The sequence below is a fragment of the Cynocephalus volans genome, chromosome 1, assembly GCF_027409185.1.
Source record: "Cynocephalus volans isolate mCynVol1 chromosome 1, mCynVol1.pri, whole genome shotgun sequence".
NCBI lineage: Eukaryota > Metazoa > Chordata > Mammalia > Dermoptera > Cynocephalidae > Cynocephalus > Cynocephalus volans.
The window spans coordinates 48,071,946-48,216,124 of record NC_084460.1 but is presented as its reverse complement, the minus strand read 5'-3'; the positions used below and the strand labels follow the sequence as shown (position 1 = coordinate 48,216,124).

Below are 144,179 nucleotides of genomic sequence, written 5' to 3'. Positions count from 1 at the left end.
AAGAGAAAGGAACCTACTTGGGAATTATAATAAATCAAATAGCTTCTTAATTCTCTCAAGCATCCTATCTTTCTGTGAGTCACTGTTAGGAGCTGGGACACAAAGTCAAATCAGGGAATTCAGCCAAGGGGGAGGAGAGATGTGAAGAGGTCATTTTGACTTAGCATGGTAAATGCTACCGTGTGGAGCAGATGGGGACAGTGAGCAGAGAGGACGGGGAGATCAGTCCCAGGGATATTCATGCAAGACCCCACCTCATCCACCTGCCCTCTCCCACTTTTCTGACCTCACCTATCCCATTCTTTTCTTTCTCACCCCACTCCACTAGTCACTTTGGTCTCTTTGGAGTTTACCAAGCCTGCTCACCTTAGATTCTTTGCACTTGGAAGATTCCTCCTCCAGATATCCACATGGTTTGTTTCCTTGGTTCATCTTAGCCTCTAGACAAATGTCACCCCACTTAGGTGGTCTTCCCAGACCACCACATCAAGTCCCAGATCTACCCCTCCATTGCTGCAGGGCCTTCAGCTGAGCCCTCTAAGCCTCAGTACGCCCCCTTGTGAAATGGGGTGATTGGTATGGTTTGAGGGTTAAGTGAACTGAGGCTTGGCATACAGGAAGCCCCTGTATATATGCTTATGCTTCTATTCTGTACACTACGATTGCATTCCTCCTTAAGCAGAGTGAATTGATGAGCTGGGTGAGGAGAGCATGGTGTGACACAAAACCCAGTCCCTCTCCTCTTCGTTCTTGGCAAGTAACTGGTCAAACGATCTTCAAAAGAGGAATGGGGTGAGGGATGAAGGTCAGAAGCTTCTTTGACTTTGGGGGCAGTCACAGGGTCAGTGCTGTGCAGCCTAATCAGCACGCATGTGCTGACTTGCTCATTAGCATCTCTGAGTATTAGAGAAGTAAGAGAATGAAGATCAGCAGGGAGAGGGAGATAAAGGAGATGGGGGAGTGAGACCTCTGGAGCTTCAGTCTGCGAAGAGAGGAGCTTGAGTCCACCAAGCTCTGTGGCCTTACCCCTGCTGCCTGTCCACCCAGAGGGGAGATGCTGCCACGCGGGGAAGGGGCTGGGAGAGCGGGTTGGTGCCTTGTGGGCTGTGCGGTGCTGGGGTGGGTGGGACTGTGAGGAGCAGCACTTTGGACAAGTGTAGACAACTCTTCCTGAACATGCACGGCAGTCTTCACCTCACATACACTGAGCTGTCTCCTCTTTATCACAGGTGAAGCTGAGCTAAAGTACTTGATGCTCTGGGCCATGCACCTCAAGGACCCTGTGCAGGCATTTTGGGGTGAGGCCTCCTTGACTCAACCTTCTGGTTGTTCAGGGCCCCTGCAGACTGGGGAGGCAGAAGACACTTTGAGCAGCACACTGCACCAGGCCTGGGGTGTGGCTCCAACTCCAGGCCTTGCTGCCTCACTCTTCCCCAGAGCCTCCCCCAAGCATGCGGTGATGCCCACCAGGATCCGTGTCCCCTTGCCTCCCAGAACCCACTTCCCCTTCTCAAAGGAAAAGGAAGGGAGCTCCTTTTAATCATATCTAGGGCATCAACAATGCTAAACTCAACTTTGAATTAGAGTCCATGTTTCAGTTGTTACACTGGTACTATTCCTAAAGATAACTCCACAGATTTTCTCATCACAGGTGCTGTGGATAGTGTTAGAGAACACTCACCCCTCAGAACCTTAGACTACAGGGATGTCAGATGTTCACTCAACAAGAAGTCTGGGGCTGAGGGTCCCAGGGCTGTTCAGCAGCTCTGGGGTGTGAAGGAGTTCTCTTGAAGGTCTCTGCTTTGTCCTCATGGTCACAAGGTGGATGCAAAGTCCAAGAGGTACATCCTCTCAATAGCATCGAAGCAGGGAGGGAGGGGTCTAGCAGTCTTCCTATAACAGTCAGGGAAGAAAGTCTTTCCCAGGAGCAGTCAGCAGACTTTCTGTGAGGGAAATAGAGTAGTTTAGTCAGGCCTCCTCACCTCAGGTCCAGTTGGGGGTGGTGCAGCACATTCTTTGTAAACAAGTTGTGTGGGGATGGAGTTAGTGCACATGCACTCCCGTGTATTTTTGGTTTGTTGCTATTTTTGTGTGTTCTTCAGTGTGTGAAGCAGGGGCTCTGCAGAGCAGGGTTCTAAAAATAGAGCATGTTTACTTTGCTGGCAGCTGCTCAGTTTTTCTTTGCACTCTCTAGCTCTTAGACGTGTGTGTGCTGAATAAAGACTATTCTTTCTTCAACCAAGGCTCCAAGGACGTTTTCCTGTTACCTGCATGTGAAGGGTTTGTGAATGGTCTTGAGGGGTCTGGGAGCTCCAGACCCTAGCCCTAGCTCTACACTTTCCCATGTGGGTCATGGGTCAGATTGGGTCACCTGCCCAGCTGTGGGCCAATGGAAAGGATGTCTTCCATTTGTCCCCCCAAATTCACATTCTGCTCTTCAATACTCTGTAAGAACTACCCATAAGGACTTGAGGGTTACCATACTCCCTGGCTGATTGCAGCCAGTAGGGATTCCAGCAGGAGGTTGGAAGGAGAGATGATGGCAATGGGAGGAGGAGAACCATTCCCCCTATTTCCTCCCTGGGCTTGACCTCAGGCTGGCTGTGACCTTTGACATAGGCCATTGCTTTTCTCAAAAGGGTCCCCCCACTTGACTCATTCCTGAGTTCTATTATGACTCTTCTGATCCCTTTAGCCCAGGAAGCTAACAACTCTATTGCTTAATCTGAGGTTACTTGACTATCCCTTGGATTCCCATATATTCACACCACTATAGGTAGTCTGTTTTCAGCAAAACCTCCCTAAATTACCTTATTTTAACTGTGCCACCAGGTGCTTCTTGGGGCCCTGATTTGCTATAACCAGTCATTGCCAAAGGAGAATCACAATTGAGACCAATCATATTTCACTCCCCTGGGGTGAGGGAAAGGTCCCACATGCTCTTTCTGAGAACAGTGTTGCTACTAGAACTTGAACACTATCTAGTTCTGTTAGCGAGGAGGGTGGAAACCAACTGCTTGAGTGGCCAACCAACAATTTCAGCCACCATCTAAAGCTGTGGTCCTCCGGCTGTAATGTCCATTGGAATCTTATGGAGGGCCTGTTAAAACACAGTTTATGATTCAGTAGGTCTGGAGTGGGCCTGAGAGTTTATATTTCCAACAAGTTTCCTGGTGATGTTGACACTGCTGGGCCAGGGACTACACCCTGAGAACCACTGATAAAGACTTTAGATTCTACGTCATCCTGGTGATGCTGAGTCGTGGGAATGAACTGTCTGCAGGTGAAAAGGGCCAGAAGACAGGTGGTAGAGAAAGAGCAACAGATAGCAGGCGAGGGAAGGATGTAGAGAAAAGGGAAGAAAGACCCTGATATGGATTCGAGGTGTTGCTTAAAGGCCACTCTCTCTGCAAAACTCCCACCCCACAGGGTCCTTCCCTGCTCTTGACCTGCAGTTGGTGGCACATGCTGTCTGCTGCTGAATGTTTAGCTGTCTGTCTCCAGTAGTCTTCAAGCAAGTTTTTTCAGGGCAGGAAATAGAAGAGTCTTCTCCATCCTTTGTTCCTTCTCTTCCTGCACAGCAGGCACTGCAGGGGATGCTCAGAAAGAGTTGTCACCGGAAAAGAAAGAAGTGGGAATGGCAAAGAGAGGAAAAAGAGGAGGAGGAGGAGAAGCAGAAGGTGCAGGGGAATCTCCAGAATCTGGTCAAAATACAAACTCTGACTTCTGTTGCAGGACACAGGTCTGCCAGCTCCTTTTCAAAAACAAACAACTCAAAAGTCAAATGTTGGTGAAAACGGAAGTCAGCTTTTAGTCAGGAATACTGGTAACCTGAGGAGAGATGTTGGGCTAACCCATCTGTCTGGTAACCCTGAAGGAGAATGGCCAGACTAAAACCATCTCCAAGAGTCAGATTTACTGATGGGTTTTTAAAAGAGGGGGGCCAAGGGAATGGAACGTGGGAAATGAAAAGCAGAAGGGAGGGGGATGTGCAAGGGGCCAGGTGCAAATTCTCACCAAGGCTCCCTCTGGTTTCTGCTCCCGTCCTTGCTGTTATCTCAGGCTCTGGGAAGTACGTGCAAATGTGCACTCCAGGCTGGCTGGAAAGCCACTTTACATTTGTGTAAATAATGTCATCTTGCCCCATAAACAAGGTTCAAAATATCAAATAACCATGGGAAAAGAGAGAACTCAGAGAAATGCATGCCAAGAAAAAACCTGGGTCCTTTTAAAAATCTTCTAGAGCCCATGTGGTTTTAGGTCACAACATGGTTTTGGTTCTGCTCACACCAACATTTCTAGCAACCCCCATGTTGATGAGGAAATCGCTTGTCCCACCTGCACTTACCTACTCACATGTGGAGTGAGAACCAAGATCTGGCTGCTGCAGGCATTGCTCTAGCACAGGGCACTCCCTGCCAAGCACACCAGAATCACCTGAGGGCTTGGAAGACAAAAAAGCCTGGCCTGGCCCACAGTGTGAGTCTGTTTCTGTGGCTTGTAACAGAATACCTGAACTAGGTAATTTATTTATTATACTGACAGAGCAGTGTTCAGGTCACTCATTATTCATGTATTAGGGCCTATTTCTTTCTTTAGGTCTAAGAGTGTTTGCTTTATATATCTGGGTGCTTCAGTATTGGGTACATATATATTTATGATTGTTATGTCTTCTGACTGTATAGATCCTTTTGTCACTATATAGTGACCTTCTTTGTCTCTTTTTATGTTTTTTGGTTTAAAGTCTATTTTATCCAATATAAGAATAGCTACTCCTGCTCGTTTTTGGTTTCCATTTGCATGGTATATCTTTTTCCATCCCTTCACTTTTAGTCTGTATGTGTCTCTGCAGGTGAGGTGGGTCTCTTGAAGACAGCACATACTTGGGTCTAGTTTTTTAATCCAATCATTCAGTCTGTGTCTTTTGAATGGACAGTTTAGTCCATTCACATTTAGGGTAGCTATTGACAAGTATTGTTTAATTTCTGTCATTTAAATGCTTTTTGTTTAGATGATTTAAATATCTTTTGATTATTACTTCCCCTTTTATTTCTCTTCTTCAATGTTAGTTGGAAATGTAAGGTGGCATGAATCAGCTTCTTCCTCTTTGTTACGGGCATTTTTGTTTTAATGGTGGGTTTTGCTCTTTCTTGTGTATTTGTGATAGTGGTCATCATTATCCAGATTCCAGATGAAGGACTCCCTTAAGAATTTCTGGCAGGGCTGGTTGTGTGGTGGTGAACTCCCACAATTTTTGTTTGTCTGGGAAATACACTATTTCTCCCTCATTTCTGAAGGAGAGCCTTGCTGGATATAGAATTCTTGGCAGGCAATTTCTTTCAGTGTTTTGAATATATCATTCACCTTCTTCTGGCCTATAGGGTTTCAGTTGAGAAGTCTGCTGTTAGTCTGATGGGGGCTCCCCTATAAGTGACCTGATGCTTTTCTCTTGCTGCTTTTAGAATTCTCTCTTTGTCTTTGAGCTTTGTAAATTTGACTATAATGTGTCTTGGAGAGGATCTTTTCGGATTGAATCTGTTTGGGGTCTTCAAGCTTCTTGGATCTAAAGGTCTGTATCTTGCCCTACACCTGGGAAGTTTTCTGTTATTATTTCCATGAATAGGTTTTCAATACCTTTTCCTTTCTCCTCCCCTTCTGGAATACCCACAATTTGGATATTAGAGCACTTAAGGTTATCTGCTATCTCTATTAGATTTTCTTCATTATTTTTAATTCTTTTCTCCTTTGTTTTTTTGTGGGCCTGGGTTATTTCGAAAAGACCATCTTCGAGATCTGAAATTCTTTCTTCTGCTTGCTCTAGTCTGCTGCTCAAATTCTCTTGTGTTTTTTATTTCACTGAGTGAATCTTTCACTTCTAGGAGTTCTGCTACACTCTCTTTTAAGGTATTAATCTCTTTGTAAATTTCCTCCTTCGCATTCTGGATATTTTTTCTTGTTTCCTTGGCTTCTCTAATTGAGTCTTATTTCATTTCTTTGAGCTTTCTTAAAATCATTGCTTGGAATTCCTTTTCAGGCATTTCAAGGATTCCCTGTTCTATGGGGTCTTGAATTTGAGCATTACTGTATCCTTCGGTGGTGTCATGTCTTCTTACATATTTGTAGTTCTAGCATTTTTGCACTGATATTTGGTCATCTGATAGAGGACTTGCTTCTTCTGTTACTCTGGGGTTGGCTATGAGGATAAAGATTTCCTCCTCTATTTGCAGGCTCTACTGGTGACTCTTCTTATATCAGTGTAGTCAAGTGAGTGGCAGGTTGCCTGTAGAATGGCCCTGGCTGCTACTGTGGTGGTGAACTGTCCTTGTGGTGATAGAAGGTATGGTGATGTCTATTTTACACCACCTTGGCTCCTGTTTTACCTCTCCGTGGCTGTAGACTGAGCCCCTAGGGTTGAGCGGTCTCAGCTCACCTTGACACCTGCTGAGCTGTGTGCACTTCCTTTCCCCCCCAGGGCCTTAGACTGTGCCCCGGTGCTACACGAGTCTCAGCTCACCTTAGTGGCTGCTGGACTGTGGGTACTTCTGAAACTGGGTAATTTATTAAGAATAAAATTTATTTTTCTTACAGTGTGGAGGCTGGGAAGTCCAAGGTCCAGGGAATACATCTGGTGAGGGTCTTCTTGGTGGTGGCTCTACAGCAGTGCAGTGTCATGTGGTGAAATGGCTGAGCAAGAGAGAGCTAACCTGCTCCCTGCTCTCCTTTTAAATCCATCAGAACCACGCCCATGACTCCATGAATGGGTCAATCCATTCATGAGGGCACAGTCCTCACTATATAATATCATAAAGGCCCCACCTTTCAAATACGATATTTGGATTTTCCACCTTCTTAACACTGTTACAGTGGGGATCAAGTTACTAATACATGAACTTTTAGGGAACACATGGGTGCTGCGGGTCAAATGTGTCCCCTAAAAGTTCATGTATTAAGATGTGATTAGATTATGAGGACCATAGCTTCTAATTCAGCCCTGCTGGGATAGGACCAGAGAATTTTCATTTCTCACAAGTCTTCGCAGGTGATATAAATAATGCTGACATTTTCAGAACCATGCTCTAACAGAACTTTTTCCTTGATATTTTTATAGAATTAGGTGACAAATATCACCTCAATTTACTCCAGATGTTAATGGTTTCTGGGGGTTGACAAAGAAAAAAGACAATTATATTTTGTTTCACAAAACTCCAGGTTGCAGGAGCGCCAGGCCCTGATCACGTAAAATATAATTCAACTCTGCCATCTCCTGGTTTCTTTAGGAAGTACACAGGATGTCTGAATGTTTTTGGAAATGGCTCATTGCAAATTGCTCTTAGCAAACAGGACGTAATGCTAGACAGTAATTACCATCATTCTCACCTTTATTTCTTTAGGGAATAAATATGATTTGGGTAGTTAAAAAATCAGTCTCCCAGTTCCCACCTAGACTGGTGCCTGGTGTACAGTCATTAAACTGATAGCTAACATTAGGTAACATTTGCAATGTACCAGCCATCTGCACATATGAACTCCACTACTCCCATGGGAAAATGAGGTGCAAGGAATTTAAGTAAATTGCTTAAAGTCACACAGCAAAAAGTGTTGAAGACAGGATTCAAACTAGGTATTCTGCCCCCAGAGTCACTGCTGTAAATTTCTCCGCTGCACTACCTCACACACAAAAAATAGCTGGACGAAGTGCCAACTAAATCATTTTTTAGCAAATTAATTCACTCCTCCCAGAAACATAACACTGGACTATGCTTTACATCCAAACTTTTTCATCTCATTTACTTTAAAAAGAAAAAAACTGGGGCACAGAGAGATGAAGTGACTTGCCTGAAGTCACACAGCAAGTTGGTGACAGATCAATGAGGTCAGCTGGGTTCCTTCAGTCACATCACACTTTCAGCAGCATTTACAGAGGGTCCAGCAGGTCTCTGGCACTGACTTGTGTCCATGGGAAAAGCAGAATGGTGAATGTGGCCCCATTCCTCACAATTATCAGTATCAACAAGGGCCCACCACATTCTCCATTCCATCATTTTAAAAAATATTTTTTAGTCATCCAAATGAGCTATTAAGGTTTTCGGCATATCCTACCTGGATTACAATTTTCTCAATATTTTTTCTGTAATCCATCAATTTTGTCATTATTATTTCTTGTCCTAGGTAATAATATTTGCCAAATCATGTGTATGACATTACTTGATATATTTGTTGTTTGATTTGCTCATTTAACAGGCATGTGATCCATCTGTGCAATGCCTAAAAGCATCTTGTTCTCCACGATGATATTGCCCCTCACTTTGGGGAGAAGTGACAATGTCCTCAGTACCCCTGGGATCTGCATTCCTCTCTTGGCAATGACATCTGTAGGTTGTGTGAGGTGGGGCAGATCAACACCTTTACTGAACCCCGATTTTGCTATCTGAAAAGTGAGGTTCATATCATTTTCTGTCTCATACGGTTATTATTGAGAAAGAATGAGATAAGCCACATCAGACCTGGACTAGATGCCCCACACATAGCAGGCATCCAGCCAGTGCCTGCTGTTACACTGAGCTATAATAGTAGTTCATATGAAGCATTATATTGTATTTTTTAAATGAAGAATGATGAGTCTCAAGGCTAGACACAAATTGGGCACTTCACCATTCTTTGAGAATGTTGACCTTTCTTTGGAAGAAGCGACTTCCTGACCCACTTAACAGTGAGACACACAGAGGTTTATTAGGAGGTCATCACAGTGAATTCCCTAAAGCCTTTGCACAGATCCATAGAAATATGGCATTTTCAAGTCTAGAAATCAGTAGGAGGTTTTTGTTCTTATTTGTTACCTAAGCGTGTGGGGTGGGAGTTTGTGCTGTTAAAGAAGCAAATTTTTTTTCCCTCCATATCAGGAAACAAACCAGCATCCTAAGGAAATGGATTCTACGTAGCTGAGAATGGTTTTTTCCATCATTCATGAAGGGTAGTTCTCTGGCTCCAAGAATAAATTGTTCACATGGAAAAAAAAAAAGTACTTAGAATTCATAAATCCTTTAATCTATTCAGGGGGAGGAAATTCAATTTGACTGCATTGTTTGGGCTTTTTATACCATAGATATGAAAATAAGGCAGCCTTCCAACTTCAAAAATGACCTCGTGACCCAGGGCATTTAAATAATTATACACAACCAGAAAAGTAGGAATTATTAAAGCCAACTCGCATTCAAGCTACAAAGCCTGCTCAATGGGGATATTGTTCCTCTGTCCTCAACAGAAGAGTGAGTGTAAGTGGATGGTTCCAGACAAAATCAGGAAAGCACACTCCATTACTTTCTCCCCGCAGCCGCTTATGCCATGGAATTACATACTCGTGAGCCAGCTGGGGGAAGAGGGAAACAATACTGCAATTGAAAGAGCACTGTGTTTTGCACACATGCTTGCGTTAATAATACACTTTGTGTTTCTGCTTGTACATATTCCTTAATCTTCTCTGGTTTCAAATGCCCCAGCAAATTAGCTAGCCTGTTTTGCAATGTCAACCCCCACCAAAATAGGAAGAAGTGAGAGCCTGATAGGACTCCCCGCCTCAGAGATTCTCAGCCTCGGATGCACAATGAAATCACCTGAGTAGACTTAAAATAACACAAAGTATCCCTGCCCAGACCCCATCCCTGACCTGTGGAATCTTAATCCCTGCGGAGTGAGGGGCAGGTCAGAGACTCTAATATGCACCCAGGATTGAGAACCACAGAACTAGAGGTGATAGGTTGGACTTGACAGCTCTCCATTATAAAGCAAGCTGGGCTCTCCCTGTGCACTGGTGTTTAAGCCACCTGCCCTCAAAGAGGTGCATTGTGGGAGGCAGCAGAGCATCATGAGCAATCCTCAGGCATCAGAGAAGCCACTGGTCCAATTTCAGTTCTGACTCTGATTGGCTGGGTTTCCTCAGGTTTGTCTGTAATCTTTCTGAACCCTTTTTTCTTCTGCAAACTGAGAATAATAAGAACTCAAATAATGGTTCATGAAATCAATATTATGGCTCACAATAAATATTTTTTAGTGGATCAGAACAGAATGCAGTAGAATGCCATTGAAATAGAATGCATCATACAGAGTAAGTATAATCATTTTTTTCCAAATGTGTGTGTCTGTATTTTTATGAACAGAATCTTCTTGAGAAATGTATATCTTAATTGTAACATTTTCAAAAACATTTGAAAGCCTCTGTTCTGGTCTGCAAGGTTTTTGTGAGGATTAAATATGATAATGCTGTGGTGCATGTCACACATGAAGTGCTAGATGGATTAGATAGGTGTATGATACATGTGTACACACATATATATATACATGATAGAGATGATAGGCAGATAAATGATACATATGTGATAGAGAGGACAGATGATACATACAGGAGAGAGAGAGTCTATAAAGCACAATATGTCTAATTCAGTGTACAGAAACAGCTGGATGACAGGGTGACTACCTCAGCTGTGGTGTGATTGGAAGCACCTCACTCCTAAGAGAGCATAATTTACAAAGGGACTCGGACCTTTCCCTAATGTAATAAATAGAAACTTGCTCCACAACACCGAGATTCTAAAATGCCACGTCTCTTCTTTTTTCTTTGTCAAATGAATTCAACTCCAAGACTTCACTAACTCAGTTGCTGGGAAATTCTATTTCAGTCTTGGTTATAGGGTCTCTGCTCTTTCTATGATCATATGATATTGGAAAATAATATTTTAATAGCTGTTATTTATTAGCTTTATTATGTGCCAGGCATTTTGCTAAGCACTTGAAACACATCATATTATTTGATCCTACCTATGACATAGATACTGTTATGATTCCTATTTTACAAATGAAGGCACTGGGACTCGAGTCCCCATGGATTCACTATAGGTTGCAAATGCTGTTTCTGCTAATTACCTCTGCTCTGGACCTGCTCTTGCACCATCTGCAGAACACTGACACTGCAAGTGGGCTCAGAGATGGTCTTCAGGACAGACCTTTCCACCAACCACAGTTTCAATGTCAAGACCATCATTGCTGCTCTCAGGACCTCCACGTTCAGAAGCCAGATTCCACTGGCATCCCACAGCTGCCCCACCAGGAACAATGAGGACAAAGGTGGTGCTGGCCTCTGGCACTCACAGAACAAACACTTGTGAAAAAGCAACTGTAAATAATGGGGAAATCATAAGAATTTAGAAGAATTCTATTTATAATTTATGGTAGTTAATTCCATATTTTCTCTTTGTCCCCAATTCAAGCCCATAGCCAGGCTTTTAACATTCTTTCCTTGGGGGATTTTCCCCAACCCTTAAAAGAGTGTTATCCCTTTTTTGGTATTGGCCAAATTACTTTCCCTTTCTCAACCTCCAGCCCAAGTTTTCCTGCTCTGACCCTCTATGCACCTCCGTCTCCCAAGAAAAACCTAACGGCCGTCTTTTGAAATGCTTGGAAATCTCTCTCTGGAAGCAGAAAGACTGAAAAAGAGATAGTTTGGCTAATTTCCTGAGGTACCTGTCATTATTTCAGAACTCTTACGTGAAAAGCAAAGATTTCAATACATGTTCTTGCCATGGTAACAAGTATATTGCAGCAAACACTGTTGGTTTCCCACTTATTTGCAAACAGACCCTGTTCATTTCTCCAGACAGTAATGCATCCAGCAGCAGGGAAAGAGCCACACGTGCTTCAAGACAATCATAGCATGTGACAATGCATTACAATTCACAGGAATTTATCTACAGGAGGGCAAGTAACCCAACTGACTCAGAGGTGACCAATGAGGGAAGGAAAACTCTGTGAGGGTTTCTTAGAAATATTTTCCTCCCTATGTCAGAGAGCCCCTTTGGCAGGAAGGGCTCCTCTTTTCCTTCCCTTCCCGCTTTGGATGCTCTCAGGCCAGGATGTGATTTTAGATCAGCAGTAACCATGAGGCAATAAGCCCAAGGACAAAAGCCAGTGCTCTGAGGATGGTTCAGTGGAGAAAGATGGAAAGACATCCTTTCCTTCATAATGTTATTAAGCCACTGTAACACCCCTGGGGCTGTTAACCTGTGGATTTCTTAAATAAATAAGTGAACTCATGGTTTACACCATTGTTTGCTGGGCATTCTATTACTTGCAGCCAAGAGCATTCCCTGCAGATACATAAATCTTTTAGGCAAAGGGCAGAAGTCAGTCGTTAGAAAGAAAAAACTGAGCAAACTTTAGGGTACCATCTTCCTTATGCCAGAAATGTCTTACTCCTTTCTGCCTTTAATTATTTGCTTATTCAAACCTGAGCTTCAACAAGCTTAGCCCCCAAGCCTCCTTCAATTTTAAAGTGTTTGGGTAAAGTGTTACTACCTCTAAATGCAAGGAGATTTGTCTCTGACAATACTCTTCAAAAAGCTTTTAGGTAATTCCACAAACACTTACTGATTGCTTAGAATGTTGCAGAGAGATGCTGAGCAAGATGCAGGAGATGTATTCCCAGTCCTTACGGGGTATGCTCTCTAGCAGAGACACAGGCATGCTAAGTCTTAAATGTAGCTCCAATGCAAGTGAAGAAAATTCCAAGTGAGCAGAGAGGAAGGACGCTCTTCAGTGTTCCCAGTTGCCTCAAGGAATTCCAATACAAAACAGAAGTGAAGGGCATGACCCAAACTTGGTAATCTAAAAAGAGCAATGAAGAAATTTTCCCAGGTGTCCCTGAGGTATAAGAGGGAAAAGGGAAGGAGAAAAGTCTTTAGATGTAAGGAAAGGGATGTGTGGAAGACTCCAGGAGATGTGCAAGGCTTGGCCTCTCTTCTCTATTTTAGCAATGAGCTCTACGAGGAAGCTTCTGCCCCTCTTGAAAAATCCTCCAAGGCAAGAATGGTAAAGTCCAGCTATGGGCTTGAGTTGGGGATACAACTAATTTGACAGCATTTTTTTTTTAAATGGTTGGCCTTTGCTGAGATATTTTCCCCCATGGAATTTAACTAAATTTTCATGGAAGCAATAACTCTATTTTGATCCTTACAGTTAACTTGATTATTTATTATTTATTTCAATTATAGATAGCAGGTACTACAAATGTAAGTGGGTGTGGGAACAAACACAACTGAGCCCTGATAAGCATAAAATTCAACAGGTGGAAACAGAGTACACAGGCCCCAGAATAACCAGCTCCCGTGCGCTGTCAGTGACTTGGGCATCCTCAGTGTGTTTCACAGGCTGTGTGTGTGTGCAAACAAAAGACTTGCATTTTAATGGAGAGAATGGAGGAAAAGTTAATCCAGTAAACCTGTAAGCAGAAGTAAATAATGAGATCAACTTCAGTTAGTCATTGTGTTAGCTGGGATTTATAATATACTTCTTTGCAGAAGACATGGTGCTTCTTGGATTGCAACACAGAATGATATTCTTGTAGTTTTAGAAGATTTGCTCAACTTTAATTGATACATAGAGTTGTCAGCTCAACAGTCGATCAATAATACGATTGGTCTTATAGGACCAGCTTCTCCAGGGCCTTCAGATCCAGACAGCTCACCGGCCTCACCTCTCCTGGTATGTTTCTTAGAATCACTGTCCTGGTCTACTTTCCACCCATCTCTGCCTCCCAAGGCCAACATATATGTACTGTGTCAACACACAATTGATGTAGTGCTGTGCCCTTGGGCCTCTGGTTAGGTTTGGTCAGTGGGAATCCCAGGCAGGAAATTAGAGGGAGGGAGAAAAGATAGGGGACTTCCGGTTGGCAGCGTCCTTCAACAGAAAGTCATGTTCTTAAAGCAACCAGCTTTCCCACTCTCTCTCCTTCTGTACCCATTGCTGCTACCCCTGGGTTTTCATGCTACCCTGTTCTGCTATGCGCCACCCACACCTTGGTAATTAATCCCTCAGGAAATAAATCTTCTTTGAATTGTCCTCATATTTGAGTGTGCCATCTGTTTCCTTTGGACCATACTGATACACCACTGGATGGCTCTTGTGAATTCTGTCCACTAACTCATGATTCTGCAGTCATAGGAGGAGAAAACAGACAGGAAGAGAATCCAGTTATGGAAATGTTTTCCTTTTAGTAGTGTAGATTGTCAAGAATCCAAAGCCACCCTTCAGGAGACAAACTTGGTGGCAAAGGCGTGGGATTGTTTGAGAAGCTCCTTATGACACATGCTCTCTGAACAGCTGTTCTTTGAAACAGGGCAGTGTCCTTTTATAGTTTACACGCTGTAACTTAGACAAAGAAAAGAAACATGATTCCCAGGAATCAGCAGCCATAAATGTGTCATCACAGATGGCATGACAGGGCCAGGAAGCTGTGGATCCCAGTTTTCAAAAATCCTCTTTTCTCTCTTCTTTTGGAATGTGTTGAGAATGTACTGAATCATAACAGTAATAAAAATTACAGTAAATTACCCATTACAGACATCAATTAAGCACTTACTGTGAGCCAGGCATGATGTTGCTTGCTTTCCAATGTCTTAGAGGAACTATTGCTGTTCCTACTTACAGATGAGGTGCATAAGGCTGCAGAGCCACACAGCTGGCAAGTGCAAAGCCAGAATTCAAACCCAGGACTGTCTCATTCCAGTCAACTCCAGTTGCTGCCTGGAGCATGCACAGTATAGCAGGAGGTACCCAGGGCTTGTGCTGTCTTTGTCCCTTAGTGTTTGGGTCACCTTAGGCAGGTCACCAAACACTCAGAGCCCACGTCTATAAAATAAGGCTAATATTATTACCTGTGCCAAAACTGTTGTCAAGATGAACTGAGGTCCCTTTTGCCCTCGGCAGAATCTTCCATCACTCAGAAGACAAATCTGCAGGGAAAGGTCAGGAGGCTGGAAATTGCCAGGGCATGGAGGTCCACTTTGCTTTTGCTCTTCTGATTTCATAATTTTTTTTTATTTTGGCCAGCTTATTTAAGCCATAAATTGAGGAATACTAGTGACAGTGAACAAAACAATCAGAATTACCTTATGCCAGTTCTGTGCCAAGAGCTCTGCGTGGATTACCTCATTTCAACCACACTTGATCCTGTAAGGAAGAAACTATTATTATTCTAATTTTAATGGTGAGTAAACTGGATTTCAGAGAAGTTAAGTAACTCGCCCAGGGCTACACAGTGATAAGGTGGCAGAGTGCACATTAGAATCCAAATCTGCCTGGCTCCTACACCCTTGCTCTTAATCACTAACCTATACCTCTTCCCAGCTTTTTATAGTATTTAACAAACATTTCTATGCTTACTCTATGTCTGGAACTGTTCCGAACGTTTCCAATATTAACTTGTGTAATCCCCATAAAAATCCCATGAAGTGGGTATTATCATGCCCATTACTACAAATGGAGATAACTGAGGCCCAGAGATGTTAAGTAACTTACCCAAAGTCACACAGCCTTTCTAACTTCAAGCCCACTTTTTCTTAAGTATGCACACAAACCCAATGTCAGGCACTACAACATTTTGAACGTAACAGATTTGAATCACCCACCAAGTTGTTGCAAAGGACGAGTACCACCATGGTATAAAGTTGTATCCTTTGCAGAAGAGTAAAGGAAATGAGCATTGGTTTTCAACCTGCAACCTCACCATGAAAAAGCTGGGTGTGAATGATGGCCTCAGTGGGGATGACCAGAAGATGCAAATAGTAAACCCTGTACTGGTTTAACCTCAGACCTCTAAGAGAGCCTCATGCTTTTTAACTGCAGTCAAAATAATTCTACATTTAAAGTCTACCAACAGGCAGCCTGGGCCAGGAGAAAGGAGCTGGAGAAAAAAACAGTCTCTTGTTTGACAAGGTCATGGTGGGTATGCTGGGCTGAAAACTAAAGATTAATTGCTCTGAGTAATACTGTGGCATTTAATCCTGGTGCCAAACGAACTGGGACAATATTGACCAAGATTTAGCCAACATTGGAATGCAAACACAAAGGAAAACCCGATTCCTCAGGCAAGAAGAGCCCAAGAAAGAAGCTGAAAAACCAGAAGGATCAGTCTAGGGTGAAGCAGTCCTCCCAGAACCTAACATTTAGGGTTTATATTCCAGCACTGCACTGCTAGATACACTATGTGTGCTGGGCCTTTGCACATGTGGCTCTCTGTGCTGAAAATGTTTCTCCTCCCTGGAGAGGCCTGGCTTTCACCTGACCAAAGCCACTATTTTATTCAATTCCCAGTTTATGAGACACTTCCTTAAGGAAGCCTTTCTTTCAACCCCCAGCTGAGATAAGAAATCTTCTTAGCCACAGATTCCCCCTTTGTTTACTGCTATTTGAACAATTTTTAAAGTTTATACACATATCTTTCTCCCTGTTGGTCTGCGGGCCAGACAGGAACTATACTCTTTTTATCCTTATATTCTTTTGTAATCTTAGCACTTACTGCTTGGCACCCAGTGAGTGCTTAATAAATGTTGAAAGGAAAGAAAGATGTTTAGATGGATGGATGAATGGACGGATGGATGGATGGATGGATGGATGGATGGATGGATGAATGGAAGGAAGGATGGCTGAATGGATGCTTCTAGGAGGCAGCTGATAAAGGAATAAAGGAGATTTCATCTCCTGATATTCAGAGACACCCAATCTACTCCAGCTATAATTGTTCCATAAATCCATCTCTGGAGAAGACGATCCTTACCACGCTTCCTCTTACATAGAATAAAGTTGTCTTATTTCTGGATTCTTGTTTTCTTTCAGGATGGTCTAGTTATTAATTCACCAGATTTCCTCTGGATTAAAATATAGTTCAGTGTAGATCACATCTATGATGATTCTAAATGTCTAGAACCATACCTCCCTTTGTTACTAAGAAAAAATAATATTACTAGGGAATTTTCTATGCTAGTTCTCTGACAGGGGAAAGCAACTGGAACAACAGTTGTTTCATACATTTTGGGAGCCAGGGGCTTGAAGGGCCAAACCGTAGTGACTTTGGTGGTTGATCTGAAGGATAAACAACCTCACATGATTACGAGTAATGTCAGACCTGGGCTTGAATTTCAACTCTATCACTTACAAGTTGTAGAAACTTGGTTAAGTTTCCTAACTTCTCTAAGCCTCACTTTCCTCATTTGTAAAATGAGGAAAATAAGGAGCAAGAATGATTGAAAAATAGGATGAAAGAATATTTCAAAGAGTTGTATCAGAATGCAAGAAAAATGGCATAGCGGGGTAATTGTTCCATTGGTGAGAGGCTGATAGAGTAGCTGCCTGGTGAACTAACACAAGTAGTAATACAAATATTTTCAATTCAATTAATAAGTAATTAATAGTATGCTAGGATGATGTTTTACAAATTATGAAATACTTCCTAGTGGTGATAGAGAAGAATATTCTACATTGTACTTAAAGTGAGCTTTAAATAACACTGAATCACCATCTGAGAAAGTGAGAAATATTCTCTTTGCAATTTCTTTTATTAACTAATGCATCTGATTGTGTCAAAGAGAAAGTTTTGTTTGATGCTAGAATTTTCTTTAACGTCTTTTAACAGAGTGAGCTGGCCTCAGGTGTGTTTCCTTGGAGAATGTAGTGAGCATGTAAGATCTTTCTTTATATTTGTTGCAGGTTTATTTTTTATTTATTTATTTGTTGGTTGGTTGACTTATTATTTTTGCAGCTGGCCAGTAAGGGGATCAGAACCCGTAACCTTGGTGTTATAAGGCTGCTGTCTAACCAACTGAGTTACCTGGCCAACCCAGGTTTATTTTTTAATGTCACCTTTCATTTGTGGGAAATATACTAGTTTTTCATTTATGATAATCGTATCCAACTTTTATTTTAAATACTTTAAAATTGTGAGTCAACCTAAAGAAATCATGTCATAGTTTAAGTGGCATGGGAAATATGACAAAAAGCATAAGCATTTAACTAAAGTTTGGGAGACAGTAGGAGGAAGACGGCAGATATGGCTAAACTGCTAATGTTTAAATCCACCTGTGAAAAACTTGTCTTTTTTCCTATGTTTCTGTTTCAGTTCATCACAGCACTGTTTACTAGTGCTCGTCTGAGATGGCTTCTCATTTTCTTATCTATAGATCTCTAGAGAGGCTAAAATAAGCCAGATGTATAGACAGTGTGGGGTAAACTAAAAATCTCCTTCTCCCAAGGGAAGAAAAAAATACAAAGCTCAGCTTAGAATGTCTACCTAAGTACCACAGGAAGAGGAAACACCTCCACTTTGGCAGTCTCATCAAGCTTACAAACTTAAGTGTCTACAGGGATCAGAAAGACTCAGGGCACATGGCAGACACCTCAGTATAAACTCTCCACCTAAAAGGAGCTTATGCCTAAGCATTTTTTCAAAGTTTAAATTAAAAAATAGTAATAATAGTATGTATAGAATGAAAGAATCATGCTTGCCATTCTAAACACAGACACACTTTGTATTCTAAGTATATGCAATTATATTTATATTCAATATTATAATTGTTACACTAAATATGCAACATATATGAAGTATATGTAACCTCACTTTTACCAAAATGCTTTTCACAGAGACATGAGATTTTCTACTTTTCTTTTTTTATACTTTTGATAGAAACTTGGGAAAGGGAAACAATCTGCGGTTCTTATAAATTTACTCCAAGAGAACTGGCAGCACGAGAGTGAGGGTAAGTGGCAATCGATGCTGGGACCGGGGATCAGAGAAGGGGAGAGAGTAGGGGGTGGGGAATGAGGTAAACTTGGGAACAAGTGTCCCTTCAAAAGGACAGCCAATACCCAGTTCCATTCAATTGTGATGTGAGAATATTGCCAAACCTTTTACTTTTTTAATAAGCAGTTATCTAAATTTTTAATATGAGGTTCCCTGATTATTAAATGTTGGCAATTAATCCCTGCTTTGAAAAAAATCATGCTTCCCTTAGCAACATCATGGAAGATTAATCACAAAGATCTTGCCCCTCGTGCCCCTTGTGTCCCTCGTACCCCTCGTTTTTATCGCTGCCTTGGTGGAGTAATGAAAACCAATCTGTAAGGAGGCCGAGTGCAAGGAGATAAAAGGTATTGGGTGTCAAGGGTCAATTGCTTTGGCAATTGACAAGGGATACAGACAAATGTCCAATCAACATGTGACATTTTCAACCTCATGGTCACCAAACAAAAATTACAACAGGAATCCTCATGAGAGAACTTTTTTTTTAAATTAAGCAAATAAAAATAATTTTTTAACTTGTTTATTTGTTTTTTCTGTTTTGGCAGCTGACTGATTTGGGAATCTGAACCCTATTTTTTAACTTTTAACACCCAATTTTAATCGGGGAACAAAGAAATCACCCCTCGCACACATTCGTTTATTTATTCACTCATTCATTCATTCATTCATCTGTGGAAATACAGAATATAATCTTGAGTAATGGAGACCTGGCAGCCCCTGGCTTCACAGAAGTCCATTTAGTCAGAGAGGAATTTGGCCATATGTATCGAATGTCTCTAAAACCTTTGATCCAACGCTTTAACATCTGGGAAATGCTTCTAAGAGAAAAAGCTAGGAAATCACGGCCATCATATTGCTGCAAAGGTGTTAATTTCCATCTTGTTTATAAGAGCAGAAGATGTCAGACACTTGATTGAATGTCTGACATGGGCAAGTAGGTAATTCATCTGGGGCACTTAAAGGAACCTCCAACTCCTATTTTAAATGACATATTTGGCCTCATATATAATGACAAAAAGAAATGTTCCTGGTTTCAAAACAGTATTTCAGAATGAGTAATATATGTATGATATTGATATGGAAGGAGAGAAATACCGAAAGAGGGTGTTTCTCAATGACAAGATTATTTTTATAGTTGTTCCCTGTATGTTTATAATGAATTTCTTCTGTAATGAGAAAAGAAAAAAAGCAGTTTTTGAATTTTTGTTCTCAGAACCCTTTACACTGTTGAAAATTGTTAAAGGACTGGCTGGTTAGCTCAGTTGGTTAGAGCATGATGCTGATAACACCCAGATCCAGGGTTCGATCCCTGTACCGGCCAGCCGCCAAAAACCAAAACAAAACAAAAATTATTGAAGACCCCAAAGAGCTTTTGTTTATGTGAGTTCGAGCTCTCAGACCAAATATCTGGACTACTACCTGTTTGTTTGTTTGTCTGTTTTTTATTTAAAACATTTTAAAAATTTTATGTTAAAATAATTTTGAAAGCTTTTTAAAAATTAATACACATTAGAAAGAAAAGTAATACAAATCATCATGCAAAAAATCCAGACAAAGCAAAAGCAGACCCAGAGAAAGTCTCCCTTCTCTCCCAACTGAGGTTTGCCAGCTCTCCTCCCAGAAAGCAATGAGCTCTCACCAAGCCCCTCAATGACTTTCCAAACTCCTACAGAAATATAAGCTTTTCAAAAACTGTTTATTGAACATGGTATCCACACAGAATTTATTAAAATTGAGGTAAAATACACAGAACATAAAATTTACCATCTTAACCATTTAAGTGTGCAGTTCAATGGTGTCAAGTCCGTTCACAAGGCTGTGCAACCATCCCCACCGTCCATCTGCAGAACTCTCTTCACCTTCAGAACTGAAACTCTGTGCCCCTTCAGCAATAACCCCCTATTCTCTCCTCCTCCCAGCCCCTAGCAACCACCATTCTATTTTCTGTCTCTGTGAATTTGATTGCTCTAGGTACCTCATGTAAGTGGAATTACAATATTTGTCTTTTTGTGACTGGTTTATCTTACCTAGCATCATGTCCTCAAAGTTCATCCACACTGTGCATGTGTCAGAATTTCCTTCCTTTTTTAAGGCTCAATAATATTCCATTATGTGGATATACCACATTTTGTTTATCTGTTCATCCTTCAATGAACATTTGGGCTGCTTCCACCTGTAGGCTATTTTGAATAATGCTGCTATGAACGTGAATGCACAAAGATCTCTACAAGTTTCTGCTTTCCATTCTTTTGAGTATATACCCAGAAGTGGAATTGTTGTATCCTATGGTAATTCTATTTTTAATTTTTTGGAAGAGTCTCCATACTATTTTTCACAGTGGCTGCACCATTTTATGTTCACCCAGGAGTACACAAGGGTTATAATTTCTTCACATCCTTGCCAACGCTTTTCTGTTCTGTTTGTTTTGCTTCGTTGCTAGTCACCAACCTAGAGGGTATGGGGTGGCATACTAGATGTATTTTAATTACAAAATTAAATCATATTCACAGTAAAAAAATTTTTAAGTAATACCATAGTTTATGAAATTAAAAGAGAAACCCTTCTCCCTTCTGTTTCTTTCCCATCCATTAGCACCCCAATCTCTCCCCAGATGTTAGCACTATTAATTGTTAGGGACTTGGTAATCTTACTGTTGCTCCTGAACTCAGATTTTTGTTGGATGCCTTCCACTCCACCCTCCCTCACCCAATTTCATCTCCCACTTCCACATAAGTAAGTACTGTTACCCCCAATTTGCAGCATAAAGATTTGAAGCTCAGAGAGGGGAAGTGGGTGGGTTTCTTAAGGATACAAGGCAAAGCCAGGAGTTCACACTCAGGTGAGTGGGGCTGACTCTGAGTCCAATGTTCTTTCTTTCTTTTTTTTTTTTAATTTTATTTTGTCGATATACATTGTAGCTGATTATTGCTCCCCATCACCAAAACCTCCCTCCCTTCTCCCTCCCCCCCTCCCCCCCAACAATGTCCTTTCTGTTTGCTTGTGGTATCAACGTCAAATAATTGTGGTTGTTATATCTTCTTCCCCCCCCGTTTGTGTGTGTGTGTGTGTGTGAATTGATATATTAATTTTTAGCTCCCACCAATAAGTGAGAACATGTGGTATTTCTCTTTCTGTGCCTGACTTGTTTCACTTAATATAATTCTCTCAAGGTCCATCCATGTTGTTGCAAATGGCAGTATTTCATTCGTTTTTATAGCTGAGTAGTATTCCATTGTGTAGATGTACCACATTTTCCGTATCCACTCATCTGATGATGGGCATTTGGGCTGGTTCCAACTCTTGGCTATTGTAAAGAGTGCTGCGATAAACATTGGGGAACAGGTATACCTTCGACTTGATGATTTCCATTCCTCTGGGTATATTCCCAACAGTGGGATAGCTGGGTCATATGGTAGATCTATCTGCAATTGTTTGAGGAACCTCCATACCATTTTCCATAGAGGCTGCACCATTTTGCAGTCCCACCAACAATGTATGAGAGTTCCTTTTTCTCCGCAGCCTCGCCAGCATTTATCGTTCATAGTCTTTTGGATTTTAGCCATCCTAACTGGGGTTAGATGGTATCTCAATGTGGTTTTGATTTGCATTTCCCGGATGCTGAGTGATGTTGAGCATTTTTTCATATGTCTGTTGGCCATTTGGATATCTTCCTTAGAGAAATGCCTACTTAGCTCTTTTGCCCATTTTTTAATTGGGTTGCTTGTTTTCTTCTTGTAAAGTTGTTTGAGTTCCTTATATATTCTGGATATGAATCCTTTGTCAGATGTATATTTTGCAAATATTTTCTCCCACTCTGTTGGTTGTCTTTTAACTTTTTTAATTGTTTCTTTTGCTGTGCAGAAGCTTTTTAGTTTGATATAATCTCATTTGTTTATTTTTCCTTTGGTTGCCTGTGCTTTTGGGGTCGTATTCATGAAGTCTGTGCCCAGTCCTATTTCCTGAAGTGTTTCTCCTATGTTTTCTTTAAGAAGTTTTATTGTTTCAGGGTGTATATTTAAATCCTTAATCCATTTTGAGTTGATTTTAGTATACGGTGAGAGGTATGGATCTAGTTTCATTCTCCTGCATATGGATATCCAGTTATCCCAGCACCATTTGCTGAAGAGGCAGTCCCTTCCCCAGTGAATAGGCTTGGTGCCTTTGTCAAAGATCAGATGGCAGTAAGTGTGTGGGTTGATTTCTGGATTCTCTATTCTATTCCATTGGTCAGTGTGTCTGTTTTTATGCCAGTACCATACTGTTTTGGTTATTATAGATTTGTAGTATAGCTTAAAGTCAGGTAGTGTTATGCCTCCAGCTTTATATTTTGCTGAGCATTGCTTTGGCTATGCATGGTCTTTTATTGTTCCATATAAATGTCTGAATAGTTTTTTCCATTTCTGAGAAAAATGTCTTTGGAATTTTGATGGGGATTGCATTGAATTTGTATATCACTTTGGGTAGTATGGACATTTTCACTATGTTGATTCTTCCAATCCAAGAGCATGGAATATATTTCCATCTTCTTGTATCCTCTCTAATTTCTCTCAGCAGTGGTTTTTAGTTCTCATTATAGAGATTTTTTACGTCCTTGGTTAACTCAATTCCTAAGTATTTTATTTTTTTGGTGGCTATTGTAAATGGGCAGGCTTTCTTCATTTCTCCTTCTGCATGTTCACTATTGGAGAAAAGAAATGCTACTGATTTTTGTGTGTTGATTTTGTATCCTGCTACTGTGCTGAAATCATTTATCAATTGCAACAGTTTTTTTGTAGAGGTTTTAGGCTGTTCGATATATAGGATCATGTCATCTTCAAACAGGGACAGTTAGACTTCATCTTTTCCAATCTGGATGCCCTTTATTTCCTTCTCTTCTCTGATTGCTCTGGCTAGTACTTCCAACACTATGTTGAATAGGAGTGGTGAGAGTGGGCATCCTTGTCTAGTTCCTGTTCTTAAAGGAAAAGCTTTCAGCTTTTCCCCATTCAGGATGATATTGGCAGTGGGTTTGGCATATATGGCTTTAATTATGTTGAGATACTTTCCCTCTACACCTAACTTATAGAGGGTCTTTGTCATGAATGAGTGCTGAACTTTATCAAATGCTTTTTCAGCATCTATAGAGATGATCATATGGTCCTTGTGTTTGACTTTATTAATATGGTGTATCACATTTATTGATTTGCATATGTTGAACCAACCTTGCATCCCTGGGATGAATCCCACTTGATCGTGATGAATAATTTTTCGTATGTGTTGCTGTATTCTGTTTGCTAGTATTTTAGTGAGGATTTTTGCATCTATATTCATCAAGGATATCGGCCTGTAGTTTTCTTTTTTGGTTATATCTTTACCTGGTTTTGGTATCAGGATGATGTTTGCTTCATAGAATGAGTTTGGGAGATTTGCGTCCGTTTCAATCTTTTGGAATAGTTTGTAAAGAATCGGTGTCAATTCCTCTTTGAATGTTTGGTAAAATTCTGCTGTGAATCCATCTGGTCCTGGGCTTTTCTTTGTTGGGAGCCTTCTGATAACAGCTTCAATCTCCTTTATTGTTATTGGTCTGTTCAAATTTTGTACGTCTTCACGGTTCAGTTTTGGGAGCTTGTGTGTGTCTAGAAATTTATCCATTTCCTCCAGATTTTCAAATTTGTTGGCGTATAGTTGTTTATAGTAGTCTCGAATGATTCCTTGTATTTCAGATGAATCAGTTGTAATATCGCCTATTTCATTTCTAATTTTTGTTATTTGAGTCTTCTCTCTTCTTTTTTTTGTTAGCCATGCTAATGGTTTGTCAATTTTATTTATCTTTTCAAATAACCAACTTTTTGATTCGTTGATCTTTTGAATTGTTTTTTGGTTTTCAATTTCATTCAGTTCTGCTCTGATCTTAATGATTTCTTTCCGTCTGCTAACTTTAGGTTTGGATTGTTCTTGTTTTTCTAGTTCTTTAAGGTGAAGTGTTAGGTTGTTCACTTGCCATCTTTCTATTCTTCTGAAGTGAGCATTTAATGCAATAAATTTTCCCCTCAATACTGCTTTTGCAGTATCCCACAGGTTTTGGTATGATGTATCATTGTTTTCATTAGTTTCAAGAAATTTTTTGATTTCCTGCTTGATTTCTTCTTGGACCCATATGTCATTAAGTAGAATGCTGTTTAATTTCCATGTGTTTGTATAGTTTCCAGAGTTTTGTTTGTTATTAATTTCTAGTTTTAATCCATGGTGGTCTTAGAAGATACATGGGATAATTCCAATTTTTTTGAATTTATTGAGACTTGATTTGTGACCTAATATGTGATCTATCCTGGAGAATGATCCATGTGCTGATGAGAAGAATGAATATTCTGAGGTTGTTGGGTGGAATGTTCTGTAGATATCTGCCAATTCCAATTGGTCTAGAGTCTTGTTTAGATCTTGTGCTTCTCTACTGATTCTTTGCCTAGATGATCTGTCTAATATTGACAGTGGGGTGTTCAGGTCCCCTGCTATTATGGTATTAGTGTTTATTTCCTTCTTTAGGTCTAATAGCGTTTGTTTTATAAATCTGGCTGCTCCAACATTGGGTGCGTACATATTTATGATTGTTATGTCTTCTTGATGGATCAGTCCTTTTATCATTAAGTAGTGTCCCTCATTGTCTCTTTTTATGGTTTTTAGTTTAAAGTCTATTTTGTCAGATATAAGAATAGCTACTCCAGCTCGTTTTTCTTTTCTGTTTGCATGGTAAATCTTTTTCCATCCTTTCACTCTTAGTCTGTGTGAATCTTTATGGGTGAGGTGGGTCTCTTGTAGGCAGCATATAGTTGGGTCCTGCTTTTTGATCCAGTCAGCCAGTCTGTGTCTTTTAATTGGGGAATTTAAGCCTTTTACATTAAGAGTTGTTATTGAAAGGTGTTGATTTATTCCTAGCATTTTATTGGTTGTTTGGTTGTCTTAGGTGTCTTTTGTTCCTTGCTTTCTGATTTACTGTTTGGTTTCTTTGTTTCTTGTTTCCTTAGGTTGTAGATAGTGTTTTTGTTAGCTTGTTTTCTCTTCATGAATGCCATTTTTATTATACTAGCGGGTTTAAATTTTTCTTGGGTTTTTATGGCAGTGGTAGTTATTTTTCAGGAACCAAACCCAGTACTCCCTTGAGGATTTCTTGTAAGGGTGGTCGTGTGGTAGTGAACTCGCGCAGTTTTTGTTTGTCTGAGAAATATACTATTTGCCCCTCATTTCGGAATGATAGCCTTGCAGGGTAGAGTATTCTTTGCTGGAGATCTTTGTCTTTTAGTATTTTGAAAATATCATCCCATTCCTTTCTAGCTTTTAGGGTTTGTGATGAAAAGTCTGATGTTAACCTGATTGGGGCTCCCTTATAGGTGATTTGACGCTTCTCTCTTGCAGCTTTTAAGATTCTCTCTTTGTCTCTGAGTTTTGCCAATTTGACTATGACATGTCTTGGAGAAGGCCTTTTTGGGTTGAATACATTTGGAGATCGTTGAGCTTCCTGGATCTGAAGATCTGTGATTTTTCCTATACCTGGGAAGTTTTCTGCCACTATTTTGTTGAATATGTTTTCAATGGAATCTCCATTTTCCTCCCCTTCTGGAATACCCATGACTCGGATATTTGAGCGCTTGAGGTTGTCTGATATCTCTCTCAGATTTTCTTCCATGTCCTTGATTCTTTTTTCTTTCTTTTTGTCTGCTTGTGTTATTTCAAACAGCCCATCTTCAAGTTCAGAGGTTCTCTCTTCAACTTCGACAAGCCTGCTGGTTAAACTCTCCATTGTGTTTTTTATTTCGCTGAATAACTTCTTCAGTTCAGCAAGTTCTGCTACATTTTTTTTCAGGACATTGATTTCCTTGTACATTTCCTCTTTCAGATCCTGTATACTTTTCCTCATTTCATCATGATGTCTAGCTGAGTTTTCTTGTATCTCATTCAGTTTCCTTAGAATTATCACTCGAAATTCCTTGTCAGTTATTTTAAGGGCTTCTTGTTCTATAGGATCTAGAGTTTGAGATTTATTAACTTTTGGTGGTGTACTTTCTTGATTTTTTGTATTTCTGGTATCTTTTTTTTGGTGTTTATTCATTGTGGCCGGGGGTTTCACAGTTCACCGGTTTGAGACTAATGACTAACTAGGATGTTGCTGTGGTTGCCAATTTGGTATGGCTCCCTCCGTGACTGCTCAGTTGGCCTCTAGTGCCTTGTGTGTGTGGTTGCCTCGGGTCTTGGGCTTCTCCGGGGAGCCACATTTCTGGTCAGCTTGTACTCTGCTGGGCTGGTGGATCACGTACCACAGGGTGTGTGATCTCTGTTGAGCTTTCACTTCCTGTGCAGGACTTTTCCCCGTTCCGTGTGCTCTGGCCCAGGCTGTTAGAACGTGCAGTGGCGACCCCACCGGGTGTGTGGTTTCTGTCGAGTCTCCGGCTCCCTGGCCGCACGTCTCCACCCTCTGTGCGCACTGTGCTGGGCTGGGGCGTGTCTTCTGCACCCCTCGTCTATCAGCTGGGCCTTCAAGACCCTGCTCGGCACCGCCTCGCCCAGGAAGTCTACCAGGTTTCTGCTAGTCACAGACGACCGGTCTCTCTGGGTGCCTTTGTAGCACTGTGTAGAGCTTTCTCGGGTCTTGTTCACCTTTGTATCCCCCTGGTATAAACTGAGTCTAGCGCCTGCCTGCAGCCTGGTCTCCGGCTGGTTCAAGCAGACCTGGGAACTCTCCTACCACACTATTCCCAACCAGAAATTCGTTAGGCTTTTTTCCAAACTGGTGGCCGCAGAGATGGTATCTGCCTCCCAGTAACAGGAAGTTTACCGGGGGCCGGAGTCCAGGGTGTGGTGGAGTGACAGTCGGCCCGCCCATACTTCCTTGCCCTCCCAACACTGGCCGGGGACGCCCCACGCTACCAGCCCTGCCAGAGAACCGCGGAGGGAGTGGGAGAGGAGGCCGGCCTGCAGGCTCCAGAAAGCCCCGCGCCAGGCCAAGCAAGTGGGAGGGCTCAGTGATGGCCGAGCTAGGCGGAGCTGCCCGCATCTGGGAAAATGGAGGCAGCACTGGGGCAGTGAGTGGCCTGGTGGTGCAGGCGGGAGCCGGGTGGGCATCCGCCCCCCAAACAGAACTGGGCCAACGGTCACTCACAGGGTTGTGTCAGGTCGGGTGGTCGCTTCCTGTCTCTGGTTTGTCGCCTTCCGTGTTCTCGGCCGCTGCCGCCTCGGGCTGTTCAGTCGCGGCACGGCTCAGGCGCTCCCAGGAATCTTCTTTAATGCTGGCCTGAAACCTTGAATCCTGAATAGAGCAGCTGGCCGCCTTCAGTGCGGCCCCAGCCTCCGGGATCCTGGCTGCATCCACAGCAGCCCTGGCGCCGTGTTCCCTGTTTCGAGACTCGTTTTTGCAGCTAAGAAACAGTTCTTTTCCTGCTCCACACTTCAAAGCTGTTGCCTGTAAATGAGGCAGCCTCTCCTGCCGGGGGCAAAGTGGCAGTCACCCCCCACGACCGGCCAGCAGCTGCAGTCCTCCCTTAAGAGATGGCGAAAGGAAGGTCCACAAGTTTCCCGGCTGCCTGAGGCCCAGTGGCCGCCTTTTCCACCTCAGCTACTCCGCGCCAGCCGCGCAGCCGCCGCCATCTTGAAACCCCAATGTTCTTTCCACAGGTCCCTCTGCCTGGTTTTTATCCAGATTCTTAGAGTTTAGTTGCTATGTCGCCACCTGTTTTTATTAAATAAAGTTTTATTGGAACTCAGCCACACCAATTCATTTGTATTTTGCCTTTTGCTGCTTTCACACTGCAATGGCAGAATTGAGTAGTTGTGACAGAGACCTTGTGGCCCACAATACATGAAATATTTACTATCTGGATCTTTCTGAGCCAGTCACAGCAATCCCACAACCCTTTGCCAGTGACTGGCCTGTGGACCAACATGTTGGGATCTACCTCTGACCAATGAGCCAAAAAGTCTGTCGTTCGATCCAAGTCCTTCTCCAAAGCTCTTCTGCCCAGAAAAGAATCTCTTTTTTTCTTCTTTTTCTTTGTCCTTTCTTTTCTTTTTCTTTTTTAACAGCACATGGGAGGAAAAAGTCTTTTATGTCTATTCCCACTTTCTGCCACTGAATTTGGTGTGAGGATAGAGCTGAGGTAGTCTTTTTGCTTTGAAGAGGTGAATGTCTGAGTCTGGAAGAGGAGAAAAACAGAGGGAATTTGAGTCTCAAAGACCTGCTGTGCCAGCCAAGGAAGCACTCTCCTGTTGATTTTCTGTTAATTAAACCAGAGATGTCCTTCCATCTAAGTCGTTGTCAGTTCCTGCTCTGCCTGCCACCACTCCCTTCCCCTAAGGTCCATCCTCAGAATGTCCCCAAATTAGGGCTGCCAGATTTAGCAAATAAAAGTACAGAACACTCAGTTAAATTTGAATTTCAAATAAGCAATGAATAATTGTTTAGTAAAATTATGCAATAGTGCATGGGATATGCTCATGTCACACTCAGGCAATATTTGGGACATACTTACACACAAAAAAATTTCATTATTTGATCTGAAATTCAAACTTAACTAGACATTTTACATTTTTTTATTGTGATAAAATATGCATAACATAAAATTTACCATTTTAGTTATTTTTAAGTGTACAGTTCAGTGGTATTAAGTACATTCTTAATCTTGTGCAACCATCACCATTATCCATCTCAAGAGTTTTTTTCATCTTCCCAAACCAAACCCTGTGCCCATTAAACCATAAGTACCCATTCCCCTGCCCCAAGCCCCTGACAACCACCCTTCTACTTTCTGTCTCTATGAATCTGCCTGCTCTACATACCACATGTAAGTGAAATCACACAGTATTTTTCCTCTTATGTCTGACATTTCACTTGGCATAACGTCATCAGGGTTTATCCATGATGTATCATGTGTCAGAATTTTATTATTTTATCTGGCAACACTACCCCAGATTCCTCCCCAGTGCCAACACCTTTGGTGGCCCTTCAGGATAAAGCCCAGGCTCCTTGCCTAACAACCAGGCTTTCCCAATCTGGCCCTAGCTGCGCGCACAGCCTTATGCTTAGTACAGATACTGATAACTATAGTAATGATTTCCTGTGTTACAGCCACCGGACAACCTGATATTCCGATAGCCCATAGTGTATTTTCCTGCCTCTTTCCCCTCTCTGGAATTTCTGTCAACCTTCCTCCAAACCTCTTCTCCTTGTCTGTTTTCAGCTTTTAAATGACAGTGTATCCCCTGCAAAGTGATCATCGAGCTCTCACCCACCCTTCTACCTCAGTAGTTCTGAGCTGGGGAGACTTTTTCCCCCTAGAGGTAATTTGACAATGTCCAGAGACATTTTTGCTTATCACAACTGGAGAAGTGCTATTGGCATCTAGTGGGTAGATACCAGGGATGCTCTAAACATCCCACAATGCACAGGACACCCCACTCCACCATAACAGAGAATGATCCAGCAGCAAATGTCAGTAGTGCTGAGGCTGAGAGACCCTGCTCTCCTTCAAACAACACATTTGGCTTCTCTCTTTCCATATTATTTCTTTCATGCCTCAATAATAATAATAATAATAATAATCAGTAGCTACCCTCTGCTGATATGCGTTCCAAGTTACATATCACAGATGTGCTAAACGTTCCATAAACATTAGGTATTCCATCCCTATTGGACAGCGAGGAAACTTAAGGAAGTTTACAGAACTTGCCCACGTTCACATGGCAAATCTCAGGCAGATTTGGGATTCAAACCTAAATTATATATGGCACATACCATATTGCATTTAACATACCATGAGCCATTTAGGCAGTGAGTTTGGGCTGGCACTCAGCTAAGCACTTGGGTTATGAATATAAATAAGGTACTTTTTGCAATAAAATAAGATGCATGATAATAGAGGAGGGAAGTTTAGTGTCTCTGAATAAATGGCTGCATTATAAAGAGAGGCAATATGCTCAATTTTGCCCAACATGATGCATGAGTCAGAATTCGAACTGGGGTCTGATCCAAGGGCCCTGCTCTTAACCACTACGCTAATCATTGGCCCACTCGGAGAAGCCAGTAAACAGCACTGAATGATGGAGAACACGGTTCGGAGTTAGGGGAAATGGCTGGTGTGGCCTTTGCACGTGACAGAAGTGATCCCCACTCCAGGGGCAGGGATAGAGGTGAATAAGAAACTTGTGCTCTGAACAGAAGCCTGTTCTTTGCATAATATTCTCCAATGAGACTCAGAAGACTAAACTATCTCCCTGGGGCATGAGAATGCATCCAATGTAGTTCCCAAAATAGCACCCAAGGAATCAGTGATTTCAGACAGATGGGCATAGACCAGTGATCTACACTCAATGCAGTCTGTATGTGGTTTTTAGATTATTTGCAAATTTTGTTACTATTTTATTCTTTTAATTATGTTTATTTGCATTTATTTGTTTATTTATGCATATATGTAAATATTATATTTTTATATATACATATTGAAAATTTAGCTGTTAAAAGTGCAGGTCCTGAAGTCAGATGGCATGTGTTTAAACCCCAACCCTACCCTGTAGTAGCTCATTTTATTAGGCATACTATGTGCCAGGCACTGTGCTAAGGATTTTCTGTGAATTACCACATTTAATTCCCAGAGCAACTCTATGTCTTGGGGACTGCCAATTTACCCATTTTATAGATGATAAAATGGTACCATAGAGAGTGCAAGCAACTTGCCCAAGGTCACACAGCTAATCAGCTGCTGAAGCCAAGATTCTTTCTTGGGCTGAGTAACTCCTCAACCTCGGTTCCTCACCAAGACTGGTACCTGGGTTTAGCCTCGAGAGATCTGACTCCAGCATTAGCCCCTGTTTTCATTCGGGGCAAGACCCTGGTCTTCTCTGACCCTCTGTTTCCTCCTTACCCAAATAGATACTTCTTATGTCGTAGTATTATAAAAAGGAGCACATCAGATAAACTACAAGAAAGTGATCTAAAGAATGCCAAGTGATGGATGGACACAAAAAGACCAAGGCTCATGATAGATTTACTACCTCTGCAATACCAGGCTGGGTGGGCATCCTGCCCAGGCAGGAGACCAACTATCATGGGCAGGTCATGCGTGCATAACCACACTGTAATATCTGGGTCATGCCCCCCTCTGGCTCAGTGATTGAAAACACAGCTGACGCTGGCTCAGTGTGAGCTGGAGGCCTGTGTGGAGGAGGGTGGAAAGTCTGCAGGGCTGGCCAGGGGCAGGCCTGGAGAGGGGGGCTGGCAAGATTTCAGATTTCAGATTTCCAGTGGCTCTTTTTGACTCAGCAACCAGCTTTGTCCATATTCCCAGGAGCTGACAACTTCATGGGTATGTCAATATTTGAAGAAGGGTGGAGATCGTAAAGCCCGATGATTAAGAGGCAAACCGAGTTGGGGCGTGATGGTGAACGCCACCTAACATGTGCACAGCAGAGAGGAACTCCATGCCGAGTGAGTTCCTGCTGTGTCCACAAGAGGAAGTAAACTCTTCCACCAAGGAGTTTGCACTTTTGGAGACATGCTGCTACCTCCACCCAGGGCCCTGGGCTTGGTTTAATGCTCTGGGTTACCATCTTGAAAGCCTTAATAGTTTTATCTTTAAACTTGTGTGTGCAGGTAAAATCCGATGGGACAATGGAGCATGTGTGCGAGAGACAAACAGTAGTCACAGGTAGCATTCGTGATGCCACGGGCAGAGAATTCCAGGGGACTCAGGATGAGTGGGTATTCAGCAAGCTCAAAGGGAGTCAAAGGTACGTGTGTTGCATCTACAGCTGAGTGTGTGGAGGCACTGGTGGTCCTGAGAGGACACCTTTCCATTCAAACCAGAAATTGTCTCCCCTCCAGAAAGAACATGATGCATTCTAAGAAACACAAACAGCAAAAGAATCCGATCCTACCCTTTCTTATGTTACCTTCCTGTAAAGCCAACCACTTGGACTGAGAACTATGACACAGAAAGAAAGGGAAAGACAGGGCAGCCCAGAGTTCCTTTCCCTTTAACACTTTCTCACTCATCAATAAACTAAAGGTAGAGAGTATTGGTAGAATGTATGAGTATCCAGGAGTGAAGAAGGAAAGATGGTTGAGTTAGTTTTGTGCAGCATTCACACTGTTTTAGTAAGAACAAAATACATATGCACATATGAGCTACAAAATATGAGTTGTGTGATCTCGGTGATTCTGCACGTGTTAATTATGTTTCAAACCAGCATTGCTCAATATAAAGATGAATATAAAATTTATGCTAATTTGCATTTTTTATTTTTCTTTATTTAGAATGACTTTGAATGACAAATAAAATACATGAAAAGTAAAGAGAGAGAGACTGTGGAAGAAAGGAAAAAAATATATGTCTTTGTACCTTTAACAATATTTTTCCCTGCTTTTTGAGCAAGGGACATTTTCATTTTGCAGAGTCCTACAAATTATGATCTGGCTCTGCCTCCAGCACTACCACTGACTATACCAGTTATCATCTTATCATAGTCTATGATTTGCCAGACATGCTGCTATGTGCCCTACCTGAATGATTTGTTTTTTAATTGCCTAAGTCACTCATACCCCTAAACCTCATATTCTTCTTCTGTAAAATGTGTACAAAAAAATCCTAATTCCAGTTTGGACATTAATGCAACAGATGGAAACATGCGAAAAGCTTGCAAAGAGTAAAATGCTATCTAAATGGCAGTTATTATCACATGTAATTTAAGAGTGAACAAGTCCAATCAGCCAGTAGCTGTGGAGCTCCTACTCTATGGTAGAGAGATGCCATCTTTGTTTTGCAGGGTGCTGGGAGTCAAGATACTTAAATAGATGCAAACTAAATGCACAGGAGCTCACATCTAAGGGTGGCTTGCAGTCACACAGCTGGTCTGGAAGAATCAAGACCTGAACCTTCATCTCTTTGAACCCAGGGCCAGGGCCCAGGCTCTCGAACCTCTGGGCCAGACGCCCTCTGTGGCTTATGTTGGTACAGTGTGTGCACATGGCAGACACTTAATAATCAGGTCTATTACATTCCAGATTTAAATGTGAAGTGCTGAGCTGGTATCAAGTATACAGCTCTAATAATTATGGTGTACCTGATTGTGAATTCAACATTTATTCAAAGAGTGTTTTTGATCCTTAATGTTGCTTTCTGAAAGAGGCCTTCTCTGGCTCTCTCTGTTTCTCTCTTAGCTGTCTTGACCTTTCTTTCACAAAGAGGATCATGCTCTGTAATTCTATGTGTATATTTTTAGGACTTTGTGCTCAGTGACAATGAGCCCAGGGAGGGTAGAGACCCAGGCTCTCACCTACCTCTCTAAACCCGGGCCTCTGTATATCCTAGTGCTCAACACATATTTATGTTGGGTGCTTGGCTGAGCATATTATCTCATAAAGCCACAATAATTACTAGTTTGCATTTCTCTTGAATGATTTCTCAAGAGCACTGAGTAGTGTAACTTGTTATGTTTCCCTTTTTGCATTTGCTATTAGGAAGCTCAAAACCATACTGTAAACACTTCAGAGCAAGTCTGTATATCGACGTGTTTATTTTTTATCCTCTTCTTATTTGGTGTCCCCACCCTTGTTTTCCTATCTGCTTTTGCTATGTTTTATGCTCTCATAATGTATATGTCCTTGTGTATTAGTCCGTTTCTGTTATTTATAACATAAATACCTGAAACGGAGTGATTTATAAAGAAAATGAAATTTATTGCTTACAATTTTGGAGGCTGGGAAGTCTAAAGTCCAGGAAACACACTTGGTGGGGGTCTTCCTTGATGGTGGCTTCAGTGACACAGGGTATTGCATTGCAAGATGACAGAAACAGAGAGAGAGAGAGAGACTCTCACATGCTCTCCTTTTAAAGCCCTCAAAACCATGCCCATGACCACCATTATTAATCCATTCATTAGGGTGTGGTCCTCAGAATCTAATCACCTCTTCAAGGCCCCACCTTTCAATTACCATAATAGGATTTCCCACCCTCAGCAGTTACGATGGAGATCAAGCTTCTAATATGTAAAATTGGGGGACACAATTCAATCCGTATTACCTTGTATCACTTTAAAAATTTCCTTGCTGGTATTAAATGAATTCAATAGCCTGTCTTGAATTTCTGGTCTGCAGAGGGGAAAAAAATGTCCTTTCCAATGTCATGCTCTGTCTCCAGAGCAATAAGCCACCTTTAGGTTACCAGCTTTCTAGTGTCCGAAGCCCTCTGGGAATGAAGTTTACATGGCTGGGGGTGGTACATTGGGTGAGCTGTTATTTCTCCAGTTAGGTGGTTAGGTGGTGCTGCAGGTGGTATTGTGGAATAAATGAAGGTGAAAGGCAGACAGAATTGCAAAATCTCACAGAACCCGTTTCCCCTGCTCTGACCACAACCCACTGGGGAGGGGAAGTGGCAACCCAGGTCGGCCTGGGCAGCCTCAGTGGGTGAGGGGCACTGGCTGGGATGCCTGGAATGCCAGGGAGACATTAATGTGAGAAAAGTGCTCAGTTTTTATTGGAAAGGTGAGGGCAGCCCCAAATCCAGGAAGAGAACCTGTTGCTACAGGATGGCTGGGGGGAGAGGAGGACTCCACCCGGCTGCTGTTTGTCCTGCTCTGTGTATTTACACAGCAGCCTCTGGATGAGGAAGCAAAGGGTAGGGCACTGGGCAGCACCAGCCAGAGACACAGGACCCTGAGCAGGAGCAGCTCCAGGTGACACCAGGGGACTGCAGATACTCCCACCGGGGGACCAACAGGTAACTGCTTTCAGATTCTTGAATGAAGCATGGCTTGAGGCTTTTGTTTATGGCAGGCAGTGGAATATAGGGCCTAGGGGTCAGAGAGGATTGAGTTTGACCCAAGCTCTGCCATCTATTCGCTGAGTGGCCTCGAGTGTGTGTGAACCTCAGTTTCACCATCTGCAAAATGGACCCAAAGATAGCACTTACCTAAAAGTTTTCGGTTTTACAAGGATTAAATGACAAACTAAGCAGCATGGGGTACATAGCAGCATAAATAGCTCTTATTTGCCTGGAACCCTTGAGGGTCATTTCAGGAGTAGGACTTGGGGAGAATTCAGCAGATGGAGGGGTAGGCTGTACAATTTGGGGACCACTGTCAGGGCAAGAATCCTCCATAGCCACGCGGGCTTTGAGTCTGCACCTAGGGGCATTGTGTAAAGACAGGGGGAGTCAAAGAAAAGGACTGGTTGAATGCGTGTTGTGAATCTGGCTCTTTATATAAACTATCTTATTTAACATTCAAGACTAGCCTGTGAGGCAGGTGCTGGATTCAAATCCCATCTGTGTGACCCTGGACACTTTTGCTGCTCTCTGAACCACCATTTCCTGCCTGGAAGAACCCTACTGATTAGAGGGTGGGTGCCCTGAAGCCAGGCCCCTGGAAGACAGTCTCAGTCCCACCTCAGGCTGGCTGGGTGCCCTGGGACAGTTTTCTTTAGCCTTCTGGGCCTCAGTTTCCTCATCTGTAAAATGGGCCTAATAACAGTACTGAGATCAAAGGACTGAGGGGACTAATGCACGTGAGCACCTATGTGCTTTATAATATCACCTGTGGTTTCTTGTTGCTGTTGTTACCATCATCTCCATCTTACAATTAGGAAAATGAGGCTGGTCTGGGAGGGGTAGGAACTGGTTCCAAGGTCTCAAAGAAAGAAAATTGTAGACTTGGGATCCAGTCAAGGCCGGGACTAGAGTGAGGCGGGTGAGACACTCACCTCGAGTGCAAAATTTAAGAGCCACCAAAAAACTCTGTCATCAAGATAAATTATATTTTAAGACAATCTTTAAAAATTAATGTCAAGACATTCATAATGAACAAAATAGCAACATGTTAAGTAAAGATAAAATCAGTAACATCATTCATTGGTGATTTTTTAAAATTGTATTAAAATATCATCTTATGTTAACAATATCGTGATGACTGAGTATTTTGGTGTCCCTAAAATTCCGTGCCCGAGGCCAGGGCCTCCTGCCTTACCCTTGTCCTGCCCACTGGCTGTGATCGGGCTGGCTTCAAGCCCCGGGGTGTATGTATCTGTGCTTTTTCCTAAAATGAAAGACAAGAGAGCGGGTGTGCTAAGGATGTATTTAAGGAAGAGTCGGGGGACAATGCCTTAATGTCTCAATGGATTCTGTGATTTTCAAAGAGTTCTGACACCTTGTGACAGTTTTCCTTTTAGGAAAAAGTCATGTGCTTTGGGAAAGCAATGGGCTTGTGACAGCCCGTCAATCCTGGCTGGTTTGCGATGACAAGAGATGCACAGGGGAGGGATCGAAATGGCTTTAGGGAGGGTTAAGACCGATTCATGCAGGCTCAGCTATCCTGCTTGAGTGTTAGACTTATATTGATTATCCCAGTGTCAGCGGCTTCTCTTGCCCCAGCCAAGTGCTTTGCAGAGAAGCAGGTAGGCACTTGAGTGCCTGAGTCTCATGGACCCGGGTCCAAAGCCCAGCTTGGCCTCTCTGCAGCTTTCTGTTACTCTTCCTTATCCATTTAATCAACAAGTGTGCATTGAGGACTCACTATGTGCAGGCAGGCAGGACAAGCAAGGTGCCTGCCTTCATGGAGGGCATTGAACTCGTGAGGTGATTGGATTGCGTGGCTAAGCCTCAGTGTCCTTATGTGGGTTATGGGGGAATAAATAATGGGCTTCTATAATGGAAGAAGGAGACGATGCCTGCAAAGTGCCTGGCACCAGGGCCAGGGTGAGGGTGAAGTAAGCGAGTGCCTAGCGTGCTGAGTCTGCATCTGCCCAGCCTTGCAAGGGATGCCCTGCATTTTGTGTCCTGCCGTGCTAGCCTTTATTAGCCTGAAGATGTTTGCTGCAATACTAAGAATAAGGCAGTGAGCTCTACACCTTCTGTGTTTATCGACCATTTATGCAAACACAATTGAGTGTCCCAATAGCAATACATCAAACACCAAACCTTCCTGAAACACCCAGTGAGATTTTGATAAAGGTACTGGACTCACAAAGTTCCATACCAGGGCTCAGGGCTTGGGGAGTATGTGAGGGCTGGGTTTCCATCCCCTGTGCCTCCCCTGTACAGGAAGCAGCCTGCACCACTGCACATGGCAGCCCTGATAATAGCTGCCATGTGCCTAGCACTGTGCTGGGGCACACGGGGAGATGCAGGGCTGTGGGACCAGGCAGAAAGGGTCTGTTCTCTTTACTCATCCACATATTGACCTTGCCTTTGGGTCTGAGGGCAGAAGGCTGGTTCTGCTGGGTGTGCCAGCCACTGGTCAGGTGGGCAGTGGTGGTGAGGGCTGTGGTTTGCCCAGATTCCATTGCATTGATAGAAGGTGTTTCTTGTTTACTCAGTGACTTATTCTGCCACCATTCCATCCTTCCAGGACCTCCCCTTCCATTCCTCAGTCATTTAGCTGCCTGCTGGCGAAAAGTTTCAGCTGTGCTCATCCTCTAATGTCAGCTTGTATTGCATTTGGTGTTTTGCCTGTTCCCAGGAGGAGGGCTTATTGTTGATCTGTAATAAAATGAGGCGACATGGACCATCAATCACTGGTATAAAAGAGGAGGGATTCGAATCTTTTTCCAGGTGGCCAAGTCACTCATGGATTGGTACACAGAGCTAATGAAGTCCCAACGTTAGTAAGATAAATAAATAGTATTACTGACAACTAACATTTGTTCACCTGACTACTGCCAAGCCTGTGTGCTAAATCCTTTCAATGATTACCAATGATTCTTCAATTTTACAATCCTTACTATAGATCATACCGTGCATATTCCTAAACTAGTCATAATTTTAATCTGTTGTTGCCAAAATGGATATGCAAAAAATATTTTATATTTTATGTTCTATTGCATTACATATAAGTATTTAATAAAATTACAGCATAATTTATATGGCAGAAGAGAGTAGAAAGTACAAAAGTAAAAGTTAAGAGTCTGAACTCAGGAACCAGGTTTCTGAGGGTTAAAGTCTGATTCTCCTACTTACTAACAGATGATCTGTATTAGTCAGCTAAGGCTGCAATAACAAACACACCACAGACTGGTGGCTTATACAACAGACATTTATTTTCTCACACTTATGAAGGCTAGAAGTTCAAGATCAAGGTTCTGCCTGATCAGTATCTGGCGAGAGTCCTTTCCCTGGCTGGCGAACAGCCAACTTCTGGCTGTGTCCTCTCATGGTGAAGAGAGAGGGAGTTCTTTGGTGTCTCTTCTTATAAAAACACTAATCCTATCGGATCAGGGCTCACCGTTATGTCCACATTTAACCTTAATTGATTCCTTAGAGGCCCCATCCCTAAATACAGTCACATTGGTGATTAGGACTTCAACATATAAATTTTGGGGGGAACACATTTTGGTCCATAGCATAAACTTAGGTGAGAAACTTCAGCTCCTTGGGCTCAGGTTCTGCATCTGTAAAATGGAGACAATAAAAATACCTGCTTCATGGGGTTCTGTTGAGGATGTGATGAGTTAATACAGAAGAGCACTTGCCCGGCATAGCACAGACACTGGAAATATTAGGTGTTATTACTACTAAAATACGGCACATTTTATTTACCACTTCTAATAACAGCTACTCTCTATTTCTCAACTGCTGTGCACCAGCCACTGGGCTGTACCCGGCACGGACTGCACCCTTTTAGCTCCACAGGTGCCAAGGAGGATGGATCCACTATGGTTCTTCCCACCCCTCCCCCCACCCCATCTCTATAGACCAGGAGCCTGTGTGAGCCAGTGAGGAGCTCAGGCAGAGTAGGTCACTGCCATGGACATGGATGAGTTCACTGACTAGCTCTTCAGAAATGTAGATTCCTAGAGGACACTGGGCCATAAACATGAGTAAAAAAAATTCCTGAGTCCAGCCCTAGAACAGGGTCTCTCAACTTCCACATTAGGGGCCCCTGGGGACAGATAATTCTTTGTTATGGGAGGGTGGGGAGCTGTCCTGTGCATTGTAGGAGGCTTAGCAGCATCCCCAGCCTCTACCCACTACCTGCCAGTAGCAACCCTTGAACTCTGGGCTGTGAAAATCAAAAACGTCTCCAGGAATTTCCTAAAGTCCCCTGGGGGGCTGAAATTGCCTGTCACTCAAGAAACATGCCCTTGAGTTATTGTGAGGAAGAAACACAGTGCAGCATATTTCCAAAAAGAAAAAGGTTAGTGTAGCAGTGTTACTCATCAAAAAATATGATGAGAATTGAAATGTGAAATATAATTATACAGTCCTGGAAAACTGAGACAATACAAAAACACCCCAGACATTGTAAGCATGTGTGTGTATATATATATGAATATATACATATATTCATACACACACACACACACACACACACACACACACATATATATACTATATATATATAATGATGTATATAATACATCAAAAATACATATATATATAATGATGTATATATATCACTAACACTTACTGGGTGCTCTCCCCATGCCAGGTGCATGCCTATCTCATGTAACCCTCCCCACAGTATCATGATATATAAGGACAGTAGGGTAAGCAGTGCAACCTCTCTGTGCCCCAGTTTTTCATCAGAAAAGTGTGGAAATAAAGTACCTAGACCAGAGGGTTGTTGGGAAGACCAAGAGAAGCGAATACATGCAAATCAGAACTGTATGGCACATAGAAAACTCTCCAAACATGTTTATTATTGTTACCATTATGAATACTGTTATTTTCCACATTTTACACGAGAAAGATGCATTCAGAGGGGTCAGGCATCTCACCCAAAGCTGCATGACTTAGGGGATTTTACAAGGCCTGTCTTGCTCCAGAGCTCTTTCTGTCGAGGGGAAAGCGGGGATCCAGAGCAGGAGGAGGCGTGATTGCTCTGGTCAGGCAGCCCCTTCTCACTTCTGCAGACAACCAGGAAGGGGCGATATCCAGAAACAAGTGTGCCCTGTGCACCCATTCTTGGGCAAGGGAAGCCAGAGGCCCCAACATTTCTCTTGATTTGCAGGCTGGCAAAGCAGCGCCTGGAGGGGTTGTGAATGTTTTCAGATGCCTAAGCTGACTGTGACTTGCAGACCCTGAAGGCGGAGGTCATTCCTCCATCTGAGAATCCCTGAGCCTGGTTCTCTGTAGCAGGTGGCAGCCAGGAGAGATCTCTGACCCAGGGGGCCACTTGCTGGCTCACCAAAATACTCAAAACAGCAGCTCTGGACTATGCAAATTACCTAAGATCTTGAAAATATATTGATGCCTGGCCTGCTCCAGAGAATCTGCCATAATATCACTCTGGCTGGGGCCTGGGCGCAGGGCAGGAAGGGAAGGGGAAAAATTTCAAAACTCCATAGGTGTTTCTGATGGGCAGCCCAGTCTGAGCACTGGCCTCAGGAACACAGGCAGGAGGCAAACAAGCAAAGGAACTTTCTCATCAGAGCCCCCAGCTAGGGACTAAACCCACAGTTGCAGAGCACTGAGACCTCAAACACAAGTCAAATTTCAAAACCCCATCCATATGAGAGCTTAATGTGTTTAATGTCAAATAAGGTCATAAAAACAGAACAACTTATACCATTGGTTCATGAAAGAAAAAACATTTTAACATCACATTAAAACTTTTTCAAATAAAAGCTAGCTCTTTCAATTGAATGAATTTATCTTGAAAAATACTTTATCAGATTTATTTTTCTCATTTCTTAGAGACTGGAGAAAACTTCATCATAGACTGGAATGATTCTCTGAACCACCTTGAGCTTCAGTTTTGCCATCTGTTAAATGGGGATAAAAAGAGTCCCTGCCTCAGAGTCCCCAAGAGTGCCCAAGTCATTCTGGTTTGCCCAGGACTTTCCGGTTTTAGCATGAAAGTCCTGCATCCCAGAACACCCTCATTCCTAGGAAGACCTCAAAAATGTCCACCATCACAATCTTTTCTATAGGTGCCTGATCATGTAATTCACTGGGACATTTGCTAAAAATACAAATTCCAGGGCCCCAACCCGACTTTGTGAAAGGATTTTGGGAATTGTAAATGCTGCCAGGTTCCTGGGTGGATTTTCATTACCCGGAAGCTTTACAGGAAACTGACTGCAAATAGCAATGATAATAACGACAATAATTCTATTCATGGCTAATGCTTACATGTTGCTTATTGTGTGCTAGACGCCCTTGAAATGGGGGCTATTATCCCCATTTTACAGATGAGAAGACTGAGGCCCAGCGAGACTCAGTAACTCACCCAAGGTCACTCATTCAGCGTGTGACTTAGTAGGGATTTCAAACTCCAGAGCCCACATTCCTATTCTGTTTGCTATACTGAAGCATTTGGTGCTGGGCTGACACAGAGCAAACCTCTCCATGCACATCAGATATGGTTATTATTGTCATTTTATTGCAATACCTTTTGGGCACTGGAAGACTTGCCATCCCTTGCCAACTCTTAACAGAAAGCTTAATTGCTAAACATCAAAATGCTCCCTTCAACCTTCCCAGTCATTTTGACATTCCCCTGTAGGCTGAACAAATTAATTTCTGCTGATACTGATGTTGGCCAATAGGTGGCAGTAACCTTTTGTTGTTTTGCCGGATAAACCCTTGAACTGGAAGGAATGATGTTACAGCACACACGTAACTGCTGGTGGAAAACAATATTATCTGAATCCAGGTAATCACTGCAAAAGATGTGTTATTAGATTTTTCTTCGTCCAGTCCCCTTGGCCCCTTGGAACCTTCTCAGCTTGCTGAGAAGCTGCTTAAAATGTGCAATGATCAGGATAATGTAACCCCAACTCAGTGAAATGAAAAAGCTTCTCTGCCTGTATACATCACACATATTCTAGACTCAAGATAGTTCATAATCTCAAGCATTTATTGAAAGTAGCCACCAAATAGGATTGAATTTTAATTGAATGGGAGCTTAAAAAATTTGTAAACCCACTGTTAAGTATAATGTTTAAACTTGTTAAAAGCTGAATTTACATGGGGACTGTATGTGTGTGTATTCTTGCATGTGCATATATGTACACATGTGTTTGTGTGTAACCTTGGCCAAGACATTTAACCCTCATGCCTCAATTTCTGCATCTGCAAAATTGGAATAATATTACTGCTTTTTTGATTTGTTACAAGGAGTAAATTAGTTTTATTACAAGTAAAGCCCTTACAACAGTTTCTGAAGACATGGTAAACACCAAATGTTGTTACTATTATTATTATTTTATTATTACTGTGGTTGTTAGAGTTATTGTCACTATTTTTATACACAGTAGATTCAAGTTGTGGTCAGTCTTACTAGGGGCAGCACTTAATCTCTCAGATGCCTCAATCCCCTTAGTTGCAAAATGGGTATGTATTACCCACGATGATCTTTAGCAGGATTGATGAAATTTATAAAGGGCCGCAAAGTAAATATCTCGGGCTTTGCAGGCCATTACAGTCTCTGTTGCAACTACTCGTCTCTGCATTATAGCATGAAAGCAATCTAGACAATATATAAATAAATGCACATGACCGTCTTCCAATAAAACTTTACTTATGGATATCAAAAATTGACATTCATATAATGTGCATGTGTCACAGTCTATGATTCTTTTTCTGATTTTATTCCAACCATTTATAAACATGAAACCACTTCTTAGCTCAAAGGCCTGCTAAAACAGAGAGCAAGCTGGATTTGGTCACAGCTGTTGCTTGCCACCCTGGTCTTGAGGATTCAATATTATGTTCATAATGTCCCATTTATAGGCAGAAGTGATGGTCTGTTGGAAGTATATAAATCATGGATTTTATAAATAGAAAGTATTGTAAAAGAACAAGCACCCTGTATGTTTTAGCACTGCTCAAATTTATCACATGGTATGATTAGAAAACATATAAAATCCCCAGATTTGGTTATGTACCAAATTCCCCCAAGAGAGCAGGTGGTGGGATCCATGACCTTTTGTAGCACTCCCTAATTTCCAGTTACTCAAAGCATCTGTTACCAGGGAATAAAAACTCATCCCAAGGGCGAGAGGCCCACAAGAATCCTTGGTGACGTATTGGCTGCTTTCAGCCAGAAATCAAAAGTCCTGATTTTATTCTGTGAGCCAGCGAAGCAGACGAGCCAGTGACCAGGTCTTTGGAGATAGGCTACTTTGGAATTGTATATATGAAAAAGAAACTTCAGGTAGCAAGACAGCAGGTCTTTGGAGTGGCTGAAAGGGTCTTTGTTCTGGAATCAGACATATTTGGGGTCAGATCCTCACTTGGCCACCTTCCAGGTGTGTGTTCTTAGATGAGTTTTGGAGGCTTGATTCCCTCCTTTTCAAGGGGAACTAATAACACGCAGAACATTTCATTCGTTAGGGGCACAAGCAGGCTGTGTCTGAATCTTGCCTCTAGGCTCATTCACTGAGTGACCTTTGGAAACTAATTTAACCTCCTTGAGCTTTGGCTTCCTCCTATTGAGAATGAGATTAGGATAATACCTCTATTTTACCAGTATGCTGTAGGGATAAATGAGACAGTGCAGGTAAAGATGATAATACCTCTATTTCACCAGTATGCTGTAGGGATAAATGAGACAGTGCAGGTAAAGAACTGGGAAAACAGAGGTTGGAATTGAGAAAGTGCTACATAATTATTTATTATTATCATTATTATTATAACAAGGCTCTTGAGAGGTTTAGAGATGACATGCTCATGTTCCCAGGTCAGTGCGTGACATGTGATAGTTATCAATGGTTATTTCATCCATTCAACTAATAAATAATAATTGAGCCCCTAGTAAATGCAAACGCACTCCTAAGAATAGGAAATATAAAGTTGGGTAAAGGCAGACACAGCCCCTGACCTCATAGTGCTTATAATTTATTGGGAAAGGAAGACACGAATTAAATATTCCATTTTGACCTTCAACTCTAGGACAATAACCATGTTAACGGTCATTTCAGAACCATCCTATCCAGCATTACGACCCCTGCCTTCTACTAGTGCTCTACTCTCACATTGTTATCAATCTACTTTTATTCATAGCATAGAATGTGGTTTTGTTTAATAAGCACATACATGTTGCTTATTATGAGCCAGACATTGTTCTAACCACTTTATAAGCATTAACTCATTTAATCCTTGTAGCAATCTTATGAGGCACAGAGAGGCTAATTAACTCTCCCAAGGACACACAGCTACAAAGGGCAGAGAGAGATTTCAAACCTAGGTAGTCTTGCTCTAGATTCTGTACCCATAACCACTGCACCATGCTGCCTTGAACGATCGTAAGTGGCCTAGTTTGTGGATTTATTATCTATCTGTTTATCGTCTGTGTTTGCCTACCAGATTTCAGCTCTGTGAGATCAGAGGGCTGTGTCTGTTTCATTCACAGCTGTGAACTTGGTACCTGGCACAGCAGTAGGTGCAGAGTTGTGTGCAATATGTATTCGTCAAATCAATGAATAAATAAAAATTATAAGCAATGTTAAGTGCAACAAAAAAATAATGCCAATACCATGGGAGGTTTTAACAGGGAAATGGATTTAGTTTGAGGATGAGAGAAAACTAAAAATTATTAGTATTTCAATTACACTCATTCTAAATTCTTTTTAATATAGTAGCTTTGACTCTAGCCAAGAGGGAAGAAAATATTTTCTACACTTTTCATGCACAGGTTGAGTTTCTCTTATCCGAAATGCTTGGGACCAGAAGTGTTTCAGAGTTTGGATTTTTTCAAATTTTGAAATATTTGCAGAATACATACCAGTTGATCATCCCCAACTTGAAAATCCAAAAATGTGAAATGCTCCAAGGAGCATTTCCTTTGAGAATAATGTTGGTGCTTAAAATGTATGAGATTTTGGCGCAATTTGGATTTCAGATTTTCAGATTAGGGATGCTCAGTCTGTAAATGTTCCCCCAGCAATGAAATGCAATTGAAAATTAGGGCTGCATCCAGCTTTAATTCGTTTAATAGATGAATCCAAAATCCCCTCTCATTCTCCAAAACCTAAATCAGTTTGTTCTGAGTTGGGCTTGCAATAATACTCCCGTGAGAAAATCGTCAGGTCTCTGTGCTTTTGCTTCAGACACAGGAGTATGACTTTGGTTTGGTTTTGATTTTTATTTCTTTTTCTCTCCTTCTGTTTTTTTCTCTATTGCAGGAACAATGGGTAACCAAATGAGTGTCCCACAAAGAGTTGAAGATCAAGAAAATGAAATGGAAGCAGACACTTACAAGGTAGCACAGTTACAGCCACAGGGACATCGGCTATCATGAGGTAGAGGCAGAGAGGAAAGAAGAATAAACAGCCTGTCCAGTGCTCATTGCATGGAGATGACTGGTGATGGGCTGCAGTTGCCATTGCTTTTTTAGTTGTATTGCAACCTCTAGAATCCATCAAGGAGCTTGTTAAAAATGCAGGTTCTGAGGCCCCACATAAGACTGGATCAGAAATTGCAGAGGAGGGAGTCTGGAACCTTTCTTTAAGGACCTTCATAGGTGATTCCTATGAAGCCAATTTGGTACTTGCCCCCAGGTGGGTTTAGACCAGCTATTCTCAGCTATGGGTGATTTTGACCCTACCCTGCTTCTGGAGATATTTGGCAATGTCTGGAGATTTTTTTTTTAATGGAAATATTTAATATCATGTCTTTAAATTTTAAGAAGCATATAACATTTCAGACATTAAAATTTTTGATATAGATATTGATACACATCAAGATCATTTTAATCTTACCATTTATTTTAATAGAAAAGTTTAATAGAAAAATTAATATTTAAGAAAATACTTTTGGAAGACAAAATAATTATTCAATTTTAAATAATTTTATTTGTAGTTCTTTAATTAACATTTTTATATTTTTATATGCTTACATTTTATTTTTTGATCGTTTAGATCAGTGGTTAGCAAGCTTTTCTGTAAAGTATCAGATGATAACTCCCATGTTCATCGCAGCTCTATTTACAATTGCCAAGATATGGAACCAACCTAAATCTCTATTGACAGACAACTGGATAAGGAAAATGTGGTATATATATACATGTAGGGAGAGTGAAAGAAAATGGTCAGGGCCCCTCAGATCCTCAGAATCTTGCCGAGCATTTGATATAAATATGCACATGCGCCCAGGTGTTCCTTGGCTATTGTCTAACATAATTGCATATGTGCTCCCAGGTGTCCTGGGTTATGGACGTAAGTATAAAGGACTAGTGGCTCTAATCCACAGGACTCCCCACCCCCTGGGATGCCCCTACTGCTGCTGCAAGCTGTTGCTGCTAGTGACCCCCGGGAGGCCACCACTGCTGCTGCTGCTGAGGACTGAGCTTGTGTCATCTGCCAGTGGCTCCTGGGACCTTTCCCAATTGTGGACCTGTGTGTGAGGGGTCTGGTAACCCAGTCTGTACAATGGGTTTGAAAGGTTTGAGCCCTAGCCCTGACAATACAAATGGAAACTTAGTATAACTAAAATAATGAAACGTTTTGGCTTTAGTTATGAATGCCCCAGCCAGACAATTGGCATAGTCATGCAGCTTTACAATATACGATGGAATACTACTCAGCCATAAAAAAGAATGAAATACTGCCATTCACAGCAACATGGATGAGCTTTGAGAAAACTATGTTAGGTAAAATAAGCCAGGCACAGAGGGAAAAATAACACATGTCCTCACTCATAAGTGGAAGCTCAGAGAGAAAGATGGGCATGTTTTTGACTGTCACAACTCGGGGAGGGAGTGCTTCTGACATTGAGCTGGTAGAGGCCAGGGACGCTGCTTAACATTCTACAATGCACAGGACAGTCCTCCACAGCATAGAATTATCTGGCCCCAAATTTCCATAGCGCTGAGAATGAAAAACCCAGGTTTAGATAAGTGGTTCGCAGGCTTAGCTGCAGACTAGAATCACCTGGAAATGTTGGAAACTTGTGATGCCTGAATTAGACTCTAGGCCAGCTAAATCAGAAACTGTGTGTGTGAGTGAGGGCAGGCACCAGTACTCTCAAAGGTCCTCGGCTGCTGGATTGTGCACCTGGGTGAAGGATTACTTGTTTAGGAATCCCTCTTTTAGAAGACCACTCTCAAGGGCTGAGGCCAAGGAGACCCAAATGGTTCTCCTGAGATCTTCTACAACCAGATAGCCAAAAGCCTACATTTCCACCATCAGAGCTTTTTATATCAATTCAGTTCAGGACTTGGAGTCCTGCTTAACATGGAAACCCCTCCAGGAGAAAGATAATACCTATAACCTGATATTGACCATATCGCAGAGGGAATTTCTGCTCAGAATACAAAGTTGGATTAGAACAAATGGCTGGAAAACTCAGATGCCTGCACAGTGGCCCTCACGCCTGAATGCATATCAGAATTACCTGGGACACTTTTAAATCTCCCAACGCCTTGCCCCACCTTGAGACCAACTAAAATCACTATCTTGGTGTGGGCCAGGGCATCAATCGTTTCTCAAGCTCCTCCACTTGAATTCAAGTTCAGCTAAGACTGGGAACTTCGAACTCTATGAGCCAGGCAATAAGAAAAATGAGCGTAGCAGGAGGTGGGGCCCGTAGAGAACTGGAGACCAAGGTCCTGTCGGAAGGCTTCTGGCTCCAGCCAATATGAAGATGACTAGTGTTCCCAGATTATTATTTTTCATTAGGAGTCTGAAAACAGTGTTAATAAAATCTTCTGATTTTTCAGTATTGCAACTGATTCCAAAATACTTAAAACACTCTGTTGACCAAAAACATCAAATTTGCATACCAAGTACTGACCTGGGATGCCAGTTGTGATGTCTAGGACAAATGTTTTGATGTTTAGATTTTATGAATTCTTGGTTGGGTTAATGATAAATTCAAGAACACAGATTTATTTTAAACAATTAAAACCATTACAAAAGTATAAAAAAGTCTGAGTCTTCTGTATCCCTCCCAGGAGGTTTCCACCTTTAGGAGTTGGTATTTAGTCTTCTAGTTCTTTTTCTCTCTGCAGTTATTAATATATATTGTTAATAGTATTATTAATACTATTATCAAAATAAGTAGTATCAAAATAAGACACTATATGCAAAGTATTTAGCATATAATTAATATTCAATTAATACTATTAGTGGTATAATTCAGATTATTTTATTACTAAAATGATATTACATAACATATTCTCTTGCTAGTATTTTTCTTTCCATGTGGGAATGTATGTATACATATACATATATATTGCTTCTTAAATATCTGTGATAAATAACAGAAGACCAGAAAAATTAGGCCTAAAATTAGAAGGCGGTTGCAACAGTGAAGATGGAAGGGGAAGTGTGGAGCTGGAAAAAACCACAGCAGTGAACTTCCTGTGTTTGACACGGTTGTTGACTAAAGGCCTGGCTGATCGTTGCGTGTGTGTGTGCAAGATGGTGAAGTGAGGTTAACCTCACGGGTTTTGGAATCTGCACGTTAAATTCCTGCTCCATCTCTGCCTATATGAGTGCCCCTTCTGAGCCCTGCATCCCCTCTGTGTAACGAGGCCAGCGCCTGCCTGAGGTCATAGGCTCACTAGGAAGAAGCACGAACCATGCAGTGCTCTTATGACCACAGGAACCCAGTCCTTGAAGTGGGTTATCTTGTTTCTCTGAGGCATAATCGAAAGCTGGGTAGTTTCTAGAAACACACCTTTTAAATTAAATCTAATTTTTGTGAGACACCCATGTTGCCTTTAAGTTCTTCCTTGAGTTCTTCCAATTTTCCCCAAAGACTTGACTTATCCACATGTTCTGTTTCAGGTGGCATCGGACAGTGAGTGTGTTCAAAACGGGATCCCTGTGATAGTATCAACCCACACTGTCCAACACTACGATGAAGGTCAGTCCCATGCAGGGAGATGGGCTCCTCTCATGCGGGGGGAGGGGGTTCTGCTAACCCTGTTCATGGTGAAACAGAATGGAAGAAGGGTTGAAGCCACTCTGAAAACATTTGTATTGGTTTCCTAGGACTGCCTTAACAGAGTATCAGCAACAGGGTGCCTTCAACAACAGAAATCTGTTGCCTCGCATTGCTGGAGGCCAGCATTTCAAGGGTTACTGTATCAATCTCTTTCTGTTGCTTATAACAAAACACCTGGAACTGGGTGATTTATAAGAAAACTAAATTTATTGCTGAAAGCTGGGAAATCCAAAGTCCGAGGAACACATCTGGTAAGGGTCTTCTTTGGTGGTAGCTTTACAGCAATATAGGAGTCTCACATGGCAGAAAATAGTGGAGCAGAGAGAGACTCTTGCCGAAGTCCAGCTTCAGCGAGGGGTGGGTACCCGAAAAGGGATGGGGAGGGTCGGTGAAAATAACAAACACAGACGGAGACCTCAATGCGTCAATATGCACTTTCTCTCTCTCTGAGGGCTGTCAGCGCATTGCAGCTGGAGTCCAGTAGAGCATGAGACAATGCCTTTTATTTAGATTTTTCTCTGCAGGGGGTTTTGGGTACTATTTTTATTGTATCAGCAAGCTTAAATCAATAGTCCAAAAAGCAGGGAGGAAACTTTTTTAGACGTCAGCCAGTCCTTTCCTTTTGTCAGCATGTCTCAGGTGATCAACTCATGCTTCTTTTTTCTGGAATCAGGTTATCAGATCAGAACCGTCCCTTCATTGTCTTGAAGTTATCTTGTGACCTTTTTCTGTTAGCAAGCTGTGGTTAATATCCACCCTATTAACAGGGTGGCAGCTATTTTGGTTACAAAGTGTTAGATAACCTATATTTATTCTTAAATGTAAATACAACTTTGCTAAAAGGAAAAATGTTAACATTTAAATTCTAATGGGGGTCTAATGATTTTATGTTCTAATGGAATGAACCTACTGTCCATATGGAAAAAGAACAGTGGATATTCGAGCAGCATTATCATGCACATTTTAAGGATATGCATTGGCTGTGGCCCTGTAATCTTGATCTAAGTGTCAAAGTGTCATTGTGCACAGCACCATCCCTCACAAAACCAGTTGCACTCTCTCATTTTTCTAAGATCTAATTTTGCAGGTTTAATAATTTTACAGCATATATTTTTATCCCAACATCTGATTCTTAATGATTTATTTAAAACTGGACAACACCAAATAAAGGGAATTCTATGGTTTCATTCCCATATATTTAATTTATCCCAATCATATAATTTCCCATTAATACCAACCATTCTCTTGACATTAATATAATCTCCAGTAAATGATGTTTGCCAACTTACATCATAGTTTGGACATCCCCTAGGGGGATACCAAATTTTTCCTTTCCCCATTTTGTATCCCATATATCCATTTACCCAGATGGTCAGGAGAGGATGGAAATTTCCTTTTTGAAATAACTTCGTGTGTTTAGGCTGCAGCTCATATTTAGTCATGAGCGGTGCTTTTGGAACATATGTTGGTGTGGTCAATTTATCATAAGGGGATAATTTTAAATTGTCCAATTTACTCGGATCCTCTGTGGGAATGTTTAGTTCAATGACTGCAAAATCATTTGTGTTATTTTTATAATCTTTTGGGAATTCAGAGAACTGCCACGCTAACCAAAATATCGAAAGAGAAAGCAAAAGCAGTACTACGAAGCTGAGGCAGTAGCCCTTACAGTTGTAGCAAGTGCTCGTAGCTCTGGCCTTGCCAACAGCTCTCCTGCCGGCAGCCTTGCCAACTCGGAGAGGGCAGCCCAAGCTGATTCCTTTAGGATCCTGCCATGGCGTGGACCACGCCAGATTCTCACATGCTCTCCTTTTAAAGCCCTCAGAACCATGCCTTTGAACACCATTATTAATCCATTCATTATGGCATGGACCTCAGAACCTAATCACCTCTTCAAGGTCTCACCTTTTAATTACCATAATAGGATTTCCCACCCTCAACAGTTACAGTGGGAATTAAGTTTCTAATACATGAACTTTGGGGAACAAAATTCAATGAATACACAGCAGTTACTGTATATCCCAATCGACATTGTCCAGGATCTACCCTCTTCCTTCTTACACACTCATAGGCCCAGGGCTGTGCTTTCTGGCTACAAACAAACACAAAACCTGAAGTAGCACAGGTAATAGTATCTCCTGAGGATGCTGTTGGTAAGGCCACTCTTTCTAACTGTGGATCCATTATCATCAAGTCACAAGGGACCAATGGGGATCCCTTTCAGAACCCAGGGGTTGAGTTTATACTGAGCTCCCATTATTCAAAAATTATTGTATTCTATTTTCATCCAAAAAGGAGGTATTCATTAGTAGACATCAGATACACACAAGGAGGTTTAGCATAGGAACCTACCTTCAATTGTGTCCATTGAAACTGGTAAGCTATATGGGCAACCCAGTTAGGTCTTCCCCTATCTCTTTATGTGCAAGAAAGGCGTGATGGTCCAGAACTGACTGGGTTTGGGGATGACATATCCAACAGTGGGAGAGATTGCCAGAGGCAGCCAGGGTCTGAGAGGTTTGTACTGAAGAATTGTCTTTCCAGGACTAGATAATCTGGAAGAAAAGAAGTACAATAATGTTAATCATTTTCATGTAAATTTCAATGTTGAATGTGTAATGGGCTGGACTTCCCAGCCACCTGGATCCTATAACTTCACTTGTGTATGATGTACCCGGGTTTTGAGTCCCTTCAGCTTTACTGCTGAACAGTTGACAAGTCCTCCAAGGTCAATAAAACAGTGAGAAGCTGCCCAAGTAGGGTGGTGGGTGGTAAAAATAGACTTGAAGAGTTCAGTCATTTTAGTAGGGCCCTCCAGATAAGTGGAATTCTTTTGTTTCCAATTATAAAGGTCAAGGTAGTAAAAGGACTGTATACCCACACCATTTTGGCTGTTCATCCATCTTCATTTAATCCTTCTATGGTCATTTCTCTTAAGGGGTATAGCCCCACTGCGGAAGACGGCCCCCAGCAATGAATTTCTGTTTAATATAGCAGATCATGACATAGACATTGAGAATATAATATGCCCTACAGAGATGGTTATATTTCCTTATCCTCATTTTATTATTATTATCATCATCACTATTATTGTCATCTCCTTTCTTCAAGACTGTATTTTTCTAGAGTGGTTTTAGGTTCATAGCAAAACTGAGAGAAAGGCACAGAGATTTCCCATTTTCTCCCTTCCCAAACACATGCACAACCTCCCCAACTATCAGCATCCCCCACCAGAGTGATACATTAGTTACAATGGGTGAACTTACATCAACACACCATTATCACTCAAAGTCCATAGTTTACTTTATGGCTCACTCTTGGTGTTGTACATTCTATGGGTTTCCATACATGTATAATGACTGTCTCTAACATTTTAGTACCATGCAGAATAATTTTGCTCCTTAGAAATCCTCTGTTCTCCACCTATTCATCCCTTCTTTCCCTCAAGCCCTGGACAACGACTAATCTTTTTACTGTCTCCATTGATTTGCTTTTTCCAGTATGTCATGTAGTTGGAAAGATCCTAATGTAGACTTTTTAGACTGACTTTTTTCACTTAGTAATATGCATTTACATTTCCTCTGTATCTTTTCATGTCTTGATTACTCATTTATTCTTTTATCAATGAGTAACATTCAATTGTCTGGATGTACCACTGTTTATTTATCCATTCACCTACTGACGAATATCTTCCAAGTTTTGATAATTATGAATAAAGTTGCTATAAACACCTGCATGCTGGATTTTAGGTGGATATAAATTTTCAACTCCTTTGGATAAATATCAAGGAGTATGATTGGTGGATCATAGGGTAAAAGTGTGTTTAGTTTTGTAAGAAGCTGCCGAACTGTCTTCCAAAGTGGCTGTTCCATTTTGCATTCCCACCAGCAATGAATGAGACTTCCTGTTACTCCACATCCTTTCCAGCATTTGGTGGTGTCAGTATTCTGGGTTTTGGCCATTCTTATAGGTATGTAATGGTATCTTGTTGTTTTCATTTGCATTTTTCTGATGACATGATGTGGAGCATCTTTCCATATGTTTATTTGTCCTTTTTATGTCTTCTTTGGTAAAGTCTGTTAAAGTCTTTAGCCCACTTTTCCTCCCAGCTAGTGAGTGGTGCTGATAACACCAAGGTTCAGGGTTTGATCCCTGTACCAACCAGCCACCAAAAGCAAAAAAAATTGTGTATATTGTATAATTTATGCACCACATTTTCTTTATCTACTCACCCAATAACAGACACTTTGATTGTTTCCATATCTTGGCTATTGTGAATAATGATGCAACAAACTTGGGGGTGCAGATACCTCTTTGAGACCCTGCTTTCAATTCTTTTGCATATTTACCAAAAAGTGGGATTTCTGAATCATTCGGTAGTTCCATTTTTAATTTTTTTTAGAAACTCCCATACTGTTTTTCAAAGTGGCTGTTCCTATTTATATTTCTCTTTTGGTCCATTTTTAAAATCAGTTTGTTTGTTTTTTATTACCTCTTATGTTTAATACAGGGCACAAGGGCAGGGAGTGCATGGGAACCAAGTGTTGGAAATTTAAAAAGTCTCTCTCTGTCTCACCTCCTCTCTTCCTCCCTTTCTCCTTCCTTTCCTCTCCCCATCTCTAACATATTTATGTTATGTGTGTGTGTTAACACGTATGATATATACATCATATAAAAATGCATGTATATCTCATATACATGCATGTATACCATGAAAGTCTTCCTGGAAGGTGGGAAACAGGCAACAGAAACATAGGACAGCAGTCTGGAATAGCAAGTTGCTGTGTGGACACCTGCAGATGACAGGGAAAAAGAGACCATCATTTCAGAGTCACAGGTTGATTGCACCTGGCTCTGGTACCCAGCAGACTTGCTTTCAACTTACTCAGCTCCTGCTGGAGAATCTGCAAAGCATTTAAGTTAATCCTGTGGCCAGAATTCTGCCTGTTATTCATTGACCACTTTAGCTCTGTGCAACTCACTTTAAAGTGATTATCCCATTTAATCTTATTATTATCCTCATGCTGTTTTCCTCAGGATATTAACTAAGCTGTAATTTTCAGTGCAATTTTCAAGGGACACGGGATTGTAGGTGACTATTTTTATCCTCTGGACTGAATTCTTTGACAATGTCTTTTGATGCACTCTATTCATTTCTACTGGTGTGTACATATATATACATACATACGTACACCGAAGAGTCCCTGGAAAATAGATGAGTGAGAATCTGTAGGACTGTTTTCCTTCTTTTTATCTATACTTCTCCCATTTTGTTTTCAATTACAATTACAGCAGTTCATTGACATGCCTGAACATTTCCTGTGTAGGTTTATTTAGAAGCAGCACTGGCACTGTGGCTAAACACACAGCCTGGGAGGCAAGGACGGTTATTCAAATCATGGCTCTGATTGTGAGCTTGGGCAGATTTCTGAGCATCTCTCTTCTCTCGTCTGTAAAATGGGAATGCTAATGATGGTTAGGGCCAAGCTTCTAAGATTGTTGTGAAGCTTAAATGAGTTGACACCTTAAAATTCTTAGAATAGTGCTTGGGGGTAAATACATGAGGAAAGTTAATTATTCTGTCTTGGATTTAATGGTGATTGTCACAAAGGCTTCCATTAGTTTGAAGTTAATTGTATTATTTCTGCCTAACATAGCCTTTGCAACTTTAAAATCAGAAATTAAAACTCTTCTTTCCTATGTTCCTTATATTTTTTATATCTTGTATTTGTCTTTTTAATACAATGTGGGAGAAATCAATCAGGCAAAATACACTCTTAATCTAAAACATGAACTTATATTCTATTTCCTTTTAGAAATAAATATATTTTGCACAGGTTTTTTTTGTTTGTTTTGTTTTAATATGACCAAGCCATTAGGGGATTTTGATCTCAAACAAACATCACGTAGTACAACTCATGTGGGTTAGGAATCTCTCTCAAAAACTTGGCATCATTATTTATCTTAAGTAACAATATACTGGAAAATCGAAATGTCTTATTTTTTATTTATCACATTCTATTTCTAGCTTAATTCATCAATTTCAGATGCTAGTTAAAAGTCCTGTTTTGGAGTAAGATGATAATGATGTTAAATTCACATGTAATGTGATTTACTTGCAAGGCTACCAAGGCCAACACATTTTCCTGCAACTTTGGGTTGGAGGCTAATGTGTTTGCTCTGCCAAAATACGACAAAATACAATTGAGTGAATATCTTCAATTTGGCTCTATCATTTTCCTAATAAATGTTTTATTCGAATTACGAAGTGTCTGGGGGAATGTTTCTCATAGAGAAAAATGTCCATCAGTAGAAGAATAATTAATCCAATTGGTTTATATCTGTAAGATGGTAATAAATCAGCAATAAATAAGAATAAACTACTGCTAAATTCAGCAATTTGCATGAATCTCAAAATTATTATGCTTGGAAAAGGAAGCCAGACACAAAAGAAAGCATATTTCATTTATATGAAATTCTAGGAAGGGCAAAAATATACTGATTGTAGATCAGTTGTCGCCAGAGGCTGGGGATGATGGGTCAAGGAGATTCACTGCAAAGGGCACGAGGGACTTTTTGGGACGATAGAGCAGTTTTATATCTCAATTGTGGTGGTAGTTACATGATTGTATACATATGTCAAAACATATTGAATTACGCTATTAAAGTTGGTGAATTTTATTGTATGCAAATTATACCTCAAACAGATAAATCTCATTTTTAAAACACTGTCAGGGTACAATGAAAATTTTAAAAATCATCATAATCAAAAGCAACTCACATCAACTAAAGACAGAAAATAATAAATTTAATAAAGGGTCTTTTCTCTTTATATATATAAAAAAAGATCATTTGCTATTTTAGAGGGCTGTCTTCTACCTACCCAATTCTGTTGCTTCCTCTGAATTTGTGGCTGGGGGTGGGGGGAGGAAGGACCTGCGAGGAGGAAAGTGAGGTATTTTGTAAAGAGATGACATCCCTGATCTATTTTGTCAGACTATTTCAAGGCCTCTATATACAGCCCAGGAGAGGGAGATCTCAGGACACAGTCACCTGACACCGACACATGTGATACATGAATTTATTGCATCTCATTGAATCAGCCTATCTTTGAGGCATGCACAGCTGAGCACATCATGTCTGCTGTTGAGAGCAGGGATCCTCTGTGTTTTGTTCACATGCAGACTTTGATGAATGGCTCAGAGATCATGCAGTTAGAACAGAACATTTAGTCCCACACACCCACCTCCAGGTCAGACCAAATTAATCATCCTAGAATGAGAATATGCTATTTCATTTAGTAAGGTGTTAGCCATAGAGATGCCACAATCCCTACTAATATCCAACAATCACTTTCCAACCTGTAAGGTTGGAGAATGACAACCACTGCTTCCCTTTTTCACCTAAAAGCTAAAAAGAGAAGAAAAATGCTAAGCCTGGAGACTCTGGGATGGAAATACCTGAAAAGACTTTTAAGCGCCTTGGGAATATGGTTGCTTTCTAGTTTGCTTTTTATGAAAGGCTCCTGCTCATCCTCCCAAAGGAATATATGGCAAGTATTAGCATAAAACCAGGCTCTGTGCGAGGGTAGACAATGCTGCTATGATTTAATTAGCATTCTGTTTTCCAATGACAAAATCATGGTTTAAAAAGGCACATTTGTTGTTGAGGAAGATCCTGGTGTCACCTTCTCATTCAAGAAGAGCTGAGATAAGGTGGAGGGGCCCAGGGCGAGGCAGGGTGTGGACAGCTGAGGAGGTGGGCAAGTGGGAAGGACACTGTGGCTTCCATGACTAAATAAGATAGTGTATGAAGAGCTGAGAGACTCCTGTTCGTGAACTGTAATATCGGAGACATGATGAATATCTGTGTATGTGTTATATCTGTGCTCTGATACATAGAAAATATTTTTCTCATCCTCTCCCCACAACCCATTTTTGCTCCCTTGGGGTTAGTATCATCCCCCACTGAGAGTGCATCCTCTAGGGAATGGAATTTATCTACTTATGAGGCCACAGAGTATCATAGCTAACAGCCTCCTCCCTTCACATTTCCACGTCCTAATCTCCAGAGCTTGTGTATATGTTATCTTACACAGCAAAAGCAGGCTTTGCAGGTGTGATGAAGGGTCACATCTTAACTTTGAGCTGGAGAGATTACCCTGGATAATCTAGGTGGGTCCAATACAATCACAAGGGTTTTTATAAGGGAGGCAGGAGGACGGAGTAAGAAAAAATGTTGTGATCATGGAAGCAGATTCAGAGAGAGAAAGACTTAAACATGCTGAGCTGCTGGCCTTGAAGGGGAAGGATGGGGCCCCAAGCCAAGGAATGCAGGTGGCCTCTGGATGTTGAAAAAGGAGAGGAAATGGATTCTCCCCTGGAGATTCTAGAAGCTGACCCATTTTTGACTTCTGACTTTTAGAGCTGTAAGGTAATATATCTGTGTTGTTTTAAGGCACAAAATTTGTGGTGATTTATTATAGCGGCAATAAGAAACTAACATGAGTACGCTCAAGCAGAGAGTCTCACAGACCTGGTGTAGTTCCCAGTCTGCCACTCACGAGGTCTGTACTGTGGCAAGGAATTTGTACTCTCAGAGGCTCATCTGTAAAATGGAAATAATGATGCTCACTTAGCAGCTGCACAAGGTCAATGTGTTGAAATAAAGGAGTGCGGGCAAAACCACAAGTAGTCTATTCTCATGCTTACCCTGATCACTGGCCTTCCCTGACATATCACCTGATGAGATTTTCCCACCTGCCTAAAACTTCACAGATCTTTGGGGAAATAAAAATGCCCTCTTTTTTCTCCATCTTCAATTCCTTTCTAGCAAATTTATCACATTAGTCCCCGTTAAAAATAATTGCTCAGTCCTCACTGCTAATGGTTAGAGGAGACTAACACGTGATCTATCCACCAGTACACATCGTTTTTCAGAAACAGGAGATTGTCTCTGTTCCACCTGGATAAGAAGTTTCTAAAATTAATATCTTACTTTGTGTTCCTAGTCAGTTGTTCCTTTTCCTTTAAAAAAAAAAAAAAACAGAAGTGGGATCATTTTATTGCCTTGAAAATTCTTACGTGAGCAATGTGCTCCTGCCAACAACATAATGAGTGAAAACAGAAGCATTTGCCCACATTGCTACTTGGGTAAAGTGGCTCAGACTTTGGAATACGCGATGTCCCCAAGGCCGTGCCACTCACTCCGGGATGCAAGTCCCATCTGTCCTCATGCTCATTGGTTAGAGCTGCCCACCACTATGGGCCAGCCACGGGCAAACAGGAAATAGGTCAAGTGTTCCTTCAGTCTGCCTTAATCCTGCCTCTGGTTTCTAAACCTCTCCTTTGCTTTTATTTTTTGTTTTCATTATTCATACTTTTTTTAATGACATGGGATATGGTAGGGCTTGGTACACATACATAGTAAGCATTCTGAACAATACACATATTAAGGTAGGACAGGAAAAAAATTCCCTCCCTAACTCTGATGGCTTTCCCACCCCATCCCGAATTTCCTTCCTTGAAGGGAGGCAAATACTCTTTACAGTTTCTTGTGGCCAGAGGTATTTCCAAGTATGTATATTTATAACTCCTCCCTCTACCTCCCAACACCATTTTTAAAAAACAAATGTGAACATATTATGCATACTGTTGGATGCAGTTTTTTTCACTTACTATATGTCTTAGAGGATTTTAATGCCTGTGGAGCATTTCACTGTATGGACGTAGGATCATTTATTTAACCAGTTCCCTGCTGATATGTGTTTCGGTCATTTCCAGTCTTGCCTGATGACAGTAGCCATCCAATAGTTCCATACATGTGCCTTTGAGCCCCTCTGCAACTGTATTTATAGAATAACATTCTAGAAGTAGAAATTAGAGCTCACAGAGTTTGTGAAATTTTAAATATTAATGGATCGTATTAAATTATTCTCCAAAGAGACTGCCAAATCACACTCCCACTGGTATATGTGGCTGCTTTTTTCCACAATCTTTCCCCATTGTGGTTATCAAATGCCTCCCTTTTTACCAGTTTAACAGGTGAAAAGCTGAGTCTCATTGTGATTTCATTTTGCTTCTATTTTACTGCTCATGAGGTTGAACGTCTTTTCATACGCTTAAAAGCCAGCTGGATTCCTTTTTCTGTGAACTGTTTACTCTTGTTATTCTTCCCCTACCCCCATCCTGCCACTGTGATGATGTTTGTTTGTATGGTGTCCTCTTTTTTAAAACTGAGATATAATTCACATACCATAAAATTCACCTTTTAACGTGCACCATTCGGTGTTTTGAAGTATATTCACAAGGTAGTGCAACCATCCCTGCTATCTAATTCCAGAACATTTTTATCACCCCCAAAAGAAGTACCCTACCCTTTAGCAGTGACCCCCTATTCCCCTCTCCCTAGCCACAGGAAACACTAACCTATTTTCTATCTCTATGAATTACCTGTTCTGGACATTTCACATAAATGAAATTATGCAGTATGTAGCCTCTTTTGTCTGGCTTCTCTCACTTAGCATAGTTTTCAAGGTTCATCCACGTTGTAGTGTGTGTCAATACTGCAGTCTTCTTATGGCTGAATAATATTCCATTGTATAAATACACCACATTTTGTTTATTCATTCATCAGTTGATTGACATCTAGGTTTTTTCCACTTTTTGGCTACTGTGAAAATTCTGCTATGAACACTCATGTATGAGTTTTTGAGTGGACATGTTTTCTTTCTCTGGGGGATATGTCTAGGAGTGGAATGGCTGGGTCATGTGGTAGCTCTGTGTTTAACTTTTTGAGGAATTGCTAAACTGCTTTCCAAAGCAGCTGCACCATTTTATATTCCCACCAGGCACGTATGAGGACTCCATTTCTTCACATCCTCTGCAACAATCCATCTTTTTGATTGTGGCTGTCCTAGTGGGTACGAAGTGGTATCATGTTGTGGTTTTGACTGCATTTCCCTAATGACTGATGGTGTTAAGCATCTTTGTATGTGTTCATCGGCCATCTGTGTATCTGGAAAACATAATGTTGTCTTGATCTGGCTGCTTTTCTGCATCCTTCTCCCTGAGCCACTTGTCTCACATGGTTTCCTGGCTAATATTCCCAGAATCCCGAACGGATAATAGTTGCTTTTTTTTTTTCTATCTTCATGGTGATGAGTTTTTATTTTCATTTTTATTTTTTATTGAAACATAGTTGATTGTACATATCTGTGGGGTACAGAGTTGAATATCAGTACTTGTGTGCAATATGTGGTGCTCAAATCAGGATAATTAGTATATTCAACATTATACAATGTGATCATTTTTCGTGGCCTTTTATCGATTCCTAATAGTCGCTCTTTGGCAGCCTTGTGTGTGTCTTAAACTTGACCTGTCCCCGCATCTCCAAAGCTTACCCTTGGTGTCCTAACAGCTGAGGGCACTAGTAGAATGATATATGACCTTCCCTGGTAAGCTGCTCACCATTTAAAAGGCACTTAATATTGTATATCTAACCAGTGTTCTTGCTGGTTCACATCCCTACCACCCTTGGGGTGGGGGAAAACAGACTATATCACATTGCTGTTAGAAATGTGAATCTAGAACCTTTTTTTGGAAAGTAATCTGGCAGTATCTATTTTTTGAAAGTTAAATGCATGTTGATTTGGGTGCAGCCTTTCTATATCTGTACCTCTGTTCTATAGAAATAAAGCACCAGTTTAGGATTTTTGAACATGGAAGTTTGTTTCAGCATTGCTTGTAGTGGAAATGAAAAGAAGAATGTGAAAACTACCAAAATATCTGTCGATCACACAGTGGCTTAAATATCTTTTGGTGCATTCATACTAAGGAATATTGTGCAGCTATTACTGGTTAGCTCAGTTGGTGAGAGCATGGTGCTGATAACACTGAGGTCCAGGGGTTGATTCCTGTACCACCAAAAAAAAATCTGGTGAAAAATATAAGATACATTTGTATAAATTGACTATAAGAAATAACTATGATGTATAAAAACAATTAAAACTATGATTCAGTTTCTATAAAAAACTAACAACAAATGCAATCACTGTATATGTGTATCTAGAATGATCATACATGTTTATGTGCTCAGGAACAAATTTTGATAAGCCACATCAGGTTGCAGATATTAGTTACCTTACAATAAGGGTGAAAGGTACAGACAGGGAAGGACAAAGTTAAGAGAAATTGTTTTGGTAGAAAACATATGTTAAATGTGTATTGTTACCAAATCTAGAAAGAAAAAAACAAAGGACCAAATCAAACATCTGATGTCTTTGAGTGACAATATTTGCTCATGTGGAGAAAAGGCTGGTTTTACATTTGAATGAACTTTGTGTGTTCCAGATTTTTGTGGCATATAAATGATAGAAAATATGTGAATAGAGAGGAGAGTAGAAATCTTGAGTGTCACTGTCACAGTCTTGCCCTGGAGTGACTGATCATCATTGCTGCCTTTAAAAAATCTTTCTCGAGAGCGTGGCATTAGCAGTACCTTTGGCCCACATTCCGTTTGAATCCAGCATTTTCATCACTAAATGTCCAGACATGTTGTTTCAAGCTGATAGTCAAGAATTCTTCCACGATGCCCCAAAAACGCATTCCTTGATTTATGCTAAAAATTTTGGGCGAAGACATCCTGGTTTTTTTTAATATTGAGATAACAAGCATGAAATGCAATCATTCAGTGAAATTTTCAAATCTAACATCTTCTTCCAAGCCATGAGTATCCACCATGTGAATCCTGATTTCAAGACCTTTAAAACAACAAATGTATTTGCACAACACAGAAAGCCACAGTTGTTTGAAGTGTCACTTGACTCTTGCAACATGACCATAAAAGGGTCATTTTTGCATAACTTTTTGAGGTCTTCATCAGTTTTCCCAAGGGCCTATCATAATCTTTTGATATTCAGATATAGTTCTCTTTTGAAAACTTAACTGTGTCATGTCACTGTCTACTTTTCCTTCATCTTTGATGAACTGTTTTAACTTTGCTAGATCCTGTCCAACCACAGCCACGTGTTTAAACCGAGCAGCTCACTAATGTTACTTTACATAACTACAATCTCCTGTATATTTAACAATATTTGCAATTAGTGTGCATTATATGTCTGCTTGTTTTGTCCTTTATCCTGACAGCTCAGGATATTGACACTTAGGGTTGAGTAGGAAGGGATGTTTGAGTGGGGAATAATTCGCATAAGTGGGCACTTTATGAATAAAATTATGATGACACTCTCTGCTTCCTGCTTTAATGGTAAGAACTAGGAGAATTTGGATAACGCATGCTCAGAAAAAAAGAACTCCATCTCCAGCATGATGGTTATTACAAGGAGGCTGCCCCTGCCACTGTTACAGGCAGGGTTGCTTGCTGAGGTCCTGCTGGGCGCCACCCCAGGCTCTGTGCTCGCTGTCCACCTGCGTTACCTAACAACCCTATTGCTAAGCACTACTGGAGGCACTGGGGAGGCAGCTTTTGAATACTGAGATAAGAAGCATGAAATGCAATCATTCAGTGAACCCGCCAAGTCCCTGTCCACTTGGGGCTTACATTCTAGTGGAGAGGAAAAAAGGAAAGAAGGAACTAATGAGATCTTTTCAGAGAGCAACAAATGCTCTGCAGATTCCAGAGAGTGCATGGGGGTGAGCAGGAGGGGTTACTTCAGCTAGGGTGGTCAGGAAAAGCCTGAGCTGACCTGAGGCCTGAATGAGAAGGAGGTAGCCATGGAAAGATCTGGGGGGAGAGCATCCCCAGGTGGAAAGAACAACTGGAGCAAAGGGCTTCCGACAGAAACAATGAGCTGAAGTTCTAGAGGAAGTGACCGTGGTAAAGAGTTTGGACTGGATTTTAATTGTGGTGAGGCCTTCTTTGGGTGGTTTTATGCAGAGGAATGACATAATCTAATTTTGGTTAAAACAAAAAAAATCATATACCAATGTTTGCCAGATGTGAGATAACATGGCTTTTTTCCCCTTGGACATAGTTTTTTTCTTGGAAATCCACTAATTCTATTAACCAAACTTTGCTTCGCTCATCTTCCCTCTCTTCGCCTCCCTCTTTTCCTACTGTTCTTTCTTCTGCTGCCACATGTTCTTTGGAGTTCAAGCCTTGGAATCAGCGAAACCTGAGTTCAAATCCTGACTCCACCACTCATGAGCTGGACAACATTAGAAAAGTGACTTGACTTCTCTGAGCCTCAGTTTCCCAACCTGTAAAATGGGAGTGATGAAAGTAACTTGTAGATTTGCTGTAATACTTGCATAAAATGATTCCAGTTTCATACAGCATTTACCATTATGCAGGCGCATTCAGCAAATGTTAGCTATTGTTTTTACAGTTGTACCAAGTAAAAATTTTGGCTTTGGCACGTGAAAGAAACAAAACAAAAGATATTCCTCCCTCAGAAGTTCTGAATATTGTAATACAAACATGTCTGTGTTTAAATATATAATTAAAACTCTGATAAAGCAGCTTGTTATGACTAAGGATACTTGGTGCTTTGAAAATGCTAATCATTCCTGAAACTTCTCTGGCCCAGATCCTTATATTTCTGTGGGTAAGTTACTTTATATTATTGTTTTTAAAAGTCTTCAGAGCATTCGGGTTTGTAGATTAAACTATTGGAATAATTCCTTTTCTTATGGCTTATATTTAGGAATATAAAGTAGTCATTATAGTAATAATATACAAATATAACAAAAACAACTACTGTTTACTGAACACCTACTGTATACCAGCCTGTGTTAAGTTCTTTATAGGAAATACTTCATTTAATCCTCACAGTCACTTTTTGAAGAAGGCACTGTTATTCTTATGCCCATTTTTTAAGAAAACTGAGGCATAGGGATATGAATTAACTTGCCCAGGTCACCTATTTAAGAAGTGAATGGTTAAGAATCAAACCCAGGTCCCTCTGATCCACAATTCAAGTTCTTCACAGTTATACCCAGATGCTACTGGAAATAAGTTATCAATTGCATGTCTACATAAAATAACTTTCTTTAAAAGCACACACACAGTCCAAAATATCTTCTCTGCACTAAAGAAATCAAATGGTTCAACTTTATCTTCCAAATATTTGGGAGCTGCCGTGTGCATTCTTACTTGATCTCTTTTCATCTTTCTTAAATGCTTGCATGGTTTTTTTTTTGATGAAAAGTAAAATCTCTAGTATGTCACCTATTCATCTGCTTTAGGAGAAAACTTTTCATTGAAACCGGATTTAAAATAGGTTTCTGTCAAGGTTTATCATAGGAACTTAAAACTGAGTTCCTGTCTTCTAGAAGAAACTTTATTCTTTCTATGATAATGTGAGAAAGGTGTGGAAACAACCCCTGTCTTTGCAAGAATCTAATACCTGTAACTCTAGTGGCCTTTCTTCCTATTCACACACACAGATTGGTGGGTGTGTGTATGTTCTAGAACCTATTTTATCTGTTTTTAATATTTATCTAAGGTCTCAATTGACTGTAATCTCTTTTCCCTAAGCAGATCTTTTCCCCTTCACTTTTTTGAAGCAGACAAAGTGTTGGTGGGTGTTTTTCTTTCTACCCATTCCTTTTAACTCACTTCCTCACATTTCATTCTCTTCACCTCTTCCCTCCCATTCCAATGCCTGCCAGAAAGACTTGAAGAGCCTGGAAACAGCTTCCCTAGGGGAGGGTTGATTGCTACTAATTGACAGGAGAAACAGGTGCTGACCAATTCCCTGAAATTCTCTCCAAGTCACTTCAGTAAATGCTCAAGTTAAACTGGCGTAAGAGTGTATGGAGGTGGAGGTGTTATTGGCTTGTGTGACACTGAAGTCCAGCTTCAGGCACAGGTGGATCCAGATGTCCAAATGATATCATTGAACATTTGCTCCCTGGATCTCCTGGCTCTGCTTTCATCTGTGTCAGTTCTCGACTGTTTGTTGGTTCACATACAGCAGTCAAGGCCACCACCACCTCTGGATATAGCCTCTATTGGTTTGCCAACCCAAGCACCAAGAGTGCAGCTCTGTTCTAATAGGTTTAGCAACAGTCACAGGATTTATTTTTATCAGCCTAGCTTATGTCATGTCTACCTGGGAGGTTAGCATCTAGTACCCACCCAACTTTGGGGAGAAGAGCTTCAGTTGTCATGAAGTGTATACCATTTAAGAACTCTGAGTTCTTTCTTACAAGTTATTAAAAATGCTTTACCCATTTTCTGATATCGAGAGAGACTGTTTGCATCTGCTATATCCTCTAAATGTGTGGAAGTCTTGTCCAGATACCTGGATGTAAGGAATTTATTTTTTTCAAAGCAATATATTGGCCCTTTTGAAAAACTTTGTCCATGGGAAGTTTGTTTTGGTTTTTGTTCTTGTTTTCAGAGACGTTTTGTTTGGCTGTAACACTCTTACTTACCACGCGCTCTGTTGGTTCCCAGCTGGGGGGTAAGGAAGAGAAGAAAAAGACTGAAAGAAACCAGTCGATGCTCGTGGCATTTTAAAAAGCCCTTCCTTGTTTTGAATCTGAGTCTCTCCCTTTCTGCCAGCCGTTTCCTCTTCTCCTGGCAGGGACCATCCCCACAATTCGTTTATATTCCCTCTGACACTTCAGCTGCCTTCCCTGCTGACTTGGGCCATGACACGTCCATTCATCACTTCTCATTGTCCTTGCTCTCCTTTATTTACCGCCATTGTGGATTCCTAGACCACAGAAGAAAGGTTAAGAAGAGCTAGAGGATGTAGGCAATGTACTGGCAGGGTGGTTTCCCGGGGGCTGGGTGTAGGAGGAAGCCCCAGTGCTCCTCCCGGGGCTCACGCTGTGACCAGTTCTTCCCGGCACCTCAGTGCTCCAGGAGCAGCACCTTTCTACACAAGAACCCAGGGCCCCATCTCCTGTTCATTCCTGACTATAGACACTGTGAACTACTAGAGTTTGGCACAAACAATTGCTAACATGAGTGTGTGTGCATGTGTGCAGGTGTGCGTCGATGTGTGGTTCTCGCTACATATTAGTGAGCAATCTGAACAGACCGAAGAAATCTCAGTTCTTCCTCTCTCTTTCTCTCTGTCTTCCTGCTAGCAGATATGAAGAAGTATCTGACTACCAATGCAGTGCAAGCAAAATGCACTGTTGCCAAAGGCACAGGAGAAACCCTAAACATAACCACAGTGTCTGTCCATTATTAAGCACCTACGACAGAAAAGGCCTTGTACCAGCTCCTTTGTATGAGTTTCCTCCTTTAAGCATTACAACAACCCTGCGAGGGAGTTTCTCATCTTCCCATTTACAAATGAGGAAATTCAAAGGCTTTTAGTGACTTGCCCAAGATCACACAGCTTATCAGTAGAGAATCTTGATCTTTAGAGTGATTTCAAAATTCCTGGTATTCTTTTTTTCTGAATATTGTGCTGCTTTATAAAAGGGACCTAGAGAAGAAGGTCCCTTAACTAGGTGAAGGCAGAGGTCAAAGCGGAAACAGGTGGATGCTGGACACGGGCCCCTCTCTGGAGGAGGTGGAACCTGTATCCATTCACACGTGCCTGAGGTCTAATTTGCCTTCTTGTGTGGACATCTACTCTTCCGGCCTTCAAAACAAACTTTCTGAGTATTACTTTTTAAAATCTTTCAGTACGCTTAACAGTCTGTGCTAAAGTAAGTCTTGCAGTAAGATAGAGTACAAACTTGGGAGTCGGATTTCTGCCTAAACCAGACTCTTCTACTTACCAGCTTACTGGGCAGCCATGGGAAGGTGAATTGACTTCTCTGGCTATCAGCTTTCTCATTCGTGAATAATGATAATAGCTCATGTCCATGACATTTATTGACTACTTACTATATTCGAGATACTGTCCTATGTGCTTTAAGAATATTAACTCATGTAATCTTCATACCAAAATGATGAGGTAGGTTCTATTACCAGAAAGTGGAGGAACAGAAAGTTAGATAACTTGGATTCAAGTAGACATTGTAGCCCAGTGGTTCTCAAACATGAGTGATCTTGTCTCATTTAGCAACATTTAGCAAAAATATCTGGAGATATTTTTGGTTGTCATAAATGGGGGATGCTACTGGCATCTAGTGAATACTAGTGAGGAATGCTGCTAAACATCCCATAATCTAGCACAGGACTAACCCCCATAACAAAGAATGATCCGGACCCAAATATCAATAGTCCTGAAGGTTGAGAAACCTTGTTCTAGCTCCAGAGCCCAAGCTCTCCACCAGTGTACTGCCTTCCAGTTGAAATCATAGAAGTATCTTCTACAGGATCCCTGTGAAGATAAAAGATGATGACTCACATTGAATTACAGCGCCTGGCAGCTGGTGACTTTCCAATTGTTGGCTTTCGCTCCTTACCAACCTCTCTCCCAAGCAGAGCAGGGTCAGCAGACATCTAGATAGCTAGCTCCTGCCTTGCAGAGCAAATGGAAAATGACAGTCCCAGTTTGCATTATGGCCTTTGTATATAAAACATTTGGAGTCCATTATTAATCCTTGAATTTCCTGGCTTGATTGAATAACCATTGTTTATGTTTGTGTTTACAGTTGATTTGGGAATAAGTGTCAAGAAGAATAATGTGGCCTCTTCTTCCCCCAAGACAGTGGAGATAAGAACTGTTCCAGATGCCAATGGAAAGAGTCTTGGCAAAGAGGCCAAACCAGAGGCACCAGCTGCTAAATCTCGTTTTTTCTTGACACTCTCTCGGCCTGTACCAGGACGTACTGGAGACCAAGCCACGGATTCATCCACTGGATCAGTGCGGCTTGATGTCAGCTCCCATACAGCTCCAGCAAACAAAGCCCCGAGTGAGAGCCTGGCGCCTCCGGGAGCAGCTGCACCAGAGCACACTGCCAATAAAACCTCAGTGCCCAGCCCAGCCCAAGACCAGGCCCTTGCTGCCACTTGGGCCCCAGCGCCTCTCCCACCTGAGTCAGGAGAAGCAGTCCCCTCCAAGTCCAAGGACTCCAGCTTTTTTGACAAATTCTTCAAACTGGACAAGGGACGGGAAAAGGCACCAGTTGACAGTCCGCAAGAAACCAAGAGTGCAGAACCTCAAGAGGAGGCCAATGAGATTCCTGGAGTCTCAGGGCAGCCTGATGATGTCCCCGCAGGGCAGGTAAGTGAGCAAATCCATTTGCGTCTGAATGCATGCTCAGGGGGCACTTCTGAGGTAAGAGCCCTGCACAGATGTTGCCCTACAGAGCCCCAGACAAGGTAGCAAGCCATTGACCCCTCCAGTACAAATAGCACACTGTAGCGTGGTGTCTCCCTGATGTTTCTGTGGGCAGACACATCTGTTGGAAAAACAATAACAGCTGTGGTGTCTGTTTTATGTAGAAGAAAAGAGGAGGTGAGTTACATACAGATGAATTCGTCCTTCCATTTATCAAAGGCAGTGGTAGACAGGTCGTATTTATGATCAATGGAGTCTGCAGGGGAAGGCATTAGTGGAATAAAAATGAATCCTAAAAGATTTAAATACTGTGCCTCGTCTCAGCAGCTTGTTCGACATACTGTGTGGTTATAGGATTTAGTTGGAACACATTTTGCTCCTTATTGTTAATAGCCTGGGTTGATCTTTTGCTATCTTTTACACTAAGATGAGGGTTTGAATAGATAGCTTTTACAGCTCTAGGCAGACTCTTTTATATACTAATTATTTTCCATCAAGTGAGAATAATACCTTGGTAAAAATTAGATTTGACTCTGTTGCTTTCTTTCCTGAGCAAAAAAAAAAAAGGCAAGCCCTGTTTGCCGTTATAAAGAGCATTTACTTTTAACCAGAAAGCTTGTTTATTTGGGGGCAGAAAAAGAACTCCTCAAGTAAAGGAAATAAATGTTGATATATTTTTAAGGCATCTGTTTCCTGGTTAACGGACTTTTAAATAACAACATTTTTCAAAACTTGGGAATAAAGTTAAGTGCCTCTAGTTGAGTTTAGACCCAGGAAAACATTAGATGGGCTCAGTTTTTTATGATTTGGTGTGTATCACTGTTATCAATATATTTGTCTTACTAATGATGTAACTATGTACCTCCAAGATGCTAACAATAACACTGGCTGTCATTTATTGAACATTTTACAATATGTCAGGCTCTCTTCTAAGCACCATACATAAATTATTTTCCTTAACGAAAATGAGTATCACATTAATCTGTGGTTTTAACACATCCAGGTGGCATCAAAGACTATATTGTGAATGTTAGACACCAGCTGAAAACTCCGGACAGTTAAAATTGAGAAAAGATAATGAGGCTCTATAAATTTTGACTGAAAGAGCTTATTTTCAAAACTTCTTTTAGAAGTTTAAATAATTCCCCTTCAAATGCCCATTTCTCAAAATGCACCAATTCAAGGAACTGATTGAATAGCTTTCTGTGTAGTTCAAAAGTAAGTCTTCAAATGCATCCAGAATCCATTCTTTACTGAGTGTGACCCTGCACCAGGCACAGGTGAGGCACAGGGGCCACAGTGGGGGACAAAAGATAGAGTCTCTGCCCTCGTGGGGTTTGCCACGCAGGGTGCCGGGTGCTCTGCTGGGCAGCCAGTATTGGGGAGGATGCCCAGACACAAGGAGAATTGGCCTAGCTGGTCCAGGGAACATTCCATCAGTCTGGGGACTACAAACAGGTCATCAATATTCATAAATATTTGAGAAACTGTTTACTACTTTTCCCTGAGCAGGGAATGTAATGTTGAGTTCTCATTATTGGTCATGGGCTCCTACAGCCATTCTGAGGTCATGATTTTTTTTTTTAATAATCGCGTGTTTCTTTTGCATGGGCATCAAGGCAATCATTGCCTGAGTTAGGAAAAGATTGAGTTATTTATGGGAAGACAATGAAGGGCTGTGCTTTACCCATCTTTGAACAGATGTCTAGTTGCTCATCCAAATCCCCATCTTAATTAAGTAAACCAGCTCAGCATCTGATACCAGACCCTTGTATTTAACCATAAAAGCCCTCTAACGTTAGATCCGTTCCTAGTCTAAGAAAAAGTGGGGAAAAGTTTTTGAGTTGTGCTTTATTAACTCACCTTCCTTTATTGAAAAAAAAAACCAAAAAACTCTTGGAGACAGCAACTCCATTGGAGGGAAATGAGTTCCAAAATGAGATTTGCATCAGAAGACCGGAGTGTGTGTTGGGAACACGGCAGGTATCTAATATAGGGGAGCCCATGGGTGATATTTTGTTTGAAGTTATCTCTCGGAAGACCCCAGAATCATAACTTGTCTTCTTCCTTTCTGAATAAATGAATCAGTTCCCTCAGATTCACCAGTGAAATCTGCATCTGATTTTGTTACACTACAGTTTCCCTTTTTTATTGATGGTATCCTTGGAATTTGAAATATTGAGTGTCAACTCTGTACTATATACACATAAAACAGAGAAAAATTATGAAATAGCCATTTTTCCTTCAGCCTGTAAAAGTGTATATATGTCTGCAAGGATTTTTAACAAAACAAAAAAACACAGTCTTCCGATTGTTAAAATTTTTCATCTGATCCCCGGCTGCACAGTTCTGTATTTGGGGGTGATGGTGAAGGGCAGGGGGCACAATTGTTCTGTATGATGAGAGAATCCAGCTCTCTCAGAAAGTAACATGAATAAAACTTCTCAATCAATGGCTTTCTTGGTGGGAGTACCACATTATACATAGATGGAGGTCAATGTATTGATTGAGAATTCTTTGGGTAAATTATGCCTTGGGCTCAGCCGTGTCAGCTGCCCCTCCCCAACTCCACAATCCCTTCCCCCACTTTCACTGCAAGCCCCTTGCTAGATTGGAATTCCAGCCACAAACCCACAGAGCTGTGAATTGGGATAAAGATACCACCATTTCATTCTAGGGGAAACACAAATCTTCTGTGTTTTCAGAATGACAATCTTATTTTTGTGCCTTAGAAAACTACATTCAGAGCATAGCATAATTAAAACAAGGCAAGAATTCATGAATAAATGAAGCATTTACTACATAAGCCAAAGAAAAGATAAATTATATGCCTGAAGGGTTTCACTGAGCTGCAATTCACACGAACCAACGTGCTGGCAGGGATGAGATTCTCCCTGTCCCTCAACAACTGAACCAGAGCTATAAGATATGCATTTAAAAGATTCTTCCCCCCCAAAAATGATCGCATAATGGAAATTTGACCTTTATTGGTTGAATAAAACGCCACTGAATTTCTGTTATCAACACGGTACTTTTGGGGATATCTTTGTGCTGTGGAAGTGCTAAAGTGTTGCTATGCACGTTTCATAAGATTTAAGGAGAATGTCCATTTTCTTTTAAAAATTTAATTGAATTCTGCAGTTGTTATTTAAACACCAACTTTGTACCAGGCATTTGAAGGATAAATCACATTCCTAGTCCTTCAAGGAGCATAAAATATAATAAGAGACATCTCTGGTAAAGGGACTCTGTAATGAGTGCATTGGTTCTTGTATTGCCTCAGGCTCTGAATACGAACACCGAACACCGCTGCTCAGGGTTTTTGCTTCCTCCTCTCCTTTCCTCTCGAACACTTATCAAAGTCGCTGTGATGTTGCACCTTTCCCTACCCCTCACCCCAGCTGCCAAATTCGAGAAGTCTCAGTTCTTGTGCTACTAAATCTGGTCTCAGTTGAATCCGAAACAGGGCCCTTCTTGAAACATCTTCCTCACCTCATTCCAAGTTCTCCCACCCCCGTCCACTCTTCCTTAATCTCCTCTGCAGGATATTATCTTCCAAGTGTTGGAGTTCCCTAGGGTTCAGGTCTTCTACGTCTTCTCTAACTGCACTCCTTTCCTTGAAGATCTCCCCCAGTCCCAAGGGTTTAAATACAGCTACATGCTGACAAGTCCCAGGTTTATATCTTAGCCTAGATGTACCCCTGAAGTCCAGATGTAAATATCTAGCTGCCTCCTCTTCTGAATGTCTATCCGAATTTCTACATCTCCACTTGAATGTTCCCTGAGCATCTCAGCCTCAATGTGTACAAAACTGGACTCTTCATTCACTGTGTAACAGCAAGATCAACAAAATGCCCACTGGTTTAATTCAGAGGATTCCCAGCCCAGTTAATGACAACTCCATCCTGCCATTAGTAGCAGAGCTGGAATTAAAGAATCAAGGTCTTCAGAAGTCCTTTCCTGCATGATATTAAGGAGTGGATTAAACAGAAGCATTGCAGTCAAGTAGCCTAGGTTTCCACTCTGCCTCTGTCACCTACTGGCTGTGTAACTTCAGGAAAGCTACTTAACCTCTCTGAGCCTCAGTTTCCTCATCTTTAAACTGGAGACAATAATAGTGTCTACCACACTTTCACATTACTTGAACTTGTGAAAATTAAATGGGATGAGCCGTGTAAAGCACAGAGAAATTGCATTTTGATAAAAAGAAAAGCCAGCTGTTATATGGGTTTTCTTCCTGTCTACTACTCCACGTTTCAGTCTTTTTACCTTTCCCTTCCATAGTCCTCAACCAAAACTCACAGAGATAGCACAACCGAATCTAATTTGAGAGATACATAACCAAAGGCACAAGTCCTAACTTGGGTGAAAAGGGTACAGAAGTTGTAAAATTATTTTGGAAACAATAGAAATTTAAACATCCATGCCCGCAGGCCTCAGTTTCCTTGTCTGACATTTAAGGGTCTCGACAACCTTTCCTCTGCCTGTTTTTCCAACTGCATTTCCCACTATTCCCTTAAATTTCTTCAGTCATGGCCAACATATGACCTGTGCAGATGTCATCTGCTTCCCAGTAGTTCCCCCCGGATCTTTTTCTCCATTTGTCAAAAGTTTGCTTCACCTTCAGTGCCCGGTTCCCCATGAAGCTGAGCAGAGGTTCTCACTCATGGTGGTTTCTGACAACACAAATCTCTAGGATTTTTTTGTATACTGTAGGTTAAGTCAAATTCTATGATGAAATCACTTTGAGGGAATCTCTCATTAAACCATTAAAGTTTATATGGGAATTCCTATATTTTTACCACTTTACAGATGAAGAAATCAAAGGTTTAGAGAAACAAAGTCACTTACTTCAAGTCACACAACTAAAAAATGGCAAAGCCAGCATTGTCCACCTCTTAAATGCCCAACATTACTCTTTTTACCAATTATTTGAAACTTGCACAGTAAGGTCACAACTTGTGTAAAACTGAATAATATTAATTGAGGGAATGCAATTCAAAAATGGTAGCATGTGCAAAATTGGAAGTATCAAATTAACCCCAAAAAATGAAAAAAAAAAAAAAAAAGAATCACCTAATTGCAGTGTTAGAAGGCCAAGTGAATTATAAACCAGTAAAGAGAGTTACCCACCCAAAAGACTTTGTCAGTGCAAAGAGAAAACATCTTAAATTATACAGGTTTTGGAGTAAGCAAGATCTTCAGCTATAACACTATAATTTTGATGCATTCAGCACTAAGAAACATTTGATATGAATGTTTACAGCAGTAGAAGTGATGTGGAAATGTTAGGAGTCCAAGTGACCTGAGTGTGAGTCCAGACTCTACCACTAAATAGCTGTATGGCTGAGTCAAATAATAATAATTTCCCCAGTTTTTAATCATTCGTTATTTCTAGGCTGTGTAGTAAGTGTTTTGCATACATTATCTGCTTTGGTTCTTAAAACAACACAGAAAGGTGGATATTTTTATTGCCATTGAACAGATGAGGAAACTTGGGCTCAGAGAAATTAAATTACCTGCCCAAGGCCACACAGCTAGTTAGTAGTAGAACTGGAATCAAGATCCATCTTGCCAAAGGCTATTACACTCATTCATTTAAAAATTTTGTATTTTCTTCCTCAAAAGGAAGATGCTACCCGCCCTAGGCATTGTTACGAGGGTGGAAGATGATATAGGCATCAGTAGTAGTGAGGCTAAATAAAACAGTATGTTTTCTTAATCTTCAGAAACTTAGAAATAAAGAGTTATGAAATAGATCAAATGGTCTTCCAGCATGATGGAGTTTGAGTATACTTATTATTAGGGATTGATACACTTATCACGTAGGGATTAGTAATACAGTCAGTCCTCCAGTACCCGTGGGTTCCACATCCACAGATTGAACCAACCACAGATAGAAAATGGTTGAAAAAAATAAAATTGGATGTGCACTGAACATGTGCAGACTTTTCTTGTCACTATTCTTTAAACAATATAGTATAACAGCTATTTACATAGCATTACATATTTTATTAGGTATTATAAGTAATCTTGACATGATATAAAGTATACAGGAGAATGTGCAGAGTTTATAAGCAAATTCTTTACCATTTTATATCAGGGATTTGAGCATCTTCAGATTTTGATATCTGCGGGAGGTCCCGAACCAATCCCCCATGGACACTGAGGGACAGCTGTATATCATTTTTACTTTGGCTGCAAGAAAAAACACACATGTGCAAAACACCTAATTAATAGCAGTTTGGTTAAGAGGAGAATGCACTATTTCTCATGGCTAGTAAGAACCACAGAGATAGGGGAGGTTAGCCCCTGGATGCTTAGTCTTTCTTCACTGGCATCTTCTATGTATTGCCTTGGTTCCTAGGCATGGCCCTTGTGGTTTTAAGATGACTTCCATAGTTCTGAGGATGTACTTAGACAATGAGATGGACCCAGAAATAGGGCTCCAGCATCAAATAATTTCAGAAAATACTACTTGCTTTATACTTTTTCCTGAAGATTCACAATGAACGTTAGCCTTCTAAAGGCTCTGAGAAGTCCTGCAGCAAGCATGCCTGTTTCACTCTGTTTAACCAAGTATTTCTCGAACTTGATTATGCACATAGCTATTAGCCATCTAAGTAGGGTATACCTTCCAAGGAATAGGTCTTCTAGCAAATGCTGAGCTAGACATTTAAACCAGAAGTTGAAAACTGGCCACCTGTAGAATGCATCTAGCCACAGATATGTTTCATTTGACCTATACAGTGTTTTAAATCATATTTTAATTAATTGATTATATTTTTAAATTGACAATAAAACTATGGTATTTTAATACAATCCCATATTTCAGAAACTTCTGGGAAATGGAAAGTTTCATCCTGTATTCTCAGATGGGTATAAGTTGTAACTGCTCCTTGAGATGGGGATTTCACCCTCCGGTTTACCCAAGTCCCTACCCCTCCCTATAGGTTCCTAACAGTGGAACCATGTGAATAGTTCTTCATAATAACACTTGCATGGTTATTTTTCCTGTGGTAGAGTTGAGAGTCAAGTCAAATATATCCATCACAGACCACATTACTTCCTTCATAGCATGTATCACAATTTGAAGCTACTTAGGTGACCATCTGGTTACTAGACTGTAATTCCAGCCTGAGAGTCAACCAGCCAGCAGGTGTTAGACCATACATAGGAGGGGAATGTTTTCATTTATTCATGCAAAGAACATGTAAGTGCTTTCTTTGTGCCAGGAATTTTAGGCTCCAGGGTGAATGGAACAGTGCAGCTCCTGGGAGCTTTCATTCTGGTGAAGAGACAATAATAAAAAAAGAAATTAAATAAACAAGCAAACAGTTCCAGGGTTTAAAAAGACCTCTGAATGAAATAAACAGAGTTTAGAGATAGAAAATAGAGAGAAGAGGGATGACTAAAATTGGGTGGGGCAAAAACAGGAAAGAGTTCGGTCTAATCTAACAATTCAGGAAAATGGATGTGACTTTTTTTTTTCTTTGCACAGGCCAACAATTCTTAGAAAGTCTGCAGCCTAATTTTGGCAACATTCAAAACTGTTTTTTCACTCTTGGAAAGTGTTTGTTAAACAGATGACAAATGTGTTCTAGGCTGTAGGTTATTAGCTTTTGTATTTTGAGACAGTTTTTTTTTTTTTTCAATGTTGGGTATTTTTCCTCTAATAAATGTGAAATGTTATTATCAGTCTGGAGTTTGTACATGTAGGAACTAATCATGGAACAGAAGAGTCTTCCCAAATCCCTTTTGCCCAACGTGACTTGTCTTAGGAATCACTCTCTACCCACACTATGCCTACAGCAAATGTATTTTTCCATTTTAAATCATACATAAGTGGGCTTTACTTAAGACTATGCCAACTCATGCGTCCTCGGGAATATCCCAAAGCAAACACTGCTGCCAAAAAAAAAAAAAATAGAAAAAGAAGCAAGATGAGCATGTTATTGCTTAATTCTCTATCCACATTTCACCTGCCATTAGAAATCAAGATGACAAATTCACTTACACCTCAAGGCAAGGAGTTGCTGAGAGAGAAAATGGAAAACCCTTACTTATACAAAGCAAATGTGAATTGCTTTCTTTGATAGATTTCTTTTCACTCTCCACCTGTGACTACAACAAACAACTGGTTTATTTAATCTTGCAAATATAACATCTCCACATCAGTCAATGACTATGAATTAATGAGGATCTACCATGTAAAGGCCCTGGGTTAGACTTCTGCTGCCAAGGTATGAGATGAGCTTTTTGCTATACTGAGGTTTTGTCTACAGAGTAGTAAAACAGGTGGTGATGTTATAATTTACAGTAAGGAGCGTCATACAGGATAATTGGTCCAACCCAGTTAGGTTCAATCAGTATAAGCAGCTCAAATTAACAATATCGTCTTTCTCTTCCACCAAAAAAGAGGAAAAATGGATAAGTGGAAAATTTTTAGCTCCGTTGTCCATCTTAAATCCCTATCTTAGGAAACATGCCACAGGACAATGAAAATCTAGACTGCATGTTTTCATATTTTCATACTATTTTATTTCCCTCTAAAGTCTCTGATAATTTCTCAGTCAACTACCTGGAGCGCTAGGAAGCTTGTTTTAACCAGGCACTTTGGCAGTATGCAATTGTAAAGTCTTAAACAGTCATGATTTTCGAATGAGCAATTGCATATTTAAGAATTTTTTGAGAAAACTAGCAATATTTTATCTACAAGCCCTAAAAAATAAAAAAGGCCAGCATTGTGTGTAAGAGAAAAGTTGAGAAGATCCAATAGGAGGGCTTTTATATTGATTATGGTACACCTTTACACTGTAAGCCATAAACAAGGATGACATAGAATTTGCCGTGTGAAGACAGTCAAAATATAATTTTTTATATATGTTAAATGAGAAGAGCATGTTTCACAAAAGTATGCAGAATAATTCCTTTTGGGTTAAAATGATTTCTGCCTGCCTTGTCCACATATACCCTCTTCCACCCAAAGAGGAGTGTGGAATTAAAAATTGCCAATTGTTAATAGCAGTTGTCTTTCAGTAATTGAATAATGGATGTATTTTTAAATTTTTTAATTTGTCTATATTTTGTCTTTTTTATGAAAGGAGCATAGAGAACTCTCGTCTAAGTAAAAGTAAGAAAATACCAAAGTCAAGGTTAATTTCCTGATTCCTCCACTAGACTGTTTCATGAGGCTGAGGCATCCTGAGCTGTATTAGTTAGAAACTGAGACAGGTTGCTAGTAACAGCAGCTTCAATAAGAGGTTATTTTTCTCTCACGATATTTCCCAAACTGTGTAATCCAGAGTTTATGTGATAATTCCTTAGTCAGAAATAACCCTGACCTTTTGACATACACTTATAGCTAATGTGCAGTAATCTCCAGATTGGAAAGAGAAGTTTGTCATAGGTGAGCAGTTTTCAAAGCCCTTTCATGATTGGCATTTCCTGTGGTTGGGCTATTTGTGTTCTTTCCTTGTTTTTGCCATAAGCTTAAAAGATGAGAATGTATTTTTGTCAGTTCACGTGAATTGGGTAGCAATAGTGGGAAAAATAAAAGTACAAAACTACCTGTGTTGACATATATTTATTGACCGTCCTCCTTAGGTGGCTTTGAGATTTTGTAGTAAAACAAAGTTAAAAAATTCATAGTCTGCTTAGAAAATATTGAATTTCCACAAAATGTTATTATTTGCTCTTAGCATTCCTTCCTGCTTGTTTATGAATTTGCTTTCCTTTCTAGGCAAGTTGGAGGATCAATTTCATTTTCAAGAATTAACCAAACCCATTTTTTCTTCCTGAATCTGACAATGGCTATACAGGTGACGGTGCTGAAGCAATGTGAAGACTTTACGCTGAGACCGTTGCTGCCTAACAAAGGGAGCCCTTTGTGCTGTCGTGACATCCCAGGGGGAGATGAAACAGAGCTCTCTCTTTTATCCCAGGCAGCATGGGGCTCAGATTTCTAACAGATGGAATGGATTGGATAAGGGGTTTTTGTTACCATTCAACATTTTTCAGACAAATTTTCCTGTGTTAAGCTGTACCTGAGGCACTGATTCTTGGAATGATGATTCAAAATGAAACCAGTGACGCACAGTGAGGAAATCTAGATAAGGTAGAGTCATCACAAATAGTTCCAGACAAGGCTTTTTTAGCCTCAATCATCTTGCCTTACTTTATATTTTTATTTTGACAATGTAGACCTTGCTTAAAGGAGACTGAAATCCAATTGACAATTTATAATTGAAAGAAATGGCCAGAAGTTCCATATGAGCTTTATTTTAGACAATCAGATTATAAGACAACATTATTTTTCAACTTGATAAATTGTGATCACTTAACTAGTGTTCCTGTCTGTTTGCCCTTTGAAGCGAACAGAAAGAAAAAAATACATATAAGCTTCTTACACAGATATGAAAAACAAGCTAACACCACGAACACCTGTTTGCTTAAACGAAGTTGCCAGGTATTTTCTGGAGAATGTTTCTGCTTCTGTCGAAAATTTCTGTTTGCTGAGAATGACCCAGAGGCCTGATGAGAATAGCAAAGGCATAATTGTAGTCAAGGTCAAAGATTATTTTACAAATAACACATTTAATGCATAGGTCACAAGTGGGAAGCCTAAAGGCTGGATCCTCCTCCCAACTGTGTTTAGTTAGGTCTTTTAGATAACTTTGAAAATTTTTAAATAGTCATGTACATTTTATTTTAATCTTAATTTTAATAGGTAATACATTCACCTGGCTCAAAACAATTATAAAATAGTGTACTTGTCCACCAGCACTACCCCAGTAGATAGTTACTGGTTTTTTTTTTTTTTTTTTTTTTTTTGTGACTGGTAAGGGGATCGCAACCCTTGGCTTGGTGTTGCCGCACTGCGCTCAGCCAGTGAGTGCACCGGCCATCCCTATATAGGATCCGAACCCGCGGCCGGAGTGCTGCTGCACTCCCAGCGCCGCACTCTCCCGAGTGAGCCACGGGGTTGGCCCCCTGTTTGTATTTTTTAATGTCTAGGGTTTTCTTGGGAATATAAAAGCACATAAAGCATAATTTCTTATTCCTTCTTCTTTACACAAATGGAAACACATTTTTCAGTTAAAAATACTTTCTATATCTGTACATAGAGAGCTTTCTCATTTGTAATGCCTGCAGAGTATTCCATTGAATAGAAGTACCATGATTTATCTAACCAGGACCCTATTAATGACCTTTGGCTGGTTTCTAAACTTTTTTTATTAACCTCGCTGCAATGAATGATCTTGTAGGTTTGTCATTTCACACAGGTGTAAATTTAGTTTAGAATCAACTCTTAGAAGTGGAATTGCTGAGTAAAAGAATTTATCCTTTTTAAAATTTTTGGCAGATAATGTCAAGCTGGACTCCACAAGGATTAATTTAGTTTACACCCCCATCAGCAATACATGGGTGTCTTCTTCACCCAGCCTGCTAAATGGATGTTTTTGTAAACATTTGAATTTTTAGGCTTTTCAATCTTTCTTTTCATGACTTCTGGATTTCGAGTCATAGATACAAAAAGCCTTCTCAACCCCAAATTATGAAACCTTTTCATGTTTTCTTCTAGTATTTTTATCCATTTGGATTTTATCCTAGCATAGGGTTGAGTAGAGACACTGAGTTATTTTTTTTTTCCAGATGGCTGAGTAGAGACACTGAGTTATTTTTTTTTTCCAGATGGCTGCTCTGTTGTCCCTACATATTTTATTAAAAAGTCCATTTTCACTTCCATAGATTTTAGTTTTTATCATATACTAAATTCCCATATGTATTTGGGTAAAATACGTTGTATGACTGATGGCAACAAAGTGAAAAAATATATAGCAAGAAAGAGGGATAGAGAGGAGGGAACTTAAAATAGGAAAGTCCCTGGTGAGAAGATGCTAATTGAATAAATGCCTGAAGAAGGCAGATGAGCAAGTCAGTACAGCATGCTACCTAAAAGCTTTTGGCTTCTGAAATCATCTGGACCTGGGGTCAAATCCCAGCTCTACTTTATGACCTTAGGCAAGTTATTTATTCTTTTCACACATCAATTTATTCATCAGTAAAACTGAAATTACAAATAGTATATGCTGCATGGGATCATTGTAAGAATTAAATGGGATCTTTTTAACTAGCATAGCGTTGGGCTTGACACACAAAGATTGGTCATTTGCATTATTATCATGGGGATTTTTCCTTCTCTTTACACATTCCTCAGATAATTCACAGCTGCAAAATATTCCATCACATGGTTGTAGGTTAATTCCATGTGTTAGTACCACATGCTGATTTATTTAACTATTCCAGAACTGTTAGACTTTTCATGTAGTTCTTCATTGTTACTCTTCCTGCACTAGCCTATAAAGCTTTTTTTATTTAACTTTTTAATCTTGAGATTATTGTAGATTCACATACAGTTGTAAGAAATAGTACAGAGAAATTCCTTTACCCAGTGTCAGCCAGTGGTAACATCTTGCAAACCTGTAGTACAATATCACACCCAGGATATTGACATTGATACAGTCAAACAGAGAACATTTCCATCACCACAAGGACACATCCACTTCCTTCCCTCCTTTGCCCCTTTCTTAACTCCTGGCAACCACTAATATGTTCTCCATTCCTATAATTTTGTTATTTCAAGAATGTCATAAAAATAGAATCATATAGTAGATACCCTTTTTGGATAGGTTTTCTTCCCTCAGCATAATTCCCTGGAGATTCATCCAGATCATTGAGCGCATCAATCAGTATTGTTTTTCTCCTTCCTTTTTCATTGCTGGGTAGTATTCCATGCTATGGATGTACCAGTTCTTTTAACCATTCATCCATTGAAAAACACTTGGTTATTCCCAATTTTTGCCAATTATAAATAAAGTTGTTATAAACATTAGTGCACAGGTTTCTATGTGATTCTTAAGTCTACATTTCTCCAGGAGCAAGGCCCAGGAGTGCGATTGCTGAGTGGTTTTGTAGTCACACGTTTAATTCTTTAAGAAACTGCTAAACTGTTTTTCCTCCTGGCTGTATTCTTTTACATTTCCACCAGCAATGTGTGAGTGATCTAGTCTCTCTGCATCCTTGTCAGCATTTGCTATTGTCACTATTTTTTACTTTAGCCTTTCTTATAGGTGTGTAGTGATATCTCATTGTGGTTTTAATTTGCATTTCCCTAATGGCTAATGAAATTTCATGTGCTTATTTGCCATCTGTATATCCTCTGCAGTGACATGTCTCTTCATATCTTTTGCCCATTTTCTAATTGAATTGTTTTGTTTGTTTTTACTGTTGTTGTAAGAGTTCTTTATATATTATAAATACTAGTCCTTTGTCAGATATGTGATTTGCAAAATATTTTTTCCCACTCTCTAGTTTTTCTTTTCATCCTTTTAACAGGATCTTGCACAGGGCAAAATCTTTTAATTTTAATGAATTCCAGTTTATCATTTTTTAATGAATTTTGCTTTTGGTACCAAGTCTAAGAATTCTTTGCCTAACCACAGATTCCAGAAATTTTCTCTTCTTTTTTTCCTAAAAATTTTATATTTGACATTTTATGTTTAAGTTTATGTTCTGTTTTGACTTCATTTTCCTAGAAGGTGTAAGACTTAGGTTGACGGTTTTGTTTTATTTTGTTTTTCTCTGTGGATGTCAAATAGCTCTAGCACCATTTGTTGAAATGGCTATTTTTCCTCTATTGAATTGCTCTTGCACCTTTTTCAAAAATCAGTTAAGAATATTTGCATGGGTCTATTTGTAGGTTCTCTGTTACATTCAGTTGTCTTGTATGGCTATGTTTCCACCAATACCACAGAACTTTGCTTGCTGTAGTTATATAACAAGGCTTGAAAATCAGGTAGATTGATCCTTCCTACTTTATTCTTTTTTAAAAGCATTTTTAGCTATTCTAATCCTGTGCCTTTTTATATAAATTTTAGAATAATCTTATCTATATCTACAAAATATCTTACTGGAGTTTTGGTATGAATTGCATTAAACTGTATATCAATTTGGGGAGGATTGACATCTTTACTATGTAAGTCTTCTAGTCCATGAACATTGTATGTTTCTCTGTTTACTTAGATAATCTTTGATTTTTTTTCATCAACATTGTATAGTTTCCAGCTTATAAATTCTGCACATGTTGTTAGATTTACATCTTAGTATTTTGTTTTTGTACAATTTTGAATGGTATTGTATTTTTAATTTCAGTGTCCATGGGTTTTTTCCTAGTATACAGAAATATAGATCATTTTTGTATGTTTTTCTTGTATCCTTCGGCATTGCTAAACTAACTTATTAATTGTAGGAGTTTTTCTGTTGATTCCTTAGGATTTCTTAAGTAGACAATAATGCCATCTAATAATGGGGAGGGACAGTTTTATTTCTTCCTTTTCAACTTGTATGCACTATTTCAGTTTCTTGCCTTATTGCACTGTCTGGAACTTTCAGTAGTATGACATATAAGAGTGGTAGGAGTTGACATTTTGACCTTGTTCCTAATCTTAGGGGGAAAGCATTCAGTCTTTCAGAATTAAGAACAATGTTAGCTTTAAATTTTTTTGTAGGTGATCTTTATTAAGCTAAGAAAGTCCTCCTCTATTACTATCTTTGTTACAGTTTCTGTCATGAATGGATGGTTAAATTTTGTCAGATCTGTTAAATTTTTCTGCATCCATTGTTTTGATCATGTGACTTTTCTCCTTTAATATTGTACATGACAATGATTGATTTTCAAGTACTGAACCAGGCTTATAAACCTGTAATAATCTCACTTAATTATGATGGATACTTCTTTTTTACATATTGCTAAAATCTATCTGCTAATATTTTGTTATGGATGTTTGCATCAATACTGATGAGGGATATTGATCTATAGTTTCCTTTTTCCTTTTTTCTTTTTCTTGTGTTGTCTTCATCTGGTTTTGGTATCAGGGTAATACTAGCTTCATAAAATGAACTAGTAAGTGTTTCCTCTTCTGTTTTCTAAAATAGTTTGTATAGAATTGGTGTTGATTCTTTTTTAAATATTTGGTAGAATTCTCCAGTAAAATCTTCTGAGCCTGGAGATGTCTCTCTTAGGAGTTTTTAAATTATGAAATCAATTTCCTTAATAGTTATATGGACGTTCATATTGGGTCAATTGTAATAGTTTGAGTTTTGAGAGTAATTGATCCATTTTACCTAAATTGTCAAATTTATGTATGTAGCATTGATCATAGCATTCTCTTACCCTTTGATATCAGCAAGGTCTGAAGTGATAGTTCATTTTCATACATGACATTGGTAATTTGTATCTTTATTCTTTTGTGCTCTCTCTCATTTTTTCTTTTTTGTGTTCTTTGCCTTTTCACTAATTCTTTTCTCTGTCTCTGCCTGTGTTTCTGATTCCATTCACTAGTATTTCTATTTTGGTTCTTGTATTTTTCAGTTCTAAAATTTCCATTTAGTTCTTTATATCTTCTATATTTTGGCTGAGGCTTTCTATTTTTTCACTTATTTCAAGCATTTCACACTTGTTAATTCAAGCATTTTTATTACGGCTGCTTTAAAATCTTTGTCAGATTATTCTAGCATCTCTCTCATCTCATTTCTGTGTTGCATCTATTAACTGTCTTTTTTCATTAAGTTTTAGACCTTTCTAGTTCTTTTTAGTTCTTGAGTTATTTTCTATTGGAATCTGAATATTTTGGTACTGTGAGACTCTGGCTTTTATTTAAACCTCCTGTCTTAGCTGGCTTTCCCTGACATCATTCCAGCAGAGGTAGGCAGGCTATCAGATCATTACTGCCAGGTGCAGATGGAAGTCCAGGTTCCTCCCTCAGCCTACACTGCAGCAGGGAAGGGAGCATTCCTGGTTACTGCTGGGTAGGGGTGGGAGTTCTCTCTGCTCACATGGTCTCTGCTGATTCCATGTTGGAGGTGTCTCATTACTACTGGGTGATGCTGACTCTACTAGGTCTCCTCTGACACCAGCCCAGTGGGGAGAGGGCAGAGCACCTCGTTACTGCTGGGTTGGGCTAGAAATCCAGGCTCCCCACTTGGTCTCCAGGTACACCGTGGTGGATGGGGGGCTCCTTCCCAACAGGAGAGGATGGAAGTCCCAGCTCCCTCCTTGGCTTTCATAGACACGACCTTTGCAGGGGTACTGGGGCTGTCTTGTTACAATGTTACAGGTGAAAGTCTAGACTCCATACCCACTTTCTCTGACATGGATGATAGTGGGGACACAGTCTTTTCTGTGCTATTTGTCTGAAGCAGTATGGTTATTGTCTAAAGGCTTTTTATCTTGCTAGACTGCCCCTTTCCTGGTCCTTTGGTCAGAGAGAGCAAGCTTTGGGGTAGGATATTTTTTTTTGTCAGTTCTCCTTGGTGTTTCCAGGCTGCTGGCTTCTTGAACTCCAAGTCAAGGAAATATGAGGCAAAAGGAAACCCAAGGAATTCACCATTGTGTCATTTCTCATGTCCCTAGCTAGCCTGCCTTCTCCTCTCCACTTTCTAGAGTCCTTTTATGCTTTCTATATAATGTCCATGGCTTTTTATTGTCCTTAGTGAGAGGAATAGGAGAAAGCAGGTGTACTTCACCTTCCCAGATGTGGGAAGTTCAAAGTTCCCAAAAACAACTCTCCACTGCTCCTCAGTGCTGTGGGCCCCTTTGCCCTGTGCTGCACCCTGGTAGTGAGGGACAGTGAGGCTACTGGACCCAGACACGTTTCGTGGCACCTATGTCTTAAGTTACCACTCAGCATTTCCTCAACCTGACTCTAAATTATTTTTCTAACTACCTTGCCTTTCACGCCCCCTGTGCCTCTGCTAAACTGAATGGCCTACCCCCAACTCCCCCCACACACATCCTCACCTCCCCTCTTCTACATTTTTTATGCTCTAATTTCCATCATCACCCCATCCCTCCCCAATGTCTGCATGTCCACTTGTAACACAGGTTCCATGGCCTGTGGCAAATGCTGCTTCCTTTTCAAGTTCAACCATTTTCAACCTTGGTGCACATTGGAATCATCTGGGGAACTCTAAATATAATGACACCTGAGCTTCACTTCCAGAAATTCTGATTTAATTATTCTGGGTGGGGTCTGGGCATTGACATATGATTTTTTTAAAAACTGCCCAGCTGATTCTAATATACAGCCAAGCTGAGACCCAGTGAGCTAGTGCAATTCACTTGTCTTTTTTTTCTGACCGGTAAGGGGATTGCAACCCTCGGCCTGGTGTTGCCTGTACCACGCTCAGCCAGTGAGTGCACCAGCTATTCCTATATAGGATCTCAACCTGAAGCCTTGGCGCTAACAGTGCCACACTCTCCTGAGTGAGTCACGGGGCCGGCCCCACTTGTCTTTTTAACAGTACTAATCCCTTTCTATGGCCTTTATCCACTATGAGACTTTCAGCACCTGGAAGAGAAGAATGGATCTGATTCATTTTTGTATTCTCACAGCTCACCGTTGTAATGAAAAATACTAACAGCTGACATTTGTTGAAGGCTTACTGTGTGCTACACGTTGTTTAAAATCCTTTGTATGGATTATCCCAGTTGCTCCCCCAACACCCCTAAGGGGCAGGTGCTACTCATCACCCCACTTTTACAAATAAACAGACTGAGACATACATGGGTACTTCAAAAACTTCATGGAAAAATAGAAATAAAAGATAAGACGAATCTTTCCATGAACTTTTTGAAGACCCCTCGTAGATGTTAGGAAACATGGCCAGGGTTGCACAGGTATGAATGGCAGAGGAGGGGGTTGAGTCTGGGCCAGCAGCTGCAGTGCTCATGCTAACACTGTAATGCCTCATGCAGCCAGTACCTAGTCACAATACCCCACATAGTTATTGAATGAAGATGAATAAATGGAGGGAAATAAATAACTTGTTCCTAGGCAACAGCTTAATTGGGCCTACTGGGGAATTTCTCAGTCTAGATTTATTTCTTATACCATTTTCATAGTGGCTCACCTTCAAAACACCTACTCAACTATTCATGTAATATTTTTATTTAAAATTTTATTTAAAATGTACTTTACACTCGGCTTCACCTAATCAACAAATACCTATATCAGAGGTTTGATGCTAGAAATATTTTTCTAATGCACATTTTCTTAGCCACTTCAGGCTGCTATCAAAGTATCATAGACTGGGTGGGTTATAAACAACAGAAATTGATTTCTCACAGTTCTGGAGGCTGGAAGTCTGAGATCAGGTTGTCAGCATGGTCAGGTTCTGGTGGAGGCCTTCTCCTGGGTTGCAAACTGCGGAGTCCTCATTGTATCCTGGAATGGTAAAGGATGAGTAGAGAGCTCCCTGGAGTCTCTTCTATAAGGGCACTAATCCTACTTATGAGGGTTCCACCCCCATGACCTAAATCACCTCCCCAAGTCCCCACCACCTAATACCATCATATTGGAAGTTAGGATTACAATATACAAATTGGCGGGAGGGGACACAAACTTTCAGTCCATAACACACATTAAAAGAATAACCTCAGGTGTGTGTGTCCACGCGCGCGCGCATATATCACCTAAAGTAAAATCACTTCACCCACAGGTATACTGGCATTCATCTGCTATAAACAGGATTTTCAGCCATCCTTCTCTTCAACCAGCTTAACAGCTTGGATCCTAATTATACCTTGGAATTATAAAAAGTTCAATTCATATTAGGACCTGTTTTTTAAAAGTGCATTTCTTCCAAAGCAAAGCAATTTTTTTTTTTTTGGAAATTAACAGGAAACCTAACAAGATTGTTAAAGCCATGGCTTTTATTTGCTTTTAGTTTTATGAAGCTCCAGCTCTTTATGAGGCATTTCACAAGAAATATGTCTCCATCTGGAAAGAGTCCTGGGGCTAAATGAGATGTTTGTAGAATATGTGAGTTATCATTACTTTTAAAATATTCAGCAAAATGTGCTTTAAGTATTTTTGTAGGCATTCCACAAAAGCCCCATTTTTAATGCTGACCCTTCCAACCTGGGCTTTGAAATTAGGCTGGTCTAAGTACATAAGCTAAGTGCCAAGTGAATGCTCAAGAGAACAGTGCTATAGAAATTTAGAGAAATTCTATATGCCACCATGGATGACATGACCCAGAAAGACTTCAGTGGGAGAAGGCAGACTTGAGCACAAGCCTGAAGAATAGACAGGTTCAGAGTGACCGGGCTGAAGAGAGAAGACAAGATGGAGTAAAAAGCGTGGTATAGAAGGGTATAGAGAAAAGAATTTACTCTGTATTCATTCATCCATTCAGCAAATGCTTCTGACAGATCTATTTTGTGTCTGGAACTCTGCAAATCATATGGCATTTCCATTGTTTTCTTGTTGCCATTTTAGCTAACATTTATTAAATGCATCTATACCAGGCATTATGCTTAGGAATTTACATGCATTATTTCTCATTAAAACTCACAGCAAATTATATGAGGTAGGGCTTATTATTAATCCCATGTTAGATGAGGAGGCTGTGTTTCAGAGAGGCTAAGACTGCAGTCAGGGTCCCTCAACTTGTAGAAAGTGGAACTGGGAGATGAACCCAGATTCTGCCTCTGGTATTAGAGCTTTTATCAACTAGTCAAACCTGTTGTGAGTGAGACGGACACAGTGCCCGTTGTCAAGGAGCTCCCGGTCAAGCAGGTAGTGCTGACGATTAAGCAGACAGTCATAATTTAGTATGTTGAGTAGGGATAAGACAGGAATTGTGAGAACAAATAGCAGTGGGAGCTAATGAGGCTAAATTCTGGTTTCCAAAATTACTTGATAGAACACCAGTCCATGTTAAAAAAAGAAAAGACATTGATCATTGACATTCATTCATTCATTCATTTATAAATAATCCTCACGATCATTATCACTCATTAATATCATGAGGTTTGCTATACTCTGAAGGCAAGATTTACTGTTAATTTTAGAGGACAACATTTATATTTCAAATGCACTTCTTATCAATTCAAATATAGGGAACTACCTTCTTTTCAAGCCTGATTTGATGCTCATCGCTGTTCACATGGTAATGTAGCTCAAAGATTCATGTACCACCTAAAATCTCCTGACCTATTACCAGCTACAGGGGATGCCTGTACCTCTACTGACACTTGTCTGCTTTTAACAGAAGAGAGGCTCTTGGTCAAGGGGGAAAAACACGGACTGGCCTTACCCTCCTGTCCGACCTGGACAAAAACCTGGACAAAATATATCAAACAATAGTTTTTAAGACACTGGATATAAGGCAACAAAGACAGTGATCTCTGAGAGACCAGAAACAAGAGATGAGCCTCATGATGCATCCACTCATTGCCTTGAGAGGGTTTCCAGGCCCCAGCATGGGGAGCAGGAACAGCAGAATTCCCGAGACCAAGACAGCTGGAGTTCACAGGACAAAGTACATGAGAGAAGGATGCACAAAGAAAAATCCATAGTATGGGGCAGAGTACTAACTTGTGCATTTATATGAGGAAACTAGTGTAGACGTGGGGGCAAAACACCTGAAAGGATTAGAAGTACTATATTGGTATTTACACAGGGCCAGAAATAGTGTCTTTTCTCACCAGCCAGACTGAAAAACCTCATTATTCATGAGACGCTGGGTAGAGTTCTTAGAAGGGTCTTCCCTCACTAGTGGGGAAAGCTATCTCCCTAGACTAGAAAATGCTTTGGTCCTGCCTAACAAATCTTAAAACTGAGAACTCAAAGGATCAAACTGTTTCCAACTATCCTAACTACATCCCAGAACAAAACTCAAGAATATTTAAAGGAATACAAAAATATCCAACACCCAAACAAGTAAGATTCACAATGTCTAACATCTAACCAAAAATTACCAGAGAAACAAAAAAGCAGGAAAATGTAACTCATGATGTGAAGAAAAATCAATCAAAACTAATTAGAACCGGCACAGGTGTTGTAAATGGCAGAAAAGGACATTAAAAGAATTAGAATAAATGTATTTCATATGTTTAAAACATTAAGTAGAGGTATAGAAGATTTGTTTTAAAAATCCAAATCAAACTTCTAGAGATGAATGCTACAGTGTGTGAGTTTAAAAATATACTGGATGAAATTAAGTGCAGATTAGATGATGCAGAAAATTAGACAATGCAGAAAAAAAAGATTAGTGAATTTAAAGATACAAGTATAGGAGTATACAAAAGGAAACATGGGGGAAAGGGAATAGAAAAAAGAAAAAAGAAAGAAACATCAATGGGATGTAGAACAACTTTAAGCAGGCTAGTATACGTGTTATTGGAGTCATGAAAGGAGAGGAAGTGAGGGAAGAAAAAATATTTGAAGATGTAATGGGTAAAAAATGATGATTGATAGTCTCACTTGGATCAGATCATTCATTTATAATTATGAGCATCTACTACGTGCACAAGTCTAGATGCTGGGGAAACACAAGAGACAAAAAGAACAAAAATTCCTGCCTTCATTGGTTTATATTCTAGTGAGGAGAGAGAGAGACAAAAAACAAAATGAGTAATTTTTAATACAATGCAGGGTTTCTCGATCTTAGCACACTTGATGCTTGGGCCAGATAGTTCTTTATCCTGTGCATTGTAGGATGTTTAGCAGCATCCCTGGTCTCTACCCTCTATACCAGTAGTAATCCACCCACCCCCAGCTTATGACAACCAAAAAAACTATTGCCACTTGTCCTCGGGAGGTGGGAGAGCCAGTGATATATGAGGGTACTTTGAAAAGTTCATGGAAAGATTCATATTATCTCTTAATTTTATTTTTCTGTGGTTTTTGAAGTGCACTTGTATTAGAAGTGAAATGTGCTAGGAAAAGAAAAATAGGGCATGAGCAGTAACAGGGTATGCTGGGATAGGGGTATAGCAATTTAAAGAAGGGTGGTGAGAAAGACCTCAACAGAAATGTGGCATTTTAAAAAGACTTCAAGGAAGTGAGGTAGAGTGCTCCTGGTGGACAGAAGCTCAGGTGCAAAGAACAGCCAGAAGTCCAATGGGACTACAATGAAGTGACCTATGAAAAAAATAAAACTGGAAAAGGTCAGAAAAGTAATGGGGATTAAATGGATGAAGGACAGAGCTCCAGGGATGAGCAGGGAGGTCCTGTCATCCCAGGAGCAGAGGAGCTGGACAGACTGAACCACAGCTAATGCTTGTACTTGCTAATGGTGCGGCCTTGGACACAATGCTCAAACCTCTTTGGTCCTCAGTTTCCTCATGTGAAAAATGCCTTGCACAATCTCTGCAAAAATTAAGTGACATAACAGATTTGTGAAGTTATCACATAGATGTAAAACTATATGAGCATAAGAAAAGATTGTTCAAGAAATAAAAGTGATGTGGTTTAGACAAGTTATAAGTACAGTACTTTGGGGGAGACTTAAGTTATGAGAGCTCTTCAGTTATGGAATTTATGGATTCAGTATATATCTATATACACTCCCCATGAAGATCTTGGTTTTCCAGCACGTGGATTTAATTTCTGTTATGTCAAATTTTACTGCATACTACATAAGTTTAGCTAAGTTGATGTTCATGACCAAGTGGTCTCTAGCATTTTAAGATGTTCAGTCTGGCAGTTCTGAGTTAAAATCCCAAGATTTGCTCCTCTCAAGCTGTGTGACTTTGGACAAGTAACCTAACCTCTCTGTGCCTCATTTCATTGTTTGAAAAACCATTAGTTGCAATATTTGTCTCAGAAAGTTCTTGTAAAAATTAGATGGCATATTTTTAATGCACTCATTTGTACAGAGGTTTGCATGTTGTATATAAAAATATTTGATGTTATATATTATCCTATAATAAATAACGATATATTAAGGTTGGATAAGCTTGTTGAAATTATAGCTTAGGAAGAAGAGAGAACATGTATAGCTTATTAAATGGTCATTAAATTTAGTTAAATTGTTTTTCAGTTGTCCGAGTAGTCAACCCATATCAGTTTATACTGGGTTTCCAGAATCTACTGACCCCAGAGAAGGATATAAACTCCAGGAGTCTAGGTGCAATGCCGCCATGTCCCGCTCCCCACTGTTGCAGGAAGTAGTCAAAATAGACAGAAATGCCAGGTTTCCTGTGGGCTTCTGCCAGCTCACACACGGGACATTATTAGAAATCCCAGTGGGGAAACAAAAAGGTTTCCTTCCATTTTCCTCTAAGTCAGTGAATTGGCAGCAAATGGGGGTGGGAAGATGATTTGGGGAAGGCAGAATCCCGAGGCCTTGGGATGAAGGAAAGAACCACAAGGGAGTGGAAGGCATGATGAGGATGGAAGAGGGTGATTGAGACCAGGAGGTGAGAGTCCAGTCACGCTGCCCCTCCACACAGAGCTCTCCACTGCCAGTCCCCAGCCCCACGTGCTGCCCTGCCTGCCCTGGACATATTCCGCCTGTCACTGGCCACTCCTGCCGATGCTCCAAACAACTCTCACATCCAAAGACGTACCTGAAGGTCCTTTCTAGTGAAATCTTGTATTTTACTTTTTTGCAAAAATATTTATCAAGTTACAACATGTGCATACCTCTTGACCCAGAAATTCCACTTTTGGTAATTTATCCCCCAAAATACACATACACATGAGTGATTAAAAGTTAAAGTGTGGAATGTCCATTTTATCACAGCTTACAGTGCCCTAGATGTAAAACTATAAATAATGTAAATGCCCATCACTATGGGTAATAGGCAATAAAAATGTTACAACTGAACAACGGAATAGAAACCACGTGAGACATGAAGAATAATGCAGGTCTAGCAGTACTGCAATGGGAAGATATCTGTGCTATTTCATTATGTGGGAAAAAGAAGTTGAGACAGACAGCACCATCCCATGTATGTAAAATTTTCATTTATTTACATTCATTCATCTATTAGTGAAATAATGCATATTTATTGAATGTCTGTTGTAGGCCTTGCTTGCTGTCCCTGATACCTGAGAAACAGCAGTGAGCAAAGTAGCTAGAATCCCCATCTTTGTCAAGTTGACAGTCTGGTGTTGGTAAGAAGAAAGGGACAGATAGTGACCCAGCAAACAGAAATGTGGTAACACCTAAGATGGAAAAGGGCAAGAGATGATAATAAGGGGGAAGCTTTAGATGGATGTTTAGGGATGGCCTTACTGAAGAGGCGACACTTAAGACATGAAGGATGAGTTACCTACAGACAGACAGAGGGGCAGAGTGTTCCAGATGGAGAGCCATGAGATCAGAAATAGCTTGTGGTGTGTTTGAGAAACTCTAAGGAAGCTGGCTGGAAAGAAGGGAGGGAAGGACAGTCACACAAAGTGGCTGGAGACCTAGGCATGGGCCAGACCATGGAAGACACGGGGATCCTGTATTAGAGATTGGGCTTGACTTTACGGGCCACTAGAAGCCATTGGAGGATGGTAAGGAGTGGGAAGGTGGGATTGAATAAAGAATGGATCGAAGGGGCCAAGAGCCCAAGAAGACAGGGTGGGGGCGGGGAGCCATTGCTGCCATGAGTGAAGGGGCAACAGTGTCTTGGCCCAGAGTTGTCGGGGTGGACGTGGAGAAAGGAGGACAGATTCTGAATGCATCCTACCCCCCTGGGTGAGTTAGAGGAGGAAATCTGTCTGCATATCACATCCCTTGCACCGATAAACCCCCAGATCAAAAGCAGAATAGTTGCTGTAAAATACTAGCACTCTTTTTTAGTTGATATGATTCCCCACTGTGGGGATTGTGGAAAATCAAATAGAGACCTCTCTGGGGATCACATACAAATCATTAGACAAGAGACCACAAGATGAGAAATATTGGCATCTGACACATCCTCTTTGTAGAATTGGGAGAAAGGGATTTTATTTGGAATGAGACATGCACTGCTGTGTTTATTACCCTTTGGCTCCAAACAATGTCCCTCCAACCAACCTCAACTGCAGAATATGTTAGAAAGGGGGAGGGAGGGAAGAGTGACTCTCATAAGTGCCTGATTGTTCTGCACACCCGTGGGCAGAAGAAGTATGGCTGGAATTAGGGGGTAAGGGAGATAGGGGTGTGAAGCAAACATATTACTTTGAATGTCCACATTCAACAAGTTGCAACTGTGAAAAATCTGTTTTGTAGGACATAGTGGAAGACGAGGAAAAAGGACAAGAAATCGGAACCTTGAGTTGCTCCGTCCCCAGGGACCCAGAAGTAGTGGAGACTGCAGAGGTGGGCTGCCAGACCACAGATACAACAGAGAATAACTCTATCATGAGTTTCTTCAAAACGCTGGTAAGTAGTTTCCTCCTCTTTTTTCCTCAATTTTACTGTTCAAAAGTTGTGTTAATTTTAAGAGTAATGCATATTTGAACATTGTGGTGCAGTATGGATTTTCATTAGCTGGAACATGGGAGAACAGGGACTGCATCAGGGATTTGTGTTACATCAGGCCTTCTGCAAAGGAAGCCATGATATGAACAGTGGGTGCCACACTATGTGACATGAGCTATGTTGTAATGGAATTCCATTGCAACTGGATGTTTCATGATCATTGACCATAAAAATAATTAGGAAATGTCTTCTTGTGTGTATTGTCAACCTATCGAAGCAGTGTTACCATTCCAATGACAGATAAAACACTGTAGAAATCACTTTCTATCTTGTTGTGTCTTCGTCCACCACTTTAATTGAATGCAGGCATGGACCCCATCTTTGCACTGTTTTCTCATCTCTGACCCCCCAGGGCAGAGCCCACAGCCTGGCACATGGCGGACACTCAAAACAGAGCAAAATGCATGAATGCATAATTAAATAGACAGCCCCAAATGTGTGTGAGCTATTTCCAAATATCAAGACTAACTTCAAAAGATAAAACAAAACAAGTCAACAGAATGTGCCACAAACATGGAAGGGCTACACATGTGTTTGGAGGAATGGTTGAAGTGACGGGAAGTCTGTGACCTTTCGGGAGACACTTTTGAATGTGGTCAAACTCTTAATGAATGTGTAAATCTACTCTAATGCATTTCATTAGAAAATATAAATGTTGTTAACTTTTTTACTATCCAGAGGTCCTTGGGTTTCTACTGAATTAAAACTAGTTCTCATTTCATTCTTTGCCTGTATGAACTGCGTCATCCTAAAGAATTATGTGTCTGTGAAATAAAAATCACTCGAAAGAGCTATGGTTTTTAACACTTGGTTTTCTCAAATTTTTAAGGTTTCACCTAACAAAGCTGAGGCAAAAAAAGATCCAGAAGATGTGGTAGGTAGTGTGAAGTGTGTACATATTGAGGTTTGTGCATAGTATTGGATTTGAATTTGTGTCTGCTCATTTGTTCTTGAATATATATATGTGAATATATGTTCCTATACATAGTTAGCAATTTAATAGTGCTGTTATATTGTCTTTAAAATATTTCATTTATGTTCATGGTACATTAATGAAAATTTTAGTGGTAAGCTTGAAAGATATGCCAGTCCTGGCTAAATGATGTCACAATAACCAATTTCTTATACAGAATAAGAGCAGAATCCTGATATTTATATCATCTTATTCTTTTCAGTCATATATAGAGAGACTCAGGAAATGTAGTAAAAAAGACTCTATTTAGAGTAGACAAAAGCCGCTATATTTTTAATTTTTAAAAAAATATGTCCTCTGTGTTTGACGTTATTTGAAAAAAAATGAATCTCCACTGCAAAGATGATTGTTTGGTGAAATAAAATAGCTGCTGTGGGACACTAGCCAGACAGAGAGCCATGTAAAGGAGTTGGGATGCCACACAGGGCCTGGATTTTTCACTGTCATCCTGGAAGTTCAGCCAATTCCCCTAAAAATAAGTTTGATTTAGAGTAACTACTCTCTAGAGATGTTTTCCCTTTATATTGGACAAGGCCTCTGGTGGAACACATGGTTTAAATTTCACGGGAACTATGAGGGAAGTTTAACTTGGTGACAGATGAGTGTCTTGGGTCTTTCTTTTGATAACTGACAGTGCTTGGAAAGACACTGCAATCAAATAAATGGCTTGGCCAGCCCCATACATCTGCTACCCATATTTGAAGGAGTTAATTGTAAAAAAAAGCATCCTAGATTTTGTCTCAGAAGCCCTGTGTTTGAGCTCCAGTTCCGCTACTCAATAGCGGTGTGATCCTAACCTATCTGAACCCAAGTCTCCACATCTGTAAAACTGGGACAATAAAAATTCTCTCTCCCAGACCCCAGGATTGAATGAAGGTGTTACAGTGCCTTGTAAACCATGGAGCTCTATTTAAATGTTCCATAATCACGTGCAAGGCAGGTGACATAATTACATTAGTGTTGTATTAATTGCTTCCTCTAGAATTTTCTTCTGCCATTGAAAAAGTATATATCGGAAGCATCCACATGCATTTTCCTATAAAATTATTCATTTGTCAAGGTCACTAGGGTCAAGTTCAATGAATGGTTAGGTCGAATGTTTGGTTCTGTCTTGCATTGTTTGAAACCATGTGGCCAGCCTAATATGCTCTAAACAGAGGGGTATGTAGGTGTGTTGTATGGCTTCCCAAGTGACGTGATGCTGTCATTCTCTTCAGATGGTCATGCACCAAGACTCTTCCCTGACCCAGAATATGGTCTCAGCTGAATGTACATCCCTGATAAAATCTCATTGTCCTGCCCAGAGAGATGTGGGGTCACTGCAAGGGGAGCTGGGTCTCAAAAGAGGGTTTTGTGAATGTCAGTTGTCCAGGACACCCACAAACAGCCCTCTTTTCTATGAACCTAGTTCTCATTCCTGCCTTTTTGACATCTTTTCTACTAAAGTTCTTGGATTCATGCATTTGAAAAGTCTGTACCATTTTTTAGTACCCTACATGCCCCACATACAACCCCCTGCTATTTGTAATTTGAGTCAACAATTTTGAGTGATTGTAGCTGGGTTATTTCTATTCTAATCTCCCCCACACTTTAGCTCAGTGGACTGGTTCTCACTAGACATTTCCTTTGCCTGGGAGATCTGCTCATCTAGAAGTGAATTGAAATTTTTGCAGGTAATATTGCTTGCATGAAATTTCTAATACCGAATCAAAGGAGATCGATTTGAAAATGATAGCCAGTCAGCAACAGTATTTGCCTTAACTCCAGGATACAAAAATGAATTGTTTCTCTGCAGGTATTTCTTCTTTCCCATGTGATAACAGCATTTAGATATTTAAAACTACCAAGCAGGGACTGCATTATCTCTCTCTTTTTTTTTTATTTGCATATTTTAAGTCATGTAGACAGAGCTTAGGTGTCCTGTTATTGTCTTTAGCAAATGGAGATGTGGGTTTTTTAGTTTTGTCTTGGTTTGAGTTTTTATGTTTTGTTTTTGTTTTTGAGATGTGTTAATCTGGGTCATTTAAATAGGCCATCCTGTTTAAAGTCAACGAGTACTTGAAATTGACTGTGAATATGCTGTTTAGCAAATCATCTTTGAGAGTTTAAAAAACATAAATTTTCACATGGTGTCTTTTGGTAAGGGAGTAGGGGGAATATAACAGTAGCTAATTGTAACAGTGTATTAATGCACTTTAAAGCAACAGAAAGAAATGGGTTTTGCTTGTAAACAAAGTTCTAAGCTGTGACTGCTGTTGCCCAAAAGGCATCCAAAGCAGAAAGTGTCTGTGATGGACAAGCTGGTCAGAAGACATCTGAGATCCAGGCTAAAAGCACCAAGAAAAAGCACCTGGATAGCCCCAGGCTAGGACTCGCCTTTAGAAAATTCTTTAGGCATAAGGTCTGTATCTTGTTAAACTAGGAGGGAAAAAAAGAACCCTGGTCTTTGCCACACAGCATCCATACCATACTATGTCCACCCAGCTCTGCTTTGGTGAAGACAGAGCCTTGGATAACTGAGATCATTAAAAGGGAATTAAAGATGATGTGAATTGATTTAAAAAAAAAAAAAATCAGTGATTTTTTTTTAAAGTCTCCATAGTTATAAACATTTCAGACTGTTTTCATCCTAGTGTGGACCAGGGTTCTGAGATTATTCTTCTAACCCAGTGTTTTTTCCAAATGTTGGTCGTTTGCATACCACTGTCACCATTTTAAATAAACTATCATTTACTTGATATTTTCATATTGAAATTGATCCATTTTGTATTTAAATATGTCTTGAAAAGAAACTTTATATCATATTGGAAAACCAGAATCATTTTTCATAGGAGGAAGGTAACCATTAATAAAGCTAATAAAGAAAGATATTACAATCTAGCTACCTCACTTGTGTTAAAAATGATTTGTGAATCAGATGCCCTTTCTAGCTTTCTTAAAAGGCAATTGACCAGTAGTAGAAAAACATTAAAGACATACCAGCATGAGGCTGAGACGTTACCTGGGATGTTATCAGGATTAAATGAGAGTTGGAAAAGGAAAAAGTATTTTCACTATTTAAATGTCATTTAACGTTATATTTCTGCACAACCTAAAACCATCTCTGACTCATCAGTGGTATGCTTCCTACACTTTGGGAAATACTCTACTAACCTCAAGATAACAATTTTATATTTCTGTGGCCTGTTCCATCCAACCCTAGTATTAACTAAGCTTATGCTGAACCCAAATAAAAGCCCAGGCAGAAAAAAACAATGAATGGAGGCAGAGCAAATTAAACTTCCATGTCCTCAGGAAAGTAGGATGACATTGAAATCAGTTTTGGAGATATCACTCTTCCAATATCTAAGATGCCCGTGTTTGTCTGAAACTATCAATTAAAAGGATCCCTGAGTTGGATCAGAGTGCTTGGAAATTTGTTTAAAATATTAACCATCATTCACCAAGTTAAATGAACATATTAGAAAACTTCCCCACCTGGATGTTATAGTCCCAGGATTGTGTATACAAATAAAACCTTCCTAGAAAGTTATCACAGCTGACTATATTTGCATAAATAAACTGTCTTACAAAGCCACCCTTCAATTTCCATACAGGCTTATTTTTTTTTTGGTAAAGAGAGGAGGGGGATGATAGATATTACAGTGGAGGAGAGAAAATTAAAAAGTGGTCCAACTGTATGTGGGAGACAATTTAGCAACTGCTAGTGAAACACATCAGATCTCGTACAGAGCCATCTAGTTTAACTCCCACTTGGACTAGGGGACTTTCCCTCCAGATCTGCATTGCATTATGACATTCATTTTATGCATGACAAAACTTCCCATCTGCAGTGTCTCTTACCATCCATAATTGGACCACCCAAGTTCAGTGTTATTATTTCTAGGGCTTCCCAAAATCGGTGGCCTCACAGCCTGCCACTAAGGTGTATTTGGGGGAAGGACAGAATTCTGGATTACTAGGAAGATATAGAGGAAAAATTCTTTTCTGGGATTCTGTAATACAGATATAAGGACTGCAGAGTTTTTTCTTGAGTTACATTTGGTGTATTTTTAAATAAATATAAATTAAGGTAAGGAGAAAATTCTCAAATCTTCTGAATTTTCATTTATTCAGTAGTTTGTTCTAACTCATTGGCTTTGAAAGTTTACTTCTTTTTCTCTTTTGATTATTCTGTTGTCCACAAAGTTAACAAAATAGGGTCATTAAGATGACCAGCCAGATTCTACCAAGGACCATTGTTGCAGGATTATAGCGTGTGTGATTTAAACCCTTGGATTTACCATGAGGTTTTAACCTAGGACAGAAATATGGAAACCCAGCCAAATTCAAGGATAAAACACCATCTTCTAGTTTTGCTGTAAAAAATACAATAGTTACTGATTCTGGTTAACCACTGGGTTCATTTCTCTACATCTCAATTTTCTTTCCTATAAAAAGAATTTTCTTAGTTTAAAAAAGTGTGGAAGGCTGAAATTAGTAAATAAGTTTATTGTTATAATAATAGGAGTGTCAGCTTTCTTTTGCTGAATTTGAATCTTTTCTTCTTGGCTTAAGTGCACACGATGCCTCAGAATCAAACTTTTCCATGCGTCTGCCAATGTTTGATGACAACGTGTACCCAAGGTGAGGCAGGGTTCTAGAATGTTTTTGCCACATCCAGAAATGCTCCCGAAGTATCAGCAGCAGCTCACGTGATCCCTGCCACCCATTCATTGTTTTCATTCTTGGTGAAATGTTGACATCTTACTAACACCTCCTCTCTCCCATACCCTAATGTGAAAACAAGATGAAAACTTATTAAGAAGGTAAGGTTATTTCACACAAAATCTGCAAACCTAGTAGATTAGAATTTCATGGGTAGGTTTGCCAGATAAAGTATAGAATACCCAGGTAAATTCTAATTTTGGATAAACAAAAAATAATTTTTTAGTACAAATGTAAGTATGTCCCATGCAATATTTGGGACATACTTATGCAGGGTTTTTAAAATAAATAAATAATGCTTTCTCATATTTTTGAAAAAGAAAGCAAGCTACTTAGTGAGAAGTGTGGGAAAGGGGTACATTCCATTCAACCAGTCCCCTTTAATTTAATTACCATTTAGAGCTAAAATAGTGCCAGGTGCACAAGACTGGAAGATTTATAACACAGAACTTTATGAGCTTCACCATTGTGACTTCACTGTCTATAAAATGCAGAGGTTATTTTAATTCTAGCAGTATACAGTTTAGTACACTTTTAAATGGAACTGGGGTTATTCCAGTATCAATGATCACAAAAGTCATTTCCCTACTTTAGTCCTTTATCATGTTTTGAACTTAGAATCTGCTCCTTAAACGACTCCCTTTTAGTACCGTAAAAGTCAGCAGAGACGATGTTGTGTCTTGCATCAAATAGTAAATTGATGTTGTTTGCAAACATCCTTTAGAGAGGCAATGAACTTCAAGGACAGAGCCCTAAACAGGAGCCAGAATTCCAGCTGTGAAGCCAGGTGGTACCTTTTATTTAGTGTTGGGCAAATTCTGGGCCTCAGTTTCCCCATCTGTGAAAATTCAAGCATTGGACCAGCTGGTCTTTAAGACTCTTTCCAGTATCAAAAATACTGTGAAACTTCCTGAATTTGTCCACACTCCATTTTTACTGCCATATTTTTTTCAGTCAGAAAATGTAATCAAAGATATGATGTCCCTAGAAATGTAAAGAGATTGAGTTGTAAGTCACTGGAGCAAAAATCATGAGAAGCAGATGATTGGTGTGAAGAGGTTAGGTCAGGTGGACCTGGTGTTAAAATGTTTAATGCCAATATTCACTCATGCTGGGATAGGTTGTCTCTATAATTCTCCCAACTCTTTCCTTATCTCACGACTTGGGGTGGGGGACAGGGTGTAGAAATTAACAGCCCCTCACAGAAGGAGTCAGACGTCCTGGAATTGGACCTCTGAGAGAAAGCCACAAATAGAGAGAGGGAGACAGAGAAAGAGGGAGAGAGGGAGGCATGAGGACCAATGAATGACAATTGAAGAAGTCTTAGTTGTGGAGTGTGGGGGGCTGCATCTAAATGTGAAGAATGGGGTTTGCAGATGCTTTTCCAGTTCAAGCCCCCTTCACTCAGATCTAGTCCAGCCGCTTTATCCTGTATAGCCTGTGTAGACTATGATCTCCAAAGTGGAGTATGGGGGGAAATTTTGAGAACTTCTATTTTAATTATCATTATCTCAACCCTTCTTTAATTTCTAATTTTATTAATAATACATGTTCATAATATATACGTAAAACAAATATGCTTGTATTGGGGGTGCATGTTCAAAATGTTTTACTGATGAGAACATAATCAAAACCATTTGGAGACCAGCAGCCTAGGTAAGAATTTCACATTCTAATAGCAAAGGGACTCTTACAGTCCCCTTGATTCCTAATGAGTTACTTATAACGAACAGGATTAGTAATGCGTCTATGTTTATTTTTTCCAAAAGGAAAACATTGACTTTTTCCAAGACTTTAACACAGATCTGCATACATGGTAACCTATTTGGAAAATATGGAAAATTACAAAGAAGAAAATTAACATACACATAACTCCAGCCCATGTTAGTAAAAAAAGAGAACTTTCACCTTTGAAATATTGAGATCATTTTGAGTTTTTCCCCTTCATTTCTTTTAACTCTATAGGGTGCTGAAAAGTCACCCACTGATTCAGCTGACCTAAAGTCAGACAAAGCCAACTTTATACCCCAGGAGACCCAAGCTGCAGCCAAAAATCCTAAAGGCTGCAACTCATCAGGTCACGTGCAATCTGTGACATCCACTGAAACAGCAAAGGAAAGTGCCAAGGAGAAATCGGGACCCACCTCTTCACCTCTAGGCAAACTGTTTTGGAAAAAGGTAAGTCTGGTTTTCAAGATTTGGAGAGTCCTTGGGGCTAGGATGACTGAAGGGATTATTTCCACTGGGCCAGTCATCGTACTCAACAATGTATGCAGTTTTTTTTTTTTTTTTTTTCTTCTCCAAAATGACTCAACTTGCCATTGAGTTGAAAATTTCTAATGTACTTCTGGAAAGAATGAAATGCCTGTCAAAACATGTGTTTCACGGAGAAGGAAAGGAAATGAGCCAGTAGAAATTTTCAGTCTTTGGATGACTCCAACTCATGGCGGAGGGTTGTGGTGTTTCATGATTTCCTTTTCCTTCTAAAACAGTTTGTTACTCTGCCTTCCTCCTGGTATCCTCTGAGCGCTCTCACCCTGGGGAGATAGACCACCTTGGGGGCCTCTGCCTCTGCTTCCCCCTAGCTGTGTAGAATCAGCCATTGTGAGCCACTAGGTCTTCCTCTCCTTTTAGAAAACCAGGGTGTCCACCAGGGCAAGCACATACTGTGCTCTGTGACAGGAAAATTCAAATCACTGTGTGATTTTTTTCCTCTCTAGAATTAGGGTACCTGAGGCATGTGCAAAGAAATGGAGTGGGTGGGGCTGAGCAATTCTGAGAGCTGTTCCTTCAGCATCATTGCTGAGCAATCAATCCCCAGGGCCACACGTGTTCCGAACTCTTGCCTGTTTTACATCTGGCCAAAAGAAGAGCAAGAATTCAGGGGTGAGGGGGTGGAAATTCACAGAGCTGGAAAAAATCTAACTTACTAATTCGTGCCACTTGGCGAGTCAGGCAAAGCAGATGATAAATACAAATGCCACCGTGGTGACAGTTTTACTCTTGTGTCCAAAATCCAGCTGAATTTCTGAGCCTGTTTCCTGTCTGTTTCTTGTTGTACAAAAATCTCCCTTCTTGGTTCTTCCCAGAACACAAACTCCAATATTTCATGAAAACTTTGGATGACATCAGTTGACATTCTGTTCTAATCCTCTTGCTTCACCAACCACCATTACTTATCTTAAAATATCTTTTGCCAGCAGTATACTGTACAGAACAATTCCCAAGTGAGTTATATGTGTATATAGGTGGCAGGGGAAATGACTTAAATAACCCATATTTGAACATTTTCATTTAAATAATTATCATATTTATATATAAAATGCATTAGGGAAAGTAGAGCTAGCACATTAAACTTGAGATTTAACATATATTTTGCTCAAGGTGAGACAAAATGTGTTTAGTTTTAAAAGGAATCCAATGAAAAGTGTTACACAAATAATGGTACTGATATTAAGTAAGTAATGGTAAATTAGGGCCCTCCAAGAAGCAAGACACCAAGACAGAATTAACATGCAAAAGATTTATTGGAGAGAAATGCCTGTGAAGGTTTAAGGGGAGGGGGCAGAAGTAGGTAGAAAGAGCCTTCAGGCCACAGTGAGGGTCTGACATCTGGGAAGAGAGAGGAGGAAGGAAGGAGAGCAGGTTGGAAAAGCCTCAGACTGAGGGAGCTGCTGAGAAAGACTTGCCAGGCCAGTGTGGAATCCTAGAGACCAGATTGCCCATCTTGGGAGTCCCACACTGGATGGGTATGAATGGCCCTGTATCCCACCATGCTCGGTCATTGGCAAGAGCCATCAGAGAGAGCAGGGCTTCATATGAACACTGCAGTGGGAGCTGAAGGCATGCTAGGTGGAGGCTGTCCTTTTTGCAGAGAAATCAGAGCAGTGCACATCCATGCCTACTACAGATGACACATACAATATGGCAAAAACCGTAAAGGCTATGGGCAAATAACTGAAGTTTCAGAAACAGTGATGTAGTGGTTAAAAGTTTGGAGTCAGACAGATCTGACTTTGAGTTCCAATTCATCTCCAGGAACCTCAGTTTCCTCATTTGTAAAATGCAAATAAGAGTACCTATGTCATAGAGATGAGGTGAGGATTAAATGGCATCATGCTGGCAAAACCCCTAACACAGCACTAGCACAAAAGTGGCCAACGACCGGTCGCTGCTACCTACGTCATTTATTTCCTCCATGCTCAGGAGGGTTAAGTAAATAACCAAGACAACCGCTTCATCTTTCTGTACTTACTGTCCAGTTTGGGAAAGCTACTAAGCTATTGCCTCCTGTGCTCCTTTAATGTTTGGAATCTATAAGGGATATGATGTTTCCTCTTTGAAGTTCAAACTGTTCTCATTGAAAATAAAAGTCAGGACAATTTGACTTTCATCTCCTTAATGGTAGAATTTTATTTATTATTATTTCAGTCTCACTGTCTTTTGCACTGTTATTTAGATTTATTTCTTTAGTAAATTATTTAAAATAATGAAGAAACTAAAAACCAAATCACCTGTATCGTAGTATCACATTTTTTCTACTTGCATTCAATCTTTTTTAGAAAGAAAAGCTCCATATGGAAGAAAACTATGAAAATTTTACTTGTTCCCAATATTTTAATCTTTTTCTTTGTGCTAAATTTTTTGTGCTGAATAGTTTGTGCTAATTAATAGGCATTGAAAAGATAGCAGTGAGCAAATTCCTGCCCTTTCCTAGTTTATATCCTTGTGGGGGAGCTTATATTGTAATAAAAACAAAATGAAGACCTTTGTTTTCTTTTCTTTAAATTGGAAAGATTGTGGTTATAAAATCACCCTTGTACAAATTTTGTGGTTTTTAAATTTATTTTATTTATTTTAATTTTAATTTACCAGTATACTATGTAGTTGATTTTTGTGTCCTTTTACCAATTCCTCTTCTTTCCCCCTCCCTCTCCCCCCCATAAACATATCTGTTCACTTATCTTAACAATTCTTAAGTTCAAGGAATTTATGGTTGTTGTGTCTTCTTCCCCCTTCCCTACCATTTATTTTGTTTGTATATTTATTTATTTATTTTTATTAGATCTCACAATAAGTGAGAACATGCAGTATTTCTCTTTCCGTGCCTGACTTTCACTTAATATAATTTTCTCTAAGTCCATCCATGTTGTTGTGAATGGTAGTATTTCATTCTTTTTTACAGCAGAGTAGTATTCCATTGTGTAGATGTACCACATTTTCCTCATCCACTCATCTGATGATGGACATTTGGGCTGCTTCCAACTCTTGGCTATAAGTAATGGGAGTACAGGTGTCCCTTGAACATGATGATTTTCATTCTTCTGGGTATATTCCCAGCAGTGGAATAGCTGGGTCATATGTGGATCTATCTGTAATCGTTTGAGGAACCTCCACGCCATTTGTGGTTATAAAATCACCCTTGTAAAAATTTTGAAAAATACAAAGGGAAATGCTAGGAACTTCTTACATTTTCACTGGTAACTAACCCTAACCTCTCTTTATTCTCTCTTAATTAAGAAGCTGTTAAACAAATTGATTTTAAAGTGTACAAGTCTGTAGTTATAAACACCAGAAGTAGATTTTTCCCATAAAGGACTGTAGATATGAAAGTACAGGTTACTTTGATTTATAGTCTTGATGGCTAAAGTAGTTCTTATTATTAAAAAAAACAACACAAATAACCTTTGAAAAAATTAATGTCAAATTATATCGTACTTTTCCCAAAATGTTTAAAGTTCAGTTACCTGGAGTAAACAAGCCCTTTATTGTTCTGGCTTAATTGGGTTGCCACTTGTCTGTGACATTAAGAAAGTTATTTACCCTGTTTGGGTTTCTTTTTCCTCATCTGTTGAATGAGAGGGTTGGGACAGATAAACTTGATAATTTTTGTACATGGCAAATCTTGCATAACAGAATCAGAAAGATTGGAACTGTAATCCCGGACAACATACTTGGCCACTCAGAGCCCTGATCTTCTTATCTGTAGAATCAAGACCATGTTTATCTTGCAGTGTTGCTATGAGAAACCAATCACTATACATACAGAGCACCTGAGACATAGTACGTGCTCAATGGATATCATCATTTCTTCAAGTATGATCATGACAAAATGGCTATGTGTGCTTCTGGAGCCAGTGCCACCCTAAGTACAAAATAAGTACAAGACTCATTTGCTATCAAGGGACAAGAAATCCATTTGAAGGAACATGATACTTATGCATGCGCACATGCGTGTGTGTGTGCACATGTGCATGTCTGATTAATGATATATTTGGAATGTCTTCTATATAGCCATTTTCCTGCTTTCCTTTGGGGGATACAAATGCTGGGGTAAAAATAATAATAATAAAATAATGGAAGCTCTGAAGCCACAGAGACATATCACCAAATCTCAGTTCTTATGGTTACTGGCTGTTTGAATTTTAGCTGATCACTTAAACCCTCAAGCCTCAGTTTCCTTAGGTACAAAATGGGCCAATGACATCTACCTTTCATGATTACTGGAAGGACTGAGTAAAAAAAAAAAAAAAGAATGTGCCTGGTATTCAGTGAGTGATAGCCCCATTCTAAAATAATGAAGTTTGCAATCCGGTATTAACCAATGGAGTACAAATGCTATGAGTGTTTAGAAAAGGGAACAGTCAGTAGGTCAAAGTAGAGAGTTTAAAAACTCTTCTGAATCATCTGGGTTATTTGTTTCACATACAGATTTTTATACCTTCCCATGGGGATTCTGGTTAAGAAAGTCTGGGCATGTATATTGCTAGACAATTGAGGAAGTACTTGAAAGATGGGGGGAAAATCTGGGTTTGATAGAAAACGTCTTAGGGCTACTGTGAAATCAGTGAACTCAGAACAGCTGTCACATGATCAAAATGATGCTTGTGGAAGACCTGCTAGCAACAGGAGATCTGTCGGTTTAAGTGCTTTAAAGAAATTTTCTCTTAAGAACTGAATGTGCTCTTTAAAGGCAAGGAATCCTTGCATGCAAATTTATACTAAGTTATATGCTGTTTAGCTCCTTGTTGCTAGCAACATGAATGTCCAGACAAGATCCTGTAGATTTAAAATGGATTTTTACTGCTGTTGTTAATGAAGCTGGACTATTTTTAGATTCAGCAATAGCCAGATGTCCTGTTCATTGAGGAAAACTGGAATTGTTTCTGTTTTTGAGATCTGAATGAGAATCCCACACTCTACATGTTCCCTGACTATCCTGGGGAGCTTAAGGACCTAGTAAACGCCTCTCCGCTTGCAGAGCTTTAGCTGCACTTTCAAATCATTCTCTTCTCTCACGCACACTGAAGTGAACTGCTCCGTCAGCAGTGTCATCCAGTTTTCCCTACTTGTCTCTGCAATTCGTTTCCTGAACTTGTCCCTGATTTGGAAGAATCAAGTCATCTTTCCTCCGCTTTAGAGGTTGTGCATCACAATATACTCATTGGCAGTGGAAAATAATGAATTGGAATCCAGGACTCCTGGTTCCTCGGCTCATAGGCTTACTGCTACATGGAAACATACAGAGAAAAGGAAGAAACAGTGGCCCAAGGCCTTCATCTGTCATTGTGTGTTGAGCATGGAAACCATGCTGGGTGCAAATACAGATCAAACGGGAGATCCAGGCATGGCTCAAAGAGCTGGTTCAGTGAGGATGCTTTAATCATCAGTCAGCTTTCAGGAAGTGTACAGACACACTCAGACCTCAAAGAGAGGAATGACTTTAGGGTAGGAGCAAACATTTAATAGATTTAAGGGAGATCTGCTTCCACTTCCAATACTGACTTGGAACACTAACACAAAGTACTTAACTCTCTGCCTGACACATAGCCCAACGATGTGGGTTGTTATCATTATTATTATCTTTGTCAGTATTGCTATTATTTTTCAAATCTGTACAGTTGCATCTAATGCATGCTAATAAGATGAAGGGGTGCAAGCCTACAGAGAATATTTATTAAGAAACAAAACACGGGCATCATGTAAAAACAAAACAAAACAAAACACACTACAAGAATCTCTCTTCAGGAAGGCCTCTGGAATCTGACCCTAGTCCTGTTTGTTCAAAGTTTTTTCAGAAACTTGGACAATGACCTAAAATGCACATTTAACAAGTTTACGACCTGGGTAGAATCATTAATGCAGTCCTAAATATAAATGATGAAGATCTCAAAATACTGGCACAATTGGCTAAAGTTAGTATGACCTAGAATTTTTGTTTTACAAAGGTCAATGTGCCACTATACTATAGGGATCACCAAGATTTTAAGTGAGACCACATCATTTCCTGCCCCATTCCAACTTTGGAACCTAATATAACCTAAAAGCAGTGTTAAAAATGTTTGTTAATAAGATGTTCAGGAGCAAACATACATTTGGCCTGAGCAAACTTAATGATCTTTCATAAGCAACATAGAATTAGTCAAGAAAAGCCTTAAATAAGTCTAATAGATCTGGCCAATGCCTCTTTTTCCTAACTTTCATAAAAATTGGTACCATTAATTAAATACACACTATGTGCAGACGCTGTGATAAGTTAATTGCTAATAAATATCAGCAATTTTTATGAACTGATGGACATAAATAAATCCATATCCCCACCCATTCTGCCTAAATAGTTCTAGGAATCCAAGACAGGTGATCATGAATCAGTCTGGACTGGCATATGACACTGTGGGTAAGCACCCTGAGTCACACTGCTGCCACCAGAACCAACAAGGAGAAGATCCAGGCCAATTTGTGCCCCCCATCACTGCCATTGGACCTCACAAGCCTGCCATAGTTCACCTGTCACTTGCAAGGTAGCAGGGAGGAAACCATCTCTTTCTATGTTATGCTCACTCTGGGAAGAGAATCCCACTGCAGCTGCTTGGGTCCAGGGCAACACCATTTAACAAGACCCACCCTCAGCAACCATACAGCCCCTTTTCTCCACAGTATACACCCAATTCAAGTGTAGCTGAGCTGGACTGAGTTACTTTACCAGCCACCAGCATCCTACCCAGAACCTCTATCCCACAGCAGCCCTGGAGGTAGCTAATTCACCTGGAGTTCTTATTTCCACTGGTGAATTCTCTTTCTGGGGTCCATTTCTTGAAATCTTTCTTCCCACCCCCACCCCATGATCCCTAAGGCTTTACTAGTTATTTACCAAGCCATCTTCAGATTTTTGAAATCTTTATTTCTTCCTCACTTTATACACCCTTACTTCTAGAAAAGCCTATAGATGACTGAACCGTAATTACAGACACTGTTCAAGTTATCTCTCCCCCACCCCAATACACACACCTTCCAAGAGGCTCAGCCAAGTGTGATTAACTTGCCCAAGGTTGTATAACCAAAACACTGAACTCAAACCTTACTCCACAGTCCATGGTGCTCTAGACTTTGGTTATGAGCAAATTTTCTCTTTTATATGCCAAACACTAAAAGGGAACTGGAACCTGGCCTCTCATTATCCAGTTTTGGATCTTTATATTACCTGGATATTTCAACAACTGCTGACATGATGGCAACACTTGTAGGCCAGTGTGCAAATGTTCAAAAAAGTTCAAAATGATTAGGTGTGGTTCTTGGACACAGCCCAAACAAACATTTGACATTGGTTACATAGGACAAAGTTATCTGCTTTTTCCATTCTACTCCAATTCTTCTGGTGACATTAAGAAGAAAGTCTCTTGTTGATATTAACAGGCATTCATTACTTTACTAATGCTTGCTGATCTCCCTTTTTAACAGAGTTAAAAATAATTAGAACTTAATGAGTGTTTTTGTTTTATTCATTGCAATTATTTTAATATACACTACTATTTACAAGCAAGGATGTTGATATTATATTTACTGTAATGATAAAACATCTTCTTTTAAAACATATTTAAGTAGAAACATAATCTATTTAAAGAAAAATATCAACTAAATATGGGTGGTAGATGGACAAGTGAAGAATCTAAAAATGGCATGAAAATTACTGAAGTGTGGTAGACTAATTTCAAATTAGTGACAGACTGGACTAATTCCCAAAATAAGGAATGTTTTGCTGGATAGTATGACTTGAAAAATATAAAAGAGCAGTTCCTTTTGAAGAAGGCAATATTTATAATGCCAATTTTCAAAACGTAAGTAACATCTGGAAATCTGAAAGTGTAGTGATGATCAAGGAAACATCAGTGTTCAGAAGGAGCTCCTCCTGTTCCTCACCATCACCTGTACCAAGCTGCCAGTTTCCTCTGGAATACAGTGAGCCACCAGTGGTCAAGAACCTTCCAGACACAGGAAATCAAAGATACAAACTAGTCTCATTACAACCAGATGGAACAGGAAACTTGAAAACCTAGAAGTGCTGCTCTCAAATAGAGGGAGGATTTCTCAGCCTAATGTGGACAGTATAATAACTCCTGAAACTTTCATGTGTCAGGCTTGAGGAGGTCTTGCTTTTAAAATATCATTTGATTGTTTACCTGTTTTCAGTATTAAATAGCGTCCTACTGGTCTTAGAGAGAAGGGGCATAGTTCCAAGAAAGTATCACTACTTGCAAATTCTTTCTGAATGCAGTACAATTTCCTGGCAATCAGAAGAAATGCCACAATCCTTTTCAGGGACATTTCTGTGCCCAGGAAAACTTCAAATAGAAATAAATGGTCCAAGTTGAAGATCTAATCTAGGGAGATAGTAAATCTGTGAATGAAGAAAGAAGTTCACACAGTCACCAAAAAATGTGTTTCTGTTTTTGAAGTCATCGTAGCAGGGGAGAAATTTGGCTCCTAGAAATATTTTCACCACTTCCTAACTATTTAACCCAAACAAGTGACTTCACTTCTCTGTGCCTTTATTTCTTTTTGTGTAAATGAGGATCATAATACTTACGATTTGGGGGTACTTTAAGTGAGACCATGTATGCAAGGTGCCTAGTGCAGAAGATATATTTGTAAATATCACTTCCTCTCTTCCCGCCCACTGGATGTTTTAAAGGGCAGGGAGTGTGAGGGAGCAGGACTTGGTGACAAAATGGATATAGGGAAGAGTTCTTAACCTGGAATCCAAGTGTATAAACACCCGGAACTTATTTGCAAAGTATTTTATGTTCATTTTTCTGGTCCAGATCTGTCAAATGAATCTCACATACCACTGCCTACCAGGCCAAAAAAGTTTAAGAACTGCTGAAGGCAAAATGCAAAAGTGACCTTCAAAGCTGGCTCTTGGCTAACTGATAACAATGATTGTGGCTTTGATGTTTGATAGATCTGGGATTAACTCCTCTCCTATTTGGGGCAAGACAGCACATGTCAGAATTACCCCAAGGAATAAAACAGTGTTTGGATTTGGATGTGTTGGATCCATCCCTCGGCCCTCCATAGAAGGGCTTTAGCCAAATTGAACTTGGACATTATGAGATTGGCCATTTGAGGGCTGATGCTGACCACTGTGCTATGGTCAGGATAAGGCTGCAGACCCTGCTATTGTATCATGGTGCCTGCTAGCTCTACATGGGCCAAGGAATGAATTTTTTTGGACTTGTGAGGGAATTTTTTAAAGTTTGTAGAGGGCTCATTGGTTAGCTTAGTTGGTTAGAGCACATCCTTATAATGCCAAGGTCATGGGTTTGGATCCCCATATGTGCCAGCTAACCACCCCTCAAAAAAAGAGTTAGTGGAAAAATACAATTAAAATAGGAATCTTTCCATGAACTTTTTGAGTACCCTCATATTACCATAATTTTCCTGAGTTGCTCATTTGTTTGTACCTATCAGTGACTGTATTGAGTAATTAATCCTGTTTCCCTCTTTTCACCAGCTACTAGAAAATATAAAGGCAAATGTGTTGCTTACCCATAGCCAAGACTTTGTGATTTGTGTTTTCTGTAGCAACCCCTCTTTTTCCTGTATGTGTATCCTAGCTGTAAATGTATGTTTATTTTCCTTTCGCTGCATTTTAAAATGCATAACTTAATTCATATTATCTGCTATACTGTTTACATTTTTGTAGGCCTCCTTCAAGTTCTTTTTGGAACAAAGTCTACATACAAGATTCAATGTCCAAGAATTACATCACAGGTTTATTAGCTGAACTAATGCTTTGCTTTTATGTAACATTTTTTGGTAACATCTTGATTCTCCCTTTTATTTTTCTCTTCCTTCAGTCAGTTAAAGAGGATTCAGTTCCCACAGGTGCAGAGGAGAATGTAAGTTCCGCATTAAATGACAGAATCATTTTACTCTCATCTTCCACGAGTTGGACCACTGGGCATTTTCAGCTCTGGGATCCTGTGTCATGCATGCTTCAAGTGTCATTCATCTGCTGTAGACTCTTTCACCCTGTCCTGTGATTAAGGACCAGTGGAGAATAACCCTGGATGAATTTTTATAACTCCCATTGAATCAATGCAAAATAGATGCAAAATCAGATCATGCAAAATAAATACAAAATCAGATCATGCATGTTTATAATTTGTTATCTTCTAAGGGCTGAAAGTGTCTACTATGCATAAGAACAGCTTTGCTCCTCCTTAAGGGATGATGAGGTGGCATCTTCTGCTTCATTCTACCTTGATTGCTCTTTCATCTTTATTTCCATGGTGATCCAGATTCTTACTAACTTTGGGTGGTACCCAGGATAGGTAGTTGCATCAGGCATGAAACCATCTTTCAGCAATAGATGCTGAGACTGTCAGTCCCAGGCCGGAGAGCTGATTCCACAGGTCTATGCCTGCAACGAGTGGGTTGAGCCTCACTGTCTTTCTGGCCTGTAATCTTCTAGAGCGATGGTCAAAACTTTTAAGACAGTACATTCATGTCTGAAGGGACGGCTATATGAAACACCACAAAAGCATATCTTTCTAAAACATCTTCCAGGAAGATTAATAAATCGGCCTCATGAATTTTAGACACAAAACAGCAGCTCTCTGCCCTGAAAGAAACAGTCTTCGGAAAATTTAAGTGAGGATAAGTGAATCATAGCTCCTTAAGATAGAAACTGAACATTATCATTTTGCAAAGCAAAATATGTTTGGCTCTTGTTTACTTGCCATGGATAGGGTGTGTGTTTTCATTTTTATTTAGTTACTGGAACTGAACGAATGTTGAAAATCCAAACACATTCCTGAAATGTTGTCCGTGATGTGGAATGAAAGTTAGAATGGCTATGTTATGATTCTCATTAGAAGAAAAAATTTTGAAATCTGTTTGTTGTTTTGTTTGTTTGTTTTTCCTTTCCTTCCTTCCTTCCTTTTGTTCTTGAGCCAAACTTAGTAGCTCAGCAAAGCTCAGATCTCTCATAATTCTAGAAAGTTCTCATGTATTTCCTGGCTATTTTCTAGAGAGTCAAAGTCTCTATTTCAGCAACTTTAAGGGAGGAACTCCATGAACCTTGTTTCCATGAACTATAAATTTAGAAGCTGTGGGTTCAACCCAGAGCATCAGTTAGATTTGAAGTTCTGAGTTTTCTGAAGAGAAACTTCTTTTTGCATGTTTGTGTGTTGCTGCTTGTCTGAGGAACTCTGTGTCTCCTACGGCTCACATGCTAAAATGCAAAGTTGATTTCTAATAGTTCAACAGAAGATAACTCATTTTCTAGAGTGAAATTTAAAACACAAATACAAATATGAATTGAGAGTTAAATTATTGATACCAAAAGATAACACAAAAGCTGAAAGGGATATAAAAGGAGGCAAAATCTTTTTTAAAGAAGCATGATAAAAATTGCTTTAAATTGCTTGGCCCTACACATTTCACTTCTGTGTTTAAGGTTCAACATTTCATCTTCAGGGAATGAGGATAAATACTTGTGATCTGGGCCCCATCATCTCCAGGCTGTGCCACGTCTTGAGCTCAGTTTACTCATCTATTAAATAGTGATAATAAAATTATCTATCCAGTAGGGATCTTGTAAGAATTAAATGAGAAAATGCACATAACGTACTTACTTCTGTGCCTGCAATATAGGAAAAGCTCAGTCATTCAGGGGTCAGTGAACTACAGCTCACGGGCCAAATACAGCCCACCACCTTTTTTTGGGTGGTCCACGAGCTAAGAATGGTTTTTACATTTTTCAATGGTTGAAAAAATCAAAAGAAGAAGAATATTTTGTGACACGTGACAGTTATATAAGAGTCAAATGTCAGTGTTTACTAATGAAGTTTTATTAGAAAACAGCCACATTTGTTCCTTTACATATTGTCTGTAGCTGCTTTGTCCCTAGGTGTAGAGTCGAGTAGTTGCAACAGAGGCCCTGTGATTGGCAGGACCCTTTGGGAGAAAAGTTTGCTGCCACCTGTGGTAATTGTTAGTAAGTAGGAGACATCATAAGTGAGTGTTTCCAAGTAATCAGTGATTATATTTACTTGTGAAATCAAACACAGGAAAAAATGGAATTAAAAGATAATGTGAATCTTTTCATGAACTTTTTGAAGGCCCCTTGTGCAGCTCTCAGCTGACTCAGTATCCATGTGGAGTGAAGCAATATGTAAAATATATTCCTCCTCCCCAATATGAGAGACAGCATTAATCAAACAATAAACAGGACTCTAAACCCTCACAACTGGACAATTAGATGTGATTAACCGTGATACAGGAGTGCTTTAGCTAGCAAATTCTGGCCAGAATATGGTTGAGTTTATTTTTCAAATTTCTCTATCCACAACTTTCCAAAACCAATCTATCCACCAATGCAAGACCCACCTGCATTTTACAAAACAAAGGACTGAGGACTTTTAACATTCCCAGAAGTTTTTCATGAAAAGAAAAATAAGACTTTTGAAGCCCATGGAAGTTTAGTGCTTTTTCGAGAATGAGGCTCTGGTCTTATTGGAAATAAAATCTATCTTCACTATAGAAATGACTAAAGCCTTCTGTTGTAATCCAAAAATGTTTTGGCCCTTAGTTAATTGAGTTCATGTTCTGACTAATGAAAGAAAAATCTTCCCTTACCAATGACCTATAAGATCAAGGAAACAGGTACTTCTGGTTTTTATCTCTCTTAATAAGTAGACTCTTAGTTACAAGTGAAAGAAAACCCAACTCAACCTGTACTAAAAAGAAGATGAAATTTACTGTCTCTCATCACTAGAAAGTAGACTTGGTTTCAAACAAATCTTGATTTGGGGCTCTCCCTTGGCTTAGCTTTCCTGGCCTGGCAACATTTCCAGCATCGCATCACCCAGTCCATAGTAAAGGAGAGGTGTGTCCAGTAGCAACCCTACATGGCCTGGAATTCATTCTCTTTCATTGGCTCAAATGCATTTATAGGCTCAATCAGTCAGCTTTTGCCAGGATACACTGCAGTAACAAACAAGCCCAAAATGTCAGTGGCTTTCAACAGCAAAGATTTCTTTTATTTTCCTCACTTGTGCTACAGGTCAGCTGTAAGTCGGCTATGACCGATCAAAGTTGCTGCTTCTTGCTGAGATCTAGAGTGCAGAAGCAGCCCCTTCCACAGGGACATGCAGTTCTAGTGGCAAAGAGATAACTGTGCCACGGGTGGACCATGCAATGCTCCTAAAGCTCTGCTCAGCCATGGTTTACATCATAGCAATTGACATTCCACTCACTGAAGCAAGTCACCCAGATATTGTGGTCACAGATATGTCATTCTTTGACAGGAAGGTGGATGAATAATTGGGAAAATAATTCATTCTGCTACATCCTGCCATCCATGAAAACCAACATGGTCAAGGAGCTAGACTGTGTTGATGGGTTTAGACCTTTTCAGTTGGCTTCATCTGAATCACATAATCTTAAAATTAGGAAGGATTGTTCCCCCAAAGCGAAATTGGGGTGCTGTAAACAGATGAGGGAAAATAGTTGCAGGATAAGAAAAAAAATCTTCACACAGTCTTTGTAATCAATCATGTACTAAATCCCCCCCAAATAATTTTTAAAATATTCTAAAATTAATACCTTTAATATCAATATTACTACGTTGTGGGTGAAATGTAAGTGGAGGAAATCTATTTTGCTATAAATCAGTTTCCAAAACCCCCAGCTCTAGTAAAAACTGTAGAAAGCAAATTTCAAAAGTAAGTATGGCACAAAATTTGAGGCAGTAAAGTGAAGCCCTTTACTGAAATGTGTATTGTCTGTATTAAATATACCAGCTGTCTTCATGCAATGTACATCATATCCCCTGCTAAAATCAAGCAAGAGTGCTTTCATTCTAAAATACAGCACAAATCTGATTTTAATTATGTCCATCATACCCAAAATTTAAATGTGCAGATGCAGTCATATGTTCTAAATAGGAGGTGACTTTTTCCAAAGTCCTGGCCTGGAAGGAAATCAGAAAACTATTCAAATAAAAATTGAATTCTTATGTCTGTATATGTAAATCAGATCCTTACTTAGTCCATATTGTCCTGGATTTCCACATTGGATGTCAGCAGATTTTCCCTGGCTACTGAAAACAAACTTTTTGGCCTGACTTTAAAGTTAATGGAAGTCTCTAGAAGTCCCATTTTTTGCCTACTGAAATAGCTACGTTTTGGAAAATTGTGGCCTCAGATTTTTGAGTTGACACCTCTCAGCATTTGAAAAGGTCCAGCAAGGGAACCATTGGCATTCAAATAAAGTTAATTTACAAAGTTATTGCCATACAATCTAATTATTTTATTATATGAGTAATTTTCCCTCCAGGCCCTTGAACACAAAAAAAGAACTCACTACTTCAAAGACAGAATAGTTCTGCAGCCTCAAGCCAATAGTTCTGCAGAGTCCACAAGCCAAACTCTGTTTGTTACCTACTTAAGGGCCATTTTTCATTCCTCCACCCTTCTACCCTGATCTTAGACAAAGATGGAACCTATTATAACCCCAGAGTATTTGAGCACGATTAGTCTAAATCAGTAATCCTGTTTTCTTCACCAATAAATAGCCTAGGAGTAAAGATGTGATCTAGTTCTGACCAACAAAATTTATGTACACTGAGGTAGGAGATCAAAATACAGAAGTTCATTTGAAGCAAATATTTTTGCTCTGACTTTTTTTTATCTCAGGACATTGGGTTGAGGATGTAATGCCTGGAACTGTGGCAGCTATTTTATGACCATGAGGTAACAAAAGGATGAAAATCCAGCATTCCAAGAATGGAAAGCCAAAGATAGAAAGAGCCAAGGTTCTTAGAGATATTGTGGAGCCACTAAACCAACCCCAGAACTTCCTGCTTTTAAGCTTGTTCCATGTCTTGTTGGTTAAGCCACTATTAGTTATTGAGTAACAGGCAAAACAATGCCATCCTCAGTGGAATAGCTACTTATCTGTGGTGTGACTTTAGTCAAGACATTCAAACATTCAGATTCTTCATTTGTAAAATAGGGATAATATTATCTTTCCTGAGCTATCTTTCTAACTATTTCTTGAGATTATATATAAAAAATATCTTTCATAATACCAGGCATAGTAAGAGGCGGTTATGAATAGAATCATTTCTAAATAATAGACATGTGTGAGGTGTGGTGGGTGAATACTTATAATTCATGCCTATGGACTAAATAGCTCTAATATTAACACAAATAACAACCACTAGTATTAATTGAATGTTTATTGTGTGTCAGGCATAGTTCTAAGAATTTTACATGTATTGCCTGATTTAATCCTCAAAATAAGACTTTCTGATTTGTATATGGTCCGCATCGAGAACAGAGAAAACAAAAGCACAGAGATGTTGAGTACTGGCTGTAAATTAGAGTACGCACAGGGTAAAGATTTAGACGCAGGCATTGCTCTATGATCATAACGTCAGACTGCCTACATTTCAGGCTTACCCCAAAGACTCTTGAGGCTGATGCTTGCTTCTCAGAAATGCTTTTGGGGCCTAGATGTAGAAATTCATGTCTGTGTTCAACTGCCAATCCCAGTTTCTCATTCGGCTTCAGTCACAGCCTGGTTTCCTAAAGATTGGCCCCCATTGAAAACTAGCAGCCCAGCAGCAGAAGCTTATTCACAAACATGTTTCATTTGGCCAATCCAGTGTTCTTATTCTTGTGATTTCTTTAGATGGGACAACTTGACTTTAGTTTACCACAGTCCCTACCACTCCTTTCTGTCTCATATCTGATCAGTCTATGCTGATAGTACCCCCTGGGGACTTTAGAGTTTATAACTCCCCAGCTTAGACATTTGTTTCCAGAGGGAAAATACTAGAAATCATGTCACTATCTTAAGAAATGTAGGTGGGATAGACTGCTGTCATTTAATTGCCATATCTCTGAGTGTTCTACATGCTGATTTGTTGATGGGCACTTCCCTGTGCCAATTGACAATACAGAAATTAAGGGTTCTTTTTGATTTGGAAAATTTGGGTTATTTGCAAATTAATGGCATATTCCATATGAAGGAAAGGAAAATGGTTTCTCCAAAAGCATACTGTATTTTTGGAAAAAACCTGAGTCCCCTTCTCCTGCCTCTGATATCAAGAAAAAGACTCAGGAAACTGGGGGTCTGGCACTAGCAAAGACAAATGCCTTTCGCTCTAATGTGCTGTCCTCAGAGGCAGGGGATGGAAAACTTGTGGCGTCCAGGGCCAAACAGTAAATATCTTAGGCTTTGTAGGCCATTTTTGGTCTCTGTCTCATATTTTTCATCTTTTAAAAATTTTCTTACAGCCGTTTAAAAATGCAAATCCCATTCTTAGCTTAGGTGGACATACAAAAACAGAAACTGGGCTGGATTTGGTAGTAGTTTACCAACCCCTGCCTGAGCAAACAAAGAAATTGCAAAACCTTCTCCTGGCCAATTAACTCTGTCCCATTGCAGAGGAGATGCAAATGCAGAAACTGTCCCTGCTGTGACCCCCCCCCCGCCCCCCCGCACAAACAGAGTGAGGTGCTGCAAAAGAACAGAAGTTGGAATCTGAGCATGGGTGAATGGGACCCTCCACTAGGCCCCCCTTCCTGGCTGTCCTTTTTGCCCACAGACACTCAGGGGGTTCTGAGCTCACTAGGTACCATGCTGGGGGCCATAAAAAACTTAGCCATAGTTTTCTTGCCAAGTTCATTTTTCTTCTGAAAGTGTAAACTTCAGTTAAGTAGTAAAGACAAAGGACTGGTCTGGGGTGAGGTGGGAATGAGTTGATGAAGGAGTTGAAAGGGCTATATTGAGTGGCTTTTATACTCTTCTTCCTGCAAAGAGACAGTTTCTCTACAGTTGCAGGGGAACTAGCTTTGAAACAGAAGGTGTCAAGGTCACTGTCTCTTAAATCTGGACGCATAAGGAAATGATTATTTCTGGTTTCTACACAGGCCAGGTGTAATTCACCTTTGTAATAGACCAAAGAGGGGGGCTTTAGAATGGAAGGGACATTGGGAATGCTCTGAAAGACTGTCCCCAAAAGGGCTCTTCTATCTATGCCTCACACTTCCATGGGAAAGGAATTTTACCACTTCTCTGTCAGTCTATTTAGCAGTTCAGAAACTGGCTGTTTGAGAGCACATTATACAAGTTGAGTGTTACTTCTTGAAGATGTGCCTGTGTAGAAATGGTTATAGATGCAAACCTGTAGCTACTTTGTGGACAGGGGTGCAACCAGGACTCCACTTTATAAAACACATTTTGGGGGAATGTTTTTTTTTTTTTTTCACTTTCTTATTACCTGGCAAAATAATCCAGGTGGTGTGTGAATCACCAGTAGAGATTATAAAGCCCAAGGAAGTAGAATCAACTTTACAAACAGTGGATCTCAGTGAAGAAGAAGATGCTGCACCTGAGCCTGCAGAAGTAAAGCCCAAAAGAGAAGAAAGCAAAGCACCGAGAACCTCCCTGCTGGTGTTTCTCAGACAAATGGTAAGCCCCTTGCTTCCAGCACAGAGAAAGTGCAATAGCTAAATCAGCTTCTGCGAGTAAAGGACCCACAGGTGTTATGAGATAAAATTATAGGTGATATATATGAAATATGAATTTTGCCATGAGAAAATATCCTTTCACCCTTATGATTTAATTATAGAAAGTCTCAGTTTATTGCTAATAATTTTTAACTCTTCTTTAACTTCTGCTAACTCCCTTTTTAACAAAGAAAGAGCTGAACTTGTGTCCCAAGTTTTGGCAGACAACAGTGTCCACTGAGGAGTTGTTGTTGTTGTTGTTGTTATTATTATTATTATTATTGTTTACTTCTAATTTTATCTATTTTTAAAGTTTCCTTCTGTTGGTGGCAAATGATATTGCTTTTCTTACTTTGGTAATGATATGAAGGTTCCTTTGGAAATACATTTATTTACATAAAGAACATAAAGCATCTTTTAAGGATTACATATTAATAGTCCAACTTTTGTACTGATGTGGCAAAAATTCTGAAGGTGACATGAATGACACAAATTTGACACAGCTGACTTGCAGACAATTCAAAAAAGAAAATGACAACATAATATATTAATAGTGAATATATATATATCTTAGCTGGTGAATTTACATGCTTTTAATTGGTATAAAATGGAAAGAATGTAGACAGACATCTTTTGGAGTCTATGAAGAAAGATGCACATCAAATATCAAACAGCCAGGAGCTTAAATAATATAACACAACAAAACCTAAATTAGTTGGAGGACAAAAACCAAAAACCCATGTAAAAGGCCATTGGTTAAATTCTCTTTTAATGAAAAACAAGAATTTCATTATAGTGTGCCTTTATTTTCAGGAGTATTTGGGAGTTTAATCCTCTGAGAAAGCAACTTTCCAATTTCACAGGCTCAACTTGTTAAGGAATCTTTCTAGTCCACACAACAAAACAAAGCAAAGCAAAACAAACCTTGCCAGTGAAAGTTTAGACATATTAGAAATAATTCTGTTAGAAATTGTTGACAGGAATCATTTTCTTTTCTTGTAATATTCTCATAGAGTAAAAGGTGTAGAGTAAGGAGTGGGCAATCCATATGGCCCAAACCCCATCAGTACTCCGGCCATTTGCTCTGCAATTTGGTGCTGAAAATGGGGATCAAAATTTGAGATTTTTAAACCAATTTTTACATGAAGCTGGGAAAGAAAAGAATATTTGGCTTGTTTCTGGCAACTCCTTTAAATTATAAATAGAATCTCCAAAGAGCTCATCATAGTAAAGGGTGACCAGCTTTCCCATTTCTAGATGGAATTGAGAGATACAGAAAAAAATAGCAAATAGAATGACAGTGTCTTCCCAACAACCAACATGAAGCTTCTTCATTTAAAAGAGGGGAAAATATAAGTAACTCCAAATAAAGCATGACGAAACCTGTAAACCACTCTTTGCGTCCATCCAAAACAAATTCTTAAATTTGAATGAGGTTCCATATTACTTAAATTTATCCCCCAGAGCGATCTGTTAGCTGGAGTGTGGGGAAATTTTCGAGCAGTACAAACTGGGTAAATTGGAACTGTTAGGGGAACAAATTGGGGAAAAAAAGAGTTCTTTGGAAGTGATTATCCTTAGGATAGGGATAGAGGTAGGAGAGAACACATTTTTTTCAGGTCATCTTCAGTGGATTCAGTGTCAGACCTTATAATGTCTGTTTTTCTTATCACCTATTGCCCATGAAAAAGGTTATGCTGGGAGCTTGAACACCCTTCTTTCCTTTTGGAAATTGCTCCTAAAATTCCAGATATTCTAATCATTCTTGTCTTGTTTTCTGTTTTGTTTTCATTATAACATTATATTACCATTGTGATTAATTCAAATACACAAAAAATATGGGTTTCCAGTTACCAAAATCCCCACCACTCCCTGTTGTCACACCCAGCCCAGCTCACTCATTTATGTTACTGGCCCTATCTCTGTGGGTATTTGAGTTTGTAATCCCTGACACAGAACCAGCTTGTTCTTTATAACAACTTCTTTGAATTAGATTATCTGGATTTATCCTACACAGATTAACCATCTATTGATAGACATTTGATTTGTTTACAACTTTTTGCATTCTATTTCTTTACTTACTCAACAAGTAATCATTGAGTGTCCATTATATCCCCTAAGTATAAACAGGTACAGTCTGTGCCTTCATGTGGAACAAAACCTAATGAAGAAAACAGACCCTTAGTTTTAACTCTAGCCTCATGTTCAGTGTGCACATACCAAGTGTCTTCACAGACTATCTCAGTTGCTTCGCTAACTTGCACAAAGATCCCTGTACACCTGCTTCTGCACGTATGCTAATATCCCCATTGGGTAGGTTCCTGGAAATCAGCTCCAGCAATTATTTTCAGAAAACACTTTTGGTAACATGTTTGGGGCTTCCATACTGATTTAAAGTCTTTGGATTTTTGCAGGAAAAAAAAAAAGAAATCTGCTCTATGGCCTTGAAAATAGAGATAGCATCTGTCCTATTACTAAGGGGTTTTGGGGTTTTTTTTTTTTTTTTGAGCCAAATAAGTGAATGTTTTAAACTAATTTTAGATAGCAAAATATGAGGTTTTTTTTAAAAAAAATAATTAATTTAATAGAAGAAAAAACTCAATTGCAAAACCTCTGTTCTGTTATGTATTCAATTTCTCCATTCATCAGATCATTGATTTTCTACTTTCTATTCTTTGCCTCTCAAGTTTCTTTCACATAACAGATTTTAGTATTCCATGGCAAAGTAACTATCAGTTGAGTATTTTTTTAAATAAATACATTGCCCAGTTTGTTTCTAAAGAAATCTGTTTCTTTCCAGAAATTAACCTCTTGTAAAAATGAAAACAGAAAGAATATAATTTTTCAAATAACTATATTTCAGAAAAAAGAAAAAAAGAGTCACATAAGTTCTAACATTTCATTTAGTACATGTAGTTGTACTACTTCACAAAAATCCTATGGGCTCCTACAGGATTTCAAAATAATTGCAAGGAATATCTAAGACATCTGTCATGCCCTAAATAGACAAATATTCTTATAAATATTAATTTGGCTGTATGTCAAGAAACTGAATATTTGAGGTGCTAGTACATTTTTATAAAGTGAGTGGGTAGGGTACTGTATTCATGTATGCACAAACCAGGTTGGCATATGAAACCGTAAAGGTGGTAGATAGAAATACATAGATACAGATTTATAATTTGTCAATATCTGTAACACCTCGCACTTAAAAAGTGCTTTCCTCCTCCAGACTCTTTTCACATACGTTGTTTCGTTTAATCCTCTTCATGTCATTTTCTTTGAACCATTAGTTTTATAAGAAAACCTTTGTTAAAAAACTGTTCTCAGGCTTAGAGAAAAACTGTGAGTTTTAATATTGGGCAAATTAAAGGCCCAAATGAGTAGACAGCCATGAAGATTTTTGTTTTGTTTCGTTGATTACATTCAGTCTAGTAAATCCACTAAAACCTGTTGAAATTTACTATTTGGAAAAAAAAAGAGAGTGGTTTATAATGGTAATAGTGAAACAAAAATCGGGAGTCTTCTAGCCAAAGTTCTTGATCTCAAGTTTTTCCCTGAGTATTAAAATATGAATACCAATGTGCTGTTTTAAAAAGGGTTTCTGAAAGAAGCACTTATTTGGGCAGTGCCTGTCTAAACCAGTGACTTGCATTCCTTCCTGCCCTGTAGTCATCTGGCACTTCTTGGTTATTAGTAACAAGAACAGCAATAGCCACCGCTTATTTACCTTGTGCTCGTGACGTGGCAGCCACCGTGCTAAGCGCACTGCATGCACTACCTCATTTATTGTCACAGAGCCCTGTGAAACAGACCCTCTCACTGCCGCACCGTGGGGGTGAGGGCACCGAGGACTCGGGAGCGCTTTAGCAATTTGCCCAGGGTCCCAGAGCTGGTAAACAGCAGAATCGGAATTCAAATTCAAGTTTTTGTTTTGTCATTTTTGTTGATGCTAAAACTCACACTTTTGCCCGTGTAGTTGCTGCTTCCTGCGATTTTGGCAGCTGGTTATCTTTGAGGGTATGTGGAGGTAGGATCACCTGAAGCCCCATTTTAGTAATGTTTTCCACTGAAACATTATTTTTATGTGCTGGGCTGTTGCACTAGAATTACAACAGGGCAAAAGAGAGAAAAATTAACACATGGTTTACATAAAGCTTGGGCATTGTTTTTCTGAATGTATTTGTCACTAAAATGAAATTCACCTTGGCTGGGTATTTCCGTCTGAGTTGTCTGGTTCCATTTCAAGTGAGCACCTTGGTAAAACACATAGCTTGGACTCATAACCTTTGTTGATTCTGGAAATTCCCAGTAGATCTAGTTCCCTGGGTGTATTGTAATGAGGCTGATCTAATAAAGAACATTGCTGATATATTCACAATATTTTAAAATTTCATCCCAATTCTTTTAACTTTGGTTGAATTAGATTGCCATCAAAATATATTTACATGTCTTTCAAAGAAATGTGAACTGACCACCAAACATTTCTGCTGAATATCTAAGTGATATATATTGGAGATGGTTCAGACATCCTCAGGGTATGAAGCTATAGGAATGCATGACACAATGAAAGAAAGAAAATATGACTTCATTAATATGCAAGGCTTGGATGCCACAACTAGATTCCATCTCAAAACTGCAGGCTGAGTGCTTCACCTTTGACTCTCATGAATAAAAATAAACTCTATAAAGAAAGTTGCTCAGTATCATGCTGGAAAATCTCTGAAACTACTTAACAGTCTTCAAACTGCTCTTCACAGTATTAAATCATCTCTGAAAGAATTTTACTCTCTTTAAATAGTAACTTTGCTATTTTTGAAAGCTGGTAAAAATAAGCCTCTGTGGTTATGGTCCTTCAGATACAAAGCCCAACATGGATTATCTTGATTTGTCTCTGAAAGAGAGCTCTGAAAAGAGAAAAGAGAGAAGAAAAAAGGAGGGAAGCAAGAGAGGGAGGGAGGGAGAGAGGAAGGAAGGAAGGAAGACAGGCAGGAAGGAAGGAATGCTGGAGGCTGAATGGAATCCCAGTGTCAGAACCTTCAGCTGTGATGGAAAGGCTGATGGAGCTGCTCACGGGGAGGGAGGCAATGACCAAGAGAGTCAGTTTCTTTTTCTAAACCCTCTCAAGCAACTGGCCCTTGTGAACAATGCAGAAGACCCAGAGGAAGGAAAACCACTTTCCGTGTCAATGGATCTAAACTTTATCTGGAGGACAGGCTGGTCTTTATGTAAAGGACAGACCAATCCTTATCAGCCTCTGTACTGAAAACCTTGGTGAAAGCCAATGATATCCCTAAGAAAAGTACACGGAACTTCCAGACACCACTGATTCCATTCCTAACCAACCGGGAAGCATGTGTCAAGGTTCTACCCTATGTCAAGCTCTGTAAATGTAGCTTTGGGGGTAGAAAAGGACATAGAAATTCCCATACAGTGTTAAACCATTGATAGTCCCAGTCAAGTCTTCTGAATTGGACAGCAGCACCAATATTTAAGCAATATTTAAGAAGGAGCACGGTTGACCCCTGAGGATAGGCATATCCCACAAGCGTCACTAACTGAGGTTTATTAACCTCCATCTTATTCAAGCCCATATCATTTTGCCTAATCTAACATTAGGCAACTTTGTAGTAGGTGCTCAATAAACTTTTGTTGCTTGAGTGGTACCTCCTACCCTCTAGGCGGCTGTGTGTGGGGGGTCACTTAGAGTATGAAATATGGAGTTATTGCCCACTGTCAGTCCTGCCTCTCTAACCTGCTAGTTCCACGACCCATTCTAGTGTGTCTGAATTTCCATTTTCTTGCCTGTAAAATTGTGAAACTATTTATTCCTCTATCTTAAGGTTCTGATGTGATGAATAAATGAAATAATGCAAGTAAGTATCTCATTTGGCCTGGTGTCTGGCACTTAGTAAGCACTCGACTAAAAAAGTTAGCCTTCATATATAATAATTTTTATTGTCTCTAATAATATGAGCACCATGTATTAACAGAGACACATAGATAACAGAGACACATCATATTAATCAGTCGAAACGTATTTGAGTTCCTTCAATGTTTTGAACTGTTCTTAGTACATGTATTGTGAATTTTTGCCACCATCTAAGAGAACAGCCAAGGTAATAACAGTGGAACCTAGAGTCTTCCTTTCTGCCCCACATTGCTTAGTACCCATTGCCTGCTCTTCTTTTATATCTGTGAGGAGGACACAATAAGAATGACCTAATATTGAGAGATTAGACCAAAATTAGTATTGTTGATAAAGAACTAAGCAATTCATTATCAGATTTCTTGAGTATTTTATCAAGCATCAAGTATGGGGTATTACTAAATGCACAGCTGAGACCACAGACTCCAGTATGGTCTGCATTTGTCTATGGCCAGTTATCTTAGAACAGTTATGCACAAACTTGTGTACAGCTCAGAACCACTTGGAGGGCTTGTTAGAACAGACTGCTGAGCCCCACCTCCCAGAGTTTCTGATTCAGTGGATCTGGAGTGGGTCTCAAGAATTTATGTTTCCAACAGGCTTCCAGGTGATGCTGAAGTTGCTGGTCCTGGAATCACATTTGCAGAACAGTGGTTAGCTTAGAGAATGGAGTTCAAGGAGCCAAAGCTCTGAATTCAGCCCCATCCAGCCCTGCCACAAATGCCAGTATCTATAGAGGGCGATAAAAGATGGAAAATGGAATGCTCAGTGTAACTCATATCTCTAAATACAACAAAACACCCATGGCCTAAATGTTAAGCTAGTAATGGAAGGCTAGCAATGGTTCAATTGTTCATTCAATTACTTATTCATGCAAAATGTTCAACCACCTCCTGTTTCCCACATTAGTATTTCCATCATCGTTTATTTATCCAAGAATTATCTAATCCCAGAGTTTAGGATTTTGTTGTTGTTGCCACTACTTTTGGAGGACAACACCTGAGTTTAATCAGACTCTGGTTGCAGATCATGTGGAAATCTATGTCCCTCGTGAGTAATACATTTGCCATTGATCTTCCATTTGCCTTGATCCTGAATCTCACTAATGAATGACTGAGGTCATCTATTTCAGAACTTCCTTGCAGTCTCCATGTTGCTGTGCTTGTGGTAGCTGAAAGGCCATTGTCTGTTTGTCATTGTAGTCAGTGAGAGGGGACGGAGGGAGCACCCACTCTGAAGAAATGAATGGGAAAGACTCCAGCTGCCAAGTAAGTGACCTTGAGCTCAGTTTGGTGGTGGGTTCAGCGGACGTGTTCTTAGCTTCTTTCCAGCCTCCTTTTCAATGCAATTTTCAGCCACAGCCCACTCATTTAGCATCTCTCAATGAAGCACCTGCTATGTCCCAGGCACAGTGCTGGGCTCTGCGGACTCAAGCATGAACACACCAGAGTTCCTCAGCTGTTTCTTATCAAAGAAAAGGCTTTCACACATGCTCTTTCCTCTTTTCCACATGGAAAATTCCTTCTTAACCCTCACATCTTGCCATAAATGTCACCTCCTCAAAGAGACCTTCCCTATCTCTCATCACTACCTCTTGTTTTTGACTTCATGGCACTTGTCACAACCTGCCATAATTCATTTGTCTCCTCTGCCCCTTCCCACTCCTGCCTGGAACATGTGGGGTGTGAGGAGCCTCCTCTATTTTTCTGTCATGTCATATGGTGCCCAGTGCATAGTAGGAGCTACTTCTTGAATAGGTTAGTGAAAGACAGGGGTCACATAGTTCACTAAGAATATATTTCTTTTGTTCTAAAGAAACATAGCTGTGGGATTTTTATAACTACATATGTCTTTTAAAAATGAAATCATGCACAACACCCTATTTTATAACTTGCACTCCTTTTTAATTTAAAAATACACCTCCACAAAAGTATCATCAAATATTCTTCTACTAGTTTTGGCAACACAGAGAAGTGGCTAAGTGCTTGAATTGTGGACTCAAACATCTGGGCTCAAATCCCAGCACAGCCATGTTTTTAGCTGTGTGACTCAAATTACCAGATCTCCCAGTGCCTCCGCTTCCTCATCTGTACAATGGAGCTTCGTAGGGTTGTCATACTTAGAGGAATCAATACATGTAGAACATTTCTAGTACAGAGGGATCAATAAATGTTAGTTGCTGTATTAGTCAGCATGGGCTGCTGTAACAAAATGGGCAGCTTAAACAACAGAAATTTATTTCTCACAGTTCTGGCAACTGGAAAAACCAAGATTAAGGGGCCAGCAGGGCTCAGTTCCTGGTGAGGGCTCTCTTCTGGCTTGTAGGTAGCCACCTTCTTGGTGTGTCCTCACATGGCAGAGAGAGAGAGAGAGAACGCTCTCTGGTGTCTCTTCTTACAAGGACACTAACTAATCCTATCAGATCAGGGCCCCACCCTATGACTTAATTTCACCTTAATTACTTGCTTACTTCAACACAATCACGTTGGGGATTAGGACTTCAATATACAAATGGGGGGGGGGGGACATAAATCAGTCCATAGCAGTTTCTCTCTGTTACCATTGATATGCTTCTGATAGGGAATTACTATTCTGTAACGTTACTCATATCACACACACACAAACTGACAGCAATGGCTGTAAACACTTTACGGTATTTCTATTTCCATAATAATTGGTTTATCCTACATATTTCAACAGGGAAAATATTGGTTTTTACTACATTTAACTTTTCTTTTCCCTTTTTTAATGTATATACTATGCCTGGACCCCAAACCCATTCTCTAGACCACATTGGAAACAAAATTCCCAAAGGTTACTACTTGGGGGACATGATAAACTTACTATATTCAAAAAGAAATATTCAAATATATTTTTATATTTCATCTGAAATCCTACAGTGAAACAGCTATGCCAATATTTTGGTGATTCTAAAATTGGAATGAAGTCTGAAAACCTGAATGAGCCGGAAAGAAACACCATTCTATTTACACTCATCTAGGAGTGTTTTGAGAATCCATCTGAGAATTCTGTTTTCCAGGGCCTTGGATCCAGATTTGAGGAGACTAGGGTGTCCTCACAGGGAGATGACAAATGCTTTTTTTTTTTTTGCAACCGGTAAAGGGATCGTAACCCTTGGCTTGGTGTCGTCTGCACCCCGCTCAGCCAATGAGCGCACCGGCCATCCCTGTATAGGATCCGAACCTGCGGCCTCGGTGCTCCTAGTGCCGCTGCGCTCCCAGCTCCGCACTCTCCCGAGTGAGCCATGGGGCTGGACCGACAAATGCTTTTTTTTTTTTTTTGTCTTTTTGTGACCGGCCACACTGCGCTCAGCCAGTGAGCGCACCGCCCATCCTTATATAGAATCCAAACCCGCGGTGGGAGCACTGCTGCGCTCCCAGCACCGCACTCTCCCAAGTGCGCCATGGGGTCAGCCCCAAATGCTTTTTTTAATTTGGGGGGTTGGGAGTAGACATTCTCTGCCCCTTTCAGATGTGCCCTCCCAGGTTTATAAAAGTCTTAGTTGATGTTTCTAAGAAAAGAGGCCCAAGGCACTGCTGGTCGAGGTTGGCCTCCAGAGTCCAAATAAAATGCAATGTTTCCATGATAGCATCTCTAAGTTCCAGGAGAGGATAACCTCAGATGATTCAGATGTCAATAATTTTTGTTGTAAGTTTTGAGACCAAGTCCAACCCCAATTAAAGTTTTTAATCTTCTGAATTTAATGAAAAAGTAATCATCACACAGTTTAGATTCCTAGCTTACTGTAAAGAAAGGAGACAGCCAACTATTGTCTTCAGAAATTAATGTTTCTAAGCCATCAAAAAGAAAATTTAAGCTTAATAGGAATGAGGTAACCATGTAGTAAATGGCCACTATTCATCAAAAGCTCCCCTCTTGAAAAAAACCAATGTCCAATGAGAGCTGTTGGTTTTTGGATACTTCCCACTTCCTGCCCCACAGTGATTTGGGAAGGAAAATTTTTTGGAAACATTTGGAAGGCTAGTTGCTGGCCATTTGCTCAACACATTTTAATGGAGACCTGCTATATGTTGGCCCTACCCAAGGTGCTGTGGATAAAGCAATGGAAGAGAAAGGGATTTGTTCTCTGGAGCTCACCTTCCACTGGAAGGAGACAGACAGAGCATTTTCAAATGAACAAAGAAATCCCTGAGATGATTGCAAATATAAATAAAATAAAGCAGCATTCCATGAGAGGGGCTGGGCCTTCTTTAGACCATGCAACCAGGGACTGCTTCTCCAAGAAGGTGACATTTGAGCTAAGACCTGATAGAAAAGAAGCAGCCATCATCTGAGACCCTGGCAGTATACCAGGTGGAAGTAAACGCAGATGTGGAGCCATGTTTTGATGATAAGATTCTTCAAGGAACCAAAGGAGATGTGTGGCTGGAGCAGTGCAAGCAAAAAGGGACAGGAGGCAAGTTTAGAGAGGCACAAGGGCCTCTGTCATGTAACATTCAGCAATTATTTACCCAGTGCCTTGTCTGCACTAGGCACTCAGATCTGCACAATTTGTCTTAAAAAGAATAATTGCTGGAAACGTTAAGCCAAGGTGACCAACTTGTCCCAGTTTGCCTGGAACTTTGCTGGTTGTAAACTGTAAGTTCCATGTCTTGGAACCCCCACTCCCAGACAAACCACGTGATTGGTCACCCTATGTGTGGCCTTTCCCTTGTGCTGGACACTGTGCCAGATAGGCTTTCCATTTTCAGCCAAGTTAATCCTCACAGCGCTGCTAGGTGTCATTTCTTTTACTACTTCCATACAGATGAGGAAACTGAGTGATCAGTTTGTTCCAGGTCACATGGCAAGGATGTGACAGAACAAGGGCCAAGCCAGGTCCCTCTGACCCCACACACTGAGCCTTAGCCACTTACCACATCTTAAAATTTTCCACACAACAGGAATGGAGGCATTTGGACAGAGTCACTGGTTTCTGCCTTTCTGAAGAGCATCGTGGTGGGCATTTCTGTGTCATCCCAAAGCCAATCCCTGCTCTGGGCTGTCTCTGGGACTTGGACACCCGTAGCTTAGCATTTGCTGCAGCTTTGGTGGCTGGACTCTGCCAGGAGGACTTCAGACATGCAGTTACAGGACAGCATCTCAGGGTGCACGGGATGTCTGGTGCGTCTTTCCCTGAGCACGTCTACCTTCCGAATGCTGCCACCTTGGAAAACCTTCGAGACTGAGGAGCTTCATCAGCTTGTCTCCTCTCGTACTTCTAAGGGGTGTGCTTGACTCTCTGATGTGAAGTGACATGTCTCCTTTGGTTGCTGCCTTCTCAATCAAAACTGAAACTTTGTCATAGAAATTTTTACCTGGGGACAATACATAACTAACTTTATGAATCAAGGTCATCACATGTATCTGGTGGTCAAATGTGGCCCACAAGGATACTGGTGTTCTAGTTATTTGCCATGATCAAGGCTTTAAAACTTTTGAAGTAAATATTTGAAAGGTTGCAGTTAGAGAAATTCAATTTCAAGTTTTCGTTGAAAAAATAGAAGATCTGACAGCACTGGGGCTGCAAGCCTACCTGGTGTCTGAGCCACTATTGTCCTTCCCTTTGGACAGAATATGTGACTTTCACTTTGCCACAGTCCCCCGTACTCCATATTGTCTCCCCAACATCGAAGGCAGCATTGCTCCAACTGGTGTTTTTCTCACTCTGGAGAAGTATTTCTTTGGACCTATGTTGCTTTCACAGCTGGAGAAATAGGGTCTCCATGTGATTATTCTTACCCCTAACCTTTTTAGTCTTTACATTATCTATCTGGCATTTCAGTTAAGTAAATTATGAGAAAGGAGTTTCTACTTCCTAACAGACTTTTTTGTTATCTGTAATTTATCCAGCATTTTCCAGAATTTTGGATTTTATAGCTTCATCCCTCCAAATTGTAGGAACCAAGCAGGATTGTAAACCTTCCATTTTGGCGTAGAAGGATGTACATTCAAAACTAGAAGTAAAACAAACATCTTCTTTGACCACCATTTCATGAAATGAAAGGATAGTTTCACACCAAAAATTAAGATAGATGCCATCATGAAGAAAAGAATGGGCACCCCCAAAAAAGTCAGATGTGGTTGCAAGTGGCAGAAGCCCTCTCAAAGCCAGCTGAATAAAAGGGCTGCAGGGGCAGCTAGATCCAGGAGGCACACACGATATCATCAGTTCCTCATGCCTCTCTCTCTCTCTCTCTCTCTCCATCTCTCAGCTCTGCCTTTCTCTGTGTTGGCTTCTTTTCAAGCACATTTTCTCTGGAAATGGTGGTGGTTCTGGAAGCACCAGTCTTCCGTCTTTTAGTCTTCCATCTTTATAGGTTCAAAATCCAAGGGAAGGGGAGCAGGCCTCTCTCTCTTGATTATTTTATCAAAGCTCTGAGATTAGCTCAGTTTTTATCTGTGTTTGGCTATCCTGAACCAATCACAGCAGCCCAATCACATGCCATGCTCTGATTGGCCAGGCCTGAGTCCCATGCCGTTGTCCGGAGTGGAGTTAGTTTTCCTAGACCACGTGGAGGAGTAGACGGGTAGAACGACGGTTTCCCAGGGAAAATCTAGGTTCTCGTGCTAGAAGCAGGGGGAAAGAATGCTTGCTGGGAAAGCATAAAATTAGTTAGTGGATTACAGGTAAATAAGGAAATATCTCCTACCATGACCTTGCACCACGATAAGTGTTTACACATTAAAAAAATTTTTTTTTCATTTCACCCAGGATTCATGAAAATGTAGACACCATTCAACATTTGAACATCTCTGTTTTAACATATTTATTCACCTGCTGTTGAGCATTGTCTTGCAGCCACTAAAAGTGCACTCTGTTTGAAACTGCTGTAGCCATCGGACTCCACAGAGAAGGCCATCACGCCACCAGAGCCGGAACTGGCAGGAGCAGCCCACAAGGGCAAAGAGGGTGCCTCAAAGAACAAGAAGCCGGCAGCCGAGGTGATCAAGCAGAAGAGCAACAGGCAGGACGCCAAAGACCCAGCCCAGTGCGGCGAGCAGGCCACGGTTCGTGGCAACTCACTGCAGAACGGGGACAAGCCTCAGAAGAGACCTGAGAAGCGGCGGCAGTCCCTCGGGGGCTTCTTTAAGGGCCTGGTAGGTGGATTCCTTGACCTCTTTCTGGGCTTTTGGGAAAGGGGTGTGGTTCCCACCTCCAAAGGGGACAGATTGGGTAGGGGCTGGCTGGACATTTGGCAAACAAACACTTATTGAGCGCCTACTACATGCCAGGCACTGCATTAGGCATGGAGAGCAAGAGGGACGTAGCCACTGCTGCTCTGGAGCCCACAGTCAGGTGCAGGATTGATGGGGCTCCGGGTGCTGAGTGTGGGAAGAGCTTGGAGGGGAGGAGGAAGGCATTGAAGAGAGCCTGAATGTGAGGACTTGGCCTGGCCTTGAGCTTGAGAGGAGTGACAGGGAAGGCTGCTCAGAGGAGATCATATCTACTGTGGACCTTGGCTGAGCCTATGGAGAGGCAAGGGGAGGTGGGAAGACAGAGTGTGCTCCAGGCAGTGGGAACAGCAGCTGCAAAGGTGGGATGGAGGAAAGCCTGGGGTTGAAGTTCATTCTGGCTGCAGTAGAGAATACAAGGACGCCAGAGGTTGGCAGGGAACAGGTGATGATGGTTCACCTGGACCAAAGGGAGCTTCAAAGACTTTTTAAACAAGGGAGACTTCTCTGAGCCTGAGCCTGAGTGCTGGGTACAGAAATGACTGTAGCAGAGCTCCTGCCCTCCATGACTTCACAGCCCAGTGGAGGTAGGGCTGGCGAGTAGAGGCCAGACATTAAATGATTAATTGCCATGTGAGGTTGCCACCTCAAACTTGGCACTATTGACACTTTGGGCTGGATACTTCCTTGTTATGGGGGACAGTTCTGTGCATTGTAGGACATTTAGAAACATTCCTGTCCTCTACCCACAACATCTTAACAGCACCTGCTCCCAGTTGTGACAATCAAAATTGTGTCTAGACATTGGCAAATGCCTCTTGGGAGACAAAATCACCTCTGGTTAAGGACCATTGGATTAGATCCACCTCCCATGTGAGGTAGCTACACGACCTGTGGGATTCTTTGTGTCTTATTTGGTTCTTCTGTGTCTCTGCATATCTGCTTATCCACAGAAGCCCTGGTTGGGGTTCTCTGAACCAGATTTCTCATCTGTAAAAGAGTAATAATGCGTAACTCACAGGGCCATTGAAACAATCACATGAGATACAGTATGTAATCTCATAGCACAGTGCCTGAGACCTAGAGAACAGTCAGCATGCAGGAGCCATCGTCATTGTGATTATCATCATCAGTTTTGTTCAGCACCTTGCACATAATAGATGCTCTGGTAAATATTTGTTGAATGAATGAATGGGGAATTAATGCATTATGAGCTTACCTCATTTATATTATATTACACCAGTTTGGAGTGTTAACAGAAAAACTTTAGACAAATTAAATTTAACAGAGTTGATTTGAACAAAGAACAATTCATGAATCGAGCAGCATTCAAACCCAGAAGAGGTTTAGAGAGCTCCACCCAGCAGTGTGAGCAGGAGGCTTTTATGGTCCAGACACAGAAGCAAAGCAGAGAAATCACCTGATTGGCTATAGCTAGGCCTTTGCTTTATTTGGGCATTGTCTGATTGGGTGGCTGCCCATGACTGGCCAAAGCTGTTTGTGATTGGCTGAAACCCAGTTCTTTGTTACAAAAAATATACTCCTAAATTAAGTTTTGGTTTATTTACATACTAAGTTAGGTTGCAGTTTATTACCTAGAAACTCCAAGGAAGGAAACTGCCTCAGGCCAATGGCCTCCTGCTTATTTAATTTAACAGGGGTATAAATGTACAATTGTGTTACCCCCTGGATGGCTGCTAGATGCAGAGGAATTGCTTTTTACTGGTTACTTAGGCAGACTGGTGAAAAAGGTAATTTAGATTTGCTTATTTTAATCTCCTCCACAAAATGGAAGCTCAGCTCCACCACCAGATTTCCAGCTCCACAAGGTCAGGGCTTCATCTTTTGGGTTCCCAGCTGTATCTCAAGCACCTGGAATAGGACCAAGTACACAGTAGGTGCTCAACAAACAAAAGGATGAATGGATAAGATTAAAGTATAATAGATATTAAAATATGATGTATGAAATTAGAATAAGTTACTTGAAATTATTATCCTCTAATGAAATGTGCTCACCTTCAATCATACTTACGATTTCTACTTGCATGTTTAAAAAATACCAACTTTGCAGATTGAGGCACTGAGACTAGGCACTCATTAATGACTTGATTTACATATTAAAAAATTGAAATTCCTTCCTTCCTTTCTTCCCTCCTTTCTTCTTCTATCTTTCTTCCACAAATATGTATTCAGTGCTCATCTAAAACATACTCACACATAGTTTTTCTCTCCTATGCCACAAAATGTATTGTTCCTTGTTAGTTTCCTTCTCTCTGGACGTGACACAGACCTCACACTAATCATGCAGGCTTTGTGATGTTTTTGTTGGTGTGGGGTGTCCAGATGTTCATGGAAACCACGAATGGCAGTTTGTAGCCTTAAGAGAAATACTTTACTCACCCAGGTGAGGGGCTGTTGGATTTGCTGTCATAGGGCTTCTCAAATATACTGTGCACATGAATCACCTGGAGATCTAGTTAATATGCGCATTGTGGTTATGCTCTGAGGTGAGACCTGTGATTCTGCACATCTAACAAGCTCCTAGGTTAGTGAGGAAGATGCTGGGCCATGGACCATACTTTGAGTAGCAAGTTACTAAAGAACCAGAAATGAAGAATTAGGGGAAATATTTGAGTTTCTTTTAGTTTCTTTTTTTTTCCCCAGCATGTGATTCATTTTAGAGGATCATGTGTTTAAAATAAGTAATACTCAGAGGATGACTTACATCTTGGCTTTTAATTATTGTAATAGAAGCCAGTCTCTGCAATAGGTGGGAAGTCTGAAAAAGAAAGATGGTGTGGAAAAGGTCAGATGATTACTAATATCTAGTCATTCATTTAACAGATATACGTAGAATGCCTTGTAGATTCCTGACACTGAGCTAAACCACGGGTGTGCAAACTGCACCCTTGTTTTTGTGAATAAAAAGTTTTATTGAAACACAGCCATGTTCATTCATTTACATATTGTCTGTGGCTGCTTTCACACTAAAACATCAGAATTGAGTACTTGCAACAGACACTGTATGGCCTGCTGTAAAGCCTCAGGTATCTACCATCTGGCCCTTCATAGAAAACATGTACCAAGCCTTGAGCTAGTCACTGGGGATGGATTCAACTAACAAAGGGGACAAAACCCCTGATTTCAAGAGTTCACATTGCAGTGAGAAAGCATAAGACTGCAAAGTAGATAAATTTTAAAAAAATTAAAATTCAAAAATTAAAAACAAAATTAACAAGCAAAAATGTAAGTGTGGGAAGTCATTGAGGGAAATAAACAGGGAACATGATGGAGTTTGCCTGGGCTGGGGGGAGGGTGTGTGTTGCTACTTTGAACTGGTGGATCCAGAAAGTGACCCTAAGCCGATAGCATTTGAGGTGAGACAGGAACAGGAAGAGAGCAGGCTCTTCACTGCCAGAGGAAGGACAGCCACTGGCAAAGGCCCTGTCGTGGGAAGGAGCTTAGTGAGCTTCTGTGTCTGAGGAAGAGAAAGGAGCCCTTGTTGCTGGGGTGCGGGGGAACAAGGTGGATAACGCAAGGAGGTGAGATCAGAGCCATGGCAGGGACCAGCTCGTGTGGCTGTGCAGGCTGTGCAGAGAATGTTGACATAATCCCACTTCAACTGGGAAGCTGTTAACGGGTGCAAAGAAGGAGGTGTTGGACCCTGTCCATAACTTTTAAAGATATCTTTCCCTGCTGCAGTGGAGAAATGGCATTGATGGGCAAGGGCAGAAATAGGAGCCCAGTTAATGCATGTCCAGAGCTACCTGGGAGAGCCGATGGCAGTTGGCCTGCGGACACTTACAGAGGTGACAAGAAGTGAGTGGGTTTGAGGCACTAACCACAGACCTAGACACCAGGCTCCTCCACTGGGTTCCTTTGCATACATCTCCTTTTTGGTGATGGCAACAGTCCTTCAAGATAGGACTGTTCGTTCCCCACTTCACAGAGGGGTAAGCCAGGTCTCCGAGGAGTCATGTTCTCTGCCTGACATCAAGCACATTCTAAGAAGCAGAGGCAGGGTTCATTCCAGGGCTCCCAGCTCCAGCTCCTGCCTCCTCCCTTTGTCACGAGCCCCACCACAGCATGGAGGATTGAGGGAGGGCTTTCCTGCCACTTTCCAAAGATCGGGCCTCCACGGCCTTTGAGCGGACACACCCCCCAGGTGGCCTGACCCCCTTCCTGAGAGGGGAGTGCCGGCAGCCACACCTGGCACCAGCCAGGAAACCATCGCAGCCCCTGCCACCCACAGGAAATGAGCTCCTGGCCGGCCAGTCCCTGCACGATCTTTGCCTCCTGGTGACATCCTCTCAACTCAGCTCCTCTTTCCTCTCCCCACCCCCATGCGGATTGGGTGCGCACCAAGAGCAGCTACTTTGATTGAAAAGTCTGAAAAGAATTGGAAGGAAGCCCTTACAACTCACAAAGTGCAACTGTGTGCAAACATCTTCTTTTCTTTTTGAGCAGAAGGTCTTCTTTTACAAAAGAAAATGCCACAGATGTGTATGTGTGTGTGTGTGTGTGCGCACGCACGCATGCATACATATATGCATGTACACACATACACACATACACACACATATATATAATAAAAGTAAAGCTACTCTGATTGGAGGAGGACTGGCTCCCCCCACCTCCCAAGCATTGCTCATTTGATGTTCCCCCCTCACTTTTCCCACTTTCACAGGCCCCTAAAGTTCTATGATTTTATGCAGTCCAGTCCACAGGTGTCACAGATGAACAGATGGAGACTTGAAAAGGACAACAGTCTCTCCGCTGGGCCTGGGCTGAACCGAGTGGTGCTGGGGAGAGCAGATGAGCTGAGGCCCAGATTCCAAGTCAGGGTGGCCAGGTCATCACCACACAACCTAGTCCTGGATGATCTCGGAGCCTCGGTTTCTGCAGCTGTAAAACTGGGTTAATAATTGCTGCCCACCTCACTGGGCTGGTGAGAGGGCAGAGGAGAGAGTGGGTTTGGTTTGGCACTAGAAACCGTAAAGTGCAGTCCTTATATATATATACAAGATGTGACCAGGGCTGCATTTATGACTCTGACTTCCAAAGTCCAAGGCCAGAGGTGCCAGAGAGGTGTGTGGGTGGAGTGGGCTGGGTGGGGTCTGCGGCCACCTGCAGAGCAAGTGCCCCATCTAAAGGGGGTGCCGCCCCTCAGCACCAGCCCTGTGTGGCCTTGATGGACTGCTGACCCGATGTGACAGGATCTGCCCATTTCGTCAAGAGGAAAGAACAAAGGTGTGGATTTTTATGTGAAAGTACCTAACTTTTTAGTGCCAACATTTAACTTGAAAAAAATAAAAGAAGAAAATTTGCTTGTCCAAGTTCATCTGTGAGCCAAATTTAGGTCTTTGGCAGCCTCGTAGCAACCTGAGCTGCTCATCGTCTCTAAAGGTGAGTCGGTGGGGGCAGGAAGGATTGCTTCTCCCGTGGCCAGCCTGAGGCCAGGCCCTAGAAATCTACAAGAAGCATGTCCTGGATTTGAACCTAGACCTACCACTTAGTGGCCGTGTGACCTTGGACATGTCACCTTCTGAGTTTCAGGTGCCAGTTCAGTGAAGCTGATAGTACTGATGTCACATGGAGAGGAAATGAGATCATGTACACTATCCTTACGACCATGCCTGGCATGTTTTAAATGGTCAGGGAAAAATAACTGTTTTGTGATGATCTGCCCCTAGATCATGAAGGGGCAGAGGTGAGTAGGATCCTGCCATGCCTGGGGAGTCTGTGCTCTGATCACAGCAATGAATGATTGCAATGCAAAGCAAGTGGAGGGATGGAAATTGCCTGCACTGAGCATGTGAGACAGAAGTGCGGTGCCACCACTTACTAGCAGACATTTGATTCAAGTGACTTATGCTCACTGGGCATCAGTCTCCTCTGTAGCATAGAGTGAGAACGGGGTCAACCTTGTAGGCTTTGGTGGGATCACAAGACCCTCACACAGATGAAGCAACAGACTCACAGGGGTAAGGGGTTGATGGGAGGTCACAAAACTGGAAAGCACTAGATCGGTCCTCAAACCCAGTTATGGCTGACTCCTGAGCCCACGCTTTCAGTGTCTCATGGTGTCCCGGTCATCTTTTTATCTTTTCTTTCTTTCTTTTTTTTTTTTTTTTGTGGCTGGCAGGTACAGGGAACTGAATCCTTGACCTTGGTGTTGCAAGGCTGCGCTGTAACCACTGAGTTAACCAGCAGCCCCCCAGTCATCTTCCCAAAGACTAACGCAATGTGTTCTGTGTAGTAGGTACTCGATACATGTTGTTGAATGAAGGAATGAATCCAACAACCACCACTACATAACTCTTCTACAGCACTTACTATGTGACAAATGCTGTCCTAATCGCATTACATATACTAGCATTTAATCTTCAGAGCCACCCTGTGAACTCCCATTTCACCAATGGTAAAATTAGGTGCAGAAACTTAATCAACTTGACCTAAGTCACACAGCAAGGAAGTGGCAGATCTGAGATTCAAAGCCCAGTGATCTGATTTCAGTGATAAATTACACTATATTACACTACACTATCTAGTAGAATATACTATGCTATGTATACTATAGTGCACTACACTATTTATACACTGTTTATACTATATACATACACTATATATATACCCTATATACATTATATATATTATAGTATGTTTACTATAATATAATATGCTATATATACTATATTATATATCATCCTGTCATATATCATAATATACTATACTATGTATACTCTACTATATTTACATTATAGTACAGAACCCTGTACATGTACTATACTATATATACCTTACAATATTATACTTTCCTACTCTATACTATATATACCATACCATGCTATACTATATATAGTATGCTCTACTATACTATACTATATTTACTGTACTGTACTCTATGCTGTACTATATTATACTATATTTACCACTCTAGACTATATTATATATATATATACTATTAAATATATACTATCTTATACTATCCTATACTACCTTATCCAACACTGTACTATACTATACTACATATATCTGTACTATACTATATATACTTGGCTGTATTATGCTACTCTATACTATACTTTGTGTACACTTTATTGTACTATATATATGATTTTACATTATACTATACTGTAAATCATATATACTATATATATGATTTTACATTATACTATATTGTAAAATAGGGCCAACAAGAATAGTACCTCTGATACATGCAGCAGTGTGGATGAATGTCAAGTCCACTGTGCTATGTGAGAGAAGCTAGGCTCAAAGGCTGTATGCTCTGATTTCACATCCTGGAAAAGGCACAGCCCTAGTGATGGAGAGCAGATCAGTGGTTCGCCAAGGTCTGCAGGTAGGAAGGCATTGACTACAAAGAGCCCAAGGAAGATTTGGGGGCAATGGAACTGCGTGATATCTTTGTTGTGGTGATGGTTACATATTTGTGTTGGTCTAAATTTCTAGAACTATATATGGAGAGTGTTGGTTTTCCTTTTCATAAGTTATACTTGACAGAAAAGATAACACAATAATAATAACGGTGCATGCCTTGTAGCAGTCTTTCACCCACATCCAGTCAGCACTCAGCAGTGCCTGCCATGCACCAGGCACTCGCAAGGCATCGCATACACAGCAGACAGACCCCATGGAGCTCCTATTCTGGTGGTGGAGGCAAGTGTTACGCAAGCAAAATAGATAGTAAGAGCATTTCAGATGGTGACATGTTTTGTAAGACAATAAAACAAGGTGATGTGGCTCGTTGGTGATTGGGAAGGGAGTGACTAAAATGAGCTAGATTTGTGGGGGGTTTCCACACCCCAGGTACTGTTCTAAATGCAGTACACGCATGAGCTCACTTCCTCTTGGGAACAACCCTCTGAGATAAGCTTTAGCAGTCCCATTTTAGTGATAAAGGAACTGAAGCACAGAGAGTTAAGTAATTTGTCCAAGATTTCACAAAAAGCTAGGAAGTAATATAACTGGACGTTGATGCTGGGCATCTGATTGAAGAACATTCTGTTATCCACCACTCATGAATGAGATAAGTTTATTTAGGATGACACTGAGCACAGAGTGCTACATAAATGGCAGTCACGAGGGTGTGCAGAAGAGGGAACACTTGCTACTGTGGGCGGGAAAGTAAACTAGTACAGCCATTATGGAGAACAGCATGGAAATTCCTCAAACAATTAAAAATAGAACTACCATTTGATCCAGCAATCCCATAATTGGGTGTATACCCAAAGGAAATGAAGTCAGTATGTCAAAGAGATAACCACACCCTCATGTTTATTGCAGCACAATCTACAGTAACCGAGATATATAATCAACCTAAGTGTTCAACAAGAGATGAATGGATTTTTAAAAAAAAAAGTGGTGTGTACATGACAGAATACTATTTGGCCATGAAAAAGAATGAAATCCTGTCATTTACATCAACATGGGTGGATATGAAGGACATTATAAGAGAAGCGAGCCAGGCACAGAAAGATAAATACCACGTGACCCTCAGTCATATGCGGAATCTAAGGAGAAAAAAAAAAGTTGATATTTTAGAGTCAGAGAGTAGAACAGTGTTTACCAGAGACTGGAAAGGGGAGGGGAGGAGGAAAAACAGGGAGAGGTTGGGCAACAGGTACAAAATTACAATTAAATGGGGGCATAAGTTCTGATGTTCTATTGCACGTAAGGTGACTATGGTGAACGGTTAAGTTTGTGGATTACGTAATAGCTAGAGGAGAGGCTTTTGAATGTTTTTGTTACAAAGAAATGATAAATGCATAAGGTGATTGATACATTAACTACCCTGACCTGATTATTATACAACATATATGTATCAAAATATCAGATTGTACCTCATAATTACGTACAATTACATTGTGTAAGTTAAAATAAAAAAAAAAGAAAGAAAGAAATAAAACCTCAAAAAGAAAAATAGACAAACAAATAAATAAATAGCAATTGTGGCTGTTGATATTACAGATCTTCAAAAGTCTACAGCTTCTTTATGTTTTTCTCCAGGGACCAAAGCGGATGTTGGATGCTCAAGTGCAAACAGACCCGGTGTCCATCGGACCAGTTGGCAAATCCAAGTAAACAAACCACTACAGTTCCCACCAGGTCCTCCTGCCACCAAGAAGTTTTCTCCCTACTCCATCTCCTCCCCAAACACACTCCATGTATATATATTTTTTTCTTCTCTTACCATCAAATGAAATTCTGCCTACAAATTAAGCCTGAGCTGTTGTATATTGAGGTGTATTATTTATGTCTCTGGTCCAGTCTTTCCTAGCAAATTACTGTAAAGATGGTTTAGCAGGTTAACTAGTTAGGTCAGAAGAGTTGATGATTGCCAAGCAGGGAAGGGAGCGGGTGGAGGAATGCATAGGGGTTAAGTTATGAAAAATGACAGCAGCAAGCAAATTGCAGAAGAAAACGCTTGCTGGAGGGAATTAAGCTTTGTAGTAAATACAAGCTCATCCTCTAAGATTAAAGCGGGAAATGAAAATCCATTTGCTTAAGTTCCCACCTCAAGGAGAGAGTACCCAGTCTCTGTGTTGGGAGGTTGCCAATTTCCTGGAATGGAATGCGTGGGTATGAAAACGGAATGAATAAGAGTCGTTTTTCAGATTGGGTCCTTGAAAGTTATTGATGAGAGGGAAGAGATTGACTGGAGAGGGCTTTCAATGATTTAGGAAAACAATTGCTTGTGAAGCTCAGTGATGAGGGCCATTACAACTTCAAAAAAAAAAAAAAAAACCACAAAAAACCCAAATAAATGAAGTTGCAAGTTGATTTTGCAACACAAGGGGGCGCCAAGGTCTCCATTACTTTCCCCCATCCTTTATTCCTAACAAAGATTTGGTCTCTGCAATCTTACATTATTAATATTTCTCAGATGGCTTAGGGGCTTGCTTCATCTGTTCCGTCTGACACTTATCTCAAGCCTGTCTGTAATTTCCTAATGTTCTCAGGATGTGCTCTGATAAAACCTTCCCCATAACCTCAGTTAATAAAAATTTACAGATTCTTCAGATACCTGAGTTTTTTTTAATACTTGTACAGAGAAGTAAATAGGACCAAGTCTATTAAAATGTAATTCAAAGTAGCTTACGATTGACTGATAGTCATGTATATTGTATCTTTCTTTTTCTGATTTAATAAAAAATACATTTACTTCTAAAGTATCTTTTAATTTTCAACTTTTAAAGCAGGTCTCTCCTATTCTGAGATGGTTTTATCTTGCACAATATAAAATCAATGCTCTTCCTCCATTATCTTCTTTGGAAGATAATTCTCTCCCAAACCTTCCTGGATTTCCTTGTATGTGGGCACACACACACACAAATGTATGTATATGTGTATTTTGCATATACACCCCCAGCACATACATAAAAGTGCTGTCTTAGGCCAGGCTACCAGGAGCAGAGCCCAAGACAGGGATTCGGTTGCATGTGACATTGGGAGTAGGCTCCCAGGGAAAGGAGTAAGAAAAAAGAAAACGGCAGGCAAGGAGTGAGGCAAAGGCTGGTCTCAGCTGGAGCACAACTGGTTTCACCTTGAGGTGAGGGGGCCAGCCTTTGTACTCCTATACGTGAGTCATGGCCCGCAAGCTGCTCCTACTGAGTGGAGAAGCTGGCATCCCTAAGACGAGGAATGTCCACTACAGATCGACACATATATGTTCCAATATGTATTTATACCTGCCTTTGCACACATCCGCACACATTCACACTTGTACATACACGTTGCATGCAGGAATAGATAAATGCATGCACCCACACATACAAACACACGTAACTAGCACAGATCCACACATACACACTGGCTCTCACAAATCCATCACATATGCAACTCATCATGCATGGATAGAAAATAAACATCGAATATACTCTCCTGACGTGGACCTAGAGTACAGGGATAAGTCTGCCCCTTAGGCAAATTAAATCATGACTTTGGCAAAAAAAAGCATTTGGAAAATGTATTCAGGAAAAAAAATGGTTATCTCTAAAAACCCAGATTCGGTGGAGGAGGGTTCCTTTGCTGCTGAGGCCTGCTCACTCCCCGCTTGAACGGGCTGAATTCTAGGTTTCAAATAAAGTCTTTCCCTTACAGTTGGGTTAGCTTCTTCAAACTTCCTGACCAGTTCTGGAGACTACTCGAGTCTGTGCCTCATCCAGTTGGAAACTATTTCAGTCCACTTCATGTCAGAAGACTTGTCACGGTGCAGCAAAAAAAAAACCCTTGGGGAAACCCTAGGTAGGGGTAACTTTGCCTCCCCTTTCACCATCATTAGAGTACGGGCTGACTCAAGGAAACCAGGCAGCTGGCTAGTCCTTTGTCTCCAAACACCATGGGGCTTCCCTGCTGCGACCTTCGTGAGCTCCAGGGCTGCAGTCCATTGAGGAAGGTGACAGTATCACTTGCAAGTTCCACCTCCCTGGGCACAGGGGCTTTTTGCCCAGATGAAAAATGCCTCCAGGCAGGAGGGAGAGAAACAGAGGCAGGGATGAATGAGTTCACCAGTCACTAATGCAGATGGAGCCTCCCAGCACCCCTCCCCAGACACCAAACCAAACCAAACAAGAAAGAGGTTCTCTGCTAAGTATCTCTCCACAAAGCATG

General features: G+C 40.4%; 1 protein-coding gene across 6 annotated transcripts; it reads left to right on the top strand.

Moving 5' to 3' along the window:
* The first annotated feature begins 45,709 nt into the window (after positions 1–45,709).
* On the top strand, positions 45,710–141,650 carry BCAS1 (brain enriched myelin associated protein 1). Of its 6 annotated transcripts, XM_063075725.1 has the most exons (12): positions 45,710–45,781; positions 49,311–49,389; positions 67,998–68,569; positions 93,686–93,838; positions 94,767–94,811; positions 97,177–97,311; positions 101,583–101,795; positions 111,755–111,796; positions 119,211–119,384; positions 126,554–126,619; positions 132,210–132,473; positions 141,576–141,650. In XM_063075725.1, the coding sequence occupies exons 1-12, from the start codon at positions 45,710–45,712 to the stop codon at positions 141,648–141,650; spliced, it is 1,890 nt and encodes a 629-aa protein (XP_062931795.1). The 6 variants fall into 6 exon arrangements, with proteins under 6 accessions (XP_062931795.1, XP_062931803.1, XP_062931810.1 ...); XM_063075733.1 differs by lacking the exon at positions 97,177–97,311; XM_063075740.1 differs by lacking the exons at positions 97,177–97,311; positions 111,755–111,796.
* The last annotated feature ends 2,529 nt before the right edge of the window (positions 141,651–144,179 follow it).

Excerpts from the sequence above, each read along its gene's own strand:
- BCAS1 (XM_063075725.1), top strand. The coding sequence starts at position 45,710 with ATGGGTAACCAAATGAGTGTCCCACAAAGAGTTGAAGATCAAGAAAAT. Across the intron at positions 97,312-101,582 it reads GAAAATTCTTTAGGCATAAG|GGTGCTGAAAAGTCACCCAC; the intron begins GTCTGTATCTTG and ends TTAACTCTATAG. Across the intron at positions 119,385-126,553 it reads TGGTGTTTCTCAGACAAATG|TCAGTGAGAGGGGACGGAGG; the intron begins GTAAGCCCCTTG and ends TTGTCATTGTAG.